The 144,179-nt window shown below is 30.6% G+C and overlaps 2 protein-coding genes and 2 pseudogenes across 2 annotated transcripts in view; 3 read left to right on the plus strand and 1 right to left on the minus strand.

Moving 5' to 3' along the window:
• Positions 1 to 643: 643 nt before the first annotated feature.
• LOC129288982 (methylsterol monooxygenase 1-1-like) lies at positions 644 to 5,452 on the plus strand (annotated as a pseudogene).
• A 16,511-nt stretch (positions 5,453 to 21,963) lies between these two features.
• LOC129289204 (methylsterol monooxygenase 1-1-like) lies at positions 21,964 to 97,286 on the plus strand (annotated as a pseudogene).
• A 5,726-nt stretch (positions 97,287 to 103,012) lies between these two features.
• Positions 103,013 to 107,417, plus strand: LOC129288105 (methylsterol monooxygenase 1-1-like). The gene is made up of 4 exons (XM_054924469.1): positions 103,013 to 103,356; positions 104,330 to 104,652; positions 105,732 to 105,879; positions 107,148 to 107,417. The coding sequence occupies exons 1-4, from the start codon at positions 103,027 to 103,029 to the stop codon at positions 107,214 to 107,216; spliced, it is 870 nt and encodes a 289-aa protein (XP_054780444.1). The 5' UTR covers positions 103,013 to 103,026; the 3' UTR covers positions 107,217 to 107,417.
• A 27,049-nt stretch (positions 107,418 to 134,466) lies between these two features.
• LOC129288106 (uncharacterized) overlaps positions 134,467 to 144,179 on the minus strand; it is a 19,446-nt gene continuing 9,733 nt past the window's right edge. Inside the window, 5 exon segments of the mRNA XM_054924470.1 lie at positions 134,467 to 134,901; positions 135,679 to 135,723; positions 135,809 to 135,823; positions 135,826 to 136,011; positions 137,065 to 137,155. Of these exon segments, the coding sequence (XP_054780445.1) occupies positions 134,816 to 134,901; positions 135,679 to 135,723; positions 135,809 to 135,823; positions 135,826 to 136,011; positions 137,065 to 137,155 (423 nt within the window). The 3' untranslated portion in view covers positions 134,467 to 134,815.

Consider the following 144,179-nt stretch of genomic DNA (forward strand, 5'->3'; position numbering starts at 1 on the left):
CTTATCACATCTAAAATTCAAACAATATATGTTATGTAATTTTTAATTTGAAGGGATGCTTATATGGGATTTAAAAATAGAAATGATGTCTCTATAATTAAAGTAAAATAAAGAAGTGGTTCTTGTATTTTATTCTAAATTAAATAGTATTTAAGTTTCAAAAGATTTTTGTTGAAAGATGAGTTGGAAATGTTATTTCATACAGATATAAGTTGCAAATTGGCATTTAAATTTTATAGGTGAATCATATTTTATTAGCATGCATATTTGCAACTAACTTTGAGTGACATTTGCAAGTCCTCTAATTTTTGACACGAAACTGCATTAAAGTCATCATTTGGCGGGGCTATAGTGTCATTTCCCCTACAGACAGTTGAATGATTTAGTTGTATATATTTATGGGAGGATGACACCTTCAAAGGTTCAAACTTTAAGAATTTATAAGTTTGACTTTTAATTTTATAACTTTATTGTAATGAATTTATAACTAATGTTTAAAATTTTAAAAAATAAAACAAATTTATTTACTTTTCAATAATGTTAAAATTTAAAAAATAAATTATAAAATTGAAAGATGAACTTGTAAAGTTTTGCAGTTTTAAAAATAGGGCCTAATTTGGAAGGATCTCTATGTTATTCTTCCTATATTAATCATATCGAATTGTCACATTCTCTATAGAGAGAAAAAAATTAAGAAAGCATAAATAATGTTGCCGTACGAGACGCTTGAGGAAGCAGAAGCAGCAGTGGGAAGAGGGCTGAGTTATGCAGAGAGAGTATGGTTCACATACTCAGCCAACAAATCAGACTTTTTACTCTACTGCCATATCATAGTGTTCTTGTGCTTCATTTATTCTGTAGCTCCTCTTCCTTTCGTCTTCATAGAGCTCTGCAACAAGAAGAGCATGATGAAGTACAAGGTTCAGCCAAAGGTCAGAAACACTTTCTGGCAAATGTTCGAGTGTTACAAGAATGTCATGCACACTTTCATCCTCGCTGTTGGTCCTCTTCAGATTCTCTCTTTTCCAGCCATCAAGGTAATTTTCTGATTGCGTGAGGAAAAATTGTTTTAACAAAAAATTTAATTTGCCAATCAATTGAACAATGTCTAGTTTGTTCTTCTTCTTCTTTTCTTGGAGTGAACTTAAACTGGACGTCAAGGTTTTCTAGGATTTAGATCCTCTTGGTGGCTTCTCTCTCGCCATGTCTCTGCACGGCAACCATATCCAAGTCTTTCAATTCATCTATTGTCAAGCATGTCTTGCCTTGTCATTCCATGTTGAAGAAGCCAAGAACTTTAATAAAAATTAATCATATCAAACACCCAAGTTTTTGGCTTATGCAAACATTAGATGACATGGCAAGGTATGGGACACTGGATGCATTAAAGAGTCTGGATATGGGTGCTGTGAAGGGATATGACAAGAGCATAGTATGGAAATAATCCAGATTAACATGTCCAATTAAACTAATAAATTGTTGAAGTAGTATTTTAACCAGTTTAATAAAATGTTTTGTTTATAATTAATGTTATTATGGTTTGACTTTGATTTCAATCATTGATCCTTCAACTAATGCACTGATCGGTAATGATCGATTCAGTTTAGTACTTTGAGTAAAAGAAAAACTATTGAGAGGACTTGGATATGATTTTTCATAAGCTCAATCTAAAATTTTTTAAAAAAAGTTTTTTTTAATTTATTGACAATTATTTAGCAAAAAAATGATTATTTTGATTTAACTCAAAACATGATGGGGAAGAAATGATAGTTTAAGTTTTACAATTTTTTTTTAATATTTCATATTGAATTTTGGATGATCTATAAATATCTCTGTAAGCATTCTTTGAATTTGAAGGTATGACTTAATCCTTGTGACTCCTGAAAATCCATCTCACTTCAAACTTTCTCATATAAATAGAATCCTTAAATTTCTAGATTTTTTTCCCTTCAGTTTGAATTTTCTAATACAAATATCAACAAAATTCAATGGATAAAAGTTAAATGATTCCAATTCATTATCGTTACAACCCAATCATCATTGCGCTAAACTAAAAGTTGTGTTTGATTTTTGTTTTTCTATTTTTTGCTAATAAGATTGTTTGATTTTTCTTTAGTTCCTTGGTATCCGAATGGATCTCCCATTGCCATCTGGATGGGAATTAGTCCTGCAATTATCAGTGTATTTTATCATAGAAGATTTTGCAAGTTACTGGATCCATCGGATGCTCCATAGTCCATGGGCATACAAGAAGATTCACAAGGTCCACCATGAATGTAAAGCACCAAATGGGCTCGCGGCCCTGTATGCACACTGGGCTGAGATTTTGCTATTGGGCTTTCCCTCCATTATTGGCCCAATTTGGTTCCTTGTCATATTACCACGTATTGGTTGTGGTTCGTTTTGCGACAACTTGAAGTCATTGAGACTCACAGCGGGTAATTAATTTCATTTCCTAATATATCATTGCAAAGTTAATTGAAGGGAGAATGACATTGGAGTCCCAACATAGACGATTAAGTTTCTGAATTTTTTTTTTTGAAAAATCAATTATAAATTTTGATTCAAACAGTTTTCAATTTATGAGTTCTAATTGCAAATAAGACATTTATATTCTAAATATAACTCAGTCTACAATTGCAAATCCTGTTTGCAACTATCTAAATTAATATTTGTAATTTTTTTAAAAAAATTTATTGAGAACTTAATTGTCATTAATGTCCTGTTTTGGGACATTCTTCCTTAATTGAAACTCTGAATAAAACTCAAAATTGTTCTCGAAATTTTCTTCAGATTAAAATAATTATAAAATTTGTCTTCTTAGTCATAGGAAATCATAATATATATTATAAAATTTGATCTATGTCTTTGGGAAGGACGGAGATGTTTTCAAAGCTGCTTGGAGTTTTCTAATTGTCAAATTTAGTGACTATAAAATATTCCATTTTATTATTATTATAATAATAATAACAATAATAATTAATAACAATTATTATTATTATTATTATTATTATTATTATTATATTATTATTATTATTATTATTGGTGAACTAAAATATTTCATTTCTAATGTTGAATCATTCTGTCCATGTTTGAAATTATAATTTTTTGCTGACGCTATTGAGGAAGCTAGATTGCTCATTGGAAGAAATTGGACTGTTAGTTTCAATTTTGTGTATAGAGATTTTGTTATTTCAGGCCTTATAGTTATTGTTTATAATCCTCAATCTTGGTATATATAGAAAAATTTCGTAGTTCTTTTTGAATGTTGGGAACATCTTGTATTGAATATAAAAAAATTTCTATAAAAAATTATAATTGTTTTGACTTTTATTTCTTAAATTTTTTATTAATAGGAAATATATTGGATTAACTTTTTACCCCCATAGTATATCCAATAGCTTTCATGTAACTTTGCTTTTTAAAAAAAGCAAAGAAAACGATATATATATATATATATATATATTGGCCATATGATCCCATAGTATTTTGAACCATAAAAAGTTTAAATCCTCCAAAATTAATATTCATGAATTTTTGTGAAGATTTTCCTTTCTAGTATTTTTCTCAATTTTAATATTTTTTATAAAATATAAAATATTTTCTTTCTTCCTCAAAATTATATATACCTAAGAGAAATTTACATATATCAAGTTTAGAAGGATTTAAATCCTTCGAAACTACATACATATATTATTAATATTTGTATTTATCATTTTCAAAATGCAATTTTTTATATCATTTTATTGTTGTTGTTATTGGATAATTATTCTATTTTGTTGTAAAATACAGTTATGAATTCCCATGGAGTCCCACAAAATACATACCATTTTATGGAGGCGCCGCTTACCATGACTACCATCATTCCGTTGGTGAAAATTGTCAATGCAACTTTGCCTCTGTATTCAGTTATTGTGATCTTATTTATGGCACCCACAAGGTGTGTTTATATTTTCTCTGTTGATTATTTTAATTATAATTTGAAAATATGGGTCAACCTGCCTAATTGATTTGGTAAACTATTAATTAGTGTTTTAACTTTTTTAATAAAAGGTTTTATTTATGATTGATTTGATCATGGTTCGATCACAGTTTTAACCATTAACCTTAAATTAATATTTTGATTGATTTAATGATTGTCTAATTTTCAGTACCTAGATTTCAATGCTTATAAAACAAGTTATTCAATACATATACTTTGAAAAATCATGGATAGATAAGTCTCATCTAATTCACAATCAAATATTGTACTTCATGTGAGACCTTCTTCACTGAATGACAATGTCATTTGGAAACTATTTTCCCTAAATATTTTGGGAGAATATCAATGAAGGATCCCTAAAAAATTTTTAAATTGGGCAAGGACTCTAAACGAATTGGATATTTATTAAAACAATAATTCACTTTTTTTCAGGGGGTTCTTCATTAATATTGTTCCTTCTATTTTCTAAAGCACTTTGAGATAAATTAAAAGGTAAAATGGCAATTAACCTTTAAATTATATAGGCCCATGGATATTTAGGAATATAAACTCATTTTTTACCTCTAAACTTTTAAAATCGCGGCACTCTCCCTCTGCCATTAGATTCGCTGTTAGTTGACCAAAATATTACAGAAAATGATATCAAAAATGATAGAAAAAAACCAAAAGAATCATGGAAAAAAAACCTACAAATTATAGAGAAGTACCAAAAAATAAAATTTGTAATTTTTGGATCCTTTTCTATGAATCTTTTGGTCCTTCTTTATTGTTATTTTTGATATCATAATTTTTTAGTCAACTAATGATCAAACTTAATGGTAGGGTGAGATTGTCACAATGTTAAAAGTTTACAGGTAAACCTTCACAAAAAACAAATTCAGGATCTCAAATTTTTTAGTCCTATATGTAGTTTAATTGCTAAATTCTAATTTTACCCTAAATTAAATAGATATATTTTTTCAACACATCATAAATGCTACATTGTGATATGTAATGAGTCCTATATATATAAGACCAACTAAAAAGGTCATACATATTAAGAACGAGGTGGAGAGATTAATACGTAATTATTATCACTTCATTTTACATGATAAATTAAACAAATGGGCGTGTGTCTTGCAGGGATACCACTACAAGACAAAGCTACTAAAGAAGGCATCTCATAATCAACAAAACCACAAAATAGAGTAGCTATTACCAGCAGATTAACGTGTAATTGTTGTAAGGGCATAGTTCACAACAAGGCTTGATATGAATATATAGTAGAGAATAATTTGTATTAAAGTATAAAATATGTACCGTATAAGTTTTATGTTGCTTAAAGATCATGCTGTATTATTATAATTAGTGTCTTGTCCCGTGTGATACATGGGTAGAATATCATCTAATTAGATGAGTTCACATATGTTTTCAAAATTACTTCCTTGTAAGTTAAATTATACCGTAAGGCATTGTTGTTGTTATTTACTATATATTTGAAATCAATAACGTTAATGTGATATTTATTTTTATGTTTTTTATTTTACAAAGTGTGGTCTTTAGCTAAATTGCATTAATTTGCGACCAACTAAACAAATAATAAATGTGAATGACATAATAGTAATTAATTTTGATGGACAGGTAAAAACCATAAACAAAAGTTTAAGCAAACAATCACATAACACAAGAAAGAACCAAAGGCCATTTTCAATGTTCTCAAATATCTAATGCCTTATTACTTTTTGTTGTGGATATGTTTGGACCTTGTAAAATCCACCCAAAAAAGAAGACGAATTGAGCTAATTAAAAATTAAAATAAATTATGCACAAGTAAAAGATAAGTTAGAGACAAAATCATCAAACAACACTGAGAGAAGAGAAGAAAAGTGTTGGGTTATAGGGTTATCCACTCTTAATAGATCAAGCCCAATGATAAGCCCACATTAAGAAATGGGAGCCTTGTTAGAAAATGGAGAAAATTTGGGTTTTTATGTGTAATATACTTATACTCTTAAATGCAATTTTCTCTTAATCCTTGAAAATTGGTGGGAACAATTAATATAACCATATACGCATGATTGCCTCATTTTCCTTCATGTATGAAGGATATTTGAGAAGGTAGAACTAGTTTTTTTGATACAGTGTGTGAGACACTGAGAGATAATTATTTTTTAAGAACTCTCATCCCTCTTCTCTTTCAAGCAGTGTATTTGCTGTGAACAAAAAATCAAGTTCATGTAACTCCATTCCCACGTAGAAATATTATCCACTACAACTCAAGGCATGCTTTTGGACTCCTTAAATCTATAGAAAGCTTTGTGCAATGTGATTAGCTTGTTCAGCTCTAACCATTTGAGCCTACGTTTAGTCCTCAAGCTATACTCGAGATTTTTCACTATATCCACTAAGATTAAGTTGGTTTCTTAGTTTCCTTAGTACATTCCTGATTCCTCCCTAAATCTATAACTATCCCCCTTTCAAAGATAGTTACAAATTCCTTTAAGCTCTTCAAGCTTATGTTCCTCTGTTTGAAGTTGTTAAGACAGGGATAAATAGAATAAGTTTAATAATAAACTGCTATTATTCAAAAACTCTCTAAAAAGTAATATATAATCACTGAAACTTACAAACAATGAATATCACAGTAGAAAGTTAGTAAAGATTGAATGCATATAGTTGGGCAAATTAACTTCTCTATGCTCACTTCATAAATGAGTTGTATTTATAGTTGATGCTTGGTAAAAATCCATTAAACTCTTTAATCTAGTTGTTAGAGACTCCACTCTCTTTCCTTTTGAGCTTTCTTGAGATTAAGCCAATAATATAGTGTTTTTTGGTATTGTTGCGTGTTATCGATGACTTAAGGAAAGCAATGGGTATATGTATTAAATGTTCAGACAAAAGGTGAAAGTGGTTGATACCGGTAGAGCAAAGACATACAGGTATGAAGATCAATCAAAAGATTGCATAAGTGTTTAATCTAACCCGTGGCTGTGTTTAAAAGGATTCTAGATAGGTAAAAGAATGAACACAACACGCGGAAGCTAAAAGGATTAAGATAAGAGAGTGCTTCGAATTGTTCTGTAGAAATAACATGGAATAGAGCTAAATGCTTCAAAGATATATTGGTAAGAATGAGACATACTGGTGTGAACATGAACAAATACTAAAGAACATCATACAGGTATGAAGAATATATACCAGAATGTCTTTTCACAAAAGATGATGATTACACTAGAGATAAACTGGTGTGTCAAGTATTTATCTAAAGGAAACATTCATATCGCAATGAAACATATATACCGGTAGAAGTGTTTAGGTATGGTAACAGGGAAGTCATATGGGTAGGAATCAAACATATGGGTATGAAAACTAGATACCAATATAACATAGTTATATTGATAAGAAATGGCATAGGAACTCATATCGGTAAAAGTGAGACATTGGAGTAGGAAAAAACGATACCAGTATGTAGCACATACCAGTAAGAAGCACATAAATCAGTATGAACAATATATATCGGTATGTTTAAGAACAAATTTCAGCAATTTGATTTTGCCATGAATTAAAGTTTAAGTTGAAATCATTGAAAAGGAACATGGGATAATTCAAATAATTATCTCAAGTAAAAAAACAAAAGGAATGAATGAAAGAACTAGAGAGAATATGGGAAGTCCTCAGAGACAGACTTAACTTCCTTAATTTGCCCATATACACACTTATCTAAAAATACAATTTTTTTTGTAATCATCAAAATTAGGGTTTAATAGACTTTTTATGTGTAAATGTATATGCATTTGACCAATCTAATTACATGTATAGAAAAACTTATAATGGTTAATGTTTTATTTCATTAATAAAGTATCAAGTGAATTATTCAATACTTTTGGACTATAACTATATTAAAATGTTAGAAACATATAAAAACAAATAAAAAGATTGATGTTATTTTATAATTTAATTAATATTATGAAAAATATAACTTCCTACCCATGCCAAAAACAAATCCATGCTTAGTAAATAAAAGCGCTTATACTTTAAACAAAAAAAAAAGTTGTTTCAAAAACAAAAGTTTTTTAAATTCAAAGCACTCATTGATTTCCCTTTCGCATTATAATTTTTTAGTTAATAATTAATCATGTTTTATAAAATTATCATTGTTTATTTTCTTTTTTGGGCTAATAAATTGTCATTATTTATTTTTATAAAACTATTATGAGTTATCATTGATAAGTAACCAAAAAAAATGTTTGCTAGACATTCTTTTATCATAAAAATTAGCATCATAACTTTAAAGATGACATATAATAATAAAAAAATTGGGAAAAAATAGGATTAACAAATTAAGTTACTATAATAAAGTAAAGAAGGTAAAAATTATTAAATAAGTCCATGCATTATACAAGATTCAGTATTGGATTTGTATAATAATTTTATGTTTTCTTTTCATTTTTTATACAATTTAATTATGGAATCTAAATTTTAACCTTTCGTGGTCATATCAATAGAAATAATTTAATGTGGTATATAAAACTAACACATCTTGCCATCTAATTTCATCTAAGTACATTTTTGACAAAAAAAAAAAACAATTGCAATTCCATACAACTATGGCAAGGAAAAAATTTCTTTTGTTTATTGTAATAAGATTACTTCACTTCAAAAAAAGAAATTCTGTACAACTAACATTACACCCATCTTGATATCTAATTGACTCGCCATTCCCCATTTCATCATGACGAATATTCAATTACCCAACATAAACTCATACAACAATAATAACAATGGAGTAATTCAATTATTAATCAGAAAATAATAAAGTGTTTCATCATTAGTTATGCATGTAAATCAATTACAATATATGGGTTTTAAATATCATAAACAAAATCCTAATACTATATTGATCATTTTTAAAAATAAATTGAAAATAAGGAAAATCATTAAAAATTAGCCAAATGAAATATTTGGCCAAAAATAAACCAAATCAAATATTAAAGTTTCTATAAAGAACTCTTTACAAGATATATTCTATTCAGATGATAGGCAATGCTTTTAAATGCTTAAATCTCCTTTGAGAACTCTATGCGCAGTGATGCATTTTCAATAAGATTTTCCAAAAATCACACGCAAACTATTTATAACTTCAAAAGCAGAAAACTCACTTGCATATGATTCTCAGTATTTGAACTACATAATCAACAAAATTGCAGTATTTTCATAAACGAAAACACTAAATCTGGGAAAGAAAAAAATGCACGCTATTGAGTTTTTCACCAAACCTGCCAATGGAAGACAGATGATCCATTGGCCTAAATTTTGGAACTCAAGGAGTCCCACCATGGAGCTCAAAACCGTGGTGTGGATTGAAAATGAAAATCAATTGCAGACTGTTTGCAACAGAAGCATAAAAATAAGTTCTTGTATTTGAGCTTAAAAAAATAAATAGAGTGAAATATATAGACTACAGGGTATGCCTATTGAGTACAATGAGAGAAGACAAGTTAAAATAGCCTTTATAACCCAAACAACAATTGCTCTCTAAACTCTAAAAGAACTACAATTTTAGCCACACAAAAAAAAAAAAAAATCAGAAGTAACTAATGCCACATACTTATACTCTGACAAATAACCAAGACAATGACATCATGTTCAGCCCTGTTTAAGCAATCAGTAAAAAGACATCAAAACAATTAACAAACATTTGTTAATGAATCAAATCAATAATCTAATTTCAAGATAATACTAGAATGAAGTAATTCATTCTTGCCAGTTAAAAAAAAAAGTGCAGTGCCAATAAATACATGAGAAATAATTTGTAGGATGGCTCGTCAAGCCAATATCACTTACATTTAAGAAAAAATTACAATCACTTTAATTCAATTGTTAATAAAACTTCTAGTGATTAATTTTCTTGTGTTCCACTTCAACATAATTCTCTCTACATTTAACCATACTCTTGTGCACTAGTCACTTAAGCACTCAAATTAAATTAAGAAATATCCTAATATGTAAAGGGAGCAATCTAGGTCGAATCTCTCGCGGAGTTAAAAATTAAACTTTAAGTTGTTTAAATCTACCAAGAATTGTAACAATTTGGTTGGGTTTGACTAATTAGAAATTAAACAAGCAAAGATTAAATAAAAACTAATTTTCTTTTGGTATTTTCAAGATTTTTTATAGATTTGAAAAATGGTTGAAATGTGTGACTAAAATGCAAAATGATGGTCTTCCTAGGCACATGAACTTCCTCTCTTATCCTTGCTTTATCTAATTAATTTTCTCTTAACCCAAATTTGTTTTAAAGTCATTCTAATAACCACAAGGAATCTAACATTCTTAGGTTTAGATTAACTAGGGCGCTAAATTAACCCTTAGAACTAATTATGGTTAAAAATGACTAATTGATTATGAAGTTAATTACCAATTCTAGTCCTTGCCTTAACCAAATGAGACATCAAATTGATTAAGAAAATAATTAGCCAACCCCAAGTATGCTTAATGTACAATCATAACTCACAAACTCACAAAGGGCGACTAGAAATTAAATGCAATAAGGGATTGAATAAAATAAAGATTTGTATAGTACCAAAATTATTATGAAAGCACCTCAATTAGAAAATAAACAACATAAGAACCTCATATAATACTCAACCAAGTATTATAAAGTTTAATTTCAACAACAATTGTCACTACAATATCATAAGCATCAAAATTCAAAGAATTAAACATGAGGTAAGAGATAAGAGAAACTCCCAAAATCCAAGAGCTCAAAGAGAGTTTATCTATGCATCCTAGGAAGAGAACACAAGCCTAGCCACTTCTCATTATCATCTTCATAACCTCTCCTTGTTGATCAACTTTCGAAACCACCATAGATAAAGACCTTAAGATTTGGTCAAAATAGAAATGGAGTGGATGAAGGATTTCTTTAGTGGCTTATGGTAAGTACTATTGGCGGAGTTGTATTTTTGGGTTTTGGATAGTGAAATGGAGAGTTTTAAGGTGGAGAAGTGGTGGAAGAGGTTTTGGAGTTCATGGGTATTCTTGAGAGAAAAAAATGAAGATGAATGGAGGTGGAAGATGAGTGAAAAATGTGAATGAGGGGGCTGTTGAATGTAGAGCACAAAATTCTAATTATTTTGGGGTGTTTGAGACTCATTTAAATCAATCTAATAGCTAAGAATTATGTCCACTAAGTGCCCTAAAGTGATGTGAGTCTTTTGTGCATCTAAGGATCCTTTCACATGATGTTTCATATATGACCATGAATTTTAGGAATGAATTATTTAAATGGTAATAAATGAAAATGGAAGAAAACTAATAATCTAAATATGGAAGGAGAATTTCAAAAATAACATAATGGGGATGATGGAGAAATGCATTACAAAAATAAGGAAAAAGGGAATTGAAATTGAAAAATGAAATTGTCATAACTATCCTTAAGTTTTCTTGAGATTTCATGAACTATTTGTAACCTTTTGATCATCCAAGGGTGCCACTTTCATGCAAGAGACTGCCATCATTATTTAATAGCTTCACATGGCGTAAAACACACAATGAACCCATTAAATAGCAAATTGTGCACAAATAATTTTATATATTTTATGGATTTATCCAAATTAAGTGTAAATTATGAAAATATGGTAAAGTGAATTAAGTGATTAAATGAAAGATTAAGAGATGAATTTAGTTATGATAAGTTTCCTAGGATTTTTTAATTACAAAAACTAAACCTAATACACTTTCAAAATTCTTGGAAAGTACAATTAAAGTGCAAAAAATATATACTTTAAATGATACTTTAGTGAATAACTCACAATATAAGTCAAATTAAATTAAATTCATGAAATTAATGAAGAATTAAAAATTCAAATAATGAATTTTTCTATTTTTCAGAAATTAATTTCCAAAAATTACAATTTTCCCCTAAGTTTTGAGAAATTTTCATTTTTGCCCCAAAAGTTTTGGAAATTACACAATTGGATCAAATAATTTAAAATGCTTTTAATATGCACAAAATACCCTTAAAAAATGTCAATAACTAGGAAAAATGCTATAAACAAGTGACAATTATTAAGTACAAAGTTATACAAGATTGAATATCTGCTTGTAATAAATCCTTAATATATACTGTATCCATGACAATAAAAAAATGTAAAGGTAAAATAGTTCTTAACCCTTTTAAAGAAGAACATTGATGAGGCTATTTTAAAAAGCAATTCATTCATTATTGACTTTGGTTCCAAAACCATCCATGTGAAGAAAAATAATATATTATTTGTTCATAATATAATACTAAAGACTTGCCTTGAGAAAGAAAGCAGATCCAGTCACAAGGAGCCTAGGATTGTTCTAGCTGCAGAAGTATGCATAATGCCTGAATACAGGGGCGGAGCCAGCAAAATAATAATAATCATAATAAGGGGCGAATTTTTTTTAATATATGCGTGTATATTAATTTTTTGAGATAATCCTGCACGCATGATGGTTATTTATGGTTTTTTACATTTGTATAATACTTAATTTTTAAAATAATTTTATAACTTAAAAATTATTAGAGAATAAATTATATACAATTATATTAAAGTGTTTTCTAAAAAATTACATTCTTTATAGATTGATTTTTTTTTTTACAATTTTCATATCTTTGTCCTAATTATCAATATGTCATACAAATCTAAATAACAACATATAGAAAATATGATCTTTTAATATATTATTTATATTTTCACTTTAATTAATGGTATGTGTTCTTCTATATACATTTGAAAAAGGGTCTAACATGTAAAATTAAGCATCATTCTATTTTAGAAGTGAATAAATAACAACAACAACAAAATAAATACTCCATCCTATCCTATATATAAATTATCTTCTAGGATAAATTGATTTTTTTAATAAATCACTTGTATATAAAAGATGGACTATTAATGATTTTTTTTCAATTTTATTCTTTGGTAATCTCTTATAAGAAGAGCAAGAGGCAACATATTATAGAGAAATTATTTTTAAAGATGTTGTATTTAATCATAAGAGTAAACTAAAAATTTGTTTCATTCTTTTTTAAATAATACTAATAATTTAACTACATTTTATTGATTCTGATGACATAATTAGAAGTAATTTATACATGAAATAGTAGGGAGTATGTGAAAAAACATAGAAATAAATATAGTGTGTGTGGGTATAACATATTACTAGAAGAACGCGTGTGTCTATATTTTCATTTCATATGCCTATCTATCTTGCTTCTTACCTATGTTAAACAAATGGATGGTAGATTTTTTTTTTTGGGGGAGGGGGGGGGGGGGGGGGATTCCGTCCCTGCTTGAATATGAGCACTTTTATGATACAAGCAAATCTCCTACTCCACATTGCCTTATAAGATGATGATGAAGAATGAAAAATAAAATTTGAAATCACATTTACCATGATGAGTGGTTTTCTACCAGAGATATGCACCACCAAAATGTAGCACCTTCACGAGGCAGCTTTAACTCCATGCATTTTGGATGCCTAAATAGAGTGAAAGAGAGGGTTGATTATTAAACATGATTATTTAAATATCCACTGTTCATGAAAATTTGTTTATGCTTCAGCATTAGATCTCGTAACAACATTTTATGCCTTGCTTTTCCATGAGATTAATTTGCCACCAATAAACACATTATATTTTGAAGTAGAGCATCTATCAATTGGACAACTAGCCCAATCTGCATCATTATAGCCAACTATTTTAGTATCATCTTGGGTGTCCCTTTTTCTTATCACTATAACCATATCCAACAACATGAGAATCCCCCTTATCTTCATACATCAATCCTTGTCATGGAGATCCTTTGATGTATCTAAGGATGCAAATTGCGGCTTCTCAGTGACTAACACAAGGGAATTCTAGAAACTGACTCACTACACTTACTGTAAAAGAAATATCAGGATGAGTAATGATGACGTAATTGAGTTTTCCAACCCATCTCCAATATTTCTCTGGATTTGAAAGAGGCTCTCCTTGTCCTTGTAGTAGTTTGACATTTGGATCCATAGGAGTATTGTAAATAGGTCTACAATCCATCATCCCTATTTCCTTCAAGGTGTCAAGAGCATATTTTCACTATGATATAGCAACTCCAGCTGTAGATTGAGCAACATCAATACATAAGAAATACTTGAGCATACCCAAAGGATATCATTAACTGTTGTTTAAGCTTGGTAATTCTATCTTGATCATTTCTTGTGATAACAATGTCATCAACATAACAACGATAGAACATAGAGTGATCTTCATGAATTTTTGTGAAGATTTTTCTTTTTTTCTTTTCAATATTTTCTCACTTTATTATTTTTTATAAATATAAATTATTTTTCCTTAAAAATATAAACTTCAATAAATTTACATATCTCAATTTTAGAGGATTTAAATCCTTCAAAACTACATGAATAAATTATTAATATTTGTATTTATCCTTTTCAAAATGCAATTTTCTATATCATGTTATTGTTGTTGTTGATGATAATTATTCTATTTTGTTGTGAAATATGGTTATGAATTCCCATGGAGTCCCATAAAATACAAACCATTTTAGGGAGGTGCTGCTTACCATAACTACCATCATTTGGTTGGCGAAACTTGTCAATGCAACTTTACCTCCGCATTCACTTATTGTGATCTTGTTTATGGCACATACAAGGTATGTTCATATTTTCTTTGCTGATGATTTTAATTATAATTTGAAAATATGGGTCAACCTGCCTGATTGATTTGGTAAACTGTTAACGAGTGTTTTGACTTTTTTAATAAAATGTTTTTGTTTATAGTTGGTTTGATCATGTTTCAATTACGGTTTTGACCATTAATCCTCAAACTAATATTTTGATTGATTCAATGACTAATCTAGTTTGTAGTACCTTGATTTCAAAGTTTATCAAACAAGTTATTCAACACATTTATTGTGGCAAATCATGGATGAATAATTCTCATCTAATTCTCAATCATATATTGTACTCAATATGAGACTTTTTTAACTGAGTTAAGCTTCAATTAAGGTAAGATGTAAAAATATTAGTTAACAATCATTCTGTTTTTTTTTTAAGAAAAATGACAATGTCATTTTGGGAGACTATCAAAGAAGGATCCCTAAAATATTTAAAATTTAGCTATGACTATGGACAAATTGGATATTTATTAAAATAATAATTTGCCTGTTACTTTGTTAATGTTTACTTGTAAGATTGGATATCAAATTTTTTAGGGGTCCTTCTTTAATATTTTTCCTTCTATTAAAGCACTTTGAGATAAATTAAAAGATAAAATGACAATTTGACTTTAAACTATAAGCTCATGAGCATTTGGGAACATAAATTCATTTTTGGTGAATTTTTACTTCTAAACTTTCAAAATCATGGCAATCTCTCTTTACCATTAACTTTGATTATTAATTGACTGAAATATTATAGATAATGATTTCAAAAATTATAAAAAAACCAAAAGAATCAGAGAAAAAGATCCAAAGAATAAAGATTACAGAGAATTACCAAAAAGTAAAATTTGTAACTTTTGGTCCTTTTCTATGAATCTTTTGATCCTTTTTTTCTAATTTTTGATATCATTTTTTGCATTTTTCTTGTTAAATAATGATCAACGTTAATGGCAAGATGAGAATGTCTCAATTTTAAAAGTTTATGGGTGATCATACATAGGGGATGGCCTTTGTCGGAGTTAACATTTCTGGTTGGCCCCTCCTCACAATAAACACTACATCATTAGAAAATGGTGGAGGTGGATTTATGTTATCACGCAAAGAAGATTGCAAAGGGAAAAGTCTGAGACTCTTTTAGTTATGTTTTGAGTTTGAACTTGGAACCAATATTTATAAGGCAAAATGACAAGTGAAGGCATTACTGACAATAGAAGACATCAAATTATTGAAATATCATAGAAGTATCATGGTCTTTTATTTGTAATTAAAAAATGAATAATATATGTATATATATATATATATATATAGTAGAACCACAAGCTTAGGTCTAGTGATGCCATGTGTCATTGATTTTTTTATGTTTTATTATTTATTATTTAAAATATAAAAAAATTCACCTCACTCCCACATCTCTTTGTATCTCCCAACTTCCTATTAACTTATTTGTTATTCATATTTATAATTCTTGTAATTTTATGCAGCCATGTAGGATTTAGTTTTTATATTTATTTTCAAGTTTTTTACTTAGTTTTTTTATATAATTTTATACAGCCACATATTATTTTGTATACAAAAAATTATTATTTTAAAAATTGACAAAACCTTCTTTCCTTTATTCTTGATATTCTCTCCCATGATTTTAAATATAACTTTCCAAATTATAATTTAATTTTTAAAAATGCAATTTAATTCAATAACATATCTTCAATCTATAAATCTCAATAAATTATACTAATCCACATCATGACTTGAATAAATTTAAGTTTTTTCAGTTGGCAAAAAAAAAAAGTAAATTTAATTTTTTTTTCAATTTATAAGATTGTAATTTGAAAATATAACTTATCTCCCATTATCTCAAAATCTCAAATATAATTTCTCAATTAATTCAAAATTTAAAATTTTAATTTTAAAAATCTTAATTATATCTATATAAATAATACCTATTCCTACATAAAATTATTATTTTGAAAATCAACAAAAAGTTATTTCCTTTATCTTTAATATTCTCTCCTATGATCTCAAATATAACTTTCTAAACTATAATTTAATTTTTAAAAATTTAATTTAATCAATATATCTTCTACCTATAAATTTCTAGAAATTATATCAATCCATGTCATGACTAGAAAAAGAATTTTATGAGTAAATTTAATTTTTTTTCTAATTTATAAGATTTTAATTTGAAAATATAACTTGATCTCTTCCATGATCTCAAAATCTCAAATAATTTTTTAATTAATTTAAAATTTAAAATTTTAATTTTAAAAATCTTAAATATATCTCTATAAAAAATACCTATTCATATATATATATATATATATATATAAGTAGAACCGCAGGCTACCTTATCCCTAAAATAATAATATTATATATAAATAAATTTTTTACAATAATTTTTTATTAATAATAACATTATTATATTTAAAACTACTAGAAGCCACTTTCTCTTATCTCTAAAAGTTCTCTCCTACAACCTCATCCTTGATCATAACTTCCCAACTTCCCCACCCTTGAAAATATACAATTTTAACATGTCACATTAGATTTTTTTTTAAAAAAGTCAAGTATGAAATATTATTGTATTTGAAATAAATTATTTCAATTCCTATTTTTCTCTCATTATCTCTCTTACTCTCCCATCATCTCTCATTATCTCTCTTACTCTCCCATCAGATCATAACTTCTCATAATCTTTTTCTTATTTTTAGATGTACAAACCCACAATTAAATTGAGCATTTACAAAGTACATAATGTTTTCTTTTCCTTCTAATATCATTTAAATGTTTCATTTACTCGTCATGAAAAAAAAAGAATTACACAACCCTCCTCCTCTTCGGCTCCTCTCTCATTCGCCAATCTCCTCTCACCTTTCATTTGTGCAATCTTTTATGAAGACTCTTCATTCTCGAGCATGATGAAGTTTGTCAAGGCAATTGTGTATGTTCATACATTTTATAATTTTTGATAAATCTCACTTTCGTCGCATTGGATGCAAGGTAATTGCATATAATCATGTATTTTATAATTTTCCATTAAATTTGTGTCCACCATGCATTAAAATCTCTCTTTAATAAGTAATTTTTTTAATTATTATTCTTACACTATAAATTCGTTTTGCCTAATTGCATTTGTCTTGGATTGCAAGTTCATTTGTTAGTCAGGTCTTTTTGTTTTAATTTTTTCCTTTGAAATATGTGAAGCTAAGTGTATGGTTTCAAAGGATTTGATTGCTTTTGGAATATTTATTGCTACTTATTGTACAATTATCTGTTAATTATTTTACAACTTGGAAAGTATATTAAATTTGGATGATAAAGAAATTATATATTGCTATTGTTCTTCAAATCACTGCAAACAATTTTTTCTTCCACTCCATATACATTTCAGGCATCTCTTTTGTAAAATTCTGTTTTAAAATGCATGCTTATAATCATTTACTCATATTATAGATAGTGTATGATCCAAATTTCTTAATTTTGAATAATGTTTTGATGATATTTGTTTAATTTTTAATTTTTATTTGAATTGTAAATGTGAAACAAATTAACTGAATTTTAAAATTTTAAGTTATATATAATTTGTATTTGAAGATAATAAGTTGATGATTCAATCATTAAATTTGTATTTTGATCATGAATATATTTGATATATAATATCTCAACTACAAGATTTGAAAATATTTATATTGTAGTTGAAAATCAAGTTTTCAAGATATATTAATAGTATGTTTATTTGTTGATATCATATATAATCATAAATCATGAATAAAATTATAATGCATCATAAATGAATATACCCTCACATTATTTAATTGAAAAGATGCCACCATATAAATTTTATATCTACCTCATAATCTTAATTTTTCATGCATATAAATTTCATTGGCCCATAGATGATAAAAATGATAAATTATATTATGATTTACAAAATTGACCTCAAAAATCTTAATTATTGATAATCTCATTATTTAATATTGTAATTTATTTCATGTAAACTTTTTTATCTATATTAATTAATATTTAAATTTTTTTTATTTTAAGTTACAAAAATACCACACGTGTATTTCATATTGGCTTTACTTTAAATTTAGTTATTCTTAATTGCATCATAATTATAAGTACAAAAGATATACAACAAAAATATCATGTCCATCGCAAATTATTTTATTTAATATTAATAGGAAACATTATTCAAATATTTATAATTTTTAATTTTGAATCATCAAATAAGATTTTACTTTGTAAATGTCAAAAGCTAACATTAAAAAGTTTAGTTTAAAGCTTGTTTTCACTTAATAACATTTTATATTCTGAATAATTATTATATATTATTATTTGCTTAAAATTATTTTTTTAAATTTTTTAGACATCCGCACGGGCCACATAGTAGTTATTATAATAATCAATACATAAAATGTGACTTATAAATTTAAGTAAAGTTAATTGTGAATTTAAATAATATTACTTGTAAAATATCATATAATTTTATTAAAAATTTAATCAAGACCGTTAAAGAGCTTTGATTTAAAGGTGATGAAGGTTAAACGAGGGAAAATGAGAGATCCGTGATCCGATAAATGACAGTATGTTAAAGCACTTAAATAATTTTGTATCATGCCCAAAACTTCTCCACATGCCCTAAGTGACTTTAGAAAATAACTCATTTCAAATTGTTGTAAATATATTTTGAAGAGCACAGTGAGTCGAGTTGTACATCTGAACCTCTTGCCATCGCTTCAACCCAATGTAATAAACAATGGCTATGTAAAAATCATCTGCAACTCCTTGAGAAATGTCTCTTTTTGCCCCCAAAATAAAAAATCAATAAAAAATTAGGTAAAATAATAACTTAATATCTAAATTATAAGTACAGGAGAGTTTGAAACTTTAAATTTATTTTTGATTAATTGTGACCGTTGGTTAAAATAATAGAAAAAGATCTCAAAAATTATGATAAATGATCAAAAAATTATTGACAATGACAAAAAATTACAAAAAAAATGCCAAAATGAATTTAGAATCATATACTACTCTAGACTTATCATTTCAAGGTTAATTTATTCTTTTATCCTGAAAAAGTTATATAATTATTATTACGTAATACGAAATAAAATTTCAATGCATTGAAGATCAGGGAAACCAAATGGGCCCAACGAGGGATGGAAAACACGTAAATAAAACTGTAGATGCCTTATCTTATACCCTTCAGATTTTACTTAAAATTTACTTTTAATATATTTTATTAAAATCAAAAAAAATTTTAAAATTCATTAACTCTGTCTAAAAATTTAATAAATTATCCTTTATTTTTATTTTTTTGCAAGTAACTTTATTCCTATTAAATAAACATACTTTAATAATATATTATTTCCCTATAACATTTAATGGAGGATAAAAAAGAAAATTTGTATTAAAAATATAATAAAGTTATAAATAAGATCAATTTTTTTAATATCTATCTTATAAATAAAAACGTGGTAATATATAATAAAATAGAAAAGATTTTCACTGTTCATGATTTCATGAAACAGTGGAATGAATAGTAGTCATTGCATCGTTCATTTTCAAAAGGAAAATAACATCCAAGGACCAATGAGGAAAATTAATATTAGTTCAAGATCAAGATTGTAGTCCCTTGATCTTGGACTAATATTAATTTTTAAAGTCAAAAGTCTAAAATGCCCCTCAAATTAAAAAGAAAAAAAGAAACCCCACTGTTGTAGGACCACCGCCACTGGTGAGGTCGTCGGAGGCCCTGCTACAGGCGAGGTCACTAGCGGCCAATCACCAGAGCTCCAGTGCTTGCAATATTTTATTTTAAAAATAATTGATTTAGTTGGCCAAGAGAGAATTTGATCCCATAATCTTTGTCCACCTAAAAGAGGCTACCAAGCCCTTTAATTATATATAACCAAAAAAAAAAATAGTAAGCTAAGCTTCTAACCACTTTCATATTATAATATAATAGTGTGTTGTTAATTTCTAAATGAAACTTGTTATTTTACATATGTTATTTGTTAATCAAACATAAACAATTACAAATTGGAAGCTTTAAAATTTCATGCATTTTACTTATTAAATGTCCTAATATATTATTGTTAATTACAAATAGGTTGTTGTCAAAACTTGAACGGATACTTATTAATGAATGACTAATATGTATAATTAACCCTTTTTATCAATTTTTCTAACTTCTTAAAACTATATTAGATTGTTATTAATTTTGAATGAATTATTGTAAGAACCTAAATGTATATTTGTTGACCATAGGTCTAATGGATTGTTACTTTTCTAACTTGTTAAAGTCTACATGGATTGTTATTAATTTAGAATGAGTTGTTGTCAGAATCTGAATATATATTTATTGATGAAAGACCAATACATGCAATTATGTCAATCATATATGCTTTTTTTAGCTTGTTAAAGCCTGAATGGACTGTTATTAATTAGAATGAGTTGTTATCAAAATTCAAATGGATACTTGATATTGATAATTAAAAGCATAGATCTAATAGAATAGGTGTATAAAAAACAAGCCATTCTAAATTAACAACAGACTATTCTGGCTTTAACAAGTGAGAACAGCATATAGGATAAGCACAATTGTATATGTTAGTCTTTTATCAATAAGAATCTATTCAGATTTTGACAACAACTCATTCTAAATTAACAACAATTTATTTGGGCTTTAACAAGCTAGAAAAACATATAGGATGAGTATAATTATATGTGTTAGTCTTTCATTAATAAGAATTCATTCAAGTTTTAACAACAACTTATTTAAAATTAACAACAGTCTATTCGAGATATAACAAGTTAGAAAAGCAACAGTTCATTAGACATGTGCTTTTAATCATCAATTACAAATATTTATTTAGGTTTTAATAACAATTCATTCTAAGTTAATAATAGTCCATTTAGGCTTTAACAAGCTAGAAAAGCATATAGGATTAACATAATTGTATGTGTTTTCCTTTCATCAACAAATATCTATTCAGGTTTTGACAACAACTCATTTTAAATTAATAATAGTCCATTAGACCTGTGATCAACAAGTGCACATTTAGATTTTTACAACAATTCATTTAAAATTAACAAATAAAATGTGTGAAGATTTAAAATTCTTAATTTGTAATTATTTATGTCAGATTAACAATATTTGTAAGATAATAAGTTTTATTCATAAATTAATAACACACCATTATGTTATTACATAGAAGGGGTTAGAAGCTTGGTTGTATATATTAATCATATCGAAGTGTCTCATTATCTTTAGAGAGAGAAAAAAAATAAAGAGTGAGCATAATGTTGCCTTGCGAGATGCTTGAGGAAGTAGAAGCAGTAGTGGGAAGAGGGCTGAGTTATACAGAGAAAGCATGGTTCAAATACTCAGCCAACAAATCAAACTTCTTACTTTACTGCCATACCATAGTGTTGTTGTGCTTCATATATTCTGTGGCCCCTCTTCCTTTCATCTTCATAGAGCTCTGCAACAACATGACCATGATAAAGTACAAGGTTCAACCAAAGGTCAGAAACACTTGCTGCCAAATGTTCAAGTGTTGCAAGAATGCCATGCACACTTTTATCCTCGCTGTTGGTCCCCTTCAGATTTTCTCTCTTCCAACCATTTAGGTAATGTTGAATTTAAATATCTCAATTCATATGAATAAGTAAATAATGTATGTGTACTTGAAATCCATGAGCGCTTGGGAAATATTGATTACTTTGACTGTAGACATATGCACAATCTACAAGTCCCCAGAGTCTTTAAAGAATGCAGAGATAATGGAGCAGTAGAAAATGAGTCGTGTGTGTGGTGGTCATCAATTGATTAATCTTATTAGAATCAGATCAGTAACTGCCTTATTATATAATTAAAATAATTATATCACATTATCTCTGACTCAATCAGTTAAGAGATAGAGAATAATTGACGGCTACTAGGTTCTGGGTTGGGCCTCTGCCCAATGAGCTTACTTGTGTGGTTCACCTATCATGGTCCACACAAGATCATAAAGATCAAGTTGTTGGGCTTATTAATTAATGCTAATCCATAAATAATATTCCAATAATCTTCCACTTGGATTGCATTAATTAAGCAATTTGTATAAACAAGCTACAAACAAAATTTAAAAAATGAAACTCCAAAAAATCACTGAATCTTATGGAGAAACAAGTGATATGATGTCTCATAGTCTGAATAAAATATAAAATTTTATTTCAAACACAGCTCAATAAGATAACAATATAAATCACTGATTCTTATGGGAAAATAAGTGACATGTATAGCATACCACAGCAAAATCATTAAATCCTATAGGGATACAAATGATATTAACGCACTTAACTAAACTGAACATTACTTAAAAGAAAAACAAAACCTAAAGAGAAATTACAACACAAAAGGTTCTCAAACTCCCATTAAACTAGGGCATTAAAGGAATTTACAATACCTATACAAGTTACATGATTTTGAAAAACTTCTACAAGTAAGCCCTTGGTCAGTGGATCTGCAAGCATCTGCATGCCAGGAATGTGTACCACACGGGCCTGAGACTCAACAATTTTCTCTTTCACAAACATAAGTTTGATATCAAAATGCTTTGTATGACTGGAATTTCTGTGGTTGTTAGCATAGTATACTGTAGATTTGTTATCACAGTAAATGATTAGAGGACGTGATATTGACTCAACTAGGCTCATGCCAGATATCAACTTCCTCAACCATATAGCATGATGTATAGTCTCAAAACAAGCAATATACTCAGCTTTCATAGATGAAACTGTTGTAAGTGTCTATTTGACACTTTTTCAAGAGACAGCTCTTCCAGATAATATGAAAATATAGCCGATTGTGGATTTATGATCATCCAGACAAGATGTAAAATTTGAATTTGAAAAGCCAATAAATTTAAGATCTTTTGATCCCTTAAAGTCAGAACCAGAATACCCAACAACCTCAAGAGAATTTAACCTTCTGTAAGTCAACATATAATTCTTTGTACTTTGAAGATACCTCATAACTTTCTTAGTAGCCTTCTAATGATCCAGACCTAAATCATTTAAGTATCGACCTAGTACTCCAATGGCAAAGATTATATCTAGTCGAGTACACATTTAAACATACATAAGGTTGCCGATAGCAGAAGCGTATGGTATTTTTTTCATTTTAGCTGTCTTCTTATCATCTTTGGGACATTGTAACTTTGACAACAACTCACCTTTCTGTACAGGAGCAGGTGAGGAAGAACATGAATCCTTCTGAATCTCTTAAGTACCCGCTCAATATAAGTTGTTTGTGATAAACCAAGAACACCATGAGATCTATCACGATGAATCTGTATCCTAAGAACGAAGGAGGCTTCACCTATATCCTTCATGTCAAAATGGAAAGACAATAGACACTTTATCTCATTAAGGAAATTTATTGAATTGCTAGCTAACAATATATCATCAACATAGAGAACAAGAATGGTAAAATTATTCCCATCAAAATTATGATAGATACACTGATCTGAGACATTCTCAACAAAACCGAGCAAGGTGATAACTTCATCAAACTTTAGATACCACTGCCTAGAAGCCTGTTTTAGCCCATAGATAGATCTCTTCAATCTGCACACTAGATGTTCTTTACCAAATTCAACAAAACTATCAGGTTGTGTTATGTAGACTTCTTCATACAAATCGCCATATAAGAACGTAGTCTTGACATCTATCTGGTGAAGATCAAGATCAAACTATACAATTAAAACCATTACCACTCTAAAGGCATCTTTAGTGGATACCGAAGAGAAGGTCTCTGTGTAATCAATATGTTCTTTTTGGTTATAGCCTTTAGCTACAAGTCTAGCTTTGTATCTATCAATTTCACCTCTAGCTCCTCATTTTATTTTTAAGACCCTCTTGTAACCCACTAGTTTAAAACCCTTTGGTAGCTCTACAAGCTCCCATACGTAATTGTGGTACATAGAAGTGATTTCTTTACTCATAGCCTCCAACCATTCAAAAGAATGTGAGCTAAAAATAGCCTTTTGGTAAGATATTAGGTCTAAACTATCAATAGCATCTGAATCAAATTCCTATAAATATACCATGTAATCATCTAGAATAGCAAACCTATGAACCCTTTGGGATTGTCTTGGTTCAACAACCGGATCTCCATCACCCTCTAAAGTTAGTTCATCTTTAGCTTCACCCAGATCCATGGCATTATTTCTATCAACTTGAGGGGTTGTTAAGATAGGCATAGGTAAAATACTGCTTTCATCATGTAAAGTAACATGCCTAACCACAGAGCTCCTACTGTCTAAGGCATCTTCAAAGAAATAAGGTCGGTCAAATTCAATTACCCTAGTAGTATGATTTGAACAATAGAATTTGTACCTACGAGATCCGATGCAATAGCCAATAAAGAAACCATCAACAGTTTTAGCATCAAACTTCATTTGTTATGGATTGTAAGGTTTTACCTGTGCTTTACAACCCTAAACTTGTATATGCTTCAGCACAGGAGTCCTTCTAAAATATAACTCATATGGAGTCTTTAGAACTTACTTGCTAGAAACTTGATTCAAAATATAAAAAGTAGTTTTAAGTGCATTACTCCAGAAGAATTCCGACAGGGAGGAGTGACTGATCATGCTTCTAACCATATCCATCAGAGTTCGATTTTGCCTTTTTGCAACCCTATTTTGCTATAGGGTGCCAAGCATAATATACTGAGCTTCAATGCCATGCTTTTAAAGGTACAAAGTGAATAGCCCAGGGTTCCTGCCAGTCTCAGTATATCTCCCATAAAACTCTCCTCCTCTATAAGATCTCATACATTTAATCAACTTGCCAGATTTCAATTCAACTACTGCCTTAAAGGTCTTGAATGCATTAAGAGACTCGCCCTTTTCATGCAAAAGTCAATCCATCCATCACGAGAGTAATCATCTATGAAGGTGATGAAATATCTAAAACCACCTATAGCCGGAGGTGTGATAGGTCCACAAATGTTAGTATGGATTAGGTCTAAAGTGTTTTCAAACCTCTTTATCCCTTTGATTGTAGCTCTAGCAGGGAATTTTCCCTTTATACAGTCAACACAAGTCTCAAAATCTAAAAAATCAAGGTCTTGTAAGACATCTTGCTTGGTCATGCGTTCCAATCTCTCTCTAGAGATATGACCCAAATGATGATGCCATAACATGGAGGAACTATCATTAAGCCTTTAGAGTTTATGCCTAATAGCAGCATTGATATGGAGATTAGGAAGTTAATGACCAATCATTCAATCGATATAAACCATATATCAAGGAAGCACAACCAATATTAATGGAATCAAAACAAATATCAATTTTTCTATTTCCTTAGAAGAATGAATAGCCACAAATATCCAATGCAGAAATTGAAATTTAATTCCTCTTCACAAAAGGTACATAAACAACATTGTTCAAATGTAAAATATGACAGAATTTAAATACAAAGAAATAGTTCCAATGCATTCAATTGATGCCTTGCTCCCTGCTATGCCAAAGACTGACTTTTATGCCTTACTTAGAACTTTCTGGTTTCTTAGCCCCTGTAGAAAATTTACAACATGTACAGTGGCACCAAAATCCAGCCACTATAAGTCAAAGGAAGTTTCAATAGTGTTAGATTCAAAACAAACTAAAGCTAGAGGGGCAGTTTGAAGAATTGTACCCCCACTTTCTTGTTTGTTCTTGAGTTTGAAGTAATTAGCTTTAATGTGACCTGGTTTCTTGCAATAATTGCATAACCTCTTAAAGGGTTTCTTCCTTGACTTCTCACTCTTATCACCATCTTTCTTAAAAGTTAGATTATTAGGCTTCAGGGCCTTATGCTTCTTCCCCTTTTTCTTATACGATCCTCTAAATTTGCTGCTAAAGCCATAAGAAACATAGTCTACTGAGTGAGAGGAATTCTTTTTTATAGCTTTCTCTTCTTGAGTGACTATTGATATCATCTGGTCAATAGACCATTCAGCTTCTTGTGAGTTGTATGAAGTCCTCAAGAATGCGTACTCTAATGGCAGTGATTGAAAAACACGATAAACTAAAGAACTTTCACCCAAGTCAATTCCATATGATTTAAGCTTGTTATAGTAATGAACAAGCTTCAAAATGCGCTCCCTGACACCAGAAACTCGTCATATCGAGTATTGTCAAGAAGTGACAAATAGTAGTTCTTTTGAGTCTTGTCAAGCTTCTTCTATTTGTTACCAACAGTTTTCAAGTATTCCACTGTAGTATCCTTTTCAGGAATACTGTCCCTAATTTTATTTTCAATTGTATACTTGATGATCGTTAGACAAATCCGGTTGGACTCACTCCATTATTTATGGAAGGCCACTTCAAAAGCACTAGACTCAGAAGAGAGATCCACAGGCTTGGGTTCTCTTAGATCTAAATCCTTCTCAGAAATGGTTAGATACATATTCAGGGACTCTTTGCAGTCATCATAGTTAGTCCCATTGAGAGCCTTCACAAAAAATAGTTGTGTAAAAGCAAAAACTGAAATTGCAAAACAAAAAATGAAAAATATTAATTATGTGTGCACAACATAATTATAAAACAAAATTCCCAACAATCGATTATCAATTATGCAACTATAATCATGCACCAAGAAGGCTCAAATACTATAAAGATTTAGCTCATACAAAAGTCCATACAAAATAATACATTAAATATTTCTATACTTATAGGGTACAATAAATATCTAACACATTAAAGGAATGCTATTAGCATATCTTCAAAACCAATCATCAAAATCACATTAATAATGTCACACCTATGGAGTATGTCCATTATCAATGCTACAAGATCCTAAGCATCATCAATAATTCATAAAGTCACAAATTTTATGACCTTGGGATAAAAAAAATTATTTTAAAAGTTTTGGGGTCTTTTGGGAATTAGAGAACAAATTTAGGACTTAAGTGAAATTTTGAAAGGTGTCCAGAGTTAAATAGGTAATTTTGGAAGAGATTTGGGTCAAAATTGCAATTCTAGAACTTAAAGGACTAACTGATAACTTAAAACAATTTATTGGGGTCATGGAAGAAATTATAGAAATTATGGGCCAAAGAAGGTAATTCTATCCTGGGACCAAAAAAAACATAATTAATAATTTTCTTTTGAAATCAGGCCCAGATGAACAACACAGTATAACTAGATCCTTAGGATTGATTTTTGACCCGTTTCGTGGTGCACTTTTTTTTTTACAAATTCGTTTGGGCCCATAACCATGAAACCGGATCCCTATGACCCTGGGGTAGCATCTTTCCCAGCTACTGCGGAGTTGTTGCTTGGAGGATGCTAATGGCGAACCAGAAGGATGCCGTCATTTGGACGGCTAGGGGGTGGGGACCTCGCCGGCGGCGGTTGCAGAACGGGAAGATGACCAGCATGATCCGGCGACTGTGCAGTGCCATGAACCAAGGGCAAGAGGGAATGCGTGGGTTTCCGATGAGCAAGCAGTGCATGTCTGAACTCTCTCTCTCTTGAGCGACAACAGAACCTCCGTCACCACGAAGCCTGAATCTCTGGTGGCTGCTTTCGCTGATTGAAGAATCCACGAGTGACGCCGTGAAGGAGCATCTCTAGTGAAAGAAACACACGGGGAACAAGGAGATGACGTCGAGGAGGAGAAAATTTTTTTAATATAAATATAATAAGATTTAAAAAAAATTCTCATATTTGAACCTCATTTCTTGAAGAATATGGATCATAAAGAATTTTATCAACATGAACATGAGTCTCTATCAATATGTCATTATATGCATTAGAAGAATTGAGATATAGAAATTTAAAAATTCATTACCAAGGCTCTAATGCCACGTGTTGAATTTGAATATCTCAATTCATATGAATAAGTAAATAATGTATGCATACCTGAAGACTCCATGAGCACTTGAGAAATCTTGATTTTCTTGAGTGTAGATAGATACGCAACTCACTGGTCCCCAGAGTCTTCAGAGAATGCAAAGATAATGGAACAGTAGAGAATGAGTCGTGTGTGTGGTGGTCATCGATTGATCGACCTTATTACAATCAGATCGGTAACCGCCTTATTATATAATTAAAATAATTATATCACATTATCTCTGACTCAATCAGTTAAGAGATAGAGAATAACTGACGGCTACTGGGTTGTGGGTTAGGTCTCTGCCCATTGGGTTCACTTGTGTGGTCCACCTATCATAGTCCATGCAAGATCATAAAGACTAAATTGTTGGGCTTATTAATTAATGCTAATCTATAAATAATATTCCAACAGGTAATTTTCTGATTGCATGCAAAAAAATTGTTTCAACAAAAAATTTAATTTGCCAATTAATTGAATAGTGTCTAGTTTCTTCTTCTTCTTGGAATGAACTTAAACTGAAAGTCAAGGTTTTATTGAATTCATATCCTCTTGGTGGCTTCTCTCTCGCTATGTCCCTGCACGGCACCCATATCCAAGTCTTTCAATTCATCTAGTCTCAGCATGTCATTCCATGTTGTAGAAGCCAAGAACTTTAATAAAATTTAGTTGTGTCAAACACCAAAGTTTTTGGCTTATTTTCAGTTTCTTTGTCTGTCTGATTTGTTGTATCTTGTCTTGTTTGCATTCTTTTGAATGAAGATATCCAGTTTATTAATTTTTTTTTTGGCTTATGCAAACATTAGATGACATGGCAAAGTATAGGACATTGGATGTATTAAAGAGTTTAAATATGGGTGCCGTGCAGGGCCATGACCAGAGCATAATATGGAAATAATCCAAATTCACCCGCCCTGTTGAAGTAATAATAAATCAGTGTTTTAACCATTTTAATGAAATACTTTGTTTATGATTGATATAATCATAGCTTGACTTCGGTTTTGATTATCGATCGTTGAACTAATATATTGATTGATTCAATGATCAATCCAATTTTTAATTCCTTAAATATAAGAGAAGTCATTGAAAAGACTTGGATACAGTTTTCTATAGGTTCAATCTAAAATTTCCAAAAAAAAAGAGGTTTTTTAAATTTATTGACAATTATCTACCAAAAAAATGAATATTTTGATTCAACTCAAAGCACACAGGGAAAGAAATAGCAATTTAAATTTTATCTTAAATTTTGAACGATTTGCCAGTATTTTTGTAAACGCTTTGAACTTAGAGGTATGTTCTAACTTTAATGAGTTTTAGGAACTTAACTCACCTAAGCCTTTTCATATTGATAAAATGCTTAAATTTCTGGATTTTTTTTCCTTCATTTTTAATTTTCTAATACAAATTTTGACAAAACTATTCAACAGATAAAAATTAAGTAATCCCAATTCATTTTCGTTACAACCCAATCATCATTGTGCTAAAGTAAAAGTCATGTTTGATTTTTCTTTTTCTATTTTTGTTAATAAGACTGTTTGATTTTTTCTAAGGTATCAAAAACCGGATCAATCATTATATTGAACCGGTTGAAACACTGAGTCAAGGGTCAGTGGTTTAATCAGGGTTGAATCAGGAGTTAAACTAGAATCAAACCAGTCCTAATAAAATAATATAATTTAAAAAAATACCTTGATTCTTGATACATTTAGCCATATCCACAACTTGATATCTTATATAATATAAAATAATAATTTAAGTGATAATAATATTTGGTAGAAAATATAATAGTAAAACATTTTCTTAAAAAATAATAGGAATAAAATTTTAAGAATTAAAATATAAATATAATTAAAAAGAGGTATAAATAATCATTTAAAATTAAAAAATAAATATCTAATGTAAAATAATAGAGCGTGTAAAGCCGTTAACATATATAAAGTTTCAGATTATAAAAAATAAAATAAAATAGCCTGGAGCACCTTTTTCAGCAATTGAATTTTAACATTGTTTAGAAAGGTGTGAAGCAAACGTGTAACAATAAACAATGTCAGCTAAGAAATGACAAGATATGACCATCATTTATTTTAAATGAAAATTAAAAAAATCTCTTCCTCTCCCACTCCTAGAATGCCAACTGAAGCTACACCAGCTTGAGTTTTCAAGTTTCAGCGTTTCACTCTTTCTTCTTCTAGCTGTTCGGCATTCTATATTTATGTTTTTAGATCTACTTCTTGCTATTTTTTATCCTTGGTTTGTCGACTTATAGTTGTTTGTTCTTTATATTTGTTCTAGATCTACTTAATATCTTGTTGCTCAGATTTGCTTGTCATTTATATCTAGAACGAAACAGCATATCTCCGCCGCTAGCTTCTTGTTCACCATTGCTCTTTTCCAGCGTCATTTTGGAGCCATTGAAAGGAGGAAAAAGTGACCCGTTCAACCCGCCCAACTCGTGGGGTTGAACAGGTTGCTCCGGGTGTTTTCCGAGTCATCCGGGTTAATTTGGGTTGAGTTTCGTTTGATCTATACAGCAAACTGGGCCGAAGATGTGGCCGGTTCACTGGTTCGTTGATCCAACCGCCCGGTCCGGTCTTGTTTTTCAAACCATGGATTTTTCTTTAGTTGCTTGGTATCCAAACGGATCTCTCTTTGCCATCAGGATGGGAGTTAGTCTAGCAATTATCAGTGCATTTTATCATAGAAGATTTCGCAAATTACTGGATCCATCGGATCCTCCACAGTCCATGGGCCTACCAGAAGATCCACAAGGTCCACCATGAATATAAAGCACCCATTGGTCTGGCGGTCCCATATGCACACTGGGCCGAGATATTGATATTGGGCTCTCCCTCCTTTCTCGGCCCAGCTTTGGTTCATTGCCATATTACTACTTGTTGGTTGTGGTTCGTTTTGCGACAACTTGAAGCCATTGGGACTCACAGGCCACAGCGGGTAATTAATTTCATTTCCTAATATATCATTACCAAGTTAATTGAAACTCTGAATAAAACTCAAATTTGTTCTTGAAATTTTCTTTTCAGATTAAAATAATTATTAGATTTGTCTTCTTAGTCATTGGAAATCATAATATATATTATAAAATTTTATCTGTGTCTCTGAGAAGGATGGAGATGTTTTGAAAACTGCTTGGAGTTTTCTAATTGTCAAAAATAAGTGACTATAAAATATTCCATTTCATCACCACCACCACCATCATCATCATCATTGGTGAACTAAAATATTTTATTTCTAATGCTGAATCATTCTGTCCATGTTTGAAATTATAATTTTTTGCTGACACTATTGAGAAAGGCTCATCGGAAGAAACTGGACTGCTAGTTAAGTTTTTATGGAGATGTTGCTAGTTACGGGCCATACAGTCTTTTGCTTATCATCCTCCATTTTGGTGTATATGGAAAAATTTCGTAATTATTTTTGAATGTTGGAACCTCTTGTAGTCAAGAATAATTTTTTTTCCATAAAACATTATAATTGTTTTGGCTTTTATCTCTTAAAATTTTTATTAATTGGAAATATATTGGATTAACTTTTTATCCCCATAGTATATCCAATAGCTTTCATGAAACTTTTCTTTTTAAAAAAACAAAGAAAACGATTTATAATTTTTTTTGACCATATGATCCCATCGCATTTTGAACCATAAAAGTTGCATACTTCAAAACTAGATTTAAATCCCCCAAAATTGATATTGATTAATTTTTGTGAATATTTTCCTTTTTAGTATTTTCCTCAATTTTATCATTTTTTATAAAATATAAATTTTTTTCTTCCTTAAAAATATAAACTTCACAGAAATTTACATATCTCAACTTGATTTAAATCCTTCGAAATTACTTGCATATATTATTAATATTTGTATTTATCCTTTTCAAAAATGCAATTTTCTATATCATTTTATTGTTGTTGATAATTATTCTATTTTATTGTGAAATACAGTTATGGATTCCCATGAATGCCACAAATTACATACCGTTTTATGGAGGGGATGCTTACCATGTCTACCATGATTTGGTTGGTGAAAATTGTCAATGCAACTTTTCCTCTGTATTCACTCATTATGATCTTATTTATGACAACCACAAAGTATGCTCATATTTTTCCCATTGATCATTTTAATTATAATATAAAAATTTGGGTCAATCTGTTAACTAATGTTTTGATTAACTTAATAAAATATTTTATTTATGATTGGCTTAATCATGATTCAATTATGATTTTGACCATTAACCTTTAAACTAATGTTTTGATTGATTTAATGATTAGTTTAGTTTCTAGTATCTTAATTTCAATGCTGATCAAACAAATTATATATATATATATATATATATTGTCAAATCATGGGCAAATAGTTCTCATCTAATTCTCAATCATATATTGTAGTTAATATGAGATCTTTTTAATTGAATTAAGTATATTAAGGTAAGAGGATAAAAATATTAGTTAACAATCATTCTTCTTCTTTTTTAAAATGACCTTGTCATTTGGAAACTACTTTCCCTATCAATGAAAGACCTCTAAGATTTTAAAAGCTGGCAAGGACTAAATAGATTGGATATTTGTTAAAATAATAATTCTTATTAATTTGTTAATATTTGCTTGTTAGATTGGATATTAAATTTTTTCAAGTATCCTTCATTGATATTCTCTCTTCTATTTTCTAAAGCACTTCGGGATAAATTAAAAGTTAAAATGGCAATTTGACCCTTAACCTATGAGCCCATAAGTATTTGGGAACATAAACTTGTTTTTGATAAATTTTTACTTTTAAATTTTAAAATCATTGCAATCTCCCCTACTATTAACTTTGACTTTTACTTAACTACAATATTACAAAGAATGATACTCAAAAATTATAGAAAAATACCAAAAGAATCACATAAAAGGACCCAAAAATTATAGAGAATATAAAAAAATTGTAATTTTGGGTCTTTTTCTGTGAATTTTTTAATTCTTTTAGTTTTTGAGGTCATTTTTTTTACAATTTTCTATTTAATTAGTGGTCAAAATTAATAGTAGGATGAGATTGTCACAATTTTTAAACTCTACAGGTGAAAGGCATCAAAAACAAGTTTAAGATTTTAGATACTCCTGATCCTATAGTTTTAAGTGCTAAATTGTCATTTTACCCCAAATTCAATAGACATATTTTTTTAACACATCATAAATGGTACATTGTGATATGTAACGAGTCCTATATATATAGCACGAACTAAAATGGTCATACGTATTAAGAACTAGGTGGAGAGATTAATACGCAATTCTTGTCACTTCGTTTTATATTATAAATTAAACAAATGGGCGCGTGTCTTGCAGTGATACCAATATAAGATGAAGCTGTTAAAGAAGGCATCTCTGAATCAACAAAACCACAAAATGGAGTAGTCGTTACCTGCAGATTATAACATGTAATTGTTGTGAGGGCATGCATGGTTCACAACAAGGCTTGATATGCTCAATATATAGAGTAGATAATAATTTGTATTTGAATATAAAATATGTACTGTTTAAGTTTTAGGTTGCATAAAGATCATGCTGTATTATTATAATTATAAATTATAATATTATGAGAATATATACATATATGTATATATATCAATTCTTGAAATTTTATTCAGTTTTAATTTTTAATTCAATTTTATATTTAATATATTGTAATTATAATGAATTCTCACCTTTCAATGTTTATTAAGTTATTTATTATTTTAACAAATCATGAACAAACCATTCACCAAATTCATATAAATTAGATAATATCTGTCATTAACAAATCGAATGGTTCATGTCTCTTTATAGTTTATACATACATATTAGGAGGGTTTGAATCTTAACCTTTTTTTTTTCAATTAATTCCATCATCCAATATTTTAAAACACTTGAGAGTATTACCATCACATGTCAAAACTAATATGGACCATCAATATATGGGCCTTATGTTATTTTCAGTGGTGGTCTTATAAGTATCTTGGAGATTTTTTGGCAATTTCATTTAATGCAGTTGCACATCTAAAAAAACCTCAAATCTAAAATCTTATAATAATATGATTTGACTCCTTCAACTTAAACAGCCTCTTAGTTGAATCTTTAATGCATGTTTGATTTTCCATTGATCAAAAATTAATTTGTTAAAAGTTAATTTAAAAAATTAGTTTAGTAAAACTCAATTATTATAATAAAATTTGTATTTTGATACATTTTTTAAAAAAATTAATTTAATAAATTAAAATTTACTTAAATTATATATAGTAAAATGTATTTTTGAATGTACATTTATAAAAAGAATAGTGATTTATAATGATGTTTAAGTTTTGTCATACAACAGTAATATATTAGCAATGTTTACAAAATGTGATAAAAATTTTAAATAACTAATACATTGAATAATAAAATTAAAAAATAATATAGAGTTTGATATAGTGGACAAAAAATTATATACATAGTCAGATACACATGAATTAAAATAAGAAATTTATATGATTAATTATTCAGTCTATAATATATAATATGACTTTAAATTGAATTGCGCATATTATTCATCTCTCTTTGAAAAGCTACACGTGAAAAGTAAAAATAGGGATATGTGCTAGTATTATTTTCAACATAGGAAAATTATATGTCATATTTTTTTTATAAAAATTAAATTACTTAATTAAAAGTAACACTTCTATATTATTTAATTAAAAGTAAAATTAAATGTCATATTTTTAAAAAAAATATAGGAATTAAAAAATTTCCATAAAGAAATTTAAATTTGAATTTTGAGCAAAAGAAAACTCATGTAAAATTGCTAACCCAACAACATGAGGAGTGAGACGAGAAAATAAACGAGAAAATAAGTAAATATTATAATGATAATCATACCTTAATGTTAAAATATATCATATTTTATATAACCATCTTTATAAAAATAACCTGAAAAAATTATATGAAAATTAACATGACCAAAATAATTTAAAATTAAATTAGTTGGATAAAAAATGCATTTTCATGTTATTATAATTTAATATCAAATAGTTTAGAAAAAGTGTATTATTTTTATATTTTAAAAAATAAAATTATGTAATTTTTTAAAATTAAATACAATAATAGTTTTTTTTTTTTGTCTAAGTTGAAGGTTCTGTCCAGAATTTAGATCCCTACCCAATGTTGTGCTTCCATTCCATGAATATAGTGTCCTTATAGTTAATAACAATGTTCAGACAAGCTCACTCTGCTCCCTTCTATAGCAATTAATAAGAACTCTATATCAAAGTTGCTGGCCGATAACTTGCCGGAAGAGACTCGTGAAGAGGAACATATTTGTAAATGAAATAGAGGTGGCATTGTGAGAAGAAGAAAGCATAATATTGGCTGAGTTGAACGCTATTTGCGTTGAAGACAAACACAATAAGGGAGCCACTAGCCAGAGGTTTAGAGAGAGAATGCGTGACCCATGGCAAAGACCAAGAAGAAGCCGGAGAGTAAGGGCATCTGACACGGAAGAATGATTTTTTTCCCGAAGTCTCTTCATACATCAAAAAAAAAATATGGTGGGTTCCACATTTTATTTTTTCTTTCATCTTTTCTCCCTCCTTTCTTCTTCATATAAATAGAAAAAAATTTATTTTTTTCCTTAATTTACTCCCTAATTTAGTTTCTTTCTTTCCCTTTTCTCTCCACTGAGAGCATAAATGTTGTGACACTTTATATGACATCTTATATATATATATATATATATATTGTCATCACACAATGAAGAGGTAGAAAATGTTTCTTTTCTCCAACCATACAAAGAAAATAGTAGGAAAAATTACCATAAAGTCCCTCACAACTATTTAAAATACCCAAAGATCCATTAAATTCAAAAATATATTTCAGGTCTAAGGGAATTTAGTGAGTGAATAAGGTTATAATGACAATGATTAAAATATAAGATGCCATGCTAACAACTTGGCAACGTCATAGAGCAAAGGCTATTTACAAGTGAGCTACTAGTGACAAGAGTAACCTCACTTGTCAATAGCCTTTGCCATGTGATAAATGACCATTGTTAACTTGTCAATATGGCATCTTATAACATGAGTATTTTAATCATTGTCATTTCAATCTTATTCACATATAAATTCCTAGGAATCTGACAACTATTTAAGGATTTCATAGGACTTTTAAGTATATTGACTAGTTATGAGAGACTTCATAGTGATTTCCCTATATAGTGTCTTGGTGTTTGACAGATAGTTCTAGAAGTTATCCACGTGTCATGTATTAAGATAGCATAACAAATATTAGTTTGTAATTAGTTATTTATTTGTTGTAGAGCCTCTGTAAATACGCTGCTTTATTGAAGTAATAAACTAATTCAATTTTATCTCTCAGATACTTTTCTCTCTATTTCGTGCTTCCGTTGTACGATTTGTTACATGGTATCAGAGCAATTTTCTATGTTATTGTAATGCCCTGACGACATTATCATAAGATCCTCCACGCAATCTACTAATTAGAATAAAATATTTTATTTTGAAAGTTTGGGATCCTAAGATAAATATTTCAAAAATCTTGTCATAAAATACTCGAACTAAAAAATACTACATAGCGGAAGCACTATACCTCAGCACATTGAAGCAAACAAGAAAACAAATTCAAATCAACCAATTTAAGCTAAATCAAGATCCATGAGCCGCAGTTCGTGCCACATGCATTGTAGCATGTGGCACAGAGAATCTAGCTAATGCTCTGTGCCATGCGTAGTAGTATGCTGTCCTTCGTTGACACATGCATTGCGACACACATACTAGAATTAGCTATCAAATTTTAAATTTCTAATACGAATTTTGGAAGTGTGCTGTTTTCACATTCGATGTTCAATTGGGATGATTCAAATATCCATACGAAGCTTATTTTAAAACCTTACCAATGACATTGGTTTCATTTAAATCTAACTTTTGTTTAAAAGTTAGACACTTAAGTCTATTTGACTGTCTTAAGTTGAAATTTGCTAATTAAGCATTTTCAAATGAAACCATATGTCATTAGCTACTTTTAGGGCCTTGATCCCGTTCAAATGGATAATGTACACTTGATTGACTAAATTTATAAACAATATAACACACATTCACACATTTGGCTTGTAAATTGCCCATCACACACTTTTGTGCATAATTTCATTTCTCAATCTCAATCATATCCAAGGCTAAATTTCACATACACATCATCCGTACTACAATTTTACACACACATGCATCCATCCACTAGCCAATTTGGTCACTTTTATCACATACGCACATAAACACATTTTCGTCTAGGATATCAAGAATCACAACAAATATATACACATTCCTAGATTTATGCACAAATATTAATTCTTATGGCCACTTTTATACATAAACACTATTAACAAGAACATTCATTAACGATCTTACAATGGGCTTTGTAGAGAATTCTCTATCCTTAGCCCAAATCCTTTCCTTTCACAATACTAGTACCATAACCTAAAAAATATAAATAACCATGAGTGAGATTAAAATCTTAGTAATCAACATAGCTCATACATGTTCATTAACATAGATAACTATGTCAAAGTAACAAAATCAAAGTAATAACACACACAAATGCATATAAAGTTTCCTCTTTTTAAAAACATTTCCACATAATTTCCAATAATAGCATGATCATTTATTTGCCTAACTTCTGAAGCTTCTTGACATGAATCATAGGCTCTACTGGATCAATTACTTATTAACCAAAGCTCACTTGTACTAATAGAAACACTCGGCCAAAGGTAATCTATCCTACATATGGACTATAGTTTTCCTCTTTTCACACACTTGTGATAGAGGCATTGTTGACTCCTAATTGGATCCTAATGGGTACTAGGGAGTTGCTAGACTGCCTGAATGTCCCATGGTAATAGTTCCAATAAAATGTTGTATCAGATTATCTATAGTACTAGCCCATAAAATGCTGCATTAAATGTCTCAATGTGCTAGCCAAACCATATGGATTTATTCACTCGCATCTCTACACACATATATCCACCCATACTCTGGGTAAACTCTCACCTCCTATGATCATGCTTTCCACATACATTTCACTGCTCTTTTCACTAATTACACCATATATATACACATACATTTATATAGATCAATTAAAATTAGCAATCATCAAACTTTCATTTTACAAACCAATTTCATGCTAAAACTATTTAAAATGCAAAATTATGCATAAGAGCATACAAAACAATGATTTTTGTGATTATACAATCACTTCTACATAGTTATAATAGTTAATAAACATGATAAATTATATAGTTATCTCAATCCTTCTGTCTAATAGAAAGGATTACCCATGTTCCACAACTTTATTCAAGTTTCTTTCACTATTAAACTCGTCATATGGAAGAATCTACATCAAATTAGCAAGCTAAGGTCAATTTCATCATTGATAAAATGCCAATTATAGCAATTTTACACTCAATCACTACCACTTTCTCTATTCATACTTATTCATGCGTATTATGACCGATTATCATTCAATACAAGTATTAACCTTTATCTAGTCAGATTCCTCAAATTACTTTCTCTCTAAACTAGGCTCAATTGAGCCTATAGCTTTAAAGCTTTATCTTTTTGACTTAAACCAGTCACAAAGTATTAGTTTCATCTTAAAGGACCTTTCTATTACTATAAGGTAAGAAATCAACTCCTTAAAACTCTCAAATTCAATTTCTCAATAGTTAGAACTAATAAAAAGCATGATAGAATTTGAGGTTAAGATAGTACGAGACTTACCCAATAAGTGACCGGTTGGAAACTTCCATGCCAAGACTCTCTTTCTTTAATTTCCTTTCTATTTTCACGAGCTACACACGTCTCATTTATTTGATTTTTGTCCCATGCATCACAGCACATGCAGCCTCAGCTGCGGCTCTTGGCACAGTGAGGAAACTTGTTATTGCACTTACTCACTCTGGTTTGCAAGCCTATTCTCCCACTCATATCTATCCACACATTATCTAAATGAGTCAAAATAACATTTCACTATTTAGAATTCTAATCTCACATTAAATTACTAATTTTTTTCATAATCAATTATTAATGTAGGATTAGAAATTCGGGATGTTATAGTTATCATCATTTTCATTCATTTTTTTTCTTTTCTTGATTCCTTTATTTCTTCTGCAAGTTTTTCTTTCATATATAGAAGCTTCCTCTTTCACAACTTCTGAAACCTAATTTTTGTGTTTTTGATCCCTATTAAAATACTTTTAGTCCTTATTTTCTTTACTTGAATGAAAATCTAGCATTAGTGTTGGATTCTCTGCCACTTAACGGCATCAACTATCATGAATGGTCTCATTCTATGCATCTTGATTTGTTCTTTTCCTTCGCCAGTGCTGATTGATCCTCTATTTCATGCTTGGATGCACTGTAACATGATGGTGCAGTCCTAGCTCACCAAATCTAGGACTCCTGCAATTATTCAGAGCCTTCTTTAAATCGATAAAGCATATGATATTTGGAAGGATCTCCATGATTGTTTCTAGCAAGATGATATGTTTCGTTTGGTTGAACTTTAAGAAGAGCTTTGTAACCTTAAACAAGTCAATCTCTTTGTGAGTGAATATTTCACTCATAGATATGTTTTGTTTGGCTGAACTTCAAGAAGAGCTTTGTAACCTCAAACAAGGCAATCTCTTTATGAGTGAATATTTCACCAATCTCAAAATACTTTAGGATGAATTGCTTACTATATGTCCTCTTAAGGCTTGTACCTATAATCCTGTTTGTCAATGTGATGGTGGCCATTTTGTGAAAGATTGTTTAGATCAAGATTACACTATTTATTTTCTCTGTGGCCTCAATGATAAATTTGCTTCAATCAAATCTCAAATCATAATTCTCGATCTTGTTCCTCTTGTTACAAAGGCTTTTTCTCTTCTTCAACAAGAACGTGAGATGTCTATCGATCTTGTTTTGAAAGATATTACAGCACGTGTTCCTTTTATCTCTGGGAAAACTTTGCCTCAACCTTTTAACAAAGTTTTCACTTATTATGGCAAACCTTGACACACTATTGATACTTGCTACAAGAAGCATGGCTTTCCTCTTGGCTTTAAATTTTGAAATACTACTTCAGTCAATAATGTTTCTACTAAACCTTCTAGTATAGAGAATAGTAACACTATATCTCTATCAACTTCTCATGTTGTATTGCCTTATTTACTTCTAACCAATATCAGAAGTTTTAACTCTTATTTAAAATGTCTTTGGTTCTAATACCAAGTCTCCCCCATCGTCAATCATGTTTCTACTACACCCATCACAGGTAACCATTTTATTAGTTCCTTTTCAACATCCTATGCCACTTGGATCATTGATACTGGACCTACAGATCACGTATGTTCTTCAGTAGCTTTATTTATGAGCTATTCTGCTATCTCTCTTATCATCATTACTCTACTGGATAGTTCTTGTGTTGTAGCTAGTCATAAAGGCACTATTATTCTTAGTGATTCTCTTATTCTTTATTATATTCTTTATACCCCTACCTTTATTTTCAATATCATATCTGTTCATAAGCTTACCATCTCCAACACTTGTTATCTCATTTTTCTTTTTACCCTTTGCATCATACAAGCCCTCTACCCTTAGAGGATGATTGGTTCAGTTGAGTTAGAAGGTGGGCTATATCTTTACAAGCAAGCAATACCTTCACCTTCTTATGCTTGCCCTTCTGTCAACAACATCCAAACTTCATCCTTTCGATTATGGCACTTTTTTCTTGGCCATCTCTCCAGAATATTCTACATGTTCTCTACTAAGAATTTTATTTTATTGATTCTTCTGTTTCTCATTCTCTTTGTGATATTCATCATTTTGCCAAACAAAAACATCTTCCTTTTCCTGTAACCATTACTATGTCTGATAAAGCTTTTTCTTTGCACACATGGATATCTGAAGACCTCACTCCACTTTGTCAGTTCATGGTCATGAATACTTTCTCACAATTATTGATGATTATGCTTGTTTTACATGGATTGTACTAATGAAAAGTAAATCTGAAGCTCATGTACATATATAAAATTTTATTTCTCTTGTTCAGACTCAATTTTCTACTACTATTTCTACTATCCAATCTGATAATGGTTTGAGTTTCATCTGAATTCTTTCTTTGCTTATAAAGGCTTATTCATTAGACTAGTTACTTTGAAACACCCCAACAAAACGGCCTTGTTGAATGAAAACACTAACATATTCTCAATATTGTTTGAGCTATTTTATTTTAGTCTAAATTATCCAAGTCTTATTGGTCTTATGTTGTTCTCAATGCTGTGTACATTATAAATCACCTACCTTCTCCTCTTCTTAACAATACCATGCCCTTTCACAAATTATATAACCACCTTCCTTCTTTTGATCATCTCAAAGTTTTTGGTTGTCTCTATTATGCATCCACATCTGCCACACATCGTACTAAATTTTACCTTCATGCTCGCAAGTGTTTTTATCTTGGGATTCCTCATGCTACTAAAGGTTTTATATTACTTGACCTTCATACCCAACATATTTTTACTTTTCAACATGTTGTCTTGTATGAGTCTGTGTTTCCTTTTATCCTATTTGACATTCCTTCTTCCCCATTTCCTTCTCTTAATGGTGTTTTTGACTCTCTCATTTACTCTGATTTACCTTTTGCTTTATCTCCTTCTTTATTATTTCTTCTTATACCCCTTTCTCCCCCCCTTTGGGCTTCTTCTTAACCTTATCAGCCCCCACGGTACTTGCAAGATTATCATTGTGCCCTTCTTAACTCAATTCATTCATGTTCTCTTTATAAAGGTATATATCATCCACTTTCCTTTGTTCTTTCATATTCTAACCTTTTAGAGAATCACAAACATTTTTGCTTATATATTACTACTACATCAAAACCATTCTGCTCAAGCTATTAAGCATGAAGAATGGTGCAATGCTATGGTAGCTGAGGTAGCATCTTTAGAACAGAATAACGCATGGATTCTTATACCCTAACCACCTAACAAAAAGCCCATTAGGTGTAAATGGGTTTTCAAGTGCAAATATAAGTCAAATAGTGAGCTTGACAAGTATAAAGCACGTCTTGTGGCTAAAAGGTATACTCAAGTTGAAGGCTTGGATTATTTTGACACTTTTTCTCCTATTGCCAAGCTTACTTCTATTCGCCTTTTTTTAACACTTGCTGTAGGTAAGAATTGGCATCTCAAGTAGTTGGACGTCAATAATGCTTTCCTGTATAGTGACTTGGATGAGGAAGTATACATAGAATTACCTTCTAGTTTTCCTAAAGTTGCTCTTAATATGGTGTGTAAGCTTTAGAAGTCTCTTTATGGACTTAAGCAAGCTAGTCGACAGTGGTTTCATAAACTTTCTATTACTGTGCTTTCTTTTGGATATATAAAGTCCAAGTTTGACTACTCTCTTTTCATGAAGCATTCTGGTGTTTCTTTCGCTACCTTACTTGTCTATGTCAATGATATCTTGATTACTAGTAATGACATCAATGAAATTAATTCTATTAAAGTAAGACTCGATGATGCTTTCAAAATTAAGGACCTTGGTGATTTTAAATATTTCTTGGGATTGGAAGTTGCTCGTAGCTCCATAGGAATTCATATTTTTTATCTCGTATTTCTTTCCCATAGAAACAAAGCTAAAGATAATGGTCATTGCTATTAAAATTAATGGGGAGATTTCCAATTAAGGCCATCACAAGAAATACATCTATACGAAAGGCTTAAAGAAATATAAAATTCATCTGCAAGTCCAACGGCCCTTCATGTAATTAAACTATTAACTGAAATGATGAAAATACCCTTATTTCTTTTTCTTTTCAAGTGTCACCATTGTTGGAGCTACTGCATTGGCTGTTGAAGCTCTGTTACTAGTAAGGGACCACCACTGCTAATGGCCATCCCACTGCTACCAGTCACTTGAGCTCTAATGCAGGTGTTGATGTAACATTCTGAATTATAATTCAAGAAAACTAGTTGCTAATTAGGGATAAATTAGTAATTGATGGATTGATTATGGTTATGGATGAAAGATTGATGTTTTGTGTTGAATGGTTGGTTTGGATACGGGATTGGATAGTAGAACAGTGATTCGAGACAAAACATATGAGCATTAGTAAGATTAGCCTTATTGTGCCATGTTTCATAAATTCATAGCATGTGCTGCCTGCACCGCGATACATGACATAAAATTTGAATAAGTTAGATCATGATAGCTCATACAATTAAAAGGAAAAGGAAAGGAAAACACGTTTAAGGGGAGAGAGGAAGGTTTGTCTGCTAGGGCTTCAATTATCCAAAGTTCAGGAGTTTGCTTCAGTTAGCAACTTGCTAAGTAAGTATTATACAGCTTTGTGTTGTGTTTTTACCCTAATTTCTTTAAGTTTTGTTAGTAAAAAAATTGAATCAGAGACTTTTAAGGAGTTGAAATCTAAGGGAGGTTTAAAAAAGGCTTTCTTGTGTAAAACTAAAGTTTTGTGATTGGTTTGAAGTTTAATGGTTGAATTGTTAGGATATAAGCATAATTAACCTAAATTATTAGGTTAAAAATGAAGAAAAGGGGGATAAATGGATTAGAAAGGTGTTTTTGTTAATTGAGTAGCCTAAGGAAAAATGACTATAAAGAAAGGATTATATGAATTCAAAGGGTGTTAATTGATTTGTTTTATGCATTAAGGGATTTAGCTTAGCCAAATTAATACTTGTGTAAATATTGGAAATTGAGTAAGGAATGTTTGTTGTGTAGAGTGAGCATTCAAGGATTGCTCGTGGGAGTTGAATTGACTTGAAAAGTTCAAATCAAATAGTAACCCTTAATAGTAAGGGTAAAAGGTAACTAAAGTAATCATTTTACTTGTTAGTTTGTTAAATTATTTGTAAGTATTTTGTATAACTATATGCATTGTATTTATGAACTAATAGAGTAGCATTATTGTGAAAGAGTTATGTTAGATATGGCAATACACCTAAGGGAGTGAATTGGGTGTTTGAGGAATTTATAGTTCTTTCAAAACCTTTTCAACAAAACTGTGTTTAAAGGAAAATTTAGGTAAATTTAAGTTCTAAACTTTGTGTGTAAGAATGCTAAAGTTATTTTCACAAGCTCAATATGTGTAAGAGTGTTTAGAAATAGTCTCTAAGTACAAGTTTGACTAAGAGCAAGTAGAAATATCAAATTCAATTTCATACACTAAAATATAGTATTAACTAAGGTCGCTAGAAATATAAAGAGATAAGGAAAGAGAGATTGCAAACAATAATTTATCTTGGTTCAACTCCTCTTCTTGAGCCTATATCTAGTCCCTAAGCTATTGCTTGAGATTTCTTTACTGTAACACAAGCTTAAGTGGGTGCTTGCCACCATAGTGTAACCACAAGTTTGGTTTGGATACTTGTGAGCCTTTTCAGCAACTCACTTTACAAGTAAGCTTCTTTTCCTAAGAGAACAACCTCTCTCGATTATAAAGGAAATATCTCCCTCATCTTTACAATAGTTTTGAATATGTAAATTACTCGATTGAATCTCTCTCTTAGAGTAATAATGAACACAATAAAGCTCTAATACTCAAATGATGAATATATAAATGATATTGGCTCAAGAACAATGATTTTCATATAATAAGAGTAATATGAACATGAATTTCATATCTTAATAATTTCTAAGGTTAATCTCATGTTAAGATGAGTTTGGAGTATTAAATTTATAGCTCATAGAGTGAAATAAGTATTAGAGACATCATATGACTATTTACAGATGTTGCACATTGATTACAGTCGTTGGTGCAAAATTTTGTGAGCAACCATTACTAATTCATGTGTGTTTTAGATGTTTTACAAGCAAAGATGACATATCATGCGTGCTTTGGAAGTGCTTCGTGCGTGTCTTGGACTTCCATATGTATAGGTGATATATCTTCCTTAAGAACCTAACAAATCACGCAAGAAATGGCATATGGTAGTGCCTAAAAGACAAATCACATGTGTTTTGAAAGTTCTTCATGTGCGTTTTGGACCACAAGTTATAGAATGAGAAACAAGGCTTTGACAGACATTTCACACATGTGTACAAGGTGTTTCATGGGTGATTTAGACTCTTAGGCTATTTAAAGACAAATCACGTAAGGGACTAGGGTGTATTCAAGCTTGATTTAGACTCTAGAGGCTATTTAGTATGAAACAAGGCTTCTGGGTGCAATTTCACACATGCATACAAGGTGTTTCACTCATGATTTAGACACTGATGCTAAATCATACATGTGTCTTAGTTGCTCTCATGCGTGATTTAAAGGGTTCACTATACATAACTTCATAATATTCTAGCTCACTTAATACAACTTCAAATTTTACAAATTATATATCGTTGGAAAGATCTTGAAGTCTAGTTTCCAATGAAAAATTTTCACACTTAAATTCAATGTAACTTTTGAGATATGATCAAAAGAATGAATAAAAGTCAAGACTAAAAGCTATGTAGAATCAATATCTCAATGCTCAACTTCTAAAACTCATATCTTTTTCAATATAATTCCTTTTGAATAAATAAGTTATCATTAAAAAGCAATTGGAGTCTATTTTCAAAAGAGATATGTTCTACATTAAAATGATTTTTTTAATAAGAGATATGATACGAAACATGACAAAAGGTCAAAACAGATTTTCTACATAATTGCCTTTTCAAATATTAGACTTCAAGTATTCATGACTTTTTTAACTTAACTCTATTTTGAGTAAATAGAACAACTTTAAAAACTTTATAGAGTTAGTAATTAAAACATTTAAACCTTTGTGACACATATATGATGAAAGATGAAAACCATAATTATATAAAATTATATCTCATAATTTCTCTTAAGAACTAAAATGCATGTTTTGATTTTAGATATCTTGAGCTAGTATTGCATATCTAAATCAATTCATTTAACATAAATACTTCTAGCCTAATGATATTATACCTATCAAGTCTAAGGTTTTTAAGGTATATCCAAGCTTGTATGAATGTCTTCAATCTTCTTAAGCTCTTCTTAGATAATCCTTCTCTTTATTTTTATATTCTTCAATAATGAGTGTAGTATGCAAATGATGACTTCAACTTTGTTCCTCTTCATACTTACTCTTATGTTTACGTTAGACAACCTTACATGATATATCATGAACCAAATGGTTAGTCCAAGTATCAATTTACATATATTCAAGTTATGAAAGATAAGACTATGAACATTCTTGGATATAGAATCAATTTAAGATAAAAAAAATCATGGTATAAATAACTTTGATGCATACAAATTATTTTTTCAAATCTCATGTAATATGGAGCAATATAAGTAAAAATATTTTAAAGCATTTGTCTTAAAGTCATAGTTAACTATTCTATATATATGAAAATAATTAGACATAATTATAATTAACTCATCTATATTTGTCATTATCAAAACTTAAGCTAAACATAATATCACAAACTATTATGTTTAACAAGTTATGCATACAAGTGTGTGAGTAATACATAAAATGCATGAGAAGAGACATGTGCATTTACATCGGTGAATATACCCTAGACTAGGGTAGGGGATTGCAGCCTTATTCTGTGTAAGGTTAGGAAGTCCTAAAAGTCTTGAGCATAAAGTTTGCTCTACCAAGAAGGTCCTAGGAGAATGATCCATGAGTGTACCCTATATTAAGGTAGGGGGTCATGGTCTTAATTTATATAAGGCTACAAAGTCCTGATAGTCCAAGCATTGAGAATGCTCTGCTAATGGGGACTCATGAGACCACCCATATTGATGATTCACAGATTGTGACAGTGGTTTGGTGGACCTTATTTCATGTAAGGCTGGAAGTCCTAGTTTAAGCATAGAGCTTGCTCCGCTAGGGGGAACCGGGAGTACATAAGCATAGCCATGAATGAGAATGATATTGCATGCATGTATATTTATATCATTCTATTGAAATAATATTGTTTTATCTCTTGTTTATTATTTTTACTTTCTAACTAATAATTAGGGTTTATCTAAGTTATTGGGACATACGTCTTACTTTACTACCTTTGTACACAGGTGAGAAAAGCACGAGAAGGTCAGAAAAGGAAATGAGAATGGAGTAGCTTCTACTGGTAGTGGTATGACTACCTAATTATGTAATAAATATATAAATGTGTTGTTAGAGATTTGAGTTGTCAACTAGGATGCATAAGTATATGTGAATATGTATATGTGATTATGTTGTAAGAACTTGGTTGTGTATATGATATTGTATGTTGCTGAGTGTATCATAGCAGTGGATACATGGGTAGGCCTAGATGCTATCCAAGCAAGTTTATACTATGTTGTATAACTTGTTCTACTAGTTTATATGTGAAATTGATGTTATGAAATGTGTTGTGTGTGGATCATGACCAAATGGTGAGGCTTGGCTCCATTTGTATTAGTCAAGTGTAATTGTCATTCCCGACCATATGGTGAGGCTTAGCCCCATATGTGGAAGTTAGACGATTTAAAGTGAAACAAGTTTATGTGTGTATAGGATTGTATATTTGTGCCTCATATAAGTCCACAAATATATAATGTGGCATTGAGAGGTTAAAATGAGTATTTGATGTGTTATATATGATTTAATATGTTAATCATGTGTATATTATTCTTTTGGACTTAGTTTAAGGCCCAAAGTAGTCTAATAGGACAAGGAATGAGAATTGAACACTTAAGAAGTTAGTTTTGAAAGAAAAAGTGACTTTTTGCACCTATGTGTCTAATTTTAGATTAGACTTTTGAATCATGTCCAAACTTATCTCATTAGATAAAATGTGTTAAAAGCTTCATGTGGGCATTTGAATCACTCTAATCAGACATCAGACATGGAATTGGCGCACGATAGAAGTTCGCTCCTATGAATTGTCATTTAACAGCAAAATTATTGTCATATGCACCATAGTGCATTGTGTGTCATGCTGCGGTGTATGGCATAAAAAAGAGAGTCTGTGGCTTTATATCATATGCCATGGCACATGGTGTTGTGAGTTGCAGCGTATGGCCCCTTTTTTAAAAAATGATTGGTCTTTTCTTGAGTCATGAAACTATGTTTATGCTTTTATTAGCCATCTTATTTGAACATATTTTCTACGAAGTTAGAATCCTTCACTTTGAAAATAAATTTGAGGGCTATTACTTTGATATTGTATTATGAATATATGTTTGGGATGATAAAGTTTAGATGAGTTAAGGGACTTTACAGTCGGTGCCTGCACTCAAATCTTGTTAAAGGGGCCAAGGAAGGACTTGAACCCTTAAACCCTTGACCCCTTGGTGTTGCAAAAGTAGTTCACTATTGACTACTGAAGCTATTTGATAATATAATACAATAGATATATATATATATATATGTTGTAGCTTTTGTTTTCAATCATTAAGATGACTTAATATTAATCATGGATGTATTGTTGTTTATATCTAACTATAACTTATAAATATGTGAACGAGACTCATCCATACATAAAAAGAGCTGTCAACTTTTTAAACTCAATTTTTCAATTTTTTTTAGCAACTTGTTCCTTCAACGTTGACTAGTTATCAATATTCTGTTGGATAAAAAAATATATGTTATAAATTTATCTTTAAAGCATTTTCACAGGCTTTTAGTTAATCATGGACATATTATTGTTTATATCCGAACACTTACTTACTTGTAAATATGTGAACATGACTTGTTTATATATAAAAAAAAAAGTTGTCAATTTTTTAAACCCATTTTTTTTAATTTTTTTCAAAAAGTTTTTTCAACATTGACTAGTTGTCAATATTATATTAAAAAATATATATCTATGTTATCTATCTTTCATGTATTTTCATTGGCTATGGTTAAACATAGACACAATGTTATTCTTATCCGAACAATTACTTGTAAATGTATGAACATGACTTTGTTTACATATTTACAATTTCTGAACAATCACTTATTTCTTTTTTTTTTAAAAAAAAAGTGTCACCATTGCTAGTTGTTAGAGCCATCGTGTTGGCCATTGTAGCTCCATCACTGGCAAACATTGCTAGAGCCACAGTGCTAGTAGCTAGATAATTTAATTACATGAAGGGCCTTTGGGCCTATAGAGGAATTTCTTATTTCTTTAAGCCCTTCATGTAGACATCGTACTTCCAAGGGCCTTAATTGAAAATATCAAAGGTTGGTTGGGAATGCGCATAGAGGATCAATTAAAAAATAAAGATAACCTAGTTATAAACTTTACATGTAGATATCCATCTCTCTATATCATAATAATATGTATGTTCATGTCTCTTATATAATTTTACATTTTTCAAAAGTTGTGACTTATGTGATTCTTAAGATTCATCTTCCCATATATAGAATTTATATCTTTGTTATGATACATTATTTCATAATCAATTGTTGAGACTTTTGAGTTGTAAATCTTTACCCATATATATATATATGGTATCTCATTTGTATTGTGGTTTCAATAAATGGCACGTGATGATGAAAAATTCATGACATTTTGGTGATTTAATTTCGTGGTTAAAAATATCATAGTTTTGAAGGTTAATTGTTCCACTTCGACTGATATAAAAGAGTTGTGTGACTTTGAAAGACTTTTGCTATAATCTTAAATCATAATGTCTAGTGAAATTGATTACTCTCTATATTAAAAAATGTAAGGCATTTTTTGAGGAGTTGGATGTTCAAAAATGTATGGCATTTTTAGTTTTTTGAGGTGTAATCATTGTAATTTTTTCAAAAGTATCCTTATTGATAATGACTTTATATTTATTGTAGGGTATTTAATAGGGGTAAATATAAAAAGGTAGGGTTAGTTTGAAAGTAGTTAACAATGTTATTTGGGGGTGAGATTCAGTTAAAAATACCTTACATTTTTAAACAGATGAAGTATGTGCTATTGAAACAATAAGTAAATCTCTGAGAATAATAATGATCATGATGGCATGGTATCATAAAAATTAACAATTGAAAGTAGTATTTTTAAAACTAGAATAGGTTAGCAAATCATGGTTCTTTTAATGTAAAAAATTAGATGTAATGACCCAAAAATTTAAATTAAATAATTTTTCTTTCTTATTGATATATTATTTAATTATTTTAGTTACAACATAAGAGGAGTATTGGCCTAGTAGAATTTATACTGGTTACTTATTGTTGGACATAATGGTTTGTGATATTATATTTAGCTTAAGTTTTGACGATGACAAATATAAATGAGTTAACTATTCTTATGCTTAATTACTTTCGTATATATAGTAGTGAACTATGACTATAGAATAAGTATTTTAAAATGTTTTTACCTATGTTATTCCATATTACATGAGATTTGAAAAAATGATTTGTGTACATAAAAGTTATTTTATACTATCATATTTTTTCTTATCTTGAATTGATTCTATATTCAAGAGTGATTCAAAATATCATCTTTCATAACTTAGATATATGCATATTGACACTTGGACTAACCATTTTATTCATGATATATCATTTAAGGTTATCCAAATTAAAGATAAGAGTAAGCATGAAGAGGAGCAAAGATTAAGTCATCATTTGCATGCTACACTTATGATTAAAAAACATAAATATAAAAAGAAGGATGATCCAAGAAGAGCTTAAGAAGAATGAAGACATTCATACAAACTTGAATACACCTTAGAAGCCTTGGACTTGATAGGTATAATATCATTAGGCTAGAAATCTTTATGTTAAACTCATTGATTTATATATGAAGTATTGGCTCAAGAAATCTTTAAATATAAACATGCATTTTAGCTCTTGAGAGAAAGTATAAGATATAATTTTCTATAATCATGGTTTTTATCTTTCATCATATATGTCTTATAAAGGTTGAAATGTTTTGTTTACTAACTCCATAAAGTTTTTAAAGTTGTTCTATTTACTCAAAATAGAGTTAAGTTGAAAAGTTCATGAACACTTGAAATCTAAGCTTTGAAATGTGAATTGTGTAGAAAAATTAGTTTTGACCTTTGGTCATATTTTGTGTCATATCTATCACTACAAAGATTATTTTAATGTGAAACATATCTAATTTGAAAATAGACTCAAACATATTTTCAATAGTTTATTTATTCAAAATAAAGTTCTATTGAGAAAGATATGAACTTTAGAAGTTGAGTGTTAAGATATTGATTTTGCACATCCTTTAGTCTTAACCTTCATACACTTTTTTAATCATATCTCAAAATATACCTTGAATTTGAGTGTGAAACTTCTTTCATTGAAAACTAGACTTTGAGATCTTCCAAATGATATATAATTTTTCAAATTTAAAGTTATATCAGGTGAGGTAAGACTTCATAAAATTATAAGCAGTGAAGTTGCAACATCACGCATGAGAGCAGCAATCAACCACACGTGATTTAGCACCAGTGCAAAAGCTCAAGTGAGAGTACTTCTTGACCACACATGAAAATGCACCCAGAAGCTTATTCTCACACTGAATAGCTTCTAAATGGTAAATCACATGTGAAACAACCTGTACCCACACGAGAAATAACCTTCGGAAGCCTTTTTTCACTTAATAAGTTATATATGCAAAATTATGCTTGAGGCACTACCAAAACTTGCGTGATATGTTATTTTTGCTTGAGAAACCTCCAAAACACATGTGAATTAGCACTAGTTACTCATAAGATTTAGCACCAACAGCTATAATCACTGTATAACATCTCTAAACAGTCATTTGATGTCTCTAAGACTTATTTCACTTTATGAGCTATAAATTTAACACTTTGAACTGATTTGAACATGTGATTAACCTTAGAAGTTAATGAGCTATGAAATTCATGATCATGTTACTCTTGTTATATGAAAATCATTATTCTTGAGCTAAGTTCATCTATATCTTCATCATTTGAGTATTTGAACTTCATTGTACTCATCATTACTCTTAGAGAGATTTTTAAGTGAGTGATTCACATATTCAAAACCTTCAAAAAGGTGAGGGAGATATTTTTTTGTAATCAAGAGAGATTGTTCTCTTGGAAAAAGAAGTTTATTAGTAAAAAGAGTTGTTGTAAAGGCTCACAAGTGTTTAAATTGAACTTGTAAATGTATTGAGGTGGCAAGCACCCATTCAAATTTGTGTTATAGTGAAGAAATCTCAAGTAGTTGCTTGGGGATTAGGTGTAGGCTTAAGAGGAGGAGTTGAACTAGGATAAACCATTATTTGCAATTTCTCTTTCCTTAACTCTTTATATTTTTAGCAACCTTAGCTTATACTATGTTTTAGTATTCACAATATAATTTGATATATTTACATGCGCTTACTCGAACTTGCACTAAGAAATTGTTTGTAAACACACATATTAAGCTTATGAAATCAACTTTGACATTCTTACACATAAAGTTTAGAACTCAAGTTTGCTTAAAACTTCATTTGAACACAGTTTTGCTAAAAAGTTTGAAAAGAATTGAAATTTCTTCAAACACTCAATTCACCCCCTCTTAGATGCTTTTTCATATCTATCACTTATATGGAGGTTTAGAGTTTCAATCTTACTTAAGCCAAAGGTTAATTTTATTTTTTTACACATAGGATACTACTAAAGTGCTCTTATTTTTTTATTAAAAATGTTATAATGATTATAATAAAAAATTTGATGTGGTCTCCTTTTGAAATTTTTACCAACAAACTTTAGGTCTTGTTTTGTAATTTTTCACATGGCTTCTTTATCTAGAATTTTCTTTCCTTTTCGGTCATATATTCATATCAATAAGGGAGAGAGATTTTAATGCATTCGTTCGATCGTTCTCCTCCTTCCGTCTAGTCTCTTTTCTCTCACCATCAAGTTCTTCTTCATATCGTCCATCTATTCCTTACCTTCACCATTGTGTTTCTGCTGTTGGGTGTGTATAGTTGTTGGAAATTCTCCCTTGTTCATTCTCCTTTGCTGTCTCTCTATTCTACATCAATGATGGTGTAAGTGTATTTAGCTTCCATTTTGTTCCTCCTCTGCTACTAGACGTCTATGTCAGTGTGTTTAGTAAGCTCAAATCTTTTTTCTTTCTAGTTTGTAATTTTAGCTTCATCTCCTCCTCTTGGGTAGCTAAGTTGAAGCTATTCTCCTCTTCTTTGTGTAGTTCATGAGCCATGGTGTTGTAGCTATTAATGTGCTTTGGTTGAGGTAAGGCATTGATTCTTCCCTCTTACATAAGTATGACTTAAATAGTAGTGTGAATTATCCTTCTTCTTCTCTGAACTGAACGCATCCCTATTTCTCTGAGTTGTTGTAATGATTTTGTTAAATTTCCATGGTAAGTTCGTTTGATGCTACATATGATTTTTTTTTGATAGAATTAATGTTGGAAGTTAATTAAATGATTGGATGATTATTGTGAGTTAAAATTGGATTCCCTCAAGGTATTTGTGAAAATGCTTAAATGAAGAAATTGGGTGCTATATTGGATGCTATTTTATTAATGCTGAGCTAAAGATTGATGAAGAAATTAAATGTTGAAAATTATTGAATTTGTTTGGATTTTTGGCTAATGATTTATTTAATGTGAATGTTCTTATAGTTCTTGTAAATATACTTGGAAGATTTGTTGGTGGAAATTCAATTGTTAAATTTTTATAATAGAGTTTAGGGAAATTATAAATATTACTCATATGATATGTTATTAAATCTAAAGGAAGCATGAAAATGATTGATATAAGTTATTATAACTTATGATTGAGAATAGATTACAAGGAAATATAGAAATGGAGATAATTTTGAGAAAGAGTTTATTTAAGGCTATGGGAAGTTTATTAAAATTTTATTTTATTTGATAGGGTCATTAGAAGAAGAGAAAAGTTGATTGAAGCTATAAAAAGGAAATTTTGAAAATGGGTGATAAACCAAGTAAATAAATAATGCTCCCTAATAAATAGAAATAATAGTCTTTTTCTTATTTTATTTTTTTGTTTATTCTAAATAAATTTTCCTACTATATCTTTATGATTAAGTTCATTTAACATATATAGATATCTTATTTATTCTTTGAATTTATTTATGGTGTTATTTTCATGATATTGCATTTTCCTAAAAATATTATACATGCATGGATCAGATAAATTACTAATGAAAAGATTATTTTTACTTTACAAATTAAAGGATACTTTGAACTATAAGGATTTTTAGACTCCATGCATGTTAGAAATGTTTTATAAAACTGAATACAGAATGCTAACCATAGTTTCATTGGCTTTTAACGTGTCATGGTACACCTAAGTAGTAGGGTACATTAGAAGTACTAGCTTCATGTGTTGGCTAACACATGATGAATGGAGGATGTAATTTCGTGGTTATAATCCATGCTTATTATATGTGAGCTTTATACTTATGTTTGTTTTTCATGGTTTCCAGCCATGTCAGGTGTTACTTACCCTTATGAACTGTGTATCCATGCGTGTTATTCATTCTATTTAGGTTCTAATAGAAAATAAGTTTTTAAAGTTATATTTTCACTCTTAAGAGCTGTATTTTATGATTTGCTTGATACAAAAGATATATTCTTAATTTGTTGATTATGATTCTCTATTTTTTATTTTCTATTTTGTTACCCAATTATCAAAGATAAATTGTACTATTATTTTATAATACCATCGATAATTAGATTAGTCACTTATCTCTTATTTTATGTTTATGATTATCATTATTTATTTATTTATTATTTAGGGATGTTATTTACTGGAAGAATTTTTGATATTCAGATAGTAGAAGTGGACTTGCTTTTCAGTAGACCACATGGGATTGCTTGAGACAAGGAGTATTGTTGCTACAATTACATTGTGGATTAATGTAAATATTTAAATATTTTATTTTTTTTCTAGAATTCCTCCATGAATCATATAAGCAAGGATCCTTAGTTAAATTATTTTGGTTTGTATATCTATGTACTATATCAAAGTAGAACTCCGAATATAGCTTGGATGTTCTTTTTGGCAAATTGTAGAGATTTCAGGAAGTCCAACTTATAGTAGAGACTCTTCTAAAATTTCTATAGGAAGCTTAATTATTTTTTTCTTATCAACAATTTCTTAATATAAATGATGATTGTATGACAAAATTGTAATTAATATGTTACATGTGCTAAGGGTTTAGACTTATGAAATATGACTTTTCTTGTATTTCAGTCAATTACACTTCAAAAGTTTAATGTGAGATAGATTAGTATTAGAGCTTTGGTTTTCCTATAGTTTCATGGAGTAAGTGTTCTTCAATGGGATCTCAATTATCATTATAAACTTGAGCATAATCATAATTAAAGCATTACTGAAGGCTTTTTAGGTTTTATAATTTTATTTTGTCTTCCTTGATTTAATGTCTATATTGTTTATATATATATATATAAGTATGTTGAATGTAATGATTTCTATGTTTTTTTTAGAAGGATGGCCACAAAGTCTCAAGTGTGCAATAGTAAGTCCACAAGAAATGAAGCTTCTAAGAGAGTACCTATTCAGTCTGATCCTTTACTCCCTGAGGGTCAAGGGCAAGGTCAACTTGAGGTCATGGAAGGGGAAGAGGTAGGGGTAGTTAGAGTACATGACCTCTTATAAATGCTTATCTTGAGGGTGAATTAGGACGTTATCAGTCAACTAAAGTTGCTATATCATTAGTTCCAACTACTGAAGAAGGACTTTAAGTGATTATTGAAGAAAAGGTTGCTAGAGTAAGCTTGATAGATTTTATTAAATTAAAACCTTCTACTTTATCTAGATCTGATGTTAAAGAGGATGCAGAACTATTTCTTGATGATATTAAGAAACTTTGCCAAGCACTTGGTTGTCCTAATGAGTAGTATGTCGATAATTGATGAATATTGTTGAGATTTAGATTTAGTCAATTTGTTTAAGAAGGCAAGCAAGATATCCTCTTATGTCATGGGAGGAATTTAGAAAAAAATTTTCTTGACCAATTTCTTCCATGAAGTGTTCGAGAATAATAGGCTCCTAGGTTTGAGACATTGAAATGCAATATATATTTGTAGCACAGTACAATGTTCTTTACATAAAGGTCTCACATTATGCACCTCATTTAGTTCTAATAGAGAAATAACGAATTAAATTATTTGTGAAGTGGTTTTGCATATATGTTAGCTTATGTTCCCATAGAGAAATCAGTTTGCATCATATGCTGATGCAGTAAGTTATGTATTGGGGTTAGAAATGATAGAAATGAGAGAAAAAAATAGGAGTTTGCTAATAAGAAGTACAAGACTGAGATGGATGTAAGATCCTAATAAGGAAGAGTAGTTTCTTCAAGGGAGAATAATCTCAGAATCAGTATCATCCAACACTTCTACTACCGAGGCCATCTATCTCTTCTCTAGCCAATACTTTAGTAAAGAGATCTGACTCTAAAAATGTCAGTTAACCTTCACCTGTGGTATCTCAACTAAATTATTCCAGAATTTCCTGTGTTAGTTGCGAAACTTTTCATTTTGGGCAGTATTGTAGGGCCACTAGTGCTTGCTATCGATATGGCCAAACAGGCCACTTAAAGAGAGATTGTCCTATGGAACCATCAGTACCAAGTTAAGGATCAGTTTGACCACTTCCTTGCCCTGCATCATCAATTGCTCCATCTAGAGGAATAACCTCTATGTTTGCTAGCAAAGGTATGACAAGAAAACCATCAAGGAAATGTGGGCAGACTTTTTCAAGATAGGGTCAAGCACAAGTTTATGCAATGACATAATAGGATGCTCAGGCTTCTAATGTCATAGTTACAGGTACTATTTTAGTTAGTTCTTAGAGAGCTTATGTACTATTTGTCCTATATCTATGAATTCATATGTTTCTTCCTATTTTTCTAAGAAATTGAGTAAGGAACCTACTATACTTGATAATCCTTTTATGGTTGCTACTCCATTAAGAGAGACTTTATTAGAATCATAAATGTATGAGTCTTGTGAAGTGTCTCTTAAGGGTAGAGAAACCCTTGTTAATTTAATGATTCTTGATATGATTTATTTTGATGTTATTTTGGGTATGGATTAGTTACCGTCTTGTTATGCTACTGGTAATTGCCACTTGAAAGTGGTAAGATTTGATATCCCTGGTTAAACTCCTTTTTTTTTACAAGAGAGTATGATAGAGAGACTGATTAATCTAATTTTAGCTCTAAAAGCTTAGTGCCTCTTGATAAGAGGTTGCTAGGGGTACTTGGCCTTAGTAAAGGATGTTGACAAGCCAGTTGCTAGTTTAAAGCAAATACTAGTAGTCAAAGAATTTCTTGATGTCCTTCCAAAAGAGTTACAAGGCTTACCTCCAGGCAAGGAGATAGAATTTTCTATTGATATCATTCCTGGTACTTAGCCAATTTCTAATTTAATGGTACCTTCTGAGCTAAGAGGATTGAAGATTCAATTGGAAGAATTGTTAGATAAGGGATTTATCTGACCTAGCATATCTCCTTGGAGAGCACTAGTACTCTTTGTGAAGAAGAATGATAGATTACTAAGACCTTGTATCGATTATCAATAGCTTAATAAGGTGATGGTGAAAAATAAGTACTAACTGCCTCAAATAGATGATCTTTTTAATCAGTTGAAAGAAGCTTAGTGTTTTTCAAAAATAGATTTACGTTTGGGTTCTCATCAGTTAAAGATCAAGAAGGAGGACATACCAAAGATTGCATTAAAAAACTCAATATAGTCATTATGAATTTCTTGTAATGTCATTGGGTAAACTAATGCATTGGCAACATTCATGGATCTAATAAACTAGGTGTTTAGATTATTCCTTGATAAGTTTGTGTTCATTTTCATTAATGATATTTTGATATATTTAAGGAGCCCTGAGGAGCATGAACAGTACTTACAACTTATTTTACAAAAGTTGAGAGAGCAACAACTTTATGCCAAATTCTCTAAATGTGAATTTTAGCTTGATGAAGTTACTTTCTTGGGAAATTTCATTTCTAAAGACAGTATTCAAATGGACCCAAGCAAAATTAGCCATAACCCACGATAGTCACAGAAATTCACAATTTCTTGCACATCACTGAGTATTATCATCGTTTTATAAAAATTTTCTCCAATATAGTTGTTTCACTGACAAGCTGACTTAAAAGAATGTAAAATTTGAATGGGATGACATGTGTGATGATAGTTTTCAAAAGTTGAAGGGGTGTTTGACTTCAGCATCAGTTTTAAGCTTACCATCAAGTAATGGAGGGTATTTAGTTTATTATGATGCTTTTTGTGTTAGTTTAGGCTGTGTTTTAATGCAACATAGGTGAGTTATTGCTTATGCCTTAATGAAACTTAAGAAGCACAAACCAAATTATCTAACACATGATTTATGAATGGCAGTGGTTGTTTTTGCATTGAAAATTTGGCACCATTACCATTATGGCGAGACAAAGATGTATCAAGATTTGAAACAATTATATTGGTGGGATGCATGAAAAAGGATGTAGCACACTTTGTTTCACACTGTTTGACATGCCAACAAGTTAAGATAAAACATCATAAGCCAACTAGATTACATTAACAATTAGAGATACTAGAGTGGAAATGGGAGAACATCACAATGGAGTTTGTTATTGGACTACTTAATACTATGAAAGAATATGATTCTCTTTGGTTCATCATTGATAAATTGACTAACTCAGTTCATTTCATTCCGATAAAGACAACTTATAATGTTGACAAGTATGCTTAATTGTATATTAACAAGATTGTTCAATTGCACGAGGTTCCAATATCAATAATTTCTGATAAAGGTCCTTAATTTTCCTCTTGATTATAGAGCTCATTTCAAGAGGCTTTAGGCACTCGGCTATATCTTAATACTACTTTTCATCCGTAAGCTGATGGCCAGTCTGAGAGGATTATTCAAATTGTAGAAGATATGTTAAGGTCTTGTATTCTAGATTTTAGTGGTAGTTGGCATCACTACTTATCATCGGTAGAGTTTGCTTACAATAATAGTTATCAATCTAGCATCCAATGGTTTCATATAAGGCACTATATGGCAAGCAATGTAGGTCTCTTATCAGATGGTTTGATGTTAGTGATGCTAAGCTTGTAGGACAAAATTTTGTGTAAGATGCTATTATAAAGGTAAAAGCAATTAGAGAAAGACTATTAATAGCTTAGAGTCAATAGAAGTCTTATGTCAATAATAGATGTTAGGAATTAGAATTTATGGTCGGGGAAATATGTCTCTTACGAAAAGGGTAATGAGATTCAGAAAGAAAGCCAAGTTGAGCTTGAAATATATTGGTCCATTTGAAATCTTACAAAGAGTTTATAACATCCTAAGAAAATTTAACCTTAATTAACTAAGTTGAATTAGAACAATTAAGTGATTTGATGTGATGTATGGCCAAAGAGGTTTAACAAGAAAATTTGGTTGCAATTTTAGCCCTAAATTTGGGTCTAAAGTGAAGTCGGGTCACCCAAGTGTCAAAAAGTGAGAAAATCTGAAAAGAGTGATTATGTGTCATCCGCCACAGCATGTGGCTCATCCACTGCAATGCATGTGTGTCAATCAATAAAGGACAGGCCTCTCTGTGCTATGTACCATGACATATGATATGTGTGCCGTGATGCATGGTCAAATTTTTTGATAAGTGGCTCACTAAGCAAACTGAGACTAAAGAAGGAAAAGAAGGAGAAATAAAGGCACATAAGTTGCTTTGCTAGATGATAGTTCATATTTGTTACACTTTGTTTAGGCATTAAGGACCACATTTCATTGTAAGAAACCCTAGAATGTGCATTGTTTGTGTTAAATTAAGGTTTTGGAAAGTTATACATATTAGGGGTATTTTGATTATTTTATATTTCGTTAGCAATTGAAGGGAAATCTAGAATTTTATGTGTGCATTGGTATTAACTTCATTTGGATCAAAATATTTGGCTTTGAAAGTTGCAATTGAACATAAGGTTAAAAAGTCAACATTTTAGGTTGACTTGTTAATGTGGCAAGTTTGACCTAATTTGCATACATGCGTGGCCATCTTATATATCTCATGTTTGTTTATGAAGTTTTGAATGGATTTTGAAACTATATGCAAAAAGTTATTAAGGTTTGAACATTTTCATATTTTATCACATGTATAAATACTTTAGTCAAATTTCATATTGTTGTCTTAGGTGGCACTTTGCATGAAAGAGGATTTTAGTTCCAGACTTGGCTTTACAATGGCATTTTCAATAGCGGAAGAAGGAGGGAAATGGTAGAAAATGTGGATTTATCCTTTTTGATGGTGAGGTGTAGAGGAAAGACAAAGGTTGTTGGTAATGTTCAACGGTGGTTTCAGGGAGGGGAAGAGTTTTTTAAATTACATTATTCAATGATTCTATTAAGAGAATCGTTGAATATTGTATATTAATTAGTTTCTAAATGGAAACTATAACATCCAAAAATTTTAAGACCCAAATTTAATTTAAAATAAAATATCTATAATTAAATTAAAATTAAGAATAATTTGATAGAAGTTATGAGTTTGAATTTTACTAAGTAAAATTTTAATTTTATTTTATTTTTAATTATGGAAAAAAATTACCAAGTTGCCTGAGGCTTTTGTGCTATAATAAAAAATGTTGGGCCCTTCCTTGTAATATTTCTTAAATTGCTGAAGTCAATTTCTTAAAAGAAAATGCAGAAAGGAAAATGAAACAAAGAAAGCAAAGAAACAAAGAGCAAGAAAACAAGAGAGTGAGAGAAAGAGAGGGAGTTAAGCTCAGATCTAGAAAGCTTTGCAATGGTTGCGAGCTCGGTTGCACAATAGGTAAGCTCTATATTTCAATCCTTTTCCTTCCCTCTTAGTTTTCTTGAGTTTTTGGAAGAGGTAAATTTTCAATTTTCATCCCAAAGGCTTTGTTCTTATAATCTTTAGTTTCTTTGAGTCTTTGGGAGGTTGTTTTGAGTTTCTATGTGGTGCTCTAATGTTTTGAGTTTCTATATGGTACTTCAATGTTTTGAGTAGGCAATTGCATGAAAAAAGGAAGTTTTGGGGCAAAAATCAAACCTCAAGGGATTGGGTGTTTCTCTTTAATGGTTTAAGCTTATTGATTTAGTTGTAATTGTGATATTTAAATCCAATAAGATTTAAATTAAGCTTTAGTTTTCATTATAAGAGCTAATTATGAAAGTTGGTAATAGTAAGTGAAGGTTTTTGATTGATTAAAAATTGTATGATTTAAAAATTAACCTAATGGTGGCTAATAAATGATTTTACTGGTTAAGTGTTGTTATGTAAATGGTTGTTTTAATATATGAACCACTGACATGGATTATAGCTCATTGACCCAAGTTGTGTGGTATGAGTTATAATCTTCTTTTATCCTATTTGTTATGATAAGTGATATGGATCACTTATATACTATGGGGATTGTTGGTGAAATTTATTTAAAAGTTAAGGGTCAAGCCAAGTCTTATTTTTATATAAGGGAAAACTTTTTTGGTATAAAAGGGTTGATGTAATGGGAGAATTTATATTTCTTATTGCTTTATTTAGCTACTTTTGAATAAATATTACTAGCTATTATGCATTAGATGTTTTAAATAATTAAATGCAATTAATTATATTTTATAAAGACTTATAGGGTACTTCTTAGATAATAGTGCCTATATGTTTTTAATTTGTTTAACAATAATGTTTTTATGGAAACGAGGTTGTTTGCATGCATTATAATTATAGAGAATGAAAGTTACACTTAAGGAAGTGCAATTGGGTTAGATACCTTAGATAGGCTAAGGAACCACTTAAGGGAGGAGTGATATTTATTATACTACCTTAGAATATTGAACTAGTCAGTATTCGGGAGAGGTAGACAAGAGTGAAAGGCATGATCTCAATGGAAGTTCACCAATGGGGAGGTGTGGACTTGTAATATTCTATGGCATACTATCAGTACTCAGTGTTGCCTTTCATATTCTGAACTCAATACACTAAAGTTGTTTGTGGATTGAGTGTTCAACACCTCTCAGTAGGGGAGGGAATTCGACATATGAAGTGTGAGATTGAGTGTCTAGTTCAAAGTAGCCTTCACATGGAGAGGAGGTCAAGCTGGCTCTAGGAGGGAGTTAGCTTTGATTGTTCAGGATTCACATCGAAGGGGCATAAGTGGTTAGCTGGATTTAATCATGCCTTAAATTATGTTTTGTGCCTGTGAAGGTACAAGTGGGTATAAGGTTTACCTAAGAGTTAAAGATTGCCAAGGGGCATTTTGTCGATCAGGATATAAAGGGCTTTTCCATCATTTAAATGTTCTATCAGGTACTTTTAGTTCTATTTGACGTGTCCAAAGTATTTATACAAGTTTGTGACCCTTAGGATGAGATTTTGACAATTTTGAAAATGGTTTTTATGAAAAAGCTGCACTTTTGCATCTAGATCTCTAAATTTCAATCCGACTATTAGATTTTTCTAAAATTTGAGTCCAAGTAAAACTTTTTTATAATATTTATGTGAGCTTTAGAATCACTTCGATTGAACATCAAACAAAAAAATGGTGCGCTCCAAAAGCTAGTTAGGAGATGCTGTCATAACAGCAATATAATATTTTCATGACAACAATTGCTAAGGTTAGGATGCATATGAATTTTGATATAAATGTTGGATCCTTTTGAAATTTAGTACACTTATAGTACTCTTTAAATATGACGTGTGGGCCCTGGAATCACTTCGATCAAAAATCAGATGACGAAGTGGTGCACTCTAGAAATTGGTCCAAATGTGTTGTCATGACAACAAAAAATGCCAAATGTGTAACATGTCCAAATTTTAATTCATCCATTGGATCTTTGTAAAATTATGAACAATATTAGTTCTCATTAAGGGTGTGTTTGGATTAAAAATTTTACAACTAAGTTAAGATTCAACTGAGGTTAGCAAACTAAGGTTAAAAAAAAAGTGAGTTAATGTAACGTAATTTATGTTTGGATACCTTATTTTTAAAAGTTAGTTAGATAAACTGAAATTCATTTGGATAATTTGATTCAAAAGCTAGTTGAAATGTTTAATGACAAAAATAAGTATGAATTTTTTTTCTTAAATATTAAATCTTAAATAAGCATATATTTTTAGACTAACTAATAAGTAAAAATATTAAATTTAAAATCACAACTAATAAGTAAAATATCTTAAATATTCAATTACAAAAACCTAAAATAAATTAATGTTCAATTGATATGATTTACAAGCTGGTCTCTAATTATATCACGAACATGCTGCATCTGTCTTGATGATCCGGGTGGATTTGACGAGGATGCCTCACCAATATCGATATCTTCCTCAAGGATATCTACACTTTCATCTTCAGCTTAAATGAATTGCTCATCAGTAATTGAATTTCTCCTAATAAAGTTATGTATTGCCATTGTTGCACAAACAATTTGAACTTGTGTTTTATATTTAAATTTGGGCATTTTTCGTATAATTGCAAACCTATTCTTCCATACTCCAAAAGTTCTTTCTATAGTGCATCTCAAACTTGAATGATAATAATTGAAGACCTCATTATTGTTTGCAAATCCTGCAACTCGCCTGAAGTCTGGAAGGTGATAACATTCGCAACAATATGGACCAAGATACCCATTTAGTGTTGGATAACCAGAATCAACCAAATAATATTTACCTATTAAATAAAAAGAAGTGTTGTAAATTTGACCAACATTAAATTAATGCAATAATTATTATAGTTACTTTAATAAAATATACCTGGAGGTGGATGCGGAAAATGCATTGAAGGAGTTGATATGGCATTATCAAATACTCGGGCATCATGAGCTGTACCTTCCCATCCCACAATGACAAAAGTAAAACACATGTCCCAATCACATACAGCCATGACATTCTGTGTTGCATATCCCTTTCTTCCAATAAATTTAATTTGATCAGCAACACTAACCACACATGGCACATGAGTGCCATCAATTGCTCCTATAGCATCCTTAAAGAATGGCCAATACCGTGGATCATTTTGAATTTTTGAATGACATCATTGAAACGAAGGATCAAGTGGTTTTATGTTTGCCTTGGAAAGGTTAAGGCAGGAGCTAATACTTTATAGAAATTTCTATAGACAGTTTCCCCTGAATGTTGAAATTGTTCCTGTATCATCCTATTACCAACTCCATGTCCAATTGTATTCAAAAACATTCCAACCATTTCTTCAACTCCCATTTTTTTAGATTTCTTTAGACCAAGCTCAACTAGTGTCACACACAGTTGCCTAAACAAATGTTTTTCCATTCAAAACATTTCATAACAACGATCAGGATGACCTTGCAAAATCTCATTGATCCACATTTGCCCTGTTTGCCTGATAGTTCTTCGTGGCTCTTTACACACATATGGCATCACATATTCACCAACTAATTAACATATTTCTTCTTGCTCAGATATATCTTGTTGTAACAAGGGAAGTAGTTGATGAGCTACATCTACATCCCAACCTTCATTCCAACCTAACATATATTCATTTGAATCTTCCATGATTTTCAACCTAAGGTAAAATAGTATATGAATATCATTTGTATATAATACAAAATACATAGTATATAAATATCATTTAATAACATAAAAAATAAAGCATAAGATAAGCATTAGATAAGAGTTAAATATTCACTACAAACCAGCCAAAAGAAACTACAAGTAGTCTTTAAGTCAAAATAAACACCAGTGAAGTCATCATAAGCATAGCGAGGTACAAGTCAGCCAAAAGAAACTACAAGTAGTCTTTAAGTCAAAATAAACACCAGTCAAGTCATCATAAGCATAGCGAGGTACAAGTCAGCCAAAAGCAACTACAAGTAGTCTTTAAGTCAAAATAAACACCAGTCAAGTCATCATAAGCCTAAATAAAAATTCATCCTGATGTATTCTTTGAAATAAAATCCGACAGATGGTAGACTTAGTGCTTCAACCAGTTGACCAAGTGATCAGGATGGTCTTTAAGTTGCTAGTAAGCATCTCGCATAGGCTTGTATAGAACAAGATTGACACATCTCCAATGCAAATCTTTATCACTAAAAACTTCTGGAAGTCCATTTAAGTGAGCCACAACCTCAGAAACTCCTATGTCATTTGCCAAAATCTTGTTCACTGTCTCTGTTCTAGCTCTATTATCCTTGGCCATTTCACTCATCGCATCTGCTATTTTCATTGAGGCAGGGACTTTTTGCTTTTTCCTCCCACCAATGCCTACCACCCTCTTTCTCTTGCCTTGACTTCCATCACCACTAGTTCCATCGGTATTTGTGGTGACATTTAAGCCCAACAACTCATCGGTGACCCCCGTAGGTGCTACAGTGTCAGATAAATTTAGCTCCTCTTCACTATCACCGGAGCCTTCTCGAAGGTCAATAGTAGGGCCGTACATATCCTCATCATCATCATCCTCTATTTGGGTCTGGGTAGCAGACGGTACAAAAAGTGTCTCCCTAGTTGCTAAGACATCCTTGAATATCAAGGTTAATTCCCTTGCAAATCTCATACCTTTATATCTAAATTTTTCATAAAGAGGATTTTCCTGCAACCATTCAAATAACCAACAATTAAAATTTTCAAATTAAATTCTAATTTTAAAAACACTTAACAACTAATCCATACCAAGATTTTTCGCTCCCACCACTCATTTAGAGCATCAACAGTATTCTTGTCACTGTCCCATCCTAAGTCGGTTTCACTTGAAAACAACTTATGCCATACGTTCCATTCTTTCCTCATGTTATCTAGCTTATTTTTCAATTGCTTTCGCTCATACTTTTTTCCTGTTTTTACCTTAAATCCCTCAATTATTGCCTGCCACCCATTTTTGTTGAAAGCAATTCCTTTCCTTTGTTTCTTGTACACTTGTTCCAAGCATTCTTTAATGAAAATTTCTATTAAAGTTGAATTCCACACAGCTTTTCCTTTGTCTCTATTCATTATTGTATAGACTAGCTAGCCATCACAAACATGCAAAATCAATATATATCTCTACATATATGTATCAATTTAACATATTTTTTTTCTCCAGAATATTTCATACAAAAACAGGAAGAATCACCAAGCATTAGGCGTGTGTATTACATGTTTGTATATTTAGGGGACAGATGTTTTTGCAACACAAAGGTTCGCTAACATAATTTATTTCACATTCCATGCAAGTATATAAAATTATTCTAGTTTATTGATCAGCCCTTGTTCCAGTCCAAGAATTTTTTGATCAATCCTTAAACCTATAAAAGATGATAAATATAATTTTATTTATGAGGGTAAGCTAATAAAACTTTTTTTTACTTTTATTTTGTTCACATTTCATTCCATTCCAAATCCCTGACTGAAAAAACATGGAACAGGAAAAAAAATAGAACAGGAAAAAACAGCCCTTGCTTACTTTTATTCTGTCAAACCTGAGGATAATCAAAAACGCAGAACAGGAAAAAAATTAAACTGGCTAAAAAATATAAACAGAAACCATAAGTTTCTCCTTCTGCCAAGGATGATCAGAAACTTCCACCAAGGTGTAATTTAAAAAAAAGAAGAAGAAACTTCCATGCATGATGCAAGAGATCAGAAAATGCAACAGACCAGAGAATGCAATACCGAAAAATGCAGCAGACCATAAATCAGTGAAAGACCAGAAAATGCCACACAAAGAACACAACAGACCAGACCAGAGAATGCAAGCAATGAAAAAGGCAACAAAGACGAACATGGACCAGAGATGCAAAAAGAGACTGCAACAGGGATTCAGGATCTGGAACAGGGATTCGGGATCTACAGTAGAGACAATGAATGAAAAAGGCAATAAGGAAGGCAATGAAAGAAAACAAAAGAAAAGCTTACGGGCAGTAGATTCGGTGACTAGGAGCAGCTCTGTTGGTCGACGCCGGAGACCGATGGGCAATAGGGAGAACGACCACTTTCCGGGCAGGGACACGATGGACACAAGAAGAGACGACAGCAAGCTGGAGATCGACTAGAGGTCACTTGCTTCAACACAGTGGAGATGAACTTAGATGCCGAACGAGCAACGAAGGTGGAGCTCTGATCTGGTTCTCCAGTTTGCGAGGTCACGTGAGAAGAGAAAGCTGGAATGAAAAGCTGGAACTTAGCTCGTGGGTTGGATAAATGAGAGGAGAGAGAAAACATGCACAAATTGAAAAGATAATCAATGCTTCCAATGGTTAGATCAACGCAATGCTAGAAAAAAAGCCTCAACTATCAGCTTCTGAATAAACGCTCGTTTTGCTTTAACTATGGTTGAAATATTTTGTTAATCCAAACATTATTTTTTCACTTTTTTCTCTCTAACCGAGATTTGACTCACTCTAACTGAGGTTATGTTATAATCCAAACATGCACTAAAAGTAACATGTGAGCTTTGAAAATCACTTTAATCGGAGGTTAGACGATGAATCGGTACCTCTTGAAAGTTCACCCGAGATGGCTATGATGACAGCAAAATTAATACTGTCATGACAGTAATTAATTGCCCTTATTTGCCCAATTTACTTCCATGTGCTATATAATAATCCTTCAAAAAGTACAGCACCAATAAATACATGAGAAATAATTTGCAGAATGGTTTGTCAAGCCAATATCACTTACATTTAAGGGAAAATTACAAGGCCTTAATTTAGTTGTTAATGGAACTAGTAATAATTAATTTTCTTATGTGGGACTTCAACATAATTTTTGTTGGATAGGGAGGTGCAACGAAAGATTAAAAAAATTAAATTCCTATCCCAATCACAAACCTATCGAATTCATTTAAGTCAATGCAGATAGAAAAATACTTTTTAGATGTCAAACTTTTGAGCTTCCTTTAAGTGTTTGGATCTCAGGAGTTAACAACAAGATTAGTTCCCCCTATCGGTATCCACATGAATAGATCTCCAACGAGAACAATGTGCTAATGCTCCTAATATCTTGCATCCGCACGTGTAGAAGTCTTGAAAGATCTGATCTTTTAGCCTCAATCAGACGCTCCATCTCTTTTTTGGGTGTTTTCTTAGCTCTCAAGATTTTTGCCATCAAGAGACTTTCTCTAAAACCTCACTTATGAAGTACGTCCCCTTTATCTATATTATAAAGATTAGGGTTTTGTCTTCTCTTATGAATTTTTTTAAAAATGATCATAATTATTTTGAAATTCATATCTTGAGCCAGCAAAGATAAAATTAAATTTATCTATGATATTATATCTAATTTAAATTTATCTCATAAATTTAAATTATAAAACTGATATAATATCTTCTTATATCATGTTAATTATTAAATTTAATCTATCATATAAAACTAAATTTAAAACTAACACTATATATTATATTATATATACACACACAAATATACATTCATATATGTATATATATTTCAAATATATATAATTATATTTTAAATTTTATATTTCATATACATAAATATTTATCAAATATTTATTTATATATATAAATTCGTTCACCCTAAATAAAGCATTACATTCATTAAATCTAGATACATTTCTAATTCAATGAACTTACATATTATAGCTCAAGTTGGGCTGTTCTTATATGTGACCCTATAGGCCCATATGAAGTTGGCAATGGGTTAATTATGCTACTAGCTCACAACTCACAAGTGGCCTCTAGCAAGATATTGCAACTACTCAACTCACATAGGGATCGATGATCTAATATAACCTATCATATAATCATATTATATCCCTTTTGTCATGTGATATTTTGGTCAAGTATGAGATATGAAATTGTCATTCTCTTTTACCTAACCATTACTTTCTCGAACTCTAAGTGGACTGATTATAATAATGAAAAACCCTTTCCATTGTAATATAGCCATACATTTTTTCAGTCTTACTCATCAAGGGACCCAATAATGTCTCTCAATTAATATAAGGGATAAATTTCATCTTGGCCACTTATATTTCTATGCATGAATATCACTAAACTCAATCATAGCCTTTATGATCACCCGGTCAAAGGAGACTTTTATCTAAGTCAAAGTTTAGTAGCCATCATGTAGAAATCTATGATGATCTCAGGTCAAAGAGCTTAATGATATGGTTACATAAGAGATAAGCTTATAACTTATACCATACAGCTTTCTTATAGTGGGTCGGTCCAGCACCTCAAACCCTTTCAAGTGCCTACAACTTTAATTTATATCTTTATAATTAATCAAAGTCATACTAGTCTTGTTTCATATGTGATCCCTTAAAGATGACCGACCAAGGACATTTAGGATAATCATTATAGTTTGTCGAAGGATATAGTTACAAAAGACAAATTCATTAAATAACAATATTTATAGTACAATGATTAACCCTATGGCATAATTTCCAACAATTGTCTCTACATTTAACCATACTTTTATTAACTCAAGAAGGTGTAGTAGAAGATCCTAATGGAATAAAATTATATAAGGCTGAATATTTGTTGGTAATAAGTCCTTAATATATATTGTATCCATGATAACAAAAAAGTTTAAAGTTAAAATAGTTCTTAACTCCTTTGAAGAAGAGCATCAATAAGGCTATTATAAAAAGCAATTCATTCATTATTGACTTTGGTTCCTAAACCATCTATGTGAAGAAAAATAATATAATATAATACTTGTTCATAATATATTATCTGTTCATAATATCATACTAAAGACTTGCCTTACAAAAAAAAAGAGCAAATCATGTTATAAAGGAGCTTGCGGAAATATGCATAATGCCTGAAAATGAGAACTTTTATGATGCAAGAAAATCTCCTATTCCACTTTTCTTTATAAGATGATGATAATGAATGAAAAATAAAATTTAGAATCAGATTTACCATGGTGAGTAGTCTTTTGCCAGACTTATGCATCATCAAAATGGCTCCAACCATAGTCATTATGGATGAAACAATAAGGCAAGTCCCTATTATGTTTCTTTATTAGAACGCCATGTACTTTTGACAAAAAGCAGAAGGTACCTTCGCGAGGTGGCTTTAACTCCACGCATTTTGGAAACCTAAATAGAGTGAAAGAGAAGGTTGATTAAACATGATTATTTAAGGTTTACTAGTCATGAAAATTTGTTTCAGGCTTTTTCTAAGTAGAAACTAAGGAAATATGAAAATAAAGTAAGTACACCCATAATTTAGCTGCTAACACATAGACCTTTGATGAATCACATATTTTACACACTTTTATTTTACATTTTTGACCATATTTCATTTGTTTAAACCCTTATATGCATGGTTTTGTCATTAGATTTGATTATTAGCTCATTTGCATTAAGTTTTAGTATTAAGGGCATCTTAGTCATTTCGTACATTTTATTGGAATTAATTTTTTTTAATCTAGAATTTCAAATCTTTGGCATATTTTATTACTTAGAAAGTTTATATTCTCATTTTTAGGACTTCATTTGGTTCAATTTCATTAGATTAATTTAGTTTTGTTTGCTTTGTGTTTTTAAGGCATTAGGGTCAACTTTGTCTTTTGGCCAATTTAAATCAATTTTTAGCTTTTTTTAGAAAGAAGGAAAAAGAAAAAAGAAAAAAAGAGACAGAAGTAGGGAATGACAGGGGAGAGATGAATTCAGCTATTCAACTTGAGGCACTCGCTCGCCACCTCATATGCACGATCGCTGACTCTCCTCTCGTTCACATAGATTCATTGCATACTCATAGTTGATTACCTCTTGGTTTCAGTTTAGTAAAGATTCACTCAACCACAGATCATCTTCCCTCAATTTTCAATTTGGACGAAACTCCTCTGCTTATAAATTTCTTAAGCGTTCGTCCATAGTAGCTCTACACAGGCACCTTGTAACATCTTAGAAAACTAATCAGGATAACTTAAGTAAAAGATAGTAATTAAGTGAATTAATGTGGTGTGTGGCCAGAAAGGTCTAATAAGTGTGTTTGGTGATAATTTTAGCCATAAATGTGGGTCAGAAGTAAAGTCAGGCCACTCGAATATCAAAAGATAAGAAAAGTTGAAGTGGAACCTCTATGCCACATACCACAATGTGTAGCATGTCCACCACAGCACACACAGGGTAACGATAGAGGAAAAACTTCTTTCATGTCATGCACCATGGTGCATGGCCAAAATTTTGCATAAACTAGGTGTTATCTACATAAAAAATCAAAGAGGAAGTGAAGGATAAAATGAAAGACTTAAGATTTCTCTACTAAGGCTTATACATTTGAAGTTTAGGAGAATAATAGAGCTATAAAACATCTAAGGTAAGGTTTGTAAACTCTTTTCTTCCCTTTATCTTCCATTTTCTTGCAGATGTAAGTTGAGGTTTGAGTTTTAAGTGAGTTTCAGTCCATATTGTTAGACATAATGACTTGTAACATTATGTTTTATCTTAAGTTTTGATGATGACAAATATAGATGAGTTAACTACTTATACTTAATTACTTTCATATATATATATATATATAGTAGTTAATTATGACTATGGAACAAGAGATTTAAAGTGTTTTTACTTATGATGTTCCATATTACATGAGATTTGAAAAAATAATTTGTGTGCATTAAAATTATTTTATACTATCATACTTTTCCTTATCTTGAATTGATTCTATATCCAAAAGTGATTCAAAGTATCATCTTTCATAACTTAGATATATGCATATTGACAATTTTATTCATGATATATCATTTAAGGTTATCTAAAGTCAAGATGAGAGTAACCATGAAGAGGAACAAAGATTAAGTCATCATTTTCATGCTACACTCATGATTGAAGAACATAAAGATAAAGAGAAGAATGATCCAAGAAGAACTTAAGAAGAATGAAGACATTCATACAAACTTGAATGCACCTTGAAAGCCTTAGACTTAATAGGCATAATATCATTAGGCTAAAAATCTTTATGTTAAACTCATTGATTTAAAATGAGGTATTGGCTCAAGAAATCTTAAATATAAACATGCATTTTAGCTCTTAAAAGAAAGTATGAGATATAATTTTCTATAATCATAGTTTTCATCTTTCATCACATATGTCTTATAAAGGTTGAAATATTTTGTTTACCAACTCCATAAATTTTTTAAAGTTATTCTATTTACTCAAAATAGAGTTAATTTGAAAAATTCATGAACACTTGAAGTCTAAACTTTGAAATGTGAATTGTGCAAAAAAATTAGTTTTGACCTTTGGTCATGTTTTATGTCATATCTATCACTACAAAGATCATTTTAATGTGAAACATATCTAATTTGAAAATAGACTCAAGCATATTTTCAATGATAGTTTATTTATTCAAAATAGAGTTCTATTGAGAAAGATATGAACTTTAGAAGTTGAGTGTTGAGATACTGATTCTGCATAAATTTCACTCTTGACCTTCGTACACTTTTTTGATAATATATCAAAATATAAGTTTAATTTTTGTGTGAAAAGTTTTTCATTAAAAACTAGACTTTAATATCTTTCCAACTATATATAAATTGTCAAATTTGGAGTTATATTGATTGAGTTAGGATATTATGAAGTTTTATATAGTGAAGCTACAGAATCATGCGTGAGAGTAGCCAAGATCCATGTATGATTTTGCACCAGTGCTTAAACTCATGTGAGAGCACTTTTGGATCATGCGTGAAATGACCTCCAAAAGCCCATTTTCATTTTGAATAGCTTCTAAATGTTCAATCATGCATGGTTATACTTGTCCCACATGAGAAATGACCTCTAAAAGCACTAAATAAGCTCTATAAGCTAAATCACACATGAGACACTTTTAAAACTCGCGTGATATGTTATTTTTGCTTGAAAAACCTCTAAAACACCCGTGATTAAGCACTGGACACTCATAAAAAAAATGCACCAATGGCTATATTCACTATGTAACATCTCTAAATGGTTATTTGATGTCTTTAACATTTTTTTCACTCTATGAGCAATAAATTCAACACTTCAAATTGATCTTAACATGAGATTAACTTCAAAAATTATTGAGCTATAAAATTCATGATCATATTACCCCTGTTATATGAAAATCATCATTCTTGAGCCAATATCATTTATATCTTTATCTCTTTGAATATTAGAGCTTTATTGTACTCATCATTATTTTTAGAGAAAGTTTCAATTCAGTGATACACATACTCAAAACTTTTGTAAAGGTGAGGGAGAGATTTTTCTTATAATTAAGAGAGGTTGTTTTCTTAGAAAAAGAAGCTCACTAGCAAAGTGAGTTGTTGTAAAAGATCACAAGTGCCTAAACTGAACTTATAGATGTATTGAGGTGGCAAGCACCTACTTAAGCTTGTGTTATAGTGAAGAAATCTCAAATAGTTACTTAGGGACTAGATGTAAGCTTAAGAGGAGGAGCTGAACTAAGATAAATCATTGTTTGTAATCTCTCTTCACTTAACTCTTTATATTTTCAGCAACCTTAGTAAATGCTATATTTTAGTATATGACATTGAATCTGATATTTCTACTTACTCTTACTCAAAATTGAACTTAGAAATTACTTGTAAACATTCATACACATTGAGATTATGAAAATAACTTTGGCATTCTTACACATATAGTTTTGAACTCAAATTTGCCAAAATCTTCTTTTGAACATAGTTTTGCTAAAAAGGATCTAAAAGAACTAAAATTTTCACAAACACCCAATTCACTCTCCCTTTTAGGTGTTTTGCCATGTCTAAAACATATGAGCTATGGATTTGAATCCATTAACTTAGATAGAGATAATGGGAGTTATTTGAAGTATTTTAACCCAAAATTAATGAGTTTACAAGTCTTGGTTAGTTGAGGGCCATTAATGGCTGAAAATGACATTAATAGATGAAGTTGGAGTTGTTTTGAAACTATTAATGATAGTTTAATGACTCATTGATGACAATGTGGGTTATTAGAACCTAGTAAACCTATTGGGTATGATTGAGAGTAAGTTTATAATTTTGACAAAAGGAAAAATGTGGAGTTAATATGTTGGAAATTGCTCAAATATGGGGTGATGATGTTCTCCTTGTGATTTAATTATAGATTAACTAAATTGGCACCATTCAAGTTTGAGAAGAAGCTTTAGATGTTTATGTTTGAGGGGTAACCTTTTAACCTCTTAAAGGTTTGAGGTAACTGGAAAAAAATTTATTTATATTGTTATGTATTAATTATTTGTTAGTGAAATAAGTTATTTGAAAATTATTGGGTGTTTGAAGACCCTTGATGCAATCTTGGCAATATGATGATTTATGTGTGCAAAATGGTAGTGAATTGTTGAAAACAATATGCAAGTTTATTGTAAAGTCACTTCTTAATTTGGACTTTACCATTTCCAATCACACAATCAATAAATACAATCACATATTATTAGAGTAATAGCCCTCGAATTGTTTTCAAAATGTAGGATCCTAACTTCATAAAACATGTGTTCAAATAAGAGGGCTAATGGAAGTGCAAATCAAATTCTAAGGCTCAATGAAGCACAACATTTTTCCCTTGAAAAAGTGTCATGTGTCGTGGCTCGCACCACAATACGTCGTGACATGTGGGACAAAGCCACAACTTTATTCTTCTCTGTGCCATGCACTGCGGCATGGCATACAATGCGTTGTGGTGTATATGATATCAAAATCTATTGTCATATGGTAGTTCAGCTGGTGAACTTTCATCGCACGCCATTTTCATATCTGATACCTAATTGGAGTGATTTAAGTAACCATATGAAGGTTACAATGTAATCTATCTAATGAGATAAATTTAGACCCGATCTGATGGTCTAATTTAAATTGATTTGGGTGGAAAAAGTTATTTTTTCTTTTAAAACTTGCACCTTAAGTGCTTAATTCTCATTTCTTGTCTTATTAAACTACTTCGAGCCTTGAACCAAGCCCAAAAGGACTATATACATTTGATTAACACTTTTAATCACATATATCAAATCATTTACTCAAATTAACCTCTTAATGCCACATTACACAATAATGGGCTTATATGAGAAATACAAAAACAATCACATCTACACATAGACTTGTTCCACATTCAATCATCCAACTCTTACATATGGGGCTCTGCCTTATCATATGGTCGGGAATCATAAATATACTTAACTCTTCCAAACGGGACTCCGCCTAACCATTTATGTCAAGTTCTCACACACACACACACACACACAAAATTCACAATCAATTTCACATTCAACACATATATACAAGTAGAACAAGTTGCATAATATCATACACTTGCTTGATTAGTATTTAGGCCTATCACATACCCTCTACTGGGGTACCCTCAGCGAGATGCAACATTATATACATATACAAGCAAGTTTTCAATAAGAATACAAATACACATTCATATTTTCATATTCATATACACTTATACATCCTAATTAGCAACTCAAACTCTAACAACACATTATACATTCATTTACCCAATGATAGTTATACTAATACTAAGTGAGGCTACTCTTTCCTCGCTTCATTTCCCAACCTTCTTGTGCTCTCTTCACCTATGCACAAGGGTAACAGAGTGAGACATATATCCCAGTAACTTGAATATAACCCAAATACCGATTAGTAAGCAAAATCATAAACAAGAGATAAAGTAGCAAGTGTTTTATTAAAAGAAATATCATATGTATATATGATAATTCATTCTTATCAATCTTATCATGCTCATACTCATGCATTCCTAGTTTTACTTAGCAGAGTAATCTCTACACTCGAACCATAACTTTGATTACATGGAACAGGGCCCACCATACCTCTATTTAGACCAGGTATCCTCTTTGCATATAGGTAGTCTCCTAGATCCGTTGTGGTGGAGTCAAGCTTTATGCTCGAGACCTTCAACACTTCCTAACCTTACACAAAGTAAGACTATGACCCCCTACCCTAATTTAGGGTATACTCGTACATCATTCATTGTCCTAGGTTTATCATAGTAGAGTCAAGCTCTATGCTCGAGATCATTAGGATCTCTTAGGTTCATTATGGCAAAATCAAGCTCTACGCTTTAGATCTTTAGAACTTCCTAAGCTTACCTAGAGTAGGGCCGTAACCCCCTACTTTAGTCTAGGGTATACTTGTAAATGCACGATGCACATGTCTTATCTCATACATTTCAATCAATACTCATACACCCTCATGCATATTCTTTCACAATACTGCTGCTCTATTAGTTTATAAACCACAATGCACATAGTTTTATAATATACCTGTAAACAATTTCATTAGTGAATAAGTAAAAGGGTTACTCCAGTTACCTTTTACCCTTACTATTAAGGCTTACCAATCACAAAGGACTTTCAAGGTGCAGATTTTCATGACTAACTTCACAAGTACTCAATCTACACAATGTAGTATCCCTTAGTCAATTCTCAATTCTCAATACTCAATATAGGTATTAATTCTGCTAAACCAAATCCTTTAATGCACAAAATGATTTAATTAACATCCTTTGAATTCATAAATTCACTATCTATAGGCATTAGCCTATAGGCTATTCAAATCACCATAACAACCTCATAACTCACATGCTCGTAAATCTGTAGGCATAAATCCACTATCTATAGGCATTTTCCATTACTTTCTCTTCTAATTTTATGAGCTAATCACATTAACTTTAAGTAAAATTTGCACGATACACCGTGGCGAATGCAGCTTTTGTAGTGACGCATGGCATAGTGAGGTTAATCTCATGTGCTCATGCATTTTATCTCGTACTACTATTTTACTATTCAATCCTATCAATACAATAACCAATTATCATCATATATCAATCCAACACTTAAACTATAATCAATCTACTAATTACTAATTTACCCCTAATTAGCAACTAGTTTTCAAAATTAAAATTCAGGATGTTACATTTATACCTATATGATTAATGATGATGATTGAGTATGTCATTATAAAGATTATAAATATATGATATTTGGACATGTAGAGTGTGATGAATATGTGATATTTAGCATGTGGAGTATGATAAATATGTGATTTTTGGTATGTAGATTAGTATGGAGAAACAAAGTTGTGTGAATTGATATGATGTAATTAATTATGTTAAAAATGACATATTGTAACATCCCGAATTTTTAAGACTCGAATTTATAAAAATAAAATAAAATAAAATATCTATAATTAAATTAAAATTTAGAATAATTTGATAGAGGTCCAGAGTTTGAATTTTACTAAGCAAAAGTTTGGTTTTATTTTATTTTTAACTATGGAAAAAATTACCAAAGTTGACTCGAGCTTTTGTGCAATAATAAAAAATGTTGGGCCCTTTCTTGTAATTTCCCCCAAACTTTTAGATCAGCTTTTATAAGGGGAAAACAGATGCAGAAACGCAGAGAAAGGAAAGGAAAGGAAACGCATGAGAGGGAGAGAGGAAGAAGAAAAGAGAAAGGGAGGGATTTAGGCTTGGATCTAGGAGTCTTTGTAACTGTTGTGAGCTTGGTTACACGATAGGTAAACTCCTTACTTCAATCCTCTTCCCTTTCTCTTGATTTTCTTCAATTTATGGAAGAGAAAATTTTTGGATTTTTATCCCAAAGGCTTTATTCTTGTAAGATTTTGTTTCTTTAGATCCTAGGGAGCATGTTTTGAGTTTCTATATAGTGATCTAATGTTTTGAGTAGATAATTGGATGAAAAGAGGTGTTTTGGGAACAAATTAAACCCTGAGAGATTGGGTTTTGCTCTTCAATGGTTTAAGCTTATTGATTTAGTTATAATTTTGCTATTTGAGCACAATAAGATTTAAATTAAGGTTTGGTTTTCATTGTAAGGGCTAATGGTAAAAGTTGGTGACACTAAGTGAAGGTTTTTAATAAATTAAAAATTATATAAATTAAAAATTAGCCTAGTGATGGCTAATAAATGGTTTTGGTAGTTAAGCGATGCTATGTGAATGGTTGGTTTAATATATGGACCATTGGGATGAACTATGGCTCATAGACCCAAGTTGTGTGGTATGAGTTATAATCTTCATTAATGCTATTTGACATGATAAGTGATGTGGATCACTTATATATTGTAGGAATTGTTAGTGGAATTTGTTCAGAAGTTAAGGAACAAGCTGAGCCCTATTTTGTATAAGGAGAACCCTTTTGGTACCAAAGGGTTGAGGTAACAGGGGAAATTTATATTTCTTATTACTCTGTTTTAGCTATTTTTGAATAAATATTCCTATCTATCATGCATTATATGTTTTAAAAGATTAAATGTGCTTTATAAGGGGTTATGGGTACTACTTTGATTATAGTGCAAATATGTTTTCTAACTGTTTAATAACAATGTTTTTATCGAAATAAAATTTATAAATGTTATACTACTTTAGAGTGTTGAATGGTCAATACTCAGGAAAGGTAGACAAGAGTAAAAGGCATGATCTCGGTGAGAGTTCACCAATGAGAAGGTATGGATTTTTATATTCTATGGCACACTGTCAGTACTCAGTGTTGTCTTACGTATTGTGGGTTCAGTGCACTAAAGTGGTTAGTGTATTGAGTATTCGACACCTCTCAATGGGAAGGGAATCCGACATATGAAGTGTGAGGTTGATTGCCTAGGCCAAGGTAGCCCTCACATGGAGAGTAAGTCGGGCTGGCTCTGGGAGGAAGTTAGCTTTGACTGCTTAAGATTCACGTCGAAGGGGCATAGGCAGTTCGATGGATTAGATCATGTTTTAGATTTTGTTTTGTGCCTGTAGAGGTACAAGTAGGTATAATGTTTACCTACGAGTTAAAGAGTGCCAGGGGCATTTTGTTGGTCATGAAAGGTCATACCAACCTATGTCATGCATTCATACATTTTAAATGGCTAAATTATATATTATGTTGAATTTATTATTCGTTTATTTAATTATGGCTTACTTTATAATAATTAATGTAGATTTCTCTGTTATTGAGACTATGGTTGTCTCATCCCTTTCTTTTCAATATTCTAGGTCCAGGTGAAGGATCCAGTGGTGGACGGGAAAGAAAAAAAGCTAGGGGTTTGCTTGTAATTTGTAAAGAACTGCAACCCCTTTCTTTTGAGCAAATATATTGTAATGTATTTAAGATTAGGGTGCCAGTAGGATATGATTATATATGTGTGAGTGAATATGTGTGCTTGTGTATGAATTTTTATTTGTTTATAGACTTGTGGTTAGGAAACTTGGTTATGGTGTATAGTTTTAATGGATTTACTTAGTAGACCAAGTTTCTATTATAAGCAGATATTTATTTTGATATATATGTGTGATTTTATAAGCAAATGGAAAGTGGTTGCATTGCAAATGGTGTGCTATGGGCAAGCATACACCTTGGATAGAAAGAGTGGGTGCGTAGGGCCCACAAGGAGCTCTGAGCCAAGTAAAAATGTTTAACATATGTATTTATACAAATACATGATATTTGGATTGATTTGTGACCACTCTTGTATGATTTGTGCATTTTGGGGGTTTAGGGTCCATTTTAGGAAATAGCACCCGGGTGGTCAAATTTTGATGCATGGGAGTTTTCCATCATTTAAATGTTCTATCATGTGTTTTTAGTTTATTTGACGTGTCTAAAGTGTTCCCACAGGTTTGTGACCATTAGGATGAGATTTGTTACCAAAAAGCTGCACTTTTGTATCTGGGTGTCCAAATCTTAACCCGACCGTTGAATTTCTCTAAAATTTGGGTCACAAGTAAAACCTTTTATAAGCTTTATGTGGGATTTAGAATCATGTCGATCGGATATCGGATGGAGAAACGGCGTACTCCGGAACTTGGTCTAGAGGTGCTGTCATGACAGCTACAGTAGTGATATTGCAACCTGCACAAAATTCAATCCGTCTGTTGAATCTTTTCAAAATTTGGTATTCTAATAGTATTCTTTAAAAGCGACATGTGGGCTTTAGAATCACTCAGATCGGAGGTTGAATGATGAAATGGTGCACTCCGAAAGTTGGTCCAGAAGTGCTATCATGACAGCTTTTTGACAGCAAAAGTGACCAAATTTGTAACATGTCAAATTTTTAATCTGACTGTTAGATCTTCTTAAATTTGGTACACTTATAGTACCCTTTAAATTTATGTGTAAGATTTAAAATTTCTTCGATCGGAGATAGGAAGACAGAACGGTGCCTCCTTGAAGTTGACTCGGGAGGGCTGTCATAACAGCAATTTAATGCTGTCATGACAACATATTTTTACCCTTCTTTCGCCTAATTTACTTCCATGCACTATAGGTAGAACCTATAAATTTTTTTAAAAGGCTTTAAATGTTTACTTTGCAATTGTGTATTTGTTTAGTGATTTAAATGGTTTGTTTTTAAGTTGGTTTTAGGATTAATTCCTTAACCACACTTAGCTTATTTGAATTGTGTGATTTTTGGATAATACTCGAGGCAAGTGTTACACATATTTAATGTCAATATGTGCATAACATGATCATTGGCAGGAGTTTTACCAAGGGAAAGGAGTAAATTTTTAAATCCATATGGTAATGGTAGATTTTCGTTAGAATTGGAGGCTTTCTTGGCATTGACCATTAGAATTAGGAGGTATCTATTGTCTTATAGTTGATTTAGGATTGTCCAACTTGTTCTTTAAGGGACTTGAACCTAATTAGTCTCTACTGTTTCATAAGGAGACAAGATTAGGGATACGATGACCCATGGTTGCTAGTATTAGGAAAAATTATGAATCACAAGTGAGTGGGTTTGCCCTGACCCAGCAACTTCTCACAAGTGAAAGGCTCAATTAGTCTGAGTAAGAATATAGCCACTGAATAGCCATTAGTTTTATATTAGAGGTATCAGAAGGGTATAAGATTGGCATTGATCATGTATTATATTCTATTTCTAGCCACATGGTTGCTATTATTATGGTCTAACATGTTTTAATTAGTGGCGCATGGTGGTTATTATTGCAACCCCTAAAATGTCCATATTTAAGATAACATTGATGATATAAGTCCATGCTTGATAACATGGTTGTTGTTTGTAGTGGCCGAGGCTATATTTGATTGTTTGTTCATTTGATAATTGAGTTTATTGCTAATTGCATCCATAATTAATTTATATACAACTGTATAGGCTAGACTGACATTGGTTACTAAGTGGTTATACTCACCCCTTATTCTTCAATAATTTAGGGCCTAGCTTATCGGACTAAGAATGGGGAAAATGTTTGAAGGACTAGGATTCTATGTAAATTCTACTAGTAGGCCTCTTTACTCATTTATGTGTATTTTAGTTGTTATTTCCAACGAGGACTTCATATGATCATTTTTAGACTACTTGCACTACTAGTTGATGTATCTTATGTATTTTATACCCTGAGCTATTGTTATATGGTTGTAAAACTTAGTTAAGTCTAAATACTAGTGTAGGTAAGATATTGTATAATTGGTATGATTTGGATGGATGTTTGATGGTTATATGCAAAATTGACTCCTTTTTATGTTTTTGTGAATCAAGAGGTTAAGTGTTGAATTTATGAGACATGTGTAATGAATTGATTATAATGTGTTGCATGAGTACATTATGGTCCTTTGAGAGTGGTCTCAAGGTTGGTAAGGACTTTTAGCACATGTGTTATGTTTTGAATACCCTAGTTGTGTGTTATAATGAAAAGAGTGTGTTTTGTAAAGGGTTTTCAACTTTTGATGAAAAAATAATTTGATTGTGAAATTTGTGCCAATAGCTATAGTTAGAAGAAAGCTCTCTATAGACACTTATATCACCTCAATTTGACATCAAACAGAGATTTAGGACATATTGGAAGTTCATCCTAGGTGCTATTAATTTGACAGCAAAATACTATCAAAAGTCATGCAATGTGCCGCTTAGCATGGCATAGAGACTGATAAGCCGTGGCACCTCTGCAGAAAGCTGTGGCACATCACATTGTTTTGAGAAAAATAAATGTTTTCTTGTTCTTTTGTAAATGCAGCCTTGTTTTAAAACCCATGCTTCTGCTTATGTTTAAGACTTTGATTTAGAAATGATAGAAGGGTATGGTAGTAATTAAATTATAAACTAGGGATTCCCATTTGTGATATTTTTTACAAATTTAGTAATCACCGTGAATTTAGTAGATTAGGGTGGATTAGTAAGAGTAACCATACTGGTTTCACTTAGAGTTTACACATATTCCTCAATGGAGATCAAAATGAGCAGTTGAATTTTCTCTAGAGTTCTCCAAGGAAGATGAGGCTTACACTTAAATTTCCTTAGTTTCTTTCATTTCAGTTTATTGTAATGACTTCTAATCTCTCTAATTTTCTTGTTGCTATTGACTTGGTGATTTAATTCTAGTTAGATTGAATTCTCTAGTTGATTTCATTCCTATAAAAGACTTAGATGCTTTAATTTGACTCTTAAATTGGATGGTACACACTATATATTTGAATTTATCCTTTAATGGTTATTGTTGTGTAAATGTTACTTTATCCAAACCTTGTGGTGATGTTTGAACCATTTAGCTTCTATTTAGGTCTTAAATTGAAGTTAATTGCTTAATTCTTGATTGGTTCTAAGTGTTAGAACATGATCAAGGCAAGGCAAGTTCTAATTCTAGAGTCAAGTGCAAGTTCTAATTCTAGAGTCAAGTCATTGTTTGGCATAATTTCAGAGGGAATTGCATCTTGGTTTAAACCACAATTACTTAGTCCTAATGGTAATTACACATTTTACTTAGTGTCAAATGAGTTGCAAGAACTAAATGAATTAAACTTAGGATACTATGATGGTAAAAGTATATTCAAACCTTGGAGAACTCACTTGTTTGTTTGGTTAAATCAATGTTACTTCATTCCACATTTTCATATAGAATTTAGAAATTATAAATACCTTAAATCTTGAACTCTTTTGAAAATCAATATTGCTTTTATACTTGTGAAAATGGTCTATTAATTGTCTTTGGTTGCTTAAACTTGCTCTCTTGGGATATTCATGACCAAAGGTGTACTCAAATACATTCTAGTTTATTTGAAAAGTTTGTTACAACTTAGGACTTTTCAACCTCTAAAAGAAATTGATCCAAATTCTAAAATAGATCTATCATATATACAAGAATTTATTATAGAGAAGAGAGTTCCTTTAAAAAATAATCAAACTTTTGGAACAAAATCCCCCTAGCATCCAATTATAAATTAAAAGGAAGAGTCTCATATGTCACAAACAATGTAAGCAGTGATAAACCAATTTGATGTTTCAATCAAACAGTTTATTTAAAAAAATTATAATTTTTAGAAAATATACAGTTTTTGACTTTTTTCCTCTTCCAAATAGGTACAATGCTGCCGCTAGTCTTTGTTCATGGATATAATTTTCTTAGGCAATGATATTTGAATTTTTTTAATTTCTAATAGAATTTGAAACTTCTTTTGGGTGGTTTTCATATGGATAAAGAGGACATACTTTCTAGGTTTCTAGTGGAGAGGAAGAAGGACCCTATAATCTATTGGATAAACCATATAGAGAGAATTGAAATAATATCCTCAAGCAAATCAGATAGGTTGCCTTCATTTATTGATAGATTATGCTAGTCAATATTTGAGACATTATTGCATAGGATTATACTAGCAGCTCTCAAAGCTCCTCACCTATACAAATATAATTAAACATTATAAATGTGGCAAGTCAATCCCAATTTAAGTTTCAAGTGGTTTCTTTAGAATATGAAACACAACCATGCCTTAAATATAACAATGTAAAATACTTGTGTTCCTAATCAATTGGCATTCTAACATGTTGTAACTAACATATATACCTTGCTTAATGATAACAAGGATTCCATCCTTTAAGCAGATCATGGTAGGTAAGATTTGCGTAGATCCATAGATGGTGTGTTAGACTTAGTGCTATGATCATACTAAGCCTCCCAAACCTTACTTTAGTGCTATCATCCAAGTAACATTCCCATACTTCAGTTCTTAAAGAAGTTGTTTTAGCCATACGAGCTCACATGTGGTTACAACCATGGCACAATATTCTACTTCTGCACTAGATCTAGCAATAACATTTTGTTTCTTTCTTTTCCATAAGATTAATTTGCCATGAATAAACACACTATATCTTGAAGTAGAACATCTATAAATTGGACAACCAGCCTAATCTACATCATTGTAGCCAACTATGCTAGTATCATTAATGTCATCTTGGGTATCTTTCTTTTTCTTATCACAATAACCATAGCCAACTACATGAGAATTCCTTTTATCTTCATACAGTAATCCTTGTCTTAGAGATCCTTTGATGCATCCAAGGATGTGAATTATGGCTTCCTAGTGACTACCACAAGGGGATTATAGAATCTAACTTACTATATTTATTGCAAAAGAAATATCAAAACAAGTAATGGTAAGGCAATTAAGTTTTCCAACCAATCTCTAGTATTTCTCTGGATTTGAAAGAGGCTCCCGTTATCCTTATGGTAGGTTGACATTTAGATCTATAGGAGTTTCAACAAGTCTACAATTTATCATCCCTATTTCCTTCAAGATGTCAAGAGTATATTTTCATTATGATATAACAACTCCAATTGTAGATTGAGCAACCTTAATGTTAGGATAGGCTGGCACCCAAGTAGGTAAATTGAATGATACTTAAAAACTTTTGAGATCTTGAAAAGAGTGAAGAGCTAAAGAGTAAAGAAAGAAGATAATGCACTCGAGATTTATACTGGTTTAGCCACAAACTTAGCCTACATCCAATCTTTAAGATCACATTTAAGATTTTCAACTAAAATCACAAGCTTCAATAGGTTCTTGCCACCATAGTACAACTCTCAAGACTAATTTTATCTTAATTCACTTAACAAACCTTGCTACAATCCAGCAAGTTGTTACAAACACTTGAAAAAAATCCTTTTCAAAATTTCTGACAAAATAAGATAAGCTTTTTACAGAAAACTCTCTTAAAAAGTATATGAGAATACAAATGAAAACTTATAAACTTTTGAGAGATTTTCACAATTCTTTTCAAGAATAATGAATGAATGAAATAAGTAAAATCACAATTTGAAAGCTCTATAAATGCATAAATAATAGTTTGCTTTCTTAAAGATCATTAGTTCTAGTTTTGGTTCAAAATGAATCGCTTATATAGTTTTTAAAAGTTGATAGATTGTTGGAATAGTGATTTTATCCATTAGTGCATTTTCTTGTGAGTGACTTGTATAATCACGTGTGATTGTGTATTAAAGAAGTTTAAAAAAAACACTAAATGTGATGAATCACGCATGAACACCTTGTCCTTTCATACATGGTTTTGCACTTCTGAATAATTATCCAATTTTATGTGTCAAAACTCGCATAATACCATAATGCTCTCTCGTGTGGTTTAGCACTTATGAATATACTAATATATCAAAGTGATAAAACTTAACAGTACACCATTTACTCTCATGCATGGTTTTGCACATAAGAAACTATTATCAGTTTTGTGTGACAAATCACACGTGAAACCTTTACTCTCTCATGCATGAAATGACTGGTAAAATGCCAAAGCTATTTTATGTGATCAAAACTCGTGTGGAACCAGAATGATCTCACACAGGAAATTGCAAGCATTAATATATAAACTTGTCTGATGCATATTCACGCATGGAATAATGCATAACTCAAGCAAGATTTTACATAATCTAGAGATATAGATTTGTGAATCAATTTTAGCTTGGCTTGATAAGATTTAAGACTCAACAAAATAAAGTGTGATTATTCAATAAGTGACAAATTACATGTGGCTACCATCAGTCTCAGTGTAGTTTTGCAGTTTGTCAAAATATGATGAAGCACAGATGCTAAAACTTGTGTGGACAATAAAGCCTTTCACATATTGCTTTGCATGTAGAGACAAAGCTTAAGGCAATATACAATACAAGTGCTTAATCATGCATGAAGCATTGCTTCACACTCACATGATTTAGCCGCCAGTATGCCTAACATGTAAAAACTCAGTAAACTATAGAATCACGAGTGATTCTATCTTTCACCATGCAAATATCTTCTATGAAAAATCACATGCAAGAAGGACATTGTTTGTAAGCTTTAACATACTTAAATGAGTCTTAATACATATAAAAGAGGCATATGATGCATTCATTTAGTGATTAAAAGAGGTGATTAAGCTCTCTAAGTTTTCACATTAAATCTAAGACAATTTAAATTACTTACCCTAAACTTCTTCATCTTCTTTTGATTCTTCATGCTCTTGAGGTTTTGTTTTCATCCATGATTCTTTATATCTACGCACATAACAAATGTCTTTTCTCTTGGTTTTGTAATCATCAAAACACATGATTCAGTAATCGCTCCCTTTTTAATGATGACAAAATCTTAAGATTAAGGTTCTTAGTTCTATTTAATATAAAACTCCCCTTTAAACTAATATAGGAGAATTAAAAAATAAGAATGTAGAATTATTCAACTTGAAGTAATGATATTGAACACATGAATGACAATCATGAAAATTTCATTAATAAAAAATATAGCTCATATCATAACATGTTATTAAAGAAAAAGAACTAAACAAAAAAGATTTCATTTCTTCTTAAGGCTTAAATTTATATAACTCCCCCTTAAGCCTAGCCTATCTCTCTATATTTCTTCTCCTCCTTTGGCATCATCAAAAACACGCAGGCCTTCCCGAGAGAGAGGAAACTTAATATCTAAGATGGGCTTTCAAGATTTCTCTATCAGATAGAGAATTTAGATTAAAGGCAGGAGTAAACAGAACTATTGCCCAAGTGGAAGAATCATTTGAATCCATAGGTGGAATGGAATCCAATGCTTTAGTTGAGCCATCAGTAGCTCAAGGAGAGGATGGAGACAATTCTTGATCAGTATCTTCAACTTGTCTATCAAGAGGTATAGGAGCTTGATAGTGCTGAGATTAATCTTTAGGTCCTTAATCCTCAGGTTCTTCAATGATGGGTTCCTCACCAGTTTGGTGAAGGGAAGGTTTGGTTTGTCTATGTTTGGGAATAGATTTCTTTCTTTGAAATGTTTTTGTTACTAATTGAGCAGAGGAGATGGTAGGAGAAGTCATAGGTATTGGCATAGATGAGGGCGTAGCAAGCTCTCTAACATTTTGAGTGAGTTTACCAATAAGTTTGGTAAGACTCATATAATCAATGCCTTTAAAAAGCTCCTCAAATGATGGTGTTTCTATAGTTTTGGCTATGTTTGAGGATTTTAATAGAGAGAGAATATGAGGGAGTAGCATGCCATCAAAAGGATGAATAGGCTTTGAAGTACCATAATGGCCTTGATATTCAGGCTAGGAGTCAATGGGTTGAGTTGAGTCTAGAGGTTGGTGTTCTGGGTGAAGGTGGATAGATAACCCTTGATCTCTTTGAGAAAGAAGATTTTTTTACTCTTGAGAGGAAGGGTCAATAGGTAAAGGCATATGGAATAGAGAGTGAGGTAGATCAAAGTGTGTTTTGGAGGTTGAAGGTAAATCCACCACTTGCATTGAACCTTCTCTGAACCTTAAAGGACTAGCCTCATCTTCTTGTCTGATAGTCCCTCCTTGTGTCTTTGAGATTCCAAGGTGATCTATAATTCTATCCAACTTGCCATTTAAATATAACATCATGTCATCAAGTCCCTTAATATCATTTTTCAGACACACCATTGCTTGGTCAAGCTTTCCTTTAATTCTATTAAGGATTTTATAAAGGAAAGCATTTGACATGTCAAGTGGAGTGGGCATTTGAGGAGGGGACTAAGATGAAGAAGTTCCAGCAGCTTTAGATGTTTCGGTTGTAGTTTTCTTATGTAATTTCCTTTTCTTCCTTACTACAATAGGATCAATGAGCTCTTCTTTCTCTTTTGAAACAAAATTATTTCCTTTCAGCTTGAATTTCATTTTATAGAAAGTAGTATCCTTAAATTCTTCTAGCTCTAGTACTACCCCTTCAATGTATTTGACTCAAAATCTTTTTAGAATGGTAGATATGACTGATGCAAAATAAAGATTTCTATCTTTCTTCTATTCCTTCTTCCTCCTAATGTCTACTTTAGAAACATGCAAAATCTTAGTCAATATATAGTGACACATATTGATCTTTTGCTTCTTGATCAATCTAGTCAGGAACTCAATCTCAAACTTAGTGCAAGTATTGAAGGCAATGTTCTTGTTAAGAAAGAATCTTGCCATAACATATGTTAACATCCAATGCTTGAATAGGAATGAAGTTATTCTAAAGATAAATCTAAGCTTCAAAGCTTCCTTAGGCACATCTTCTGTCATCATAATTGCTTTGTATTTCTCTTCATTCATGTCTTGTCTGGGAGCATTCCTTTGATTAGCATGATCAAACTCTTAAAGCTCCAAACCCCTTGCTTCAAGACCAAGTATATGTCTCAAACTCTTTGGAGTGAAGTACATTGGACACCCTCAAACATTAGCTTTATAGGTCTTCTTGTGTTTATCCCATTTGAAGCTAGCATAAAAGGCCTTCACCATTTCATCTGAGTAAGAGAGATCAAGCTCTAACAAGCCTTTGTAGTCATTTAAATATTCATCTATATCAAAGTTATGAGCTTTGATAAAAGAATCATATTTAGTGTATTAACTTGTGACCACCACAACCGAGGAGAAGTATTGATTGAGTCTGGACTAATGATTGGAGCTCAAAAGGTTTCCTTCTCTAATACTTGCCTCTGAAACTTCACTTAGAGGCATGTTGCTACTATTGTGAGACAAGTCTCAGCCAATTCTAATCAAAACTTCTTCTTGTTGATCAGTTATAGCAAGCTCTAATGTAGAAGCAATTTCCTTAGATTTTCTTAGAGTTTTAAGCTTGTTGGATGATCAAGAAAGTGAGTTACTGCCTTCTCCAATCAAAGCTTTTGTGAATTTTCTCTTCTTTATAACCTCCTCACTGGTTTTCTTTTCAGTCTCCTTTGTTCTTATCATCATCGAGAATTTTAAAGAAGAGATGAATTAAGGTCAAAGGAAGGGATGAAATTAGAGTGAAGTAAGGGGCGAGAAATAGATTAAAAGAGATGAGTAAAACAATTCGAGTACCAAACTAATTAAAGAAGAATCAGGAAGGTAGTTAAGAAAGAAAGATTGAGTAGTGGCTAGAAAATGAATGGTAGTTTACGTGTGAAAATGAAAGGCAAACAAGGAAGATATATATAGATAACGTAGGATCACAAGTGAGATGAAACTAGTTTCACATGTGATTTAGCACTTAGTCAACTAAAAGTGCTAAATCTTTTAGTTGACTAAGTGTTATTTCTTGCCTATGAAAAACTAATTTCATGTATGATCTGGAAGCAAGTATAACATTCAAATAATGCACATCCAATATAGGTAAAGTCATGCATGGTCACAAATTACTTTCACACGTGAAATGACCACTATAGAATACCATGCTCTCGGGAAGACATTTCACACAAGTAAACCTTCCTTTATCATGTGTGATATAACACTACTTAGGAAGAATGATTCACTAAGTGCTATTTCATGCAAGTAAAACTAATGTCTTCGCGCATGATTTAGCACAATTCAAAAGTGAAGATATCCTAAGTGCTATTTCACACGAGTGAGCAGACATGTTTCATGCACGAATATGCAGTCATATAGAGAGAAACACAGAATCAAGCAAATTCACACAAGATATGGAAATTAACTTACAAGAAACATTTTCTAATAGTAATAACCAATCTCTAAAATACATTATACCTAATCTTCTGACTTCTTTCTTTAAGATTTGCCTTCATTCATTCTAATGAAGTCAGGATTCATAGATTTATTCCTACAAAAACAACTTAAGACAACTTTGAAGCTTAAGTTAGTAAAAGATTCAAAATATAATTTAATCAAATTTAAGAATCTTACAATTCATTGGGATTTACCATTCCTAATTTCCTTCTAATGAATGTAAATTGCTCTTCAGCTAGAGGTTTGGTGAAAATATCTGCTAGTTGCTTAGTGGTAGGCATGAATTCCAATGTAATATCTTTCTTTTACATATGATCTCTTAAGAAATAGTGTCTAATGTAAATGTGCTTGGTTCTTGAGTGTTAGAAAAAATTCTTGGCTAAGTTGATAGTGCTTGTGTTGTCACATTTAATTAAAATTTTCTTAAGAATAACTCCCAAATCTTCTAATTATTGTTTTAACCACAAAGTTTGTGCACAACAACTTCCAGCCACCAAGTATTTAGCTTTACATGATGATAAGGATACACTATTTTGTTTCTTACTGTACCATGATATTAATGAGCCACCAAAAAACTAACAAGTTCTACTAGTACTCTTTCTATCTGTCTTGTATCCTTTATGATCAGTATCTGAGTAAGTAATCAATTTAGGCTTTTCTCCTTTTAGAAACTAAAGTCCTAGCTGTGTAGTTCCATTCAGATACTTAAAGATTCTTTTCATAGCCTTTAGATGTGATTCTCTTAGGTTAACTTGAAATCTTACAGACATACAGACACTGAACATGATATCAGGTCTGCTGGTAGTCAAGTAGAGTAGTAATCTAATCATTTGCCTAAATTTTGATTAATCCTTCTTCTTTCCTTTTGTATCCTTATCAATTTTGATTAATGCACTAATAGATATGTTGCTTGGATTTGAATTTTCAAATCCAACCTTCTTTAGCAATTCATGAGTGTACTTGGTTTAGCTTATGAAGATTCCATTCATCATTTGCTTGATTTGCAATCAAAAGAAGTTCAACTCTCTCATCATAGATATCTCAAATTCATCTTACATAATCTTAGCAAATTTCTCACAAAGAACCTCATTAGTAGCTTCAAAAATAATATCATCAACATAAATTTGAATCACAAGGATATAATTACCTTTAGTTTGATAAAAAAATTATTTTATCTACTATTCCTTTTTTGAAATTATTTTTAATAGAAAAGTATTTAGCCTGTCATACCAAGCTCTTGGTGCTTGCTTCAGTCTATATAATGCTTTCTTCAATTTGTAGATATGATTTGGCATTAATGAATCCTCAAATCTTACAGGTTTCTCTACATAAACTTCTTCATTGATTAGTCCATTCAAAAATGCATTTTTAACATCTATCTGATAAAGTTTAAAATCTTTAATGCAAGTAAAAACAAGTAAAAGTCTAATAGCCTCAAGTCTAGCAACAGGAGCAAAGGTTTCATCATAATCAATACTTTTTTCTTGATTATAACCTTTAGCTACTAGTCTGGCCTTATTCCTTATCACAATACCAATTTCATCAAGTTTGTTTCTAAAGACCGATTTCATCCCAACAATAGGATGATCACTTAGTCTTAGTGCTACATCCCAAACTTGACTTCTCTCAAACTGGTTTAACTCTTCTTACATTGCTATGAACCAATATTAATTAGTTAAGACTTCTTTAATGTTAGAGGGTCCAATATTAGAAAGAAATGCACTGAAATGGCATACTTCTCTAAGTAAATCTCTTGTTTTAAATCTATCACCAACTTATCCAATGACTTGATCAGTAGGATGTGACTTGTTATATTTCTAACCTTTTAAAAGATTATTTATCTCTCCACCTTGATCATTAGTCATGGTATCATTGTTGGTTTGATTTTCCTCCTTTTCTTTTAGTAAGAGATCATCAAGAGAAAGATTTACAATTTCTTCTTGTTTGTTCTCATTGATAAGAATTCATCAAATCTAACATGAATTGCCTCTTTAACAGATGAAGTTCTTTTATTAAAGACTTTGAAAGCTTTACTTTTATTAGAATAACCAAGAAATACAACTTCATCACTTTTACAATCAAACTTATCTAGATTATCCTTATCATTATTGAGTACAAAACACTTACAACTGAATACATGTAGATAAGAGATGTTGGGCTTTCTTACCTTGTAGAGCTCATAAAGAGTTTTGTTCAGAATAGGTTGGATATGTCCTGTATTAGTCATGTAGCATGCTGTACCCATGGCATCCACCCAAAAATATTTAGAAATTTTTTTCTCATTCAGCATGGTCCTTGCCATTTCTTCCAAGGTTCTATCTTTTCTCTCCATAACTCCATTTTATTAAGGTGTTTTAAGAGCTAAGAATACAAGACTAATTCCCTGTTCTTCATAAAACTCAATAAAGTTAAAATTGTCAAATTCTCCACTATGGTCACTTCTTATCTTTATAATTTTCAAACCTTTTTCATTTTATTCTTTAGTTACAAATGCTACAAAATATTCAAAGGTTTGATCCTTGTAAGATATGAAGATAGCCCATGTGAACCTAGAATAATCATCAACTATAACATAGGTGTAAAATTACCCCTTAGAATTTTTACCCTTAAAGAACCAATTAGATCCATATGAAGTAATTCGAGAGGCCTTAATATGGATACTACATTTTTACTTTAAAATATAGTCTTAGTTTATTTGCCTTCCATACAAGTATCACATAGCTTGTCAGCTTCAAATTTTATCTTTGGCAGCCCAATGAGAAGTTCCTTTTTTGCAAGTTTGTCCAATTATTTCATGTTAACATAGGCTAATCTTTTGTGCCATAACTAGCTCTCATCATTCATAGAGATGAGACATTTTGTGTCTAGTGAGTCATCATCATAAAGATTTATTAAATATACATTCTAAATGCTCTTTCCTTATAGGATGATTTTTCTTATTTGTTCATTTCTCACAATGTAATGCATAGCATTAAAAATAACCTCATAACCCTTGTCATATAATTGAATTATGCTCAAGAGGTTGTCTTAAGCCATCAACCAAATAAACATTATCAATACAAGGAGAGTTAGATGTATTTTTACAAACCTTACCTATACCGAGAATTCTCCCTTTTTCATTGTTTCCAAAGGTGATAGTTTCACTATCTTTGGTTTCTATCATATATAAAAATATGGAGCTATTACCATTCATGTGCTTGGAACAACCACTATTTAGATATCACTTTTCATTTGTGACTCTCCTTGATACCTATACAAATGTCATGTTTCATTAGGTACCCAAATCTATTTCGATCCTAGTTGATTAATATACCCCTTTGGAACTCACTTCATATTTCACTCAGCCCTTACTTCCTATGAATACATAACTTAGTCATGTGCCTTTTCTTATTACAGTAGGAATAAGAAAATTTAGGTAAGTTTATCATAGTAGTAAGAACAAAGAAGTTCTTGTGATATTTTTGCTTCTTATTCAGTTATAGCCTATGCCATCTTTATCAAAAACACTTCTTTGTTGACTTAAAATTTTGTTTAAATTATCTTTACCATTAACAAATTTTGCAAATATATTTTTCAAATCTTCCTTTTCTGAAATATGAAGAGGGCAATCAGTACATAAGGTATCTTTTTCCAAAATAGAAACATTCTTTTTCAAAGCATCATTTTTAGATTTGAAAAACAAGTTTTCTTTTTCAAAAATAACAAGTTTCTTTTAACTTGTGAAAGATTTTTCATAAGAAGAAAGGACTCATTGTGTAGTTCTTCAAAAGTAATTTTTAGCTCTTTAAATGTAAAATCAAATTCAAAGTCAGAGTCTAAATTATTTACCTGATTAGAATGGCTTTTGGCCATTAGACACAGATTTGCTTCTTCTTATTTTGTGGACTCCTCATCATTGTCACCCCAGATTGAAGAGAGATAAGATTTGAATTTCTTCTTGTCATATTTGTAGATTTTACTCTCTTGCTTTAGAGGGCAGTCAGCTTTAATATGTCTAGGTTTCTTGCACTTGTAGCAGATTATCTCTTTTTCTTTCTTCTTTGAGAATTTCTTCCCAAACTTTTTCTTCCTAAAGAATTTGCCAAATTTCTTTACAAACATAGCCATTTCTTCATCAGAGTCATCACTGTCGCTTACTTCAAACTCATATTCTTCCTTTATCACTTTTAGAGCTAGTGACTTCTTCTTTTTATCAGTATCTTCCTTCAGCATGGATAGTCTTTCTTCATGCTCGGCAAGACTTCTAAACAAGTCTTCCTTCAATAGCAGTAATTTTAGGTTACTATTTAATTGAGAGACTTCTCATAATTTTTCTAACTTTCTCCTTCTAAGTATATATCTTTCCAAGTACTCTAAGCTCGTTCATCATGTGTGTGTATCTGGCTTGTATTTCTTTGAGATTTTCTCCAGGCTTCATCTTGAACAACTCATATTATTGAGTCAAAGTACTCATTTTATTCTTCTTAACTCCTTCAGTGCCTTCATGAGAAATCTCTAGAGCATTCCATATTTCTTTTGCAATTTTCAGATTACTCACTCTGAAATATTTTTATTGACTCGAGGTACTTGCAATAATCAATTTAGCCTCAAAGTTGAGTAACACCAATTTTTCTTCCTTTTTTGTAAATCACTCCTTTCTTTTCTTATGAGTTGTCCTTCTACAGTTTTATATGGAATGTAAAGACCAGTCTCAACAATATTCCATAAGTCAAGGTCTGAGGCCTTAAAGAATAATCTCATCTTACTTTTCCAGAAAGTATAGTTTCACCATTGAATCCTGAAAGCCTATTAATTTTAGCACCTGTAGGCAAAACACCGTCACCAAAACTAGTCATAGAATCCTCTTAGAATATTAAGTCTTTTATTAAGAGTCTAAGCTCTGATACTAAATGTTATGGTAGATTAGGTAATATTTAAAAAATTTTGAGAACTTGAAAATAGTAAAGAGCTAAAGAGTGAAGAAAGAAGATAATGCACTCAAGATTTATACTAATTCAGCCACAAACTTGGCCTACATGCAATCCTTAATATCACAGTTGAGATTTTCAATTAAAATCACAAACTTCAATAGGTGCTTGCCACTACAGTATAACTTTCAAAACTAACCTTATCTTGATTTACTTAACAAACCTTGCTACAATCTAGTAAGTTGTTATAAACACTTGAAAAATTCCTTTTCAAGACTTCTGAGAAAATAAGATAAGCTTTTTACAAAAAATTCTCTTAAAGAGTATCTGAGAATACAAATGAAAGCTTATAAACTTTTGAAAGCTTTTCACAATTCTTTTCAAGAATGATAAATGAATGCAATAAGTAAAAGCACAATTTGAAATCTCTTTAAATGCACAAATGATAATTTGCTTGCTTAAGGATCATTAGTTTTAGTTTTGGTTCAAAATGAATCACTTATATAGTTTTTGAAAGTTGACAGACTGTTGGAACAGTGATTCTATCCATTGGAACATTTTCTTATAAGTGACTAGTATAATCACATGTGATTTTGTGCTGAAGAAGTTTTAGAATACTAAATGTGATGAATCACACGTGAACACCTTGTCCTCTCATACGTGGCTTTGCACTCCTGTATAATCATCAAATTCTATGTGTTAAAACTCGCATGGTACCATATTGCTCTCTATGAATATACTAACATATCAGAGTGCTAAAACTTACGAGTGCATCATTTGCTCTCATGCATGGTTTTGCAAATAAGAAACTATCATCAGTTTTGTGTGACAAATTACACGTGGAACCTTTACTCTCTCACACGTGAAATGGCTGGCAGAATGCTAAAGTCATTCTATGTGATCAAAATTTGTGTGGAACCACAATGATATCACACATGAAATTGCAAACATTAATGCATAAACTTGTCTGATGCATATTCACATGTGAAACAATGCATAACTCAAGCAAGATTTTACATGATCAAAAGATATAGATTTGTGAATCAATGATCATACATGTGACAATTTTAGCTTGGCTTGAGAAGATTTAAGACTCAATAAAATAAAGTGTGATTGTTCAACAAAAATCACGCGTGGCTACCATTAGTTTCACATGTGGTTTTGCACTTTGTCACAATACAATGAAGCATAGATGCTAAAACTTGCATAGACAATAAAGCCTTTCACGTGTAGTTTTGCATGCAGAGACAAAGCTTAAGACAACATAAAACACAGGTACTTAATCATATATGAAGCACTACTTCACACTTATGTGATTTAGCTGTTAGTGTGCCTAACATATAAAAACTCATGAGTAACCTATAAAATTATGTGTGATCCTACCTCTCACTATGCAAACATCTTCTATGAAAAACCACATGCAAAAAAGACATTGTTTGCAAGGTTTAACATGCTTAGATGAGTCTTAATGCATATAAAAGAGATATGATGCATTCATTTAGTGATTAAGAAAAGTAATTAAGCTCTTTAAGTTTTCACATTGAATTTGAGATAATTTAAATTACTTATCTAAACTTTTTCATCTTCTCTTGATTCTTCATGCTCTTAAAGTTTTGTTTTTATCCATAATTCTTTATATCTGCACAGATAACAAAGGTCTCTTCTATCGATTTTGTAATCATCAAAATACATAATTCAACACTCAATACCTAAGAGACACTTGAGCTTACCCAAATCCTTTGTTTGAAAGGATATCATTACATGTTTTTTGAGCTTGGTAATTCCATCTAGATCATTTCCTATTATAAAAATGTCATCAACATAGACCACCAGAAAAATGAACCGATTAGATGGTGAATGGCAATGGAACATAGAGTGATCTTCGTGAATTTTGTGAAGATTTTTCTTTTTTTAACATTTTTCTCACTTTATTATTTTTTATAAATATAAAATATTTTATTTTTCCTTCAAAAATATAAACTTCACAAAAATTTACATATCTCAATTTTAGAGGATTTAAACCCTCTAAAACCACATGCATAAATGATTCATATTTGTATTAATCATTTTCAAAATGCAATTTTCCACTTCATTTTATTGCTTTCGTTGATGATAATTATTCTATTTTGTTGTGAAATATAGTTATGAATTCCCATGGAGTCCCACAAAATACTTACCATTTTATGGAGGTGCTGCTTACCATGACTACCATCATTCGGTTAGTGAAAATTATTAATGAAACTTTGCCTCTATATTCACTTTTGTGATCTTATTTATGGCACCCACAAGATACGTTCATATTTTCCCTACTTATCATTTTAATTATAATATGAAAATTTAGGTCAACCAACTTGATTGATTCAGTAAACTATTAACTAGTGTTTTGACTAGTTTAACAAAATGTTTTTGTTTATGATTTTGGTTGTGGTTCAATTATGATTTTGACCATTAACCCATACACTAATGTCTTGATTAATTCAGTAACTAATCTAGTTTCCAATACTTTGATTTCAATACTTATCAAACAAGTTATTCAATACACATATTTTCGTAAATCATGGATGAATAATTCACATCTTATTCTCAATCATATATTGTACGTAATATGAGACTTTTTTAACTAAATTAAGTAGACTAATTAAGGTAAGGTGTTAAAAATATTAGTTGACAATCATTCTTTAAAAAACAAAAACAAAGAATGACAATGTCATTTGAAACTACTTTCACTAAATGCTTTGGGAGAATATCAAAGAAGGTCCCTCAAAAGATTTAAAATCTAGCTAGGACTATAGACAGATTGGGTATTTGTTAAAGCAATAATCACTCATTAATTTATTAATGTTTACTTGTTAGATTGGATATTAAATTTTTTTTCAGGATCCATCCTTGCTATTTTCCCTTCTATTTTCTAAAGCATTTCAAGATAAATTATAAGGTAAAATGACAAGTTGACCTTTAAAGTATAGGCCCAAGGACATTTGCAAACATAAACTCATTTTTGTTGAACTTTTACCTCTAAATTGTTAAAATTATAGCAATCTCCCTTTACCATTAACTTTGACTATTAGTTGATCAAAATATTATAGAAAATTATTTCAAAAATTATTTAAAAAAAAGACCAAAAGAATCATAGAAAAAATCCAAAAATTACAGAAAATAACTAAAAAATAAAATTTGTAATTTTTAGGTCCTTTTCTATGAATCTTTTGCTTTTTTTTTTATAATTATTTAATCAACTAATAATTAAAGTTAATGGTAAGATGAGATTGTCACAATTTTAAAAAATATGGGTGATAATGCATAGAGCTGGGCTTCGCTGGAGCTAACAGTTATAGTTGGCCCCTCCTCACAATAAACACTACGTCATTAGAAAATGATGGAGGTGAATCCGTGTTGTCATATAAAGAAGATTGCAAAGAAAAGTCTAAGACTCTTTTAGTTATGTTTTGAGTTTGAACTTGGAATCAATATTTATGAGGTAAAATGACAAGTGAAAGCATTAATAATAATGGAAGACATTAAATTATTGAAATATCATAGAAATATCATAGTCTTTTATTTGAATTTAAAAATTAAATAACTATTATAATAATCAATGAATAGAACGTGACTTTTGAATTTAAGTAAAGTTAGTTGTAAATTTAAATAATACTCTTTCCGTCTCAAATTATAAGATACTTTTAGGAAAGATTTAATGTTCCAAAATATAGGACACTTTGATAAAAATAAAGTTTTATTAATGATACTTTTTTAATATTATCTTTTTTATATATTCTCTCTCTTCAATATTCTTTCATCAATAAAGTATTAAATGAAAGGTATTTTTAAAAGTTTATATTTTTGTCTTAAAAAAGTAAGGTAATAAAGTGTATTTAATAAATTTTATTGGTATGTGAGATTTTATCTAAAAGTATTTTATAATTTAAGACGAAGGTAGTATTGCTTATGAAATATAATATAATTTTATTAAAAATTTAATCAAAACTGTTGAAAAGCTTTGATTTAAAGGTGATGATGAGTAAAGGAGGGAAAATGAGAGTAAGAGAAAATGAGAGATCACTCATCTAATAAATAACATTACATTAGACCTTTTAAATAATTTTTCTAAAAGACTTCAGAAAATAACTCATTTCAGATTGTCGTAAATATATTTTGAACAGCACCGTGAGTTGAGTTGTGCATCTGAACCTCTTGCCACCGCTTCAAGCTAATATAATAAACAATGGCAGGTTCAATAATAATAATAATAATAAACAATGGCTATGTAAAAATCATCTATAACTCCTTGAGTAATGTATCTTTTATGCCCCTGAATAAAAACCAACAAAAAAACTGAATAAAAAAAATAAATTAACCCTTAAATTATAAAAGTCTAAAATCTTAAATTCATTTTAACATAATGTCGGAAGAATTTCATGTGAGAACACTTGACTCAACATAATGAAAAAGATGACCCCAAAATTTTTGAAATTTCACTGAAGAACCTGTATAGAATTTCTTTTAAATTTGTAACAGAAATGTTGAAATTTTCCTTATTTAAATGAATAACATAAATGATTTGTTTATTTTCATATTGTATGTTATTCATTTATTTATGAAATGTTATTTATTTCTTTATTTCACTTGTTTATAGTCTCACTCTCACTTGATTTCATTTCAAGGGCTATAAATAAGTGAAGTAGGAAAACCAACAGCATTTCATAAGTAAATGAATAACATATAGTATGAGAACAAACACGTTGTCTTATCATAAAACTAACACTTGGAATAAAATCAAGTAAAACTAGGGCTATAAACCAGTAATGTTAGATCATTAATAACATTCTATAAGTAAATGAATAATATACAATATGAGAATGAACATGTCGTTTATGTTGTTCATTTAAATTAGGGTAATTTTGTTATTTTTGTCACAAATTTGAAAGAAATTCCAAATGTTTAGTGAAATTTCAAAAATTTTGGGGTTTTTTTTTAATGATGTTGGGTCAAGGGTCTCCAACTGAAATTTTTCTTATGATGTCCCCCTTAAACTTTTGAAAACAATACAATCTAACCCTTACTATTAATAAAAGTTAACTTTTACCATTAGCTAACCAAAAAATAATAAAAAAAGATCACAAAAATTATCATAAATGATGCAAAAATTACATATAATAACAAAAATTATAAGAAAAGATCAAGAAAATTTTATTTTTAAAAAAATAATTTTTGAACTCTGTCTATTTTTTGATCAATTAACTGTTAAAATTAATTTTTATTAATAATAAGAGCTAAATTATATTATTTTTAAAATTTAAATAAGAACATTAAATTAACAATAAATTTAAAATTTTTAAATTTATAATTTAATGGTCAATTTGTCCTGTTATTCTAAAAAATTATATAATTATTATTACATAGTACAAAATAAAATTTCATTGCATTGCTGTCACGGAAACGAAACAGGCCCAAGGAGGGATGGACCACACGCAAATAAAATTTCAGACGTCATATCTTATAATCTTCTAATCTTATTTTTAAATTATTTTTAATATATTTAATTAAAATCAAAAAAGTTTTTAAAACTTATCAACTCTATTTAAAAAATTTAATAAATGCTCAACTGTACTCTTATTTTCTTGTCAATAATTTTACATTTATTAAATATATATAATTTAATAATATATTATTTCTCTTCAACATTTAATAAAAAATAATAAAAAATTATTTGTAATAAAAAAAATTGATGATATAAGTTATAAGTATGATAAAAAAAAAAATTCGTATATGTCTTGTGAATAAAACCGAGGGACTATATGACAAAATAGACAAGATTTTCACTGTTCGTGAAATCATGAACAGTGAAGTGAATAGTAGACATTGCGTCGTTCAAAAGTATAATATTTTTTAAGAAAAATTGTGGTATTCTTTTTTATTTTCCATCAAAAAATTCAAGATTATTTAACTATTCTGACTACCGACATTTTAAGAAATATTTAAACATTATATTTTTATAATATTTTACTAGAATATTTTAAATTATATGATTTTTAATTACCTTTAATTTTTGCATCTGTCATAAAATAAATGTAGGGATATTAATAATCATGCTATTAATAAAATTGATCAGTGGTTTAGCGGGACCATTCATTTATTAATGAAAGTATAAAAAGAAAATTTTAATAAATAGTACATCAAACAAATAATAGTTGTTTCGTACAAGCATGATCAAAGGACCTCAATTAAAATTCTCTTATAAAAAATAGAAAGATAACATACTTATCATTTAATTAAACTTCTAAAAAAAGTTAACTAATATCCGGGCATCGCACGTACTAAATTAAATCCAGTTCATTTGTATTGTACCTATATATAAACAAGGGATGGAACAAAAGTGGATAAAAATTCAGAGCCCGTATTCATTTGTATTGTACCTATACGTACTGTTCATCCTGCTCTGATGAACAACCCAAAACAAATAGAAAAAGTCAAATTGTAATCAATCTAAAGTCGGCAAGACGGCTAAGTCTATATATAAAAGGACCATATCATGAGACGAATATGCTGCAGCGGACTTCGCAGGAACATAATAAGAGGAGATAATATTTATTGAGTCTCAAGATAAATTTGTGTAAAATACAATAATTTTTTTGAATATTTGTTCAAATTATAGAACTCTTTCTTTCTTTTTTTAACTTATATTTTATTTCATTTTTTTATAACTTTTTTAGGAATATTTCATTTAAGATTTAAAATGATTAATTTATTAATTAAAATCATGCCAATATTTTAAATTATCAATTTGTCCTATTCATTGTTAATTATTAATTTATCCTCACAATATAATTGTTTTTTTCCTCTTGGTCTCTATTTAAAAAAAATTGTAGCTATTTTCATTAGATAAATTGGCCCACTGGCACAAAAAACTAAGAAAATATGGATCAAATTTTGAAAAGTTGAAGGTGGGCTGGTTTACATTAATATATAAGAGATATATCATTGATATTTAAGAAATTTATTATTAAAAATTTAAAAAAATTATAAAGGGTTTTATCATTGGGTATGTCATTGATAAATAAAATAAATCAGATATAATATAAAATATAATAAATATTGAGCTGTTTGCTTAATTTATACCTATAACATGGGTTATATTTACAAAAGCCTCTTTTTACATTAAAATGTTTTAAAAATATTAAAATTAATTAATATAAATTATTCTGACTAGGATAACTGATCAGGATCAAGTTAGCATTCCTACTTTTTAATCCAAGTCATGCCCTTTATATATACATTAGTATCACTAACTACCAAGTAATTACCACCTAATCACTTCTAAAACTCCAACAATTTATGTTATGAAAATTTTATATTGAAGGGATGCTTAAATAGGTTTTAAAATAAAGTAGTAGTTGGTGTACTTTATTCTAAATTCATTATTTTTTCCGTCCAAAAATAAAGTATTTTTTTGAAGAGTTATATGTTCAAAAATGTAAGGCATTTTTAATTTTTTAATATGTAATTATTGCTTTTTTTTAAAAGTGCCCTTTTTGGTAATAATTTTATATTTATTGTAGGGTATTTAATAGGAGTAAATATGAACAAATAGGGTTAGTTGAAAAGTATGTGACTATTTTATTGGGGGATGAAATTCGGTTAGAAATGACTTATATTTTTGAACAAAGGAAATAGCATTTAAGTTTCAAAAAACTGTTATTGAAAGATGAGTTGTAAATATTATTTCATACAGATTTAAGTTGCAAATAAGCCTTTAAATTTTATAGGTGAATCCCATTTTATTGGTTTCAATATTTGCAACTAACTTTGTATGACATTTGCAAGTCCTCTAATTTTTGTCACGGAACTTCGTTAAAGTCATCATTTAGTGGGGCTAAAGTGTCATTTCTCCCGTATATGCTGTTGAATGATTCGTTGTATATAGTAATCATATCGAAGTGTCTTATTGTCTTCAGATAGAAAAAAAAATTAAGAGCATAATGTTGCCGTACGTGACGATGGAGGAAGCAGAAGAAGCAATGGGAAGAGGGCTGAGTTATGCAGAGAGAGTATGGTTCAGATACTCAGCCAACAAATCAGACTTTGTACTTCACTGCCATAACATAGTGTTCTTGTGCTTCTTTTATTCTGCGGCTTCTCTTCCTTACGTCTTCATTGAGCTCTGCAACAACAAGAGCATAGTGAAGTGCAAGGTTCAGCCAAGGGTCAGAAACACTTTCTGGCAAATGTTCAAGTGTTACAAGAACGTCATGCACACTTTCATCCTCGCCGTTGGTCCTCTTCAGATTCTCTCTTTTCCAACCGTCAAGGTAATTTTCTGATTGCATGCAGAAAAATTGTTTCAACAAAAAATTTAATTTGCCAATTAATTGAACAGTGTCTACTTTGTTCTCCTTCTTCTTCTTCTTGGAATGAACTTAGACGAAAGGTCAAGTTTTTCCAGGATTTCATATCCTCTTGACGGCTTCTCTCTCGCCATATCCCTGCACGGCACCCATATCCAAGTCTTTAAATTCATCTAGTGTTGCATGTCTTGCCACGTCATACCATGTTGTAGAAGCGAAAAACTTTGATAAAATTTAGTTGTATCAAAAACCAATGTTTTTTGGCTTATGCAAACATTGGATGACATGACAAGGCATAGGATAAGAGTTTCAATATAGGCACCATGCTGGGACATAACCAGAGCATAATATGGAAATAATCTAGATTAACCCATCAAGTTAAATTAATAAATCGTTAAACTAATATTTTAACTAGTTTAATAAAATGCTTTATTTATGATTGATTTAATCATAATTTAACTTTAATTTTGATCATTGATCTTTAAATTAATAGTGCACTAATTGGTTTAATAATTGATTTAGTTTTGATACCTTGAGTGAGAGAGAAACACTTGAGAGGACTTGGATATGGTTTTTCATAAGTTCAATATAAAATTCCCGAACAAAAAAAAAATCTAACTCAAAACATGATGGGGAAGAAATAGCAGTTTAAATTTTATATATTTTTTTAAACTTCATCTTGAATTTTGAGTGATTTATAAATACTTTTATAAACATAACCCAAAACCAACTCACATAAACTTTCTTATATCAATACCAATAGAATGCTTAAATTTCTAGATTTTTTTCCTTCATTTTTAATTTTTCTAATGCAAATATCGGCAAAATTATTCAACCGATAAAAATTAAGTGATCCCAATTCATTACCGTTACAACCCAATCCAAAAGTCATGTTTGATCTTCCTTTTTGTAATAACACACTATGATTTTTCTTTAGTTGCTTGGTATTCGAACGGACCTCTCGTTGCCATCTGGATGGGAATTCGTCTTGCAATTGTCGGTCTATTTTATCATTGAAGATTTTGCAAATTACTGGATCCATCGGATCCTCCATAGTCCATGGGCCTACCAAAAGATCCACAAGGTCCACCATGAATATAAAGCTCCGCATGGGCTCGCGGCCCCATATGCACACTGGGCTGAGATTTTGATTTTGGGCTTTCCCTCCTTTCTCGGCCCAACTTTGGTTCCTTGTCATATAACCACGTATTGGTTGTGGTTCGTTTTGCGACAACTTGAAGCCATTGAGACCCACAGCGGGTAATGAATTTCATTTCATAATGTACCATTAACAAGTTAATTGAATCTCTGAATAGAGCTCGAACTTTTTCTTGAAATTTTCTTTACAGACTAAAATAATTATGAAATTTGTCTTCTTAGTCGTAGGAAATCATAATATATATATAAAATTTTATCTATGTCTTTGGGAAGGATGGATGTTTTCAAAGCTGCTTGGAGTTTTCTAATTGTCAAAATTAAGAGACTATAAAATATTCCATTTCATTGCTATTATAATTGGTGAACTAAAATATTTCATTTCTAATGTTGAATCATTGTTTCCACGTTTGAAATTATAATTTTTTGGCTGACGCTGTTGAGAAAGCTAGATTGCTTATCGGAAGAAATTGGACTGTTAATTTCAATTGATTTTTTAATGGAGATTTTGCTAGTTCTTGGCCTTATAGTTTTTTGTTTATCATCCTCCATCTTGGTATATATTCGTAATTATTTTTTAACGTTGTAACCTCTTGTATTAAAGAATAAAAAAAATTTCCATAAAAATTATAATTGTTTGGCTTTTATTTCTTAAACTTTTTATTAATAGGAAATATATTGCATTGCATTAACTTTTTACTGTATAGTATATCCAATAGCTTTCATGCTTTGCTTTAAAAGAAAAAAACGCCAAACTCAATGTTTCAAGTAATGATACCGTTAGTTGGTTGGAATTAGTTATGTTTAAGTTTAAAAATATAAAAAACTAATTTTTTTTTTTTTTCTGCCATATGATCCCATAGTATCTTGTACCATAAAAGTTAAATACTTCAAAACTAGATTTAAGTCCTCCAAAATTGATATTCATGAATTTTTGTGAATATTTTCCCTTTAGTATTTTTCTCATTTTTATTATTTTTTATAAAGTATAAAATCTTTTATTCTTTCCTTAAAAATATAAAAATTCACAAAAATTTACATATGTCAATTTTAGATTATTTAAATCTTTCGAAGCTACATGCATAAATTATTAATATTTGTATTTATCCTTTTCAAAATGCAATTTTCTTTATCATTTTATTATTGTTATTGATAATTATTCTATTTTTTGTTGTGAAATATAGTTATGAATTTCCATGGAGTCCCACAAAATACATACCATTTTATGGAGGTGCTACTTACCACGACTACCATCATTTGGTTGGTGAAAATTGTCAATGCAACTTTGCCTCCGTATTCACTTATTGTGATCTTATTTATGGCACCCACAAGGTATGTTCATATTTCCTTGGTAATCATTTTAATTATAGTATAAAAATTTGGATCAACCTGCCTGATTAATTTGGTAACTATTATTAACCAGTGTTTTGATTAGTTTAATAAAATATTTTATTTATGATTGGATTGATCACGGTTTCGGTTATGATTTTAACCATTAACCCTTAAACTAATATTTTTATTAATTTAATGATTAGTTCAATTTTCAGTACCTTAATTTCAAATGCTTATCAAACAAATTCAATATAGATATTTTGGTGAATCATGGACAAATAATTCTCAATCATATATTGTACTTAATATGAGACCTTTTTAATTGAATTAAGTAGATTAAGGTAAGAGGTTAAAAATATTAGTGAACAATCATTCTTGGTTTTTTTTTCAAATGGATATATCATTTGAAAACTACTACCTCTAATATATTTTAGGTGAATATCAATGAAGGACTCCTAAAAAATTTTAAAATTTGGCAAGAACTCTGAATAGATTAGATGTTTGTTAAAACAATAATTTACTTGTTGATTTGTTTATGCTTACTTGTTAGATTGGATATCAAATTTTTTCAAGAGTCCTTCATTGATATTCTCCCTTCTATTTTCTAAAGCACTTTGGGATAAATTAAAAGGTAAAATAGCAATTTAAACCCTTAAATTATAGGCCCTTGAGCATTTGGGAACATAAATTCATTTTTGATGAATTTTTACTTTTAAACTTTTAAAATTGTGGCAATCTCCCCTTATTATTAACTTTGACTTTTAGTTGATCAAGATATTATAAAAAATAATCTCAAAAATTATAGAAAAAGATTACAAGAATCATATAAAAGGACCTAAAAATTTCAGAGAATGACAAAAAATAAAATTTGTAATTTTTGGTCTTTTCTGTAAATCTTTTAATTATTTTCTGCAGTTTTTTATGTCTATGTCTTTTTTTTTTTGTAATTTTTTAGTCAAATAAAAGCCAAAATTAATGGTAGGGTGAGATTGTCACAATTTTAAAAGTTTGCAATTAAAGTGTATTAAAAATCAGTTTAGGATCTCAAATATTCATAATCCTATATAAGTGCTCAATTGTCAAATTAAATAGATTTTTTTTTTTATTAGCATATCATAAATGCTGCGTTGTGATATGTAATGAATCCTTTATATATAGGACCAACTAAAAAGGTCATACATGTTAAGAACGAGGTGGAGAGATTAATACGTAGTTATGATCGTTTCATTTTATATTATAAATTAAACAAATGGAGGTGTCTCTTGCAGGGATACCGATACAAGACGAAGCTACTAAAGAAGGCATCTCTGAATCAACAAAACCACAAAACAGAGTAGCTGTTACCAGCAAATTAACATGTAATTGTTGTGAGGGCATGCATGGTTCACAAGGCTTGATATGCTTAATATATAGAGTAGGGACTAATTTGTATTAGAATATAAAATATGTACTGTATAAGTTTTATGTTGCATAAACATCACGCTCTATTATTATAATTATAATTATAATTATAAATTATAATATTATGAGAATACATATATACATATACATACACATACATAAATACATACATACATACATACATACATATATATATATATATATATATATTAATTCTTGAGATTCTATTCAGTTTTAATTTTTAATTCAATTTCATATTTAATATATTGCAATTATAATGAATTCTCACCTTTCAATGTTTATTAAGTTATTTATTATTGGGTTAAGGTGCAATTTTTTTTTCCTAAACTATTCTCAAAGGTGCAATCACTACTACAAAATAACTTTTTTACATCACATTTTTAAACATTTTTACATCACAATTAAAGGAGACATTATATTAGGCAACTTATAATGATAGTTTATCTATATTACATATATCCATGACGTGAAAAGAATTAACCACATTCCCTTTAAGAAAGGGGGTGTGGTTTTTAAACAAACCACGTCCCACTCTCAAAAAGGAAAGATGGTTTCCCATTCTTATAATTTATAGGAATGGAAAACCACATTCCCCTTTTAGTAGTAGTGACGTGGCTTTTATCCATACCACTTTCCTTTTTTAATATTGGTGACGTGGTTTTTATAATTTTTTAAATATATAATTTACATTTGTTTTACAATCAAAATAAAACCTACTAAAGTATCCCACAAAAACAATCATTCATACAGCCAAAGTCTAGCAAATAGCAACTCATATTTATAGCTATTTATACACTATTACAACAAAATATATCAAATTAAGTATACCAATAGAACAATAAAACTATTGTCACCTATTCAAGTGTCAATATCTACGGCCAAATTTCAAACAAACTACTTGACCACATTAGTGTTCATATCCTTCTAACTTTTCATTATTTTTGCTAAAATTCTAATTTAATGGACAAACTATGAAATCACTATATAAATAGCTCTTGAAGAAGATAACCTGTTAAATTGTTTCGAATGTCACTTATGTTTTCATTAGTGTAGGGCTACTCATTGTCAAAAAGCTACAAATTTCATCAGAAGTTTATTAGATTTTCAAATTCTAAAGCTTTGCAAAACTAGTATTATTAAAATAAATAACAAAGTAACTTACCATGTGTAAATTTTTGTTAGTTTCGGATTGAATAATCTCATACATATAACGGATAATAAAATATCTGCACTCTATACTCCCTATTTGGTGATGGCATTGAAAATTAAAAGTCAAATGATAAGTATAAACAAAATATATATGAAATAATTGTGGATAAAAAGTATTAAATTAAAATTACTTACATTTTAAAAGATCCAAGTCAATAGGAGATTTTTTGACATACATTTTTTGGTGGGCAACGCTTTTCCCTGGTCATATAATATATCTTTAGTGCTTTATATAAAATTTAAATAAAACATAAAGTATTAAGGGTTAATGAGCAAAAATGAACCCTAAACTCTTGCTCAAAAAAGTGCTCTGGATTTTAAACTCTTAAAATAGGCAAAATAAACCCTAAACTTTTAAATTCATAGCAAAATGAATCCTGCCTGTTAAATTTTCAAACACCATTACTGTTCATGCTCTATTGTTCACTGTGGGCCTTGGTCAATACTGATGTGTCATTGTCAATGAACGCCATAGACCCTAAACTATTATGTTAGTAGCGTTTTAAACCCTGAACTTTAAAATTTTGAGTCAATTACCTCTACCATTTATATATAGAACATTGATTATTATATAGATCAAATTAACTTCAGCGTGATTCACCGCGGTAAAATGCATTATTGGCCATGGAAAACAACCTATAATTTTGTGAAATGATATTTTTTGCCCTTTTTTACAATGTTTTCCAAATGATTAGTATCTCATGCTTCTGTATACTTTATAACTTTAATTTACTCTTATTTTGAATAATATTTTTATTTATTTAATGGTAAAAATTTAGGATCCCATTTGAAAAGAAGTTTAAGTATTATAGGATTTTACAAACGATGGACACGAAAGTCAATGATTTCATCAATGAATTTAAAACTCAAATTAATCGATTAATTAAAATTATCTAATATTTAAACTTCTTTTTAAATAGGATCCCAAATTTTTACTATTAAATAAATAAAAATTACTAAAAATAAGACTAAATCAAATTTATAGAGCATATGAAAGTACGGGATACCAATCGTTTGGAAAATATTGTAAAAAGAGCAAAAAATGTCATTTCATAAAATTATGGGTTGTTCGCCACAGGCAACGATGTATTCACTGCAATGAACTATTCTGAGGCTAATTTAATCTATATAATAGTCAACGTTCTATACATAAATAGTGAGGATAATTTTCTCAAAATTTTAAAGTTTAGGATCCAAAGCGCTACTAACATAATAGTTTAGGGTATTAATAATGACATGTTATCATTAACTATGGTCCATAGTGAACAGTACTGTGTGAACAGTACGACGTTTAAAAATTTGACTGTCAGGGTTCATTTTGCTATGAATTTAAAAGTTTAAGGTTTATTTTATGTATTTTAAGAGTTTAGAATTTAGGGCATTTTTTGAGCAAGAGTTCAAGGTTCATTTTTCTTATTAACCCAAGTATTAAAACAATGTAAATATCTAATATTTATAAAAATAATCTTAACTTATGTGTCAAATATATTTTTAGTTTCAGCAATAGATTGTTTGCTTATGGAACAAAACCAATAGATCTCATGCAAATGCAAGCATACAACACAAAGGGACTAATCATAACTACAAAGAGACAAATGAAATTAGTACATGAAAATAAAAAAATATTATCAAACTAAATATATATATATATATATATATAAATGAATATAAAAAACTTGCCCTTTAAGAATTGGGGTTAGATAACATGGCAATTTTATTTCTAAAATAGTATTGCCTACATATCTCGTCCTATCATTGATATCGTTGCGAGTCGATGATAAAGAAGCTGGACACAAAAATCCAAATTGATCTTTCTAGGGTCCAGTGTAAAGATTACTGAGAAACCTATTAATAAAAGGATATAAAAATTATTGCATATAAATTAAAATAAATGATGATGAGATAGAATATAGTTCATAAAATTATAAGATAGATAACATAGCCTATGAGATAGCCGGCTCCTTCATCAACAAGAATTCCAAGATGTCTTTCTTATCAATTTCTAGAATTCAAGCAACTCTATGAAGCTCGAATCGGTCTACTCACTTCTTGGTTTTAAGTTAACCAATCCTAACATAGCTGTCAAGAGTGTAAACTTAGTAAACTTAGAGTGTAAATTCAAGCAACTCTACATCACTACGCAAGTTGTCATATACCTATGAATGTGCAAATGATGTCATCTTAATATCATAAATTATATCCTCTATCCTATCATCCTAATCATTAATAATTTGCTCATTCTGGGATATAGAAGTTGTTCTTACTTTCCCTTACCATATCCATTTTGTATACCTTAAATTTATTCCATCACAAATTAACTGCTCTTTTATTTCATCAATAACTAGTTCAATCTTATTCATGTAGGTAACACAAGAACAACAATACTTCCTATTTTTACTAGGAATATTTTTTCTAGCAAATTCAAGAAACTAATCCACACCATCCTCATACTCCTCAATCATTCTACTAGCATTCATTCAATTACAATCCATTTTATTTTTACCTAATAAATAATCACAGTCCATCAAATTAGCAATTCACTAGCTTACTTGTGCTTCAATTAGACTCATTTCTAAAACACATTGACAAAGTCTCCCCTTAAAGATTGAACATCTTAAAATTACAACAACCAGAAATCAATAGAACCAACAAGCAATTAAACAAATATTTACCCACTAAAATTAGAAAAATATCAAACTTTAGCATATCCAAGTTCAATTTCTAAAAAATAATTTAGCAAAGTCTGCCCTTAAAATTTAACATCCTAAAATTGCAACAATTATAAACCAATAGAAGTAGCGAGAAATTAAACAAATATTTCCTACCTGAACTAATTCTCAAACTAAATTCAATGCTTGAATTTCTTTCTTGCCAATATTGTATACTCACTTTATAAATATTATCTAAAGTATTATTTTTATTGATTTTGTGTGGAAGGTTTAATGCAAGGAGGACCTATAATTATATGATTATAATAGTATCTAAAATATTATATATTCTCTTTATAAGTCTATAATTCAATCAAATAAAATTTGATAAAACATATATATGCAAGGAGGACCTCACTATTATCACAAATTCTCAAGTGCAGCATTCTTTGTTTTAATTTTCATCAAACTATATAACTAAATCAAAGCAAATATATCACTTACGTGGAGACAAGCTGGAGCGTGGAAAATTGGACAAAAGGTGTGGAAACAAATTGGAAATAAATCAAAGAAATAAATCTTGTAGGTGTAAAGCTGAGTGGAGATAACTTAGCAAATAAAAAAGAAAGAAAGAAAGAAAGAAAATATACCTAGAGTGTGTAGGAGACAGAGCTATTTTAAGAGAGAAGAGGAGAGGGGTAGTGGGAGAGATGAGAGACCAAGAGATAAGACCTATGTGGGTCTCGCAAGTGTGAAGCTACTTAGTTATGAGTGGTTAGGGTTTCGTTGAGACAAAGAGGAAGTTGAGAGATAGAGACAGAAATGGATATGAGAGATAGAGAGGGAGGGAGCTACGAATTAGGTTTTTTGGAAAGGTAATAGAGATAGAGACAAAGAAGGAGAGAGCTGAGAGACATAAAGACAGGTAGGAGATAGAGAGGGACCTATAGGTTTTGAAAATAGAAGCTGAAACTTGAGACGTTTAGGCACGGGGCTCCAAAAATTAGACTATTCCATGTCACCCACCACCAGGAAGGGGATGTGGATTGTAGAATCAACGTCAATTTACAAGAATCTAAGTCCCCTACTTTTTGGATGATGTGGATTCGTAAAAATTAAAAAAATAATTTTTTTACAATCCATGTTCTCTTTTGTTTGGGTGATGTGGATTGTTTTCTTTCTAAATCACCAATTCTAAATGTGACATGAATTAGCATAGTAGAAGTGCCATTTTGTAAGTAAATGTTGCCCCTAAACTACTCATTATAGTAATGTTACTCCCGTCATTTAAACATCCATTCACTGTAGCTGGTGAGACCTACTTTTATGAGTTAAGGTGAAATTTTATCCCTAAACTATTTTTAAAGGAGCAATGTTGCCCTTGCTTTTTTAAAAATCATAAACATTCATTAATTATAACTAGTAGGACCCACTTTTCATTATCTCTCTTAGTAATGATTTAAAAATCATACCAAATCAAACAATCAGACCGTCAATTAGAGCCATCATTATCGACTCGATTTAGACTAAAAAAACTATTTTCATGATTGAGCCAGATTGGATAAGAGTTAAGCAGCTAGTAAGTCATAAACCAAAGTTGAATTGAGAATCAGAGTGGTTTTCCAAAAACTGGATGATTTTAAACATAATATGATTTAAGACCATTTTTATAAAGATATCGATAGTTATCAATGCAACTACAGATACTTTTAAGTCTAGTCATATCTAATTTAACCAAGATCCACTTATATTTGACAAGTTATAAAATTATAATTTATAATATTATTAATTTATGACATCATTATCTCATTTTATTAACATACTATAAATTTTTTTCTCATATTTATTTTATATACACATTTTATATTATTTTTATTTAACATTATTATAATTTTATATTTATATATACACTTAATATTATTTTATTTAATATTATTTTAATTTTATCTTTATTTAATTTTATAATTTTTAAATGGTGAGGGCAACATTGCTTTTCTAAGAATAGCTTAAGAGAAAAATTGCACCTTAACTCATGAAAAGTAGGTCCCACTAACTACAATAATAAATGTTTAAATAGCAAGGCAATATTGCTTTAATTTAATTAGTTTAGGGGCAATATTGCTATGATGAGTAGTTTAAAAACAACATTGTTCTTTTAAGAATAGTTTAAGAAAAAAATTGCACCTTAACCCTTTTATTATTTTAGCAAATCATGAACAAACTATTCACCAAATTCATATAAATTAGATAATATATGTTATTAACAAATCAAATGGTTCATGTCTCTTTATACATGCATATTATGACGGTTTGAATCCTTAATCTGTCTGTTTTCTTTATTCCATCAACCAATATGAAAAACTTGAGAGTATTACCATCACATGTCAAAACTAATTTGGACCCTCATAATATGGGCCGTACATTATTATCAATGGTGGTCTTATATGTACCTTGGAAATTTTTTTAACTATTTCATTTCATGCAGTTGCACATTTTAGAAGAACTCAAATGTGAAATCTTAAGATTGTATGATTTGACTCCTATTAGTTAATTGAAGTGAAAGCAAATGCCTCTTAGTTGAATCTTTAATGCATGTTTGGTTTTTCATTAGTCAAAAGTTAGTTTGTTAAAAGTTAATTTGAAAAAAGTCTATTTGGTAAACTGAAAGTTATTTGGATTATATATGAGTGAAATGTGTTTTTGAATGTATAATTATCAAAAAAAGACATTAATTTATGATAATTTTTAATTTTTGTTATACAAATGTAATATATTTAAAACATTTAAAAATGTGATAAAAAATTTAATAAATTGAATAATAAGATTAAAAAAATAGAGTTTAATATATTGGACAAAAAATTATATACATGGTCAAATATACATGAATTAAAACAATAAATTTACATAATTAATTATTCAGTCTATATCTGACTTTAAATTGAATTGCAAACATTATCCATCTCTCTTTAATAAACTACACGTGAAAACTAAAAATAGAGACATGTGCTAGCATTATTATAAATATAGGAAAATTATATGACACATTTTTATAAAAAGTAAAATTATTTACTTAAAAGTAACAATTCTATATTATTTAATTAAAAGTAAAATTAAATGTCATTTTTTTCATACAAGGCTATGGATAAACTGTGCAAGGAACAAGTAAATCAAGTCATATTAGAGACCATTAGGTCTCTGCATCTTGAGGGGTCATTGTAGATAATAATATCAAAGTTGTCTTTAGGTGCCTAATGAGTAAGGAGATCAGCACATTTATTTTCTTCTTTAAAAATATGGTCAAAAGTGATAATCCAATCTTTGATTGAAAAATCTCTATTTCTTTAATGATCTCAGAGAGGGGGTGATTTTGGCATAAATTGTGCTACATGAGTGACAAAGCTTCTAAATAATTGGAGTAGATGTGAATTTTGGTGAGTTTGGCAATTCTTCTTGGAGGATACCTGAGATATTTGGAGAAAACTTTAATCCAATTCCCTTGATTTTCACATATGAGGCCCACAAGTAGTAGCCCTATTGATATTTGTTGAACCATCAATGTTGAGTCTGACCCAACCTACTTTAGGGGGTTCCATTTAGCTTTAGATCTTTCACTTCCTTACTTAGGAGATTAGTAGTTGACTAGAGTTTGAGGTCCTTTAGAAATTTTTTGGGTAGAGTAGAAAGCAATATCAATTTCTTGATTATCTTCTTCAAAGAATGTTTAATTGCATATGCTTTTCCACATGTTTTAAGAAACTTGAGTGGAGAGTCTTTGCCAAGGTGTCTTTCTTGTTTTTGAGTTCCCAGCATCATTTTTTGCATTCCACATTATCTAATCCTACACAAAAAGAGAGAAAAAAGTATTAATCTTATAAGTATTAATAATTTTCAACCATACTTCTCTGGATTTTTGGCTATCACGCAAGACATGAATAGCAGAGTTGGGAACGTTACAAGCAAAAGGACAAATACATTAATGAGGTTTGCTCCCATTGTCATTTGTGATTGTGGTTTAAAGTCTGTCCTAAGCAACTTTCCACAAAGTGTTTAATGATGATTTTATGAGGATTTATGGTTTTATGAGGAATGTTGTTAGAGAGCATTTAATATTCAAAAATTCTCCATAAATATATTAGTTGGAATAGTGTGACTCCATTAATGGCTATTAAAGAGTTTAATGATATTAATAAGGGCTAGATGAAGCTAAGAAATTCTATGGGTATTTTTGTATGGGTAGAGAATGAATCTTAAGAGTGAAGAAGTGTTGAGTTAGTTGTGAAAATTACTCAAAAATTGGATATTGATGAATTAGTTTGTGCTTCATTGTAGAGGAATCATTTTGGGACCACTCAGCTTCTTGAAAGCTTTAGGAGTGAGAAATTGAGAGGTGAAACCTTTGACCTCTTAAATATTTGAGGTAATGGGAGAATTCTACCTTGTGCTTTTGAGTGTTAATTAGTTTATTAATTTATGTTTGAAAATTTGAATGTGTGAATTTGAATAAATTGCAAGTGTGTCATGAATTATTCTAACTTCCATTATGTTGGTTTCCTTTGTAAGATTCAATGAAATTGTGAATTTTGAGTTTAATGATTAAGTTGGAGTTCAATGATACAATTTAATAATACAATTCAATGATTTTGTGAAATGTGAGTTCAATGACTTGATTATGAATAGTTCAATAATTACGTGTTTTAAGGGAGTACAATGAATATGTGTTAATGAAGTATTATGTGTATATGTGATTATTGGAAGTTCAATTATTTGCATAAATATAGAGTTTAATGAGATTGGTAAAGTGGAGTTCAATAATTTGATTGTCTATATTATGTGATTATCATGTCTATGATTGGGTACAATGATGAGATGATGCATGCTTGATTATTGAGCAAATGCATGCTTTGAATTGTGCATATCATGGTAAGGCTCCCATCTGAGTTGACGGCTTGCCTAGATTGTTGTTTATGTATTGTCCCACTTGTTCAATAAAGGACTATCCCACTAGTTTAATGAGGGACTCAAACCTAGCTAGTTATCAATTGTTTTAATGAGGAAGCTAGTCTAGGAAAAATGACACCCTAAAGTGTGAGAAATGAGGGAAACCATGACTCATAAGTGCTCACAACTGTTTTAGCTAGGGTAGTCTCAGTGTATAGATAAACCCAATGTGTGAGAGGAATAAGGAGGATATAAGGGAGGTGCGATTATATATATAGTAAGAAAGGGCACATGGTTGCTACATTGTGACCCTAGAGAAATAAAATGTGTGAAAGCCTTGTTCTTTATAAAATGGCAACAATTTGATTAATATTTCATGAGTATGTATCATTGTTAATGAGAATGTGGTTGTAAGCTCTTGAAAACATGTTTTATGATTGGTTGATGATCACTATCTCATATGTTGATGAGAACAAAAAGGTTGAGCTATGCTCTTAAATATATCCATGTTTTGAAATCACTTAATAACTTGCCACTTGTATTTAAACTAATGGATATGTATTAGTATGAGTTTGTTTGGACCTTTATTATTAAGTGGTTGTACTTATTCCATTATCTTCAATATTACAGGAAATAGCTCAAGAGGATCGGATAGAGGAAAATAGCTCAAGGCATAGGATTGTCATCCTATTAGTAGGCCTCTTTCATTTTAAGTATTCATGTGTATATGATAGTTGACATTATTAATTAGGAATATTTCCATTTGAAACTTGCATCATTTGTTTTGTGAAGGGTAAAGTGTATTATGGGCCCTATGGAGTATGTTTGCGATTTATGATATCCATAGTAGGGCCCAAATACTAATGCAAGTAAGAATTGATTATGTCATGTGACTGTTGTGGATGGTATGATGGAATTAGTGATTTTAGCTCCCCCTTTTATTTTTTAGATTTATGGGTTGAGCATTGAAAATATGATTTATAAGTGTTTTGTATGATAGGGTGTATTGCAAAAATTAGTTTTGGTCTATTGTATGTGGTTTAAGAGGTGTCTATGGCTTTTGGCTTGAGGAATGTGTTTCTAATTTTTGTGAAAAGTGATGAAAGAAGTGCAAGTCTTGAAATGAGTTTCTAATTTTTGATTGAGTAATAATTTGAGTGTGAAATTCAAGCCATTAGTTAGAGCTTGAAAAAAAAAAGCTTCCATAGACACTTAGTTTGCATCAATCAGATGTCAGACGGAAATATGAGCTATATTGAAAGTTGCCTTAAAAGATGTCAAATTGATAGTAAAATTTTGCTGTCATGGAACGTGCAATGTGCCATGGCGTGTTGTGCACAAGCTATAACACATGGCATAGAGGCAAACAAGTCACAATGCATGTTCAACAAGCCACTGTACACACCCTTGAAAACTACACAATTGCATTGTTTTCTAACTTCTAAGCAAATGTGCTAATCCTTTAAATGATCCCATACTTCTACATAGTTATTAACTCTAATTTGTCAATTAAAAAACCTTGTGAAATATTTTTAGTTTGAAAAATTGGGATCCCATCTTTTCAACTTATTTGTGAACTGGGTAAATATGTCTTTTCTCTTGAATCAATCTCTTAATTATGGAGATTTGTAGTTAATCGTGATTTGTGAGGGAGGATATTACACCCGAAATGTTAAGATATCGACCCTTCCAGGAAGATGAATGAGAATTTATCTTGTCAAAAAGTGAAGCAAAGGTAAGCATGGAAGCTCTTTCATGTATGATTGGAATTCCCAAGTATTTTCCAAGGTTTCCTGTAAGAGGGATTCCTAACTATTGGCTAATCTAAGAGGCTCTATGAAAATTTACATTCTTGGAGCAAAAAAATTTTGATTTAGCAGTGTTAATTTTCTATCCCAAGGCGTTGCACAAAGCAAAAAGGCATTGTTGAATGATTTTAGCTTGACTAGAGGATGTTTTTTCTAAAAGGAATAAATCATCAACAAAAAATAAATGTGAAATAGGAGGTCCATTAATTGTTAGACTAATAGGCTTCCAATCTTTCCTGTTTATGCTACTATAAACACAATAATTTAAATGTTCCATAGAAATAAAAAGATAAGGAGAAAGAGGATCCCCTTGTATAATGCAGTGAGAAAAAGTGAATTCATGTGTTGGTTCTCCATTCTAAAGAATTCTCATACGTGCAGAAGAGATACCAAAGATAATAAGCTTCCTAAAATGATCAGTAATCCTAATATAATGGAGGGTGTTGTTTATGAAATCCTAATAGAGTTTGACAAAAGCCTTTTCAAGATCTTCCCTTATTGCCATGAAACCTTTTTTCCTAGTTTTGATTCCCATGGAGTGAATAATTTCCTGGGCAATGATAATGTTGTCACTATTGTGCCTTCCTTAAATAAAGCTACATTGTTTGTCATTTATGAGATCTGGCATACAAGCACAGGTGCGATTGGAGAGAATTTCTATAATGATTTTGTAGCTTACAATATAAAGGGATATGAAGGCAAAACTCTCTTATGCTTTCAAGGTACTCATTCTTAGGTACGAGAGTAATAAAGTTATCATTAACCTCACCAATGATGTCAAGGTCATTGAAGATTCTCTTGACTAAATGAGTAATGCTATCTTTTAGGTCATTCCAAGAATATTAGATGGAACCAGCATGTAAGCCCTGAGGTCCTAGGACCTTAAAAGCACAAATGTCATGTTTTTTTTAAAAAAATATTACAATATAGGGATTAAAAAATTGCCATAAACAAATTTGAATTTGAATTTTGAGTGAAAGAAAAATCATGCTAAAACTACTAACTGAACAATATGATGAGTAAGAAAAAATGAGTAAACATTATAATGACAACAATACCTTGATGTTAAATACATTAGATTTCATTAACTATCTTTATAAAAATAAATTTAAAATTCTATTAAAATTAATATCACCAAAATAATTTAAAATTAAATTAGTGGATAGAAAAAAATTTTAATTAAAAAGGCAAGCCTAAGCTTGAGAAAAATAATTTAGTAAAATTTATTTTTCATGTTATTATAATTTAATATCAAATAGTTTAGTAATAGTGTGTTATTTTTATTTTTCAAAAATTAAAAGTATGTACTTTTTTAAAATTAAATACAATAATATTTTTTTGTCTAAGTTGGATGTTCTATCTAGAATTCAAATCCCTACTTAATTTTATGCCTCTGTTCTATGAATATAGTATCCCTATAGTTAATAACAATGTTTAGACAAGCTCACTCTCATCCCTTGCATAGCAATAAGAACTTTATATCATAATCACAGGCTAATAATAACTTGCTGAAAGAGACTCATGAAGAAGAACATATTTGTAAATGAAATATCCAGACAAACTTGCCTAAGTGGAGGTATTATTGTGAGAAGAAGAAAGCATTGCTTGAGTTGAATGTTATTTGTGTTGAAGACAAAGACAATAAGGTAGCCACTAGCCAAAGGTTTAGAGAGAGAACATGTGAACCATAGCAAAGATCAAGATATGATTTTCTTTCGAAAATCTCTCCATGCATGGAGAGAAAACTTGAGAGCAAAATATGGTGAGTCTTAACATAAGGCAATATTATATTTTTGATTATATATATTATTTTATGTAGTTAAGGTGTTATAACTATTCTATTTTTTGTTATTATTTTATTCTTTGATAGATATTTATTTTATTCTCTGATAGATCTTAATAGATCTTTTTTCTTTATATAAATATATTTCATTTGGAATAAATAAGATAAGTCATTATTTTCACAAATTGCATTATCGTACAAGAGCCAGTGAAATTTCTTTTTCATTGTTTCTCTCCCTTCTTTATTTGATGCTTCTAGAACCTCATGGAACTCAAACCCATCATTTTGCCTTCCATCATTACGATTATTCTAGATGCTTAGTGTAATATTTCAGTTTTCAATTCCCTGATTTACTAAGATTAATAAGAATAATTAAGTAAGTTGATATAGTATGTGGTTAGAGGAGAATAATAAGTATTTTAAGTTGAAATTTCAAGTATAATTTAGGTCTAAAGTGAAATTAGGTTACTTAGGGACCAAAAAGTGGAGAAAAACAAGCTAAAAAGCCTCTGTGCCATATGTCGTGGTGCATGCGTGGTGCTCCATAGTGCACAAGGCCATCAGGAGAGAGTTGCCTTCTTTGTACCATATGCTGTGGCACATGGGATAGGCATCACAGCGTAAGGTGTGAATTCTACAAAATTTAGTCATAATCTAATGCAAAAAATAGAAATGAAAGGAAAGGAAATGAAGAAACTTGCATTTTCTCTATCAGGGCATGATCTAGGGGAGGATTTGAGAAGGTTTGAAGCTCTAAATCATCCAAGATAAAATTCTTAAGCCCTTTTTCTCCTTTCCTCTTCTATTTTCTTAAGGATGAGTTAGGATTTGAATGACGATGATGATTTTTGGTCTATATGGTGTATGAGTCTGAATTCATTAACTCAAATAGAGTTCATGGGAGTCATTTAGAGTATTTAAATGTGGAATTAATGATTTTGGTGGTTGTTGGATGATGAGCTCTATTAATGTCTAAAAATAGACATTGAATTTGTCATTATTGTGGTTGTTGAGGTATTGATGCAATGTGGGTATCCAAAGAAGCTATATGATATTAAAGATAGATAATAAACCCAGTAGGTAAGCCTATGTAAGTAATGTGGATATTGGGTAATCCAGAAAGGGAAGATTAGAGTTGAAATGTGTGAGATTGACAATGTTAATGAAAGTTGACTTGATAAATTGTATATTGAACTCTTAGACACCTATCTTGACTTGGAAACTAGAAGCTATAATATTGAGGGATAAACCTTTGACGTCTCAAAGGTTTGAGGTAACCGAAAAAACCCTGCTTTAGGTAGTTGTATGTTAATTTTAATGTGAATTGTGTGTTTACCATGAAAATTATATTTGTAAAATTGAGTTATGCATTAAAATTTAGTGTTCTTGTAATTGTGTGATGTGTAATAAACATGAGAAAGTGGTTTCAAATGGGTTTAGACATGGTAAATGTGGTGTTCAAAAAACATTTCCCTTTGTAATGTGTTGTGAATGAGTGATTGATGATGAATATGTTAAAGAGAAATATAAGAGGTTAAAAGTAAGGTGTTTATGTGTTATAATGGAAAATGAGAATTTAGCTAACTTGGGAGTGCATAGTCATGAGCCCAACATGTGAGTTGATTTTGAATAAATAAAAGTGTGAAAAGAGTGAACATTGTTTATGGCATGTTCAGTAGGCGAAAGTTCACCTGGGGATTGCGAGTAGAGAAAAATTCATATAGTATTTAGGCTGCCGTCCAATACACAAGGGTATAGCCTTGTCCCATAGTTTATCGAGGGACTATTTCATAGTTTATTGAGGGACTAGAACCTAGCTTCTCTACTAGTTTAATAAGGAGAATAATCTAGGGTATAAGACACTTTAGAGATTTGAGAATGGGAAAGTTGTGGTCTGAGAGTGAATCATGTGATCTTTAGCTGAGTCACACCTCACAATTAGTAATCTTGGGTAGTTCAGTTGCAGGGATGGAACCCTATTTAATGTTATAGTCCACAATTTTAGTCTAAGGAAATAAGAATGTTATAAGGTTGGTTGATCATTACCTAAGTAAATATGACGTGTCACACGTGTTGAGTTGTGACAAGTTGTGTGAATAAGGGGTCATATCACATATATAAAAATATAGTACAATGTACCTAGTATATGTGAGATAAAAAAAGTTATTAAATGAGAAATTATGAGTTAAGATATGTGTGAGTATGTTGTAAGTGCTTAGTTTATGCATATATAATTGATATATAACTGCATAGGGTAGGTTTTATCTTGGTACTGAGTGGCTAGACTCACCCCTTTGTTTTAGTAAAAAGGGGTTGAGATGTGAAATTTTGTTCTACTGCTGTTTAAGTAAGCATGACGTGTTGTATTGGTAGTCTTAAGTTTAATAGATATGGTCCAAGTGTTAGGAAAAGCTTATGGCACTTGTTGAGAGTTTTAAACACCCTTTTTGTAAAAGTTGTGAAAAGTAGTCAAAATGTGTTTAGATGTTCAACTTTTTAGTGTGACTTATTTTAGAAGTGAAGCCCTTGCCATTAGATAGTTCATGTAAAAAGCTTTTTATAGACACATAGATTACATCATTCGAACATCGGACAAAGAATCGAGACGCATTAGAAATTTTCTCAATTCTGCTATCAAATGATAGCAAAAATTACTTATTTTTATGTGCAACCGCCGGCATCTGCACAAAGCTACAGCGCATTGCTCTATTACACATTAAAAGAATTATTTTTCACTTATTTCGATTTTTATCACTCCTTTGAGGTATCCCATACTTTCATAACTTATTTTTACTCTAATATAAGAGATCTTGAACATTTTTAAACTCTTTATAATTATGAAAAACTTAGGATCCCTTGTTTTTGAATTAAAACTTGATAATCATTTTTTGAGTTAATCTTTTGATTATCATGGGTTATTTTGGTTAATTGTATTTAGTGGAGTAAGATATTACACTCAGTCTCCATCTTGCCATTCACTAAGACCAATACAATAGGCTTCCTACTCTTGTGCAAATCCCCGCACCTACTGCTTCATCAACTCCTCAGCACAAGTTAATCTTGTGACTACCACTCCTTTCACTCCTTCTCTGAGTTAGTTTCTATTTCTCTTATTTTTGTCCAGGTATATAATGATTTTGTTGTTCAGGCTCATCATTTTGGAACCATTTTCCTTTCCTTTAATTTTTATCTTACTAATGTTTTATTTATTTCTCAATTGACTATCATTTAATTTCTCTTTCTAAACTTAGTTTTCACCTTCACTGTTTTTTAATCCTCAATGCCACTTATTATTTCATTCAAGCCTTTGACCCTTAGAAGATGATTGGTATAGTTGAGGTTCAGATTATGCAAGTAGGTTCTCACCTTCTTCAGTTTCTCATGTCACTTTACACTATAAATATGTACCTTCTTCTGATTTGTGGCATCTTAGGTTAGGACATGCCTCCTTTGCTGCTATTAGTATTCTAGGTTAGAAATCATCTTTAATCATGTATAAACTTACCTTGAATAAAAGTTGTGATGTTTGTCATTTTTCAAATAAAGATAATTACCATTTGTTGTTAGTGGTTCTCACATTACTCATCCTCTTGAACTTTTACATGCTGATATCTAAGATCCATTTAATACTGTAACATCTTAGAGAATTTGACCCCTAATTAATTGAGTAAATGAGACTAATTGAGTAAATCAATGTGGTATATGGTTATAGAGATGTAACGGGTATTATGGGTTGTGATTTTAGCCATAGTATTAACTTTGGAGTGAAGTCGGGCCACCTGAATGCTAAAAAGTGAGAAAAACAAAAGGGAATGATTCTATGCTATATGTTGTGGTGCATGCATGGCATGTTGAGGCACACAAGTCATCAGAACATGGATTTTTTTCTCTGTACCACATGTCACAGCACTTAGTACATATATTGGAGCTTATAGTTGCAATTTTATAGATTTAAGAGTTGTATTAGACATGAAAAAGAAAAAAAAAATAAAAAAGGACGAAGAGGAACTAGCGAGCTTTGTTAGGCATTACAAGTTTGAAGGATTTGGAGAAATTTAAGGCTTGTTAATATTAAAGGTAAGTTTCCTAAGTCCTCCACTTCTTTCTTCTTCCATTTTTCTTGAATATAGAAGTTAGGGTTTGTTAGAAAAGGTAATTTTAGATTAATATAGGTTTATGAGTCTGAATCCATTAACTTGAATAAAGTTAATGGTGAACTGCACTTTTGACCATTACAGTTTAATACTCAAGCACTTAAATTAAATTGAAGACTTTAAAAAAGGTTTTGGGATCCCAAATTAAAATATTTGTAAACCATTTCTAAAAGTCCAAGTCATATATTAATACATAGTAAAAGCAATAAGAATCAAGCATGTAAAGCATCTGAAGAAACTAAAGCAAATAACGTTTTTTAGGCAAAACAGGACTATGCACCGCGGCATGTGGTATAGAGGCATGAGCTTTGGCTTTGTGCGTATCTTGGGAATGATGATCCCTAGCACACGTATCATGTTCTACTATCAAAATAGTAGTTTTGATACAAACTTTGGACGTGTGCCATTCTCGCATCTGATCCGATTGTGGTGATTTAAGCACCCCCATAAAGCTTGTTTCAAAATCTAAAATGGAATTGGTTTCATTCAAATCTGATACCTCATTTGAAAATTAGATATCCCAATGTAATTTGACCAATTTAAGCCAAACTCTTCCACCTGGGCATTACAATTCAAACTGCATGTCTTTGGCCATTTCTAGGTCCTTAACCACGTCCAATAAGACCAATAACACCTTGTTGACCTTTCACATATACATCATCACATGTATGCATAAGTTTGGCTAGTAAAATGCTTACTTCACATGCACTTAGGCAAAATTACACATTTCTATATACATTTACATCTTTGGCCAAATTTTCATATTCATCACATGTCAATTCTCTCCACAAGCTCTTGTTATCAATCCCTAACCCACAATATCACATTTACTTCAAACACACACACAAGGCTAGGATACAAAATCACACACTCATGCTAGCATTCACAAGATTATGCATATCTATATACTCCGATAGCAACTTATATACAATTTCATAACTTATATAATAAAATTCATTACACAAACCTTTGAATGGGCTAGAAAGAGACATCCTCTAGTCTTAGTCCGTGTCTTTCCCTTTTTCACCACTAGTATTTAAACCTATAAAAATATAAATAACTATCAGTGAGATCATAAGTTCAATAACCAAATTAGTTCATTAAATGTTCATTAAATAAATAACCAAATATTAGCAAACAAACCAAAAGTAATAAAGTATTAATATAAGCATAATTTTCCCTTTTTCTAATTTTTTTCATGCAACCACAAACACTAGCATGATCATTCAACTACCAAACCTCCAAACTTCTCAACTTAAACCATAGATTGTAATGGATCAATCGTATATTGACCCAAGCACACCCTTCAGTAGTAGAATACCTGGCTAAAGATATTTTTATCCCACTTCAAAACTATGGTTTTCCCCTTTACACACGCATATGATAGGGGTGTTGTTGACTTCTAATTGTGCCCTCACGATTACTAGAGAGTTGCCAAACTGCCTAAATGTCTTATAGTAACAGTCCTAAAAAATGCTACGTTGGATGTCTTAGGGTAACAACTCAAAATATATGCTGCACCAGATGTCCCATGGTGCCAGCCTGACTATATGGATTTATTACACACACACACAGAGGGTAAAGTCCCACCCACTACTATATCATGCTCTTATCACATTTTAATCACCACTTTCACACACACCACACACACACACACACACACACACATCAATTTCATCAAAAGCCATTAACAATCAAATGAGCATTTTGAAAACATTTTTAATTTCCAAAAACCATGCATATTGTAAAACATTTTAGCTCAAAAATCCACAAACGTCAAATTCATAGTTTGCACATTTAGTTTTACACAATTATACTAGTTAACAAATATAACAAACTATATGGTTATCTTTCACATTTCTATTCTCAAGAAATGTTACCCATGGTACAACTTGCCCAATCAATTTCCTTTGCTTAACAATGCACTACCAATGACAATCTTTACAAAGTTGGCACGTAGAGTCAATTGTCACATTGACTAGAAGTATCAATTATAATAATTAAATACCTAAACATTCCAACTACCTTCCTAAATCCATTTTCCACCTTTTAAACCCATTCTATCACTTATTATAACCTTTTCTTCTAAATTTCCACCTACTTTCTCTTTCTAATTCTAACCAATTCATGCTTACAACTTAAAGTGTTATCACTAACTTCCAAACCAATTGTAATATTAGTTTAACTTTGAAGAGTTTTTTTATTATTATAAGGTAAGAAAACAACCCCTTAAGACTTCCATTCAATTTCTCAATAGTTTAAACTAAGAGAAACTAGTGTAGAATCAGAGGTTAAGGGAGCTATAAGACTCACATAGTAAGTAACAAGTTAGAAATGTCCTCCAAGGCGTCCACATTCCTTGTCCTATTAGAGCTTCCCCCTTCTCTTCCCTTCTCGTGTTCCAACTCCCTTTCCTTTGAATACCACAAGCTGACCATGAACTTATTGATCAAATTTATGTGTCATGTGCCATGACGCTCTCAACATAAGCCATGACGTGTGGCATAGTGAGAAAATTCATCATTGTGTTGACACACTTCATTCTAAAACACAATTCTTCCAATCAAATCTACTCATTTAACACCCAAAGGGTCAAATCACCACTTCACCTTCAAAAACCTTACACATTAATTTACTAATTGACCATAAATTAATAATCATCCAAATTAGGAATTTAGGATGTTACAGTTCCTCCCCTCCTTTTAAAAATTTTTATCCTTAAAATTAAAACAACTACACACGCGATGTACCTAAGAAAACAAATGTAGGTACTGTTGCCTTATCTTGTCCTCTATTTCCCAAGTTGCATCATAGGAGTCATTCCCTTCCAAAACACTAATAGTTTTATTTCTCAGTTGCTTATCCTTTACATCCACTATTGTTCTAGTTCAGCCTTATAGGTTATATTCTCCTATAGTTTTTACCTCCTCAGGCTTAATCACATGAGAAAATCCAATTAGTACTTCTTGAGTTGAGATATGTGAAACACCTTATGAATCCCAGACAATTGTGGTAGTAAGGCAATATGATAGGCAACTGACCTAATTCTATCCAAAACTTCAAATGGACTCATGAATCGAAGAGTCAATTCTTAGTGTTAATTGATCTCTTAATTCTAGTTATTGGCGTAAGTCTTAGAAACAAATCGTCACTTACTAAAACTCTAACAGTCTTTCTACGCTTATATGCATAATTCTTCTTACTACTCTGAGCCATTAAAAGCTTTTGCCTTATCATTTCAATTTTCTGCATTGTATGGTCCATAATGTTAGGTCCCTTATACTCTTTTACTCAATTCAATCTAACACAACGAAAATCTATCTTTCATCCACATAAACCCTTATATAATGCCATTTGTATACCAGAATGATAGCTATTATTATATGCAAATTTAGCCAATGGCAAATGGCTATCCTAAATATCTCTCAACTCTAGCACATAGGCTCATAACATATCTGCTAGCCTTTCTAGAGAATCACTAATCCAAATGGCTAATGTAAGTTGTAAATTCATCACAATGAAATTCTAAAATTGAAAGATTGAGTTGCAAATTTTTAAAATTTAGCTCTTGGGACCTCATTTGAATTAATTGGTCCTTTTGGGACCTCTCTGTCATTCTCCCTTGAGTTTATTTGGTGGCTTTGCTCTATTTAAATATCAATAATGCTATTAAATTTGGAATTCTAAATTTGTGTAGCATTTTCAATTTTTATTGTTCTTTTGATTCCCTTGATCTTTTAAATTTCATCCTCTTAATTCACACAAGTGAGTCATGATTATGCATTTTGTGTGAATTAAGATGGAGGTATTTTCTTATTGGAGTACATTTAGTCATAGTTGGGCAAGGGTGTAACTTAAGGAATTAATTAGACTTATTAGGTGCACTTGATTCTCTAAAATTCTAGTGAATTTTAAGTATGAATTTGGGGATTCCTAAACAAATTTGGAACCTAATTAAAGAGTAAAGGTTAGTCATTATTTTATTACCAAGAATAAAGCAACCACACCTTTTAAGGGGTCGGGTTGTTCATTATCACTTGATTTTTCACATCTTATTTCTTATTCTTTCCTATTTCAGTAAGTTTATTTCCTTCAATTAAGAAAATCCAAAAAATATTTAAATTCTAGCAATTTAGTTTAGTTATTTCAACCTCACACATCTATTTGTTTCTTTTAATTTAAGTCTTTTTCTTTTGCCTTGGGACTTTGAGACCTCCTTGAGAGATCATTAACCCAGGTTGGCTATATACTTTATTAGTAGTTTAGCTTGAAATTAAATTTGAGGCTAAGGAGACTAGACTGTGTCAAATTTTGGTTAAGTAATGTTCAATTTGATTCAATCCAACTATTTAGGTCAATTAGTTAATAAGTTATGGTCAATTAATACCGAATCTAACCTAATTAACCAATGGATACCCCTCTATGAAGTAATAAATTCAAAAACCTATTGTTTGATATTTAATTTGGAATGCATATAAGTGGCAATGAATCTCTATTTTCATTATGTTCTATAATTAAATTGATACTTTAAACAATAATACTACTTGTTTATAATAATTAGATATGTGATAGTTAAATTTGTTTATCTATAGAATGACATTTCAACTATTCTAATTTTTTTAATTCGAATTCTACATTTAACACCAACTTTGATCCTCATGATTAAGCTTTGAAGCTTGATACTGGTTTAAATATTCCTAATTTGATTACAAATGATAGGGAAGAAGATAAGAAGAGAAATGAGATACTTTAAAATTTTTACTTTAATTTTTAGGATATGAGGAAGAAGAGTAATGCTATTTGATTTTTTGTTTGATGCTATTTTGAGACATAAATATAAAAAATAGATAATACATTGAATAATTTTTCTTATAAATTATCATTTAAAAATAAAATCTATTAAGAAAGTAAAAATGTAACATAAAAATAAGTCAATTACTTTACTTAAAGGTTATTGTTAATTGAAAGTAAAAAATAAAATTTGAATTAACATTAGCTAGAAAAAATAAATAATTATGATCATCTATATTTTTACTATTTGTTCTTATATATTTTTATATATTATAATTGTAAATATGATATTAAAATAAATAATGAATTAACTTCAAGAAGTACGAACAAAAAAATTAAAATAAATAATATATATGATATTGTATGAATCACATGTATAGTTTACTTTAGAACAAAATAAATAATATAATTCAAAATTTTAATAGATTGAAAATTAAAATGAAGTATTTATGATAGTAATAATATTTATAATATTTAATGTTTAAGCTTACATGTGTGATTGAATTATATAAAAAATATTATCTATTTATCTGAGTGTTTGTTTAGTTTTAATAACATATATTTAATTATATAATAATAGAATTGTAGTTCATTCTAACTCCATGAAAAAAAAGTGGGACACAATGAAGTAGGTCATGAGTTCGAACTATGGAGAAGGAATTTGTGAAATAGGAATATAAGTTCACGTACATGCATGGGCATAGATAGAATCAGCGATAGGCGCTATCATGGCACATGAAACTTTTAGTGTTGACTTTTTAACTTCAGCAATGACTTCTATCACTGTTAAAAGTCAATTTTTTATAGTGACCTTTAGTATTGCAAAAGGAGTTCACCACTAAACTACCAGAGCCATTTGATAATATAGTACAAAATATAACACACACACACACTCCCTCCATTAAAAAATATAAGGTATTTTTTTGAATAATTGAGTATTCAAAAATGTAAGGCATTTTTAGTCTTTTGAGGTGTAATCATTACCTTTTTTTAAAAGTGCCCCTATGAATAGATCACTTTATATTTTTTGTGTGTAAATAGGGATAATATGAAAAAATAAGGTTATTTAAAAATAATAACTACTTTATTGGGGTGAGATTTGGTTAAAAATACCTTACATTTTTTAATAGAGGGGAGTATATGTTATAAGCTTTTGTTTTCAAGCATTTATATGAGTTGTTAATCATGGATGTATTGTTATTCAAATACGAACAATTACTTATAAATATATGAATACAATTTTTTTTCATACATAAAAAAAGTTGTCAATTTTTTATATCCAAAATTTTCAATTTTTTTAATATGTTCCTTCAACATTGATAGGTTATCAATATTATGTTAAATAAAAAATATATATGTTATACATTTATCTTTCAAGCATTTTCATAGACTTTCATTAATCATGGACACATTATTATTCATACTTGAGAACATTCACTTGTAAATATGTAAACATAATTGTAAATTCATTTTTTATGTATAAACAAGCATTGTTTATATATTTACAAGTGATTATTTAGATATAAATAACAATGTGTCCATAATAATCAATGCCAATGAAAATTCATGAAAGATAAATTTATAATATATATATATATATATATAATTAACCATAATTTGATAAGCAATTCATGTTGAAGCAACGAGTTTGTTTAAAAATTTGAAAAGGTTGGGTTTAAAAAATTAACAATCCTTTTTATGCATGAACAATTATGTTCACATATTTAAAAGTGAGTGTGTTTTTGATATGAATAACAATGTACCCATAATTAACTAAGCCTATAAAAAGCTTGAAAGATAAATTTATAACAATATTTTTTTATTTAATATAATATTGATAGAGAAACAAGTTGAAAAAATTGAAAAAGTTGGGTTTTTAAGAAATTGATAACTTTTTCATGTAGGAACAAGTTATGTTCACATATTTATAATGATTGTTCGAATATAACAAAAATGTATTCATGATTAACCAAAGCCAAGAAAAATGCATAAAAATAAATTTATAACATATAGTTTTTTTTATTAACATAATATTGATAACCAATAATTGTTGAAGGAATAGTTGTGAAAAACAAACTTTTTTTATATATAAAAAGTCGTGTTCATATGAACAAGTGGGAAAAAAGATGACAACCTTTTGTTTTGGTATAAACCAGCAGGTTTTTTACATATTTATAAGCGAATGTTTGGATATGAACAATAATGGTGTTCATGATTAATCAAAACTAAGAAAGTACTTGAAAAATTAGTTTATAACACATATATTTTGTTATTTAACATAATATTGATAACTAGTCAATGTTGAAGAAACTATTATTTAAAAAAAGTTGGGTTTAAAGAATTAATAATTTTTCTTATGTATGAACAAGTCATATTTACATGTTTGCAAGTAATTGTTAGAATATGACCAACAATATATCCATAATTAACTAAAGCCAATGAAAATGCATGAAAAATAATTTTATAACATTTTTTTATTTAACATAATATTGATAACTATTAAATGTTGAAGGAGCAAGTTGTTAAAAGAATTTAAAAATTAGATTTAAAAAATTGACAACTTTATTTTGTATATGAACAAGTCATATATACATATTTAATAAGTAATTGTTTGAATATGAACATGTCCATGATTAACCGCCATTCATGTAAATGCTACAACATATATATATATATATATATATTCTCAAATGGCCTTGGTAGTGCAAAAATGAACTATCTTTCTTTTTTGCAACACCAGGGGGTCAACTCCTTTAACCGAATTTGATTGCTAGCACTGGCAACCAAAGCTCCAATGATTGGCAGCTGCGTGCCGGCCGCTAGTGTGATCCTCCCTGTCGGTGACAAAGCTCCAGCAACTTGTGCGTGGCTTAGGCGATCAATGACAGTGACTTTTTTTTTTTTAAAAAAAAAGGCATATTTGCATCATTTCTGCTGATAATTTAATTACATAAAGGGCTTTTTCGGCTTGTAGAGGAATTTCATATTCTTTGAGCCTTCATGTAGTTATCTTACCTCTGAGAGCCCTAATGGAAAATATCAAAGGTTAGTGGGAATACATAGACAATCAATTAAAAAATAAAGATAACACGGTTATAACATTACGTGCAGATGTCTATCTCTCTATATCATAATAATATGAATGTTCATATCTCTTACATTATTTTACATTTTTCAAAGGTTGTGACTAATGGGATTCTTAAGATTCATCTTCCATATATAAAATTTATATCTTCTTTATGATACATTATTTTTAATTAATTGTGTAAGACTTTTGAGTTGTAAGTCATTGCCTATATATTATATATATGGTATCTCATTTATATTGTGGTTTCAACAAATGGCATGTGACAAGAACAATCAGTGACTTTTGGTGATTTAATTGGTGGTTAAAAATGTCATTGCCTTAAAGGTTAATTGTTCCACTTTGACTGATATCAAAGATTTGTGTGACTTTGAAAGACTTTTGTTGTAGCCTTGAATAATGTTTAATGAAATTGATTGTGTTATTGGAATACTCCTTTTGGTTCTTATTGTAAGATATTTTTAATCATTTTATACATTTTAAGAAAAAAAAATTTTCTTGATATCATAAAAAATAATATATACTTTATTTACCCTTGGTTTTAATTATGATACAAATATATTAAATACTTTTATATTAATCAATAAATGATAAAAATTTAAGGAAATGAATATTTCAATGTTGAGGATGACCCTTTCATGGAAACATCAAGGACATTTGATATTTCAACTGAGGATAATGCCTTTTATATTAGAGAAGATCATGCGGAAAGGATTTGGATTGACGAGGGATAATTTAAAAACACACAAAAGAAAAAACAAAAAATAAAAAATAAATTTAACACTATGGACAGTTTTTTTATATTATTAGAGGATAAATATTATGGTACACATTACCCCTAATAAGATCTAGATTAGTTCAAATTTAAACTTTTTATGTTATTTTATATTTATTAAAATAAAAAAATATGTTAAAAAATAGAAATCTTTAATAAATTATTTATCACAAATCTAGCCAATACATATTTTATCTAGATAAGAATTTAATATTTTTATTAATTTTTATTAATTGACTATTTAGATGTACTCTAAATAGTACATATAAAATTTAAAAGGTTTAATTTATATTAAAAATTTATAATTTTAATTAATTGATTATTTCAATATACTCTAGATAGTTCATATTTAATATTATAATTTTTTTATAATTTTTTATTTGATAAGTATAATATAAAATATTTAAAAAATATGGCAGAGATTATTTGAGAAAAACTAAAAACACCCATATCACCCCTGTGGGGTGATAAGCATGGTTCTCATCAATATTGATGAGCACAGAATGCGGTCCCAAAATTGAAAAAAGTCCTTCATTATTACAAAAAATATACCACATTTTAGATCAATAATTATTTCTATAATATTCTATAATAAGACCAAAAGAAATGCTAAGTAAACTCTGAGAATAAAATGATCATGTTCGCATGACATCATAAAAATTAACAATTGAAAGCAATGTTTTAAAAACTGGGCTAGTTAGCAAATCACAATCCTTATAGTTTAATAGATTAGATTTGCAGTAAAACTAGTAACATTATAATAAATAAAAATAATATTTTATACAATTATATAACTAAAAATATTGATAATATCATTCTCAATTCAACATTGTTCAGTCTTAAGCTATTAAATTTTAATTTTCTTCTTTTTTTTCATTTGTATATACTTTTTATTTATCTTGTTTGTCCTCTTAAATCAAATTATTTTCAATTTTTTTCTTTTACAATTTGATTCATATAATGAAAATAAACAAATCATGCACTCATTTTACAACCATCAAGAGGAAGTTTATTGAATAAAAAATTTTATTACTCAAATAAGAGTTAAAAGGAAAAAAAAAAAAAATTCAAAGCAATCCAACTACTCTGAATTCCGAGTTAATTTTGATTCTGTCAAAACTGCTTAGTTCAAAACCATTCAAAATGAGTTAATAAGTCAAACCAAACCCCTTTTGCATCCAAGTAGTGGTCAGACTGTCCGAATTGGTCTAGTTCTTAAAACACTAATTGAAAGCCAACAATAATTTGTCTTGGCCATTGAAAAGATATTGCCTTGTCATAATTATTGAAATAAATTTCTAAGCGTTTGGAAGAAAAGTTATTGGAAAAAAAAATGTTATAACCATGCACCAATTCATTGAAAGTAGATATCCAAATTGGTTATGCAGCCAGGGTAATAAGATGGTAAGAAATGTCAAAAGTAATTATAATGTGGCCAGAAGCCATATAGACAACTGCTTACGCTTAATCACTCTAAAACTTGGTCCTGCGTTTTAAAGATCGACGAAAAGTCCCTCTGAAAATCTGTGTAATCCATTAAAAGTGACATTCGTCTCTCAACAGAGTAGCAAAACCTGGTTTGGTCAGGCAAACCAATAAATGGGAACATGAAATATCACTTTCCTGGAGTTCAGAGTTGTTCATTGTGTTGTTGTTGTTGATTTTATTTCTGCTTATTAAGGCATGATGGTTGTCTTGCAGTGAGTCTGTAGTAACTTTATAATAGTTGTAGTTATAATGTATTTTGACTTCTCATAAAAAAAGAAAATTGCTTGGACAGCAAAATCATCACCAAAATAAACATGTAGAAGTATATAATTATTTCTAAAGACAAATCAGTATCATAATTCATAACGTTTCAAACCTTAATGTAAAGATTAAACAATCAACATAATAAAGCTTAATCAAATATCCTAACCCATTATAGTTCAAACCATAATTAGGATGGATATTAACTCGTGTACACAAAATTGGTAAGAACCTAACCTATCAGGCAACCTGTTTCCTTTCATTGTTACAATTACCATTCTCACATCGTTATTCATATTAGCAGCCAAAACCAGCAGCATCATTGATGTACTAAACAAATTCCCAGTCCCTGAGAACTTGTATAATTTTATGTAAAAACATATTCAAACAAATCTTAACTCCTTTTTTTCTCATTTACTTTAGAGGATGAATAAGTATGCAGGCTTCATTAGTTGTAAAATGAGAATAAACACAGAAGCTGAGAACTTCTCAAGGATCCTTCTTGCAATTAAAGGTAAGATGGTACTCACACAAGCTCCAGCTAGAGAGATTTGTTGCGTGCTGAAATGATAGTTCAGGAAGAATGGAGCGATGGAGATGCCCATAACTTAACTTTCTTGTCAGAACTGGCTGTGGCTAAAACCAACACTTGATCATTTCCTGCAGAAGTGAACATAATATTAGCCGTCAAAAACATATATGTATTAGAATACGTTTAAACCTTGATCAACTAAAGAGAGGATTGAAAGTATACAAGTTTAGATAAGTCCTGTCAAATTGGTTTAAGCTATTTCGATTAAAAGACAAACATAATACATGCTTAAATCAATAAAATTTAATATGGTATCACAGTCAGTTGATCAGGGACCCAAAAAAAAGAAAAGAAAAGAAAAAGAGGTGACAAAAACAAAAAGAAAAACAAAGATTCTCGACTTGAGGTCTCTAAGACCCAAAGAAGTAGAAGCCTAGAAGAAGAAGAAAAATTAAATAAATGGAAGACAACAAGAAAATAGAAAAAAGTAGCAAGAGGAATATAGAATACATTCAAAGTCCCACATATCTTAAAATAAGTACTATCAAATTAGTTTAAGCTATTTTCATAGAAAGATAAACCTAATATATACCTAAATCAACAATATGATGGTTAAATTTCCATGATTAAAGGATACATGCTGATTAGAATTAGATATGTCCTAAGTATAAACTATCCAGATTCATATCTAGAAGAAATTAAAAATGACAAAAGGTATGTTCTCATTTCTTCCAAGGATTGAAATCAAAATTCATGGCTAGGTTTGAACAAACTTTTGTTTTTCTCTTCTAACATTTCTAAGAAACATATACAACGGAACAGTTTGGAAAGAATTGTGCATCAAAATAAGAAATGCATTAGAAACTTTAACCAAAAGTAGAGTCAGATACTCAGATGAGTCTTACCCATTGGAATAGTTTTAGGTGCCCATGAAATGCATGTTATGTCACCTGCGAGTGAAGAAAATAATCAATGACTAGAAGGTCGTGAACATGATTTAACAGTGCCAGTAATAGAATTTATGCTTGGGCTTACCATCATGGGCTTTTCAGCTGTATCCAAAACCACTCCAGTCTCAACAGATAACCATTGCAATGTGGTACCATGCGTAACAGCCAAAATCTTTCCATCAGGGGAAATACTAAGGCGGTCGTAGGGCAAAACCATGCCATTTGAATCATGAAGAGGAATTGGGAACACCTTCAAAGTCTTTGGATCCTCATCAAGATGATAGCGTACTTCAATGTAAAAGAAAGATATAGGTAAGAAGAATCTAATCAAATAATTAAACTTTTTAGGCATTCCCTAGGAACAGTTGGGGGGAGACCTATTGGACCAAACCTCAAAACGGATAGAAATGACTATCAAATAACAAGTATACTCTCACCAAAGCTATGCCAAGAAGAAAATGAACGAGGGGGAAAACAAGGCCATTGAATCTCATCAAATTACCATAAAACTTCATTTAACCAGATGACTGCCTTTTACAACACAGTGAATTTACCATAGAAAATACACAAGAGGATGAAATACTGAATGAAACATCAGGCAGTGGCAAGATAGACAGCATCACCCATACTAACAGAATTTATAGGAGGTCAGGACAGAATTTACAGCAAACGCTTAGCCAAACATCTACAACACCCATACAATGAGAGCAGCTCAAATCCAATTTCCCTTTTTTCTCTACAGCTCTACTCTTACACATGGGACCCATAAGTGTTAGTTACTACTATTAATTCAAGATTTACCCCTTCAGGGATTACCAATATATTCTATCAGAATCTGGCCAATTCAGGGATTACCTATATTCTCTCTGCTTGAGCTTGAGAACGTCGTCATTGGTCCATTAGTCACCTCTAAACCATCCCCATTTCTGGCTGAACCCACAATACCATGCTGTCTCCAACTGAGGAAGTTCTTGTGGCACAGTTTCTGGTTGCAAGGATTTTTTTTTTTTTTGAGGCATAAAACATAAAATGAATCCACGAAGTTTCAAGAAGTTTCAAACAATAAGCTACTAATCCAATCTTCATTATTTAATACAGAGTCAATAGAATGTAGGGTACAGCTTCTGATAGTTTTTCTTTGGCAAATCTAGATACTCAAGTGCCTCCAGTGATTTCTCATTTTGTTTGGCTGGGGCTGTTAGTGAATGTGCAGGGTGGTTCTCTCAATATGCATTACAGCTTCATTTAATCAGCTACAGTTAGGTTCTGCTAGACATATCAACCCTTGAATAAATTAAATTTGACGATCGTGCAAAACAAAAACATGTGACTTATACATACCATTGATATTCCATATTCTTATGGTCCCATCCTTGGATGCTGTGATCATTTGCTCTGAATTTGGGGTGAAGCATAACCAAGTTACTGCACTCTGAGAAAACCGCAAAAAAATCACAAATCAGGATTCAGATAGTACATGCCAAACATCCAAGAAGAAGTAGATAATATTAGCAATTACAAAGTTATTTAATGTCAAGTAGCCACAGGGCACAATCACACAATTACAATTGCATTCTTTAGAACATGATTTAGAACACGAGAACTCACATCAAACTTCAAAAAATATATAATACAAATGAAAACAATCATGTTTGCATGTTTGAACGACATAAAAAATGGCAAAACTATATTGTTCAAATAATTAACGTACAGCATAAAGCATTAGGAAAGAAAGTTTATTATCTCATCAAGATGGGGTTTCTAGTATCTTACTCTTTTTCACAGCTATATTACTAATTTTTATGCAATCTATTTTTGTCTTAGTTGCATAAACACTTCTCTTTATCTCAGTTTCACTGATCTTCCCACAAATATCAAGGCCTGATTCAGTTTCAAACTGATACCTTATTTGTGAAGCATGTTTCTGGTGGGAATTGGCAATTTTGATTGTACATGCAGATTGCAGATGATACCATGATTACAGGTGATCTGAGTGATGAGATGAGCTGATGAAAAACGCTTGCAAGAAGTTTGAGGTAAAAGATTTGGGACAAGTAAGATACTTCTTGGGAATGGAAGTTTTCAGAACAAAGAAAGCATTTTTGTATCAATGAAAATAAACTCTAGGTCTTCTTGAACAAACAGAAATATTAGGTTGTGATCGAGCTCAAGATTCACGGCAGATTTGCAAATCATTTCCTAGGACCTATAGCAGAATTTATGGGAAGGCAAATGGTGTAGGAAAGAGTAACTCCAGTAGATAAGAAATTATCTTGAGGTTCCTGATCGTAGGGGAAAAGAGGTAATACATGAGTAGGGATTAGATGTGGCTAGGGGGATGAGCAGTGTAGTCTTTTTGCGGTCCTCCATTTCATCCAAAGAGGGAGGAGTTAGTCTTTTGGAGAGAGAAGTGTATTAAAGAGAGTTCTGGCCTCTCAAAAAATCCAATGTCAGTACCTTGTGCGTCTTCTGTTTAGTTTCTTGAATCTGCAATTGTGTTGTTGTCGCTTGTTTTGACATTTGGGTACAAGGAGGTCAAGGTACTGGCTAGAACCAGAGGCCATTTATGTCATCGGATTCAGTCCTCATCTTATAATATCAAAATCTCAGTTATCCCCATTCGTTGGTTGCTTGCTGTTGTTATTTGGTTATTTCTGTTTGCTTAAAGTGCAGGTCCTATCAATTTGGTATCAGAGAAGCTCCAATCAGGGAGAGAAAAGATGGCAGAACATCGAGAATATTTGAAACGAGGAATGAGGAAATTGAAGGCTAATGTTGACCAGCTTGAAAGTGCTGTAGGAACCCTCAGAGAATGGGTCCTGGAGATGAGAGAAACCTTGGCTCAGTTGACAGAAGACTCCAGAAAAGTGAAGGCCGAGGGAGAGCAAGATTTCAAGGGGTTGAAGAGGAAAAGAAGATCAAAGTAAAATCTGATTGGAAGCTTGTAGTGTTACCAAAATCCTTTGAGGTTGGAGATGAAGATGATTCTAAAGGAAGTCATTTTGCAATTGCAGAGGATCAACCACTGAGGAAGAAGTGAAGAAAGATAAAATATCCAGTAGTAAACCTCAAATCAACTTTTGATCAAACCCAATCAAAATCAAAGAAGCGCTCAATGTTAGTGTGGCCATAGTTTCCTTTCCATGAAGCAAACTGCGTCCAGTAGATCCTTTCAGGTAGCAAAAGATCTACCCTAACACTGCTCAATGGGTGGTTGTTGGTGAGGACATAAACTAACTAACCACAGTGATCGGGCATGCAATGTCAAGACAAATCACTGTGACATAGTTATTTCCCAACTAGTTTTGTATACTTATCAAGATCTCCAAAAGGCTCACCATCTGTCTTGGCAAGTTGCAAAGCACTACACATTTTGGTTCCCAATTTTATCGTCTTTGTCAAGTGTCAGCTAAACAAGGATATATTTCCTCATTTAGAAGTATACCCTTCTTACTTCTTAATACTTGAACTCCCCATAAGTATTTTAATAGCCCCAGGTCATTTGTTAAACTAAGAGTAAAGAAAGGCTTTGAGTGATGAGATGCTAGAAGTATCACTCCGGCAATCATGATATTGTCAACATACACAAGAAGAAGAATCATGCTTGCATCTGTTCTTCATCTTTTGTTTAAAACTAAATGGTCGCATGGATATTCATCCCAAACTTTTGAACTAATCAATGAACCTTCCAAACTAAACACGAGGACCTAGCCACAAACCACATAAAGATTTGCAAAGGTGGCATACTTTTCCATATTTCCTTGACCAACAAACCTAATGTTGTGTTTGGATGTAGGGGGATTTAGATTTGGATTTGGGTCTATCATTTGGATCCATAAAAATTTAAGGACTAAATCCATAAATTCTTATAATTTCTTTGTAATTCCAGATTGCTCCTACATCCTAGTTATTTGAAATACTAGCCACTCACCCTCTCATTTTCTTTCCACTTTCATTTTCCATCTCTCTTTTTCATTGTCTTTGAATTTGAAATTTTTTTATACCACACAAACAAAGGATTTTAATTATATGTATTTTAAATCTAAAATTTAAATCCAAATCCAAGTCCACCAATCTAAACATTACTTAAGTGGTTCTTCATGTAGACTTCCTAGGTAAGTTCACCATGCGGAAACAAATTCTTCATATCCATTAGTAAAGAGATCAACCACAAGGGGACGCTATAGATATGAAAAGACTAATAGAGGAAAGTTTGGCCACTCATGAAAGTGTTAAGTAGACAACACTATAGGTCTAAGCACAACCTTTAACAGCAAGGCAAGCTTTTAAACAAGCCATGCCATCAAGATCAACTTTTACCATGAATACCCATTTACATCAAGGAACTTTCTAGCCAACAGATAGATCCACTAAAGTCCAAGTGCCATTATCATTTAGTGCCTTCATCTCTTCCACCATTACAACACAGTAACTAATGAGATAAGGCTTCATTAAAGGTTTTAGAAATTGAAAGCATCCAAGGAAGCAATAATAGATCTACAATTGGTCACAAGGATAAAGGATCCTATCCTGAATCAAGTAAGACTGAAATGAGTTCAGAAAGCATTCTTCAGCATTATCACTTCGTAAAGTATGCACAAGGACATTGAATGGAACTCTAATTTTGCAACAAACAAGAAAAAAATGGGTAAGCAATTCAAAACAATGGTTGTGAATCTACTAGTATGGCACATCTCACGCACTAAAGTGCCGAATTTTGGGAACGGCCATCTAAAACTCCTTCAGTGGGTGGGGACACCCATAGACCACTGCATATGCGATCTAACACTAACCCACTAATGTGCTCTCACCAAAGAATGAAAACCAAAACCTAAGAAAAGAACACAATGGAAAGCTCTCAATAGCTCTGATACCATTGTTATCCTTGATTTTACACACAGCAAGGTCAACATCTACACATAACAAGAGCCTCTATGATTATGGCTCATTATTATCATATGATTATACTATCCTTACAATCAAGGGGACTATTATAATGAAAATTTACAATAAATGAAAGAATATTTCCTAATTCTAATACAACCTATCGAGTGGCATATGAAAATTGTTTGCAGAATTTGGGCTATCTTAAAACGACTTTTGGAATAGGACCATTGTTCAAAAGGGAAGCTAGCATAAGCATAGAAGAGGTTATTGATGCAGACTGGGCAGCACTTATTACAAATAGAAGATTCACAACAGGCTATTTCAACCAGGATGTGGAGAAACCTAGTGACTTGAAGAGTGAATGCCATAGCTAGAGGAGTGTTGAAGTAAGATTTAGAGAACTAGTTACTGGGGTTTGTGAGGAAAAGTCATTAATAAGATTGCTTCAAGAACTTAGTACTACCGAAGAAGGTATTATGTGACTAGAGCGGCTATAGATCTCATAGATGATCCTTGAGCTTCTATGATCGGCATGACCTTTGGTTGCCACTCTGGAGGAAGACAAGTAAGATTTAGAGCTCTAGTTATTGGGATTTGTGAGGAAAAGTAATTAATAAGATTGCTTCAAGAACAGTACTATCAAAAAAGGGTATCACGTGACAATATGGCAGCAATTGGAATAGCAAAGAATTGTATTCATCAATATAGAACAAAACATGATGAGATTCATCACTATCGAACAAGGGGATTCGATGCTGTATTTTAGGGAATTTATTCATTATTTATTGTTTTTTATATTTTATTATCATCTTTTATCCATTTATTATCTTTAAGTCAGTTTTATTTATTTTTCATCCTTTAAGGGTTTAATTAGATTTAACCTAGATTTCATTATGGCCAAGCATACTAGAAATTCCTATAGGAACATGTACCTACAGAACCTTTCACTATTATTCACGGTGAAGAGTGGTCCTGCAAGGGAAAAGAGTTTGAATGGAGCATGTTGAATGCTGGTTTTGAGAATGATTGATTGCCCTTCTCCAACCCTTACTGTCCAACTTGATGGCAGACAGCTAATGCATTCTGGTTTGTCACATTTATTAATGATCATGCTAGACAAACTTGGGTACACCTGTTAAAGAAAAATCTGAAGTTGATAGGGTGTTCCAAAATTTTCATATTATGGTGCAGACTCACTTCTGGTAAAAAGTCCAGGTTCCAAGATTAGACAATGGGAGAGAATATTCAACTTTGAACTAGGAAACTAACTAGCTAATAATGGAATCATCCATCAAAGCTCATGTGCTTACACTCCTACACAAAATGTGGTCTTAGAGAGAATCGCCATCTCTTTGAGGTTGCCAGGTCACTTCTTGTCTCACATGCACCTTATTCGTATTGGGATGAGGCAGTTCTAACATCTACACACCTAATTAACTGAACATCTTCTAAAACACTAAATTTCAAACCCCACAATAAGCTCTCCTTGAACACCATCCAAAAAATCAAACTATGTCCAACCTGCCATTAAAAGATTTTTGGGTGTACAGCCTCTATGCATAGCCACAATGGGGGGAACTTGGACCTAGAGCTATAAAATGTATAGGTGTTATCATCCACTGACACAAAGATACTATAGTACTTTAGATGTCACATTTCACGAGACAATCCCTACTACTCCAAAATATCCAATCAAGGGTAGAGAGCACATAATAAAAACTTAGTGGAATGGCTATTCGGCCATCCCAACCAGCAACAGCACCTGAAACACACCACTAGACCCAGAAATTACCTCTACCACTTCTGAGAGTCCGACTCACAATGACAGCAGTCAAAATGAGGATGTACAGCAGCAAACAGAGCCTGAACCAGCAGATGAAGACCCAGTTCCTGAAGCTGATCCAAACCAGTCATCAATCTCAGCCTCAAATCCCCCTAGTTATAATTTAGCATGGAATATTGCACTAAGAAAAGGAGTACGATCTTGTACTCACTATCAAACTGGAAGATGTCTCTTATGGTAAGTCAACTCCAAAATTTTGAGCCTATGTTGCTTATATCTCTACTGTCCAAATTCCAAAAGATGTGCATGGAGCACAAAAGATATTTGTATGGTGTGAAGCAATTCTTGAAGAGATGAAAGCATTGAAGTAGAATCAAACTTGCCAACTCGCCAATTTACCAAAAGGAAAAACACCGGCAGGATGTAAATGGGTGTTTACTGTTTACAGTTAAATATAATCCAGATCGTAGCTTCATGTGTACAAGGCTTGACATGTAGCCATGGGATACACTCAAACTCATGGGATTGATTTCCAAGAAACGTTTGCCCCAATGACAAAATTCAATATTATAAAGGCACTTCTCTCACCCGTTAATCTTAGTTGGCCATTGCTACAGCTAGAGGTTAAAAAAGCCTTCCTCAATTGAAATCTGGAGGAGGGAAGTGTATATGGATATACCTCCAGCTTTTGAGTCAAACAGCAATAAGAAAAAGTGTAAATTGCACAAGTCTCTTGAAACAACCCCCATGAGTATGGTTTGAAAGATTTACAAAGGTGGTAAAGAAAAATGGGTACTACCAATGCCAAACAGATCGCACAATATTCACAAGACATGCCCCTAATGGTAAGCATACTCTTTTGATTGTCTATGCGGTTGATATAGTGATTACAAGTGATGATGACTATGAGATCAGGAGATTGAAGGAATCTCTTACCTCAGACCTAGGAAATTTAAAATACTTCCCAGGCATGGAGGTGACCAGGGCTGGAGAGTTTCACATAGAAAGCATACGCTAGACCTGTTGGAGAAAACAGGGATGTTGGGTGTCGACCAGCAAAGACACCCATGGAAGCCATTATAAGGTAGGATTGAAAAAGAAGGACAAGAAGAAGAAGAAACCTCCATCTCTGATTGACAGAGGATGATACCAAAACCAAAGTTTAGTTGGTAAATTAATTTACCTCACTCACACTGGGCCAGATATTGCCTTAAGTGTTGTGAGTTAGTTCATGGATGAACCAAATGTAGATCATCTCCAAATGGTTTACAAAATTCTCAGATATATGAAAGCTACACCCAGTAAGGGTATCTAATTCAAAAGGGGATCTCAAAAAGGGGTGGAGGTGCATACAGATACTGATTCGGGTGGGACAGTGGATGATAGATGATCAACAATTGGTTACTTCACCTTTAAGTGGGAAAATTTGGTAACTTGACAAAGCAAAAAACAACTAGTTGTATTTCAGAGTGGTGCAGAATCCAAGTATAGAGCACTAGCTCAGGGCATTTGTGAGGCCATTGGCTTCTTAGACTTGCAAGTATCAAGCTCCTCTGCGACAACAAGGCTGTCAAGATAGTGAAAAATCCTGTCCATCATGATAGTACTAAGCACCTGAAGATTGATTGTCATTTTATACCCAAAAAAAAAAAAAACGAAGCAAAGTAGTTGAGGTATTATAAATACCCTCTAAAGATCAAGTTGCAGATTTACTTACAAAGGGACTTCCAATTGAAGAGTTTGAATCACTCATTAGCAAGCCCAGCATGTTGAACATATACAGCCC

This window comes from Prosopis cineraria, unplaced genomic scaffold, assembly GCF_029017545.1.
Source record: "Prosopis cineraria cultivar Desert tree isolate PC_DT_omini unplaced genomic scaffold, ASM2901754v1 PC12, whole genome shotgun sequence".
Lineage (NCBI taxonomy): Eukaryota > Viridiplantae > Streptophyta > Magnoliopsida > Fabales > Fabaceae > Prosopis > Prosopis cineraria.

Excerpts from the sequence above, each read along its gene's own strand:
- LOC129288105 (XM_054924469.1), top strand. The coding sequence starts at position 103,027 with ATGTTGCCGTACGTGACGATGGAGGAAGCAGAAGAAGCAATGGGAAGA. Across the intron at positions 103,357-104,329 it reads TCTCTTTTCCAACCGTCAAG|TTGCTTGGTATTCGAACGGA; the intron begins GTAATTTTCTGA and ends ATTTTTCTTTAG. Across the intron at positions 105,880-107,147 it reads TTATTTATGGCACCCACAAG|GGATACCGATACAAGACGAA; the intron begins GTATGTTCATAT and ends TGTCTCTTGCAG.